General features: G+C 51.3%; 1 protein-coding gene and 1 pseudogene across 1 annotated transcript; both read left to right on the top strand.

The window, feature by feature from the left end:
• The first annotated feature begins 25,851 nt into the window (after positions 1-25,851).
• CRISPLD2 (cysteine rich secretory protein LCCL domain containing 2) lies at positions 25,852-92,858 on the top strand. The gene is made up of 15 exons (XM_022583019.2): positions 25,852-26,035; positions 43,322-43,627; positions 47,960-48,078; positions 50,848-50,980; positions 51,433-51,548; positions 55,399-55,499; positions 60,766-60,906; positions 63,125-63,185; positions 66,818-66,884; positions 67,364-67,494; positions 69,628-69,671; positions 72,026-72,098; positions 74,480-74,555; positions 80,900-81,033; positions 90,409-92,858. The coding sequence occupies exons 2-15, from the start codon at positions 43,388-43,390 to the stop codon at positions 90,461-90,463; spliced, it is 1,491 nt and encodes a 496-aa protein (XP_022438727.1). The 5' UTR covers positions 25,852-26,035; positions 43,322-43,387; the 3' UTR covers positions 90,464-92,858.
• Positions 92,859-108,048: 15,190 nt separating this feature from the next.
• LOC149744718 (V-type proton ATPase subunit e 1 pseudogene) lies at positions 108,049-111,037 on the top strand (annotated as a pseudogene).
• The last annotated feature ends 18,906 nt before the right edge of the window (positions 111,038-129,943 follow it).

The following is a 129,943-nucleotide window of genomic DNA, read 5'->3' on the forward strand; positions in this document are numbered from 1 at the left end:
GTACCTGCCCCCAGTCTATTTGTGTATTCCAGTTTTTCTACACTGGGCATTTTTTACTTTCTGAGTTTAGAAATATTTTCTCCTCTGTGTCTCCAAGCCTGTGTTGCCAGACCAGGTAGCTGCTGTAGCCCCCCCCCTCCCATCCCCCACTTCTCAAAGACCAAGGGTCCGGGGTTCTCTAAGTTCTGAAGCTTGGCCATGTTGCAATGCCAGAGGCTTATCTCGATTCCAGTAGTTAGAGAAACACATCTGTCAAACCAGTACCCTCTTGGAATTCAAGCACGGGTTTGAGAATAAATACGAAATTCAGTTGAGTGCGTTCGAATGCAAGCATCGAAGTCCACGTTTGAATAAATACAGAGCACAAGTTGTCTGGGCACCGCGGGCCGTTCTGTTGGGATGAGTTCAGCACAAACAAATCCTCAATCTGAGGGTTAAACTCTTATGTAAATGCTTATGGGTTTACAACTTCTGGGGGAAATAATGCCTGGGAAAATGTCTTTGGGGTTTCATCAAACACTTGGAAAATAATCTGAGAACATTTTTCCAAACCCCAGGTAGTTCCAACCCGGTCCTAATTGATAATAACTCTGTCTACGCGGCCTTTCTCTGTCCATTCTTAGTACCTTAAATGCCAAGGAGACCTCTGCGCTGAGAATTTATGCTGGTGCCAGTGGGGTCTGGGGATCAGGCAGCTCTGGCCAGTCTGTCTCCACCATCACAAAACAGCCTCCCCCTCCTCCAGAAATGCTCGTAACTATTATGAGAATCGGATCTTGGGTTAATTTTAAGTGAATTTAATTCATTCATCAGACCATTATTTGGTACTGACTCAGTGCTAGGCTTTTCTTCTTGTTGCAGGCAGCTCATAAATGAAATGAGGCGAGAAGTTTGACAGCTCCCATCTTGAAGGGTTCACAGGTAGTGGGAGAAAGCAGGACCTAGGCAGTGGGGTGGAGAAAGCAGTGAGTGCTGGTCACAGAACAGGAGTTGGGGGCTGGGAGAGCTCAGAGGAGGGGCTGTCTGGGCAATGTGAGTTCAACCCTAGTCTTATTGTAGATGTCTTTTACCAGATTAAGGAAGTTCCTTTGTACTCTGGGTTTTTGAGCGTTTTTAATCATGCATGGGTGTTGAATTCTGTCAAATGTTTTTTTCTACACCAATTCATATGATTCTGTGTTTTTTCTTCTTTAGTTTATTAATATGATGGAGTGTGTTGATTGGTTTTTTAATACTCCACCAGCCTGCATTCCTGGGATAAACACCATTTGGTCATGGTGTAGTGTATTTTTTGTACATTGCTGGACTCTATTTGCTAATATTTGTTGAAGGTTTTTGCGTCTGTGTTTGTGATGCACACTGGTCCATGCACATTTCTTGTATTGTCTTTGTACGGTTTGGGTGTCAGAATAGTACTGGCCTCTTAAAATGAATTGGTAAGTGTTCCCTCCTTGTGTAGGACTGGTGTTATTTCTACTTGAAAGGTTTGGTAGTTTTCACTAGTAAAACTATCTGGGCCTAAAGATTTCTTTTTTGGAAAGTTTTAAACTACAAGTTCAATTACTTTAATACATACAGGACTCCTGGATAATCTCTTTCATCTTGGGTGAGTTTTGGTGTGGCTTTTCAGGAATAGTTCTAATTCATCTAAGTTGTTGAGTTTAAGTGCAAAGAGATGCTCAGGGTGTTCTCTCATTATCCTTTTAGTGTCTCTGTGGTCTGTCTATGGTGTTAACTCCTTTTTATTCCGCATATTGACCATTTGTGTGTGTCTGTCTGTCCCTCTCTTTTGTCAGCCTTGTTAGAGATTTGTCAAATTTTACTGGCCTTTTAAAAGTTTTAGCTTTTGATTTCATTGATTTTCTCATTGGTTTTCTGTCACTGGTTTCAGTGTCATTAATTTTTGCTTTTCGTCTTTATTATTTTGTTTCTTCTGCTTGCTTTGGGTTTATTTTGCTCTTGTTTTCCCAGTTTCTTAGGGTGGGAGCTTAAATGGTGGATTTGAGATCTTTATTATTTTTTTCCTAGTATTTTCTAATGCTATAAATTTCCCTCTAAAGATGGCTTTAGTTGCATCCCACCAATTTTGATACTTTGTATTTTCATTTTCAGTTCAAAACATTTTCTAATATGTCTTGAGAGTTCCATGTGTGTGCAGCACAGAGATGAACCTAGGAGTTCCTCTGCCACTTCATGGGTTGCTTTCTTGAGTTCCCTCCTCCTCCCACCTCCCCAGACTCCGGTTCTCCTTCCCCCTCCCATGGCCACAGAGCCTGGGCCTTAGTTCCTGGCTCTGCCATGCTCTTCCTGCCCCTGTCTGCCTCCAGGACCAAGTGGCAAGAGGTCAGAGTGAGGGAAAAGCTACGGGGGTGCCCCCGCATTCTTGGGACCACAGTTTTTCTGATTAGAGAGAAGCTTTTCAGATTTTGAAGTTCCAGGTGCCTGCCCAACCGCCTCCCTGCCGCAGACTCCCTGGGGGCCGGGACAGGAGACAACGGGGAAAAACAGAACAAAGGGAGAATAACTCAGGGCACTCCCCACTCTCTCTAACTCTTCCCTTTGCTGTTGCCCAGTGCAGAAGCAGAAGGGTTCTCTCGGAGCTCTCTCTGCCCCGCCTGGTGCGCGGTTCCCTCCCAGCGCCTATGAGCTCAGGCCAGGAGATACCAGGAGAAGCGTGGAAACTCACTGCCGCCCCAGGATGCCTTGAGTTCTAGCTCTTCCCTCAGTCTGTCTGCCTCTGTTTACTTCTGAGTTGATTTCAGTGGGAGAGGCAGGAAGGACAGTGCTGGTGCATCCTGACAGCACCAAACCTCCATGGTTTTATTTTTAATAATGATAATCACTGTGGGAGCCCATGGCAGCTGAGGGTGTCAAGGAACTCAGCACGTCCTGGCATCGCAGGGACCCAGAAGTCAATCAGGTTTAAGCTTAGAAGCCTTTTTCCTCTACAATAGTGTAAGGTTCACCCTGAATTCAACTCTCCTGGGCGCGTGTGCGTCCATCTCCATCCCGATTGTATGTGTTGAGCTGATTTTCGTTCTGCTTTTCGTTGGAAAAGTGGAGAAGGTCAGAGTGGATTGGGTTCTTAGGGAGCTGGTTGAGGCCTGTCATGTTACAGATGGAGAAACTAAGCCACAGAGAGGACAGGTGTGACAGAGTGAGGGTCCTTCCTGGTCTCTGCGTCCCAGGCCCAGGCTGTGACACCACTGGAGGGTGCTTGCGGTCTCGACTAACAGAGCACGATGCATCTAGGCAGTGGAACACTTGGGTCAAACGCACGTGGCACAGAGTCTGTATTTTAAATACTAATTATAAGAGCTATCACTTAGTAAGCGCTTAATGCGTCCTGACCAATATGCACTTCATAATCCTCTCATTTATCTCCACAGCGGCTCTTGGAGGTAGATCATGCTTACTATCCTCGTTTACAGAGGGGAGTGAGGGCCAGAGAAGGCAAGTGATTTTCTCAAGGGCACACAGCAAGGAAGCACTATGGCAGGGATTCAAACCCAGGCCCATTTTTATGGTGCCTCTTAGCCAGGATAAACTAAAAAATCAAAGACACGTCTTCCCGGTAAACACAGCGGGCTGGCTGGCTCATCCTTCAAGGACAAACTTTTGTAATTTCAGCGTTCTGCTGGTCACAACCTTTCTGATTCATAACCGGCGGATCAGCCCCTGTGTCACAGAGACCTCGTAAATAGCTAAGTGGTTAACCTCTCAGATGAGTTTTGTTTCCTGGCAGGAAATATTGGCAAAAGAAGAGTTATCCTTGAAGAGTTTGTACGTTGATGATGTTTTGTTTTGATTAAGAATTCTGGGAGGCCAGAGATGCCTTTCTGTGTAGAGAGCTGCCATTTCCCCGCCAGAGTTGGCTCCTTCTGCGGATGCAGCAAGATCCTGTCACTCACGGGAACTTTAGAACCTTCTCTTCCGCTGACCCATCCCTGTCCTGGTCAGCAGGACTGACTCAGCGGCCCGAACCCCGACCCGTCCCCTAGGGCTTGCCAAGAGGTGGAAGTAGGAATTTCCCTGACTGCTCATTATTATTATTTTTTTTTGCGGTACGCGGGCCTCTCACTGCCATGGCCTCTCCCATCGCGGAGCACAGGCTTCGGACGCGCAGGCCCAGCGGCCATGGCTCACGGGCACGGCTGCTCCGCGGCACGTGGGATCCTCCCGGACCGGGACGCGAACCCGCGTACCCTGCATTGGCAGGCGGAATCCCAACCACTGCGCCACCAGGGAAGCCCCCTCCTCATTATTTTGATCAATCTCAGAAACAGGCCGCAAGTGGGGCTACCCTGGGACCCCATCCACGCACCAAAAGCACTCGATCCCCATCATTTGTGCATGTGCCCGCACAGAGGCAGGAAGTGGATTTGCTTGCTGTTCTCAGTTAATAGGAAAGCAGCACCATGCCTCCAGCTGCCCTCAGTCCATACTGAGGACAGACCAGGCGGCTCCAGGTGCGAACTGTTTGACAGGCACGTGTCTCCTCCACGTTCACCGGATGCCCAGCTCTTGCAGGTACCTGGCAGGTCGTTGTACACTTGATGGTGCCTTAGAGGGTGGGGAAGCCCTCCCCCATCTGCTGTCCAAGATCCCTGGCAACAGGTGTTCCTTTGCACCCTCTGTTCCTCCCCCCTCCCTTCTCTCCTTGTTTTTTTCTTTCTCTTCCCTCCCTCACATTTCTTTCATTTTCCTGTTTTGCACATTTCCCCCTAAGGTAATACATGCTCACTGGAAACGTGTTTGTTAGTCATTGATCAGTAAGGAAAAAAATCCCAAACCTCTGTAATCTCAACATTCATATGTGTGAATATTTCTTTTTGGCCTTTTTATATTCACACACTCACACACACTCACACACACACACACACACACACGTATGTATATATATGTTTTTAGGCTTGTACCCTTATATGATGCTCTTTTTCTCTGTTTTTGCTTAGTATGTTTTAGAAGCATTCCCTCTTGTCATGGAAAACACCATTATTATTATTTTTTTTGGCGGTACGCGGGCCTCTCACTGTTGTGGCCTCTCCCGTTGCGGAGCACAGGCTCCCGACGCGCAGGCTCAGCGGCCATGGCTCACAGGCCCAGCCGCTCTGCGGCACGTGGGATCTTCCCGGACCGGGGCACGAACCCGTGTCCCCTGCATCGGCAGGCGGACTCTCAACCACTGTGCCACCAGGGAAGCCCAACACCATTATTTTTAATGGTCATTCTAGGGATTTCAATAGGCATCTTTAACTGATCACAACCTACCTAGTGTTCATATTGAATTACTCCAGGAGAATACAGGACCCTTGCGACAGTATTTTTTCATGTACCCCTCCCCCATACTAAATGCTACTGTAGCCACATATATCATCTCTATACACATTGTAAACCAACAAGTCATTGTCATCCCATTTATCAACTTGTTCTTTTATGGATTGTGCTTTTGATATTGTATCTAAGAAATCACCTCCTAGCCCAAGGTCTCAGAGAGTTTCTCCTGTGTTTTCTTCTAGAAGTTTTATGATTTTAGGTTTTACATGTAGGTCTCTGATTTGATTGAGTTCATTTCTGTATATGGTACAAGGTATAGATCAAAGTTAATTTTCTGCATTTAGATATTTAATTCTTCCAGCACCTTTCGTTGAAGGTACTCGAAATCCTTTCCTCATCAAATTTGCCTTTGCACTTTCCCAGACAAAAAATTGACCATATGTGTGTGGGTCTTGCTTTCTGTTTTATGTTAACCATCTTGAATAGGAATGTAAACCTTCTAACTTTTTTTCTTTTTTCAAATTTGTTTTGACTATTTTATATTCTTTGTGTTTCCATGTGTATTTTAGGATCTGCTTGTTAATGTCTACCCAAAATAACTTGCTGTGATTATTTTTTGTTGTTATTATATAAGTATTAGGTATACAGCATTATAGTTCAACATCTGTATATACTACAGAGTCGTCACCACCATGAGTCTAGTTACCACCCATCACCATACAGTGGACCCCCTTCACCCTTTCCACCCACCCTCCAGCCCCTTTCCTCTCTGGTAACCACTACTCTGTTCTCTGTATCTATGAGTTTTTTTTTTTTAATTGAAGTATAGTTGATTTATAATGTGTTAATTTTAAGTGTACAGTCTGTGAGTTTTTGTTTGTTGGTTTTGCTTTGTTTTTTAGATTCCACATATGAGTGAAATCATATGGTATTCGTTTTTCTCTGACTTATTTCACTTAGCATAATACCCTCTAAATCCATCCATGTTGTTGCAAATGTCAGGATTTCATTCTTTTTTATGGCTGAGTAATATTCCATTGTATATATACACAGCATCTTTTGTTAAAATTTTTTTTTAATTTATTTTTGGCTGTGTTGGGTCTTCATTGCTGCATGCGGGCTTTCTCTAGCCGCGGTGAGTGGGGGCTACTCTTTGTTGCGGTGCGTGTCTCATTGCGGTGGCTTCTCTTGTTGCGGAGCACGGGCTCTGGGTGCGCAGGCTTCAGTAGTTGTGGTGCATGGGCTCAGTAGTTGTGGCATGCGGTCTCAGTAGTTGTGGCTCGTGGGCCCTAGAGCGCAGGCTCAGTAGTTGTGGTGCATGGGCTCAGTAGTTGTGGCATGCGGTCTCAGTAGTTGTGGCTCGTGGGCCCTAGAGCGCAGGCTCAGTAGTTGTGGCGCACGGGCTTAGTTGCTCTACGGCGTGTGGGATCCTCCCGGACCGGGGCTCGAACCCGTGTCCCCTGCACTGGCAGGCGGACTCTTAACCACTGCGCCACCAGGGAAGCGCCCAGCACCTTGCTTTTTTATACAACCTGACAGCCTCCGCCTTTTGATTGGAGTGTTGAGATCAGTTATGTTTAAAATAAATAACATCGTTGGGTTAAAACCTGCCATCTTGCTCTTTGCTTTCCATTTGTCTTATCTTTTGTTACTTTTTTACCATTTTTTTTCTCTTCTTTTAGATTAATTGCATAGCTTGTCTGATTCTAATTTATCTCTTTTATTTACTTGTAGATATTCAGAAAGTTGAAGTTTCATTAGGGATGTACAGAAAGTAGCCATTTTCCCTAAAATAATGAAACCAGTCATGAGACAATTAATTGGTTAAGGAAAAGGTCAATAATAATAAAAATGCATATTTGGGTTTGCCTCTGGTTACCAGTAGGAAACAGAGTAAACCTACCCCAGAAGCCAAGTGCCTTTTATTCCCCAAGCTCACAGGTGTGGTGTCTATGGTTTGAATTATCAAAGGAGCAAGATGGAGAGTTCTGGAAATTTGGGAGAAGTGAGGTGATGGCTAAAAGCCCAGCCCGCAGCAATGACGAGCTCACCTCGGCTCCCCTTTTCCCTGTGGTTTTCCTCCCTTCCCTTGTGCTAAGCGTCTCTCTGCGGAGCTGCGTGTTCCATGCTCCAAAATGTCCCTGGCCACAGCATACCTCTGACTAGTGTTTTCCAGTAATTGCGAAGTCCAGCAATTACTCTTGGGTTGGCTGGCGTGTCTCTGCAGTGCATCGGTTTTAGGGCATATTTTGGTGACGGGCGTGAGTGACAGCGCACCAGGCACCACACTCAGAGCTTTGTCTACATCAGTTCATCTGCTCCTTCCAGCAGTGCTGGGAGGTCCCCGCTGTCATTAGCCCCACTTTGTGGGTGATGAAACTGAGGCTCCAGCCCTTCCAGCAGAGGCTGGAATTCACGTCTGGGCTGTCCACCCATCAGAACCCATGCTCTGAAGCCCGGAGCTGTCCCCGAGAGGGCCCGTTGTGCTCGGATCTCCCATTTTTGTCTATTCTCCCCCACGGCTGAGATGAACAATAAAATGTTTAACAGGGCCTTCTGAAACATCTTCCCCTTAGGAATCAGCCCTGTGCTGGTGCTGAGCAGACAGAGGGAACGAGACATGGTCTTTGTCGTAGAGATGCTGTTGCTGGCGTCACCTGGCTTCCACAACTGCAGGTAGCTGGGGATGGGGGTGGGGATCACCTGATCTGTGCCAGGTTCCGCTGGGCTTGCCTCCAGGCGGCAGGTTGGATCCCATTCCAGCTCCCACATCTTTGTTCTGTGCCCAGTCCCCCAAGTGTGGCCTTTTCTCCTTGTGGCCATCATAGAAGCCCTTTGAACAAAGAAAGTGATCAAACGTGGCCAAGTTCAAAGCCAAGAGATGGGGCGTAATCTCTGCCCACCAGCCACGCAAGCCTCCAGGCCATGGGGCCGCAGAACAGTCTTCCGGCCTCGTGACGAATCAGTAGTTCAGTTGATTCCATTTACTTCATCCGTTTTGACAGGTGAGTAAAGTAAATTGCATGATAAATGCAAGAAAAGCGGAAGCGCAAGGTGCCGCTGAGGAAGACAGTGACCTAAGCACCTGTGACCTGCCAACCATCTGTCTTCACCGAGGAGGGAGCATTTGTGCTGGGTCATGCGAGGCGGGAGCTTCCCAGGCGGAGGGGGTAGAGCATGTGCCAAGGCCCAGGGGCACAGAAGGGCCCTGTGGGCTCAGCGGCAGGAGACGGAAGCATGGGCGGCTGTGTGTGTGAGGGGAGGCGCAGGGAAGTGGGTGCAGTAGCGGGAGAGGACCCCGGAAGGCAGCCAGGGACGAAGCTGGAGTGTCTTAGTCAGGCTTGAACTTTCAGATGACAGTTCTGGCTGCAAAGTGGAGAAGAGAGGAGGCACAGCAATAATGACTATCGTTTACAGGTTTTTAAAGAAGTGCTGGGCACTTTGCGTTTAAACCTCACAACAACCTCATGACATCTGTATTATTATTATTGGGGGGGGGGTTAGTTTTTAATTTTTTATTTTTTGGCTGCTCTGCTCGGCGTGTGGGATCTTACTTCCCTGACCAGGGATGGAACTTGTGCCCCCTGCATTGGAAGCGCAGAGTCTTAACCACCGGACTGCCAGGGAAGTCCCCTGTATTATTTTTTTTAGCATACAAATCAGTGAGTTTTAACTTATTGTAAAGTCTTTCCTCACTGGCCAGGCTTGACGAGCTGGAGGCTTGAATGTGCTCACCTATAGGGGAAGGCACTGTATGATCCCATTTACAGGACCTGCTGGAACAGGCAAAGCTGGGGGAGGTGGGAGGGGGGTGGGAGGTGAGGGAGGGCCCAGGGCTGACTGGGGAGGGGCATGAGGTGGTGGAAACATTCTACCTGTGATTGTGGTTGTGCGGTATAGACGTTTGTTGGAACTGGTTGAGCTCTATTTGAAGTCGACCTCCTATAGGTTTGATTTTAAAACGCCTCTGCGGCCCCCTGCTGGTGGGTTTGGGTCAGTGTGGGCGCCGCTAGTCAGTGGAAGGGGATCATATGAGAACACGCAGATGCCCCTTCCTCTTTTGTGTTTCGGGGTACCTGGCCTTTCCCCTTCTCAGCTGAGGCTTCTGTCTGCCTCTGGGGGACGAGGGATGCTTCAGGAGCTCAGCATGAGAGAGGAGTCGGAGTCTAGCTTTTAGAGTTCTTACTGAGGTCAGAGGCCTGAAAGTGGACACCGGTAAAGACAAAGGTTTTCTAAATCCCTTTAGCTCCCACTTATGCATCAAGAGCCAGGCCTGTTATCACCAAAAGTTCTACAAATAACAAATGCTGGTGAGGGTGTGGAGAAAAAGGAACCCTCCTGCACTGTTGGTGGGAATTTAAGTTGGTGCAACCACTGTGGAGAACGGTATGGAGGTCCCTTAAAAAACTGAAAATAGAGCTACCATATGATCCAGCCATCCCACTCCTGGGCATATATCCAGAAAAGGTGAAAACTCTTAATTCAAAAAGATACATGCGGGTTTCCCTGGCGGCTCAGTGGTTAAGAATCCGCCGCCAATGCAGGGGACGTGGGTTCGAGCCCTGGTCTGGGAAGATCCCATATGCCGCAGAGCAACTAAGCCCGTGTGCCACAACTACTGAGCCTGCATGCCACAACTCCTGAAGCCCGTGTGCCTAGAGCCCCTGCTGTGCAACAAGAGAAGCCACCACAATGAGAAGCCCGCGCACCGCAACGAAGAGTAGCCCCCGCTCGCCACAACTAGAGAAGGCTTGTGTGCAGCAGCAAAGACCCAACACAACCAAAAATAAATTAAAAAAAAAAAAAGACACATGCACCCCAGTGTTCATAGCAGCACTATTTACAGTAGCCAAGACATGGAAGCAACTTCAGTGTCTGTCGACAGATGAATAGATAAAGGAGATGTGGTACATATATACAATGGAATACTACTCAGCCATAAAAAAGAATGAAATCATGCCATTTGCTGCAACATGGATGGATCTAGAGATTATCATACAAAGTGAAGTAAGCCAGACAAAGACAAATAGTATATGATATCACTTATACGTGGCATCTAATAAACGTGATACAAATGAACTTATTTACAAAACAGAAACAGACTCACAGGCATAGAAAACAAACTTATGGTTACCAAAGGGGAAGGGGTGGGGGGAGGGATAAATTAGGAGCTTAGGGTTAGCAAAGACACGCTACTATATATAAAATAAACAAGAAGGACCTACTGTATAGCACAGGGAACTATACTCAATATTTTTTAATAACCTATAATGAAAAAGAATCTGAAAAACAGTATATATGTAACTGAATCACTTTGCTCTACACCTGAAACTAACACAACATTGTAAATCAACTGTACTGCAATTAAAAAAAAAAAACGCATTGAATTTGGCCTCCAAGCTGATTATCAGCCATAGGGGAGTAAAATTCAGGGCTTCGTGAAAGGGGCATCCTTGCAACACAAGAAGGTGGGAAATCCTTCGTTCCCAGCTCCAGCCGGGTGAGGGGGGAATGAGAAAGAAACGGGGGTGGCGAAGTGCCCTGGGATGTCCCCCTGGGTGCCCCCTCCGGCAGAGCTGAGGGAGGGAGGGAGGGAGATTAAGGGGGAGGCTGAAAGCAGAAGGACTCAGAGCCACCCCCAGTGCGACGTGGAGGGGAGACCACCGTGCACCAGGCGAGCTCCAACACGGGGCAGCGCCGTGGGCCCAGGCTGCTGCAGTGACCTGGCTAGGAGGGAGTGGCCAGAGCTGAGCCCAAGCTTGCTGGAGTGTGTTGAAGGTGCCTGCTAAAAAGCTGTGTCCACGCGCCAACCCCCAGAATGGCGAGTGTGACCTTGTTTGGAGAAAGAGTCTGCAGATGTGATCAAGTGGTCATGTAGCAGATCTCAAGATGAGATCATCCTGGATCACCCAGGTGGGCCCTCACTGCAATGACCAGTGTCCCTCTGAGAAGAGGAGAGGCTGTGTGAGGACGGAGGCAGAGATTGGGGTGATGCAGCCACAGGAACGAATGCCTGAGCCCCCAGAAGCTGGAAAGGGCAGGAAGGATTTTGCCCACACTTTGATTTTAGACTTCTGGTCTCCAGAACTGCAAGAAAATGGATTCCTGTTGTCTTAAGCCCCCCTGTCTGTGGTCATTTGTTCTGGCAGCCCCAGGACACTAATCTTGGCTCCTGTGTCTCGTAAAAGGATCTGGGGGTTGGGTGGGTTCCCCTCCCCTCCCCTCCCCCGAGAAAACCACAAAGACCCTAAACTTTCCTCCCACCCCAGGAGGCATCACAGGAAGGAGAGAGTCAAGGAAGAAGCAGCCGTGAGAGGCTCTGGGTGGCACATCTCAGATTAGTGACCTGAGACTTTTCGAATGAGCAGAGATGCTCTCAAGTGAGAGAAACTGAGATACTGCTTATTGTCAAGTCCGAGTACCACTTCCCACATCACCTCCAACCACCCCGTTTTAGAAAATAGAGACATACCTCTGAGCCCATGTGTGAGCGTAGCTGTCTGTCCCACAGGGATGAGAAGTGCACGGAGGAGCAGGACAGCGAGGGGAGATGCCGAGGATGCCTGGAGTTTCTGCCCGCGGTCTCAGCCACGGTTACGTCCAGTCTGGTCCGAGCTTCTGTGGGCGTCCTGGGGCTCCCCCAATGGTGGAGGGTGGCTGCTGCCCACGGGGATGAAGGCTGAGCCTGGCCCCTGTCCGACTTTTGCATCTGGAAAGTGTTACTTGATTGCTTGAAAAATAACCAGGCGAACCCGGGTCATTTCCGGTGAAGAGGCTCTAAAGCGGCACCTCTGGAGCCAGCTGACTCAGGGCTGAGCCGAGTGCTGTGTTGTGCGAGCCGCGCTGCCTGGAAGCCGTTCCCTGCGTTGCAGCTGACTCACAGTTGTTTCCCCTTTGAGGGGCAGCACGGGAGCCTGTGGCCCAGCTTCATGACTGCCTGGATACCCTTTTGCAGTCACAGCGAATCATGGATCAGTGTTAGTGTCCTCTGGCTGCTGTAATAAGTGAACCAAACCTTAGAGACTTAAAACAGCATATAAATCAACATAAATCTATGGTCTTGCAGGCCTGCAGGTCAGAAGACCAAAATGGGTCTCACTGGACTACAGTCAGGGTGTCGCAGGGCTGGTTCCCTCTGGAGGTTCCAGGAGAGAATCTGTTTCCTGGCCTCTTCCTGCTTCTAGAGGCGCCTGCATCCCTTGGCTTGTGGCCCCTCCTCCAGCTTCAGAGTGCACCCCTCGAGCCTCTGTTTCTGCATCACACCTCCTCCTTCTCCGACTCTGACCCCCACCTCCCTTTTCTTTTTTTTTCCTGTTGAATTTTTCTATTTCTGTTCAGTAACAATACCATAAAAATAATACCTTGAGATTTTTATATAATTTCTTTCTTCCGTGAACATATTTATCCTCACAACATCCCTGTGAGGTAGGGAGAAATCAGGTACTCTTTTTGCCAATTTCAGGAAGGGAAACTGAGTCACACAGAGGTTAAATCACTTGCCTGGGACACAGAGAACACCAGCAGAGTAAAGTCGGGGAAGTGGGAATGCCAGGGTGAATCACTGCTGAACTTAGGAACCAAAACATTTTCAGATGTGGGAACATTTGGCATAGATTCCAGAAAACTAGAAATGAACTACTTCCCAGTGTTAAAGATTAGAATATTCGTTTTTCTTTTAAAAGTGATATTAGAGGATTACTTCCTGAGTTTTCCATTCTTAAACTGAGAAACAATAATAAGTACTAATAAGGAAAAGGAGCTATGACTTCACCATTAGCATAATCAAAATAAGATTCACCTATAAATTTTTTTTTTTTTTTTTTTTGCGGTACGTGGGCCTCTCACTGCTGTGGCCTCTCCCGTTGCGGAGCACAGGCTCCGGACACGCAGGCTCAGCGGCCATGGCTCATGGGCCCAGCCGCTCCGCGGCATGTGGGATCCTCCTGGACCGGGGCACGAACCCATGTCCCCTGCATCGGCAGGCGGACTCTCAACCACTGCGCCACCAGGGAAGCCCTGTGGTTTTCTTTTTAACAGACTTCAACATGCAGATTTGGGGGGCGGGGTACACAGTTCAGCCTATAAGAGAAATACAAAATATTCCCTGGGATTCTTCCCTGGGAAAGTTGGCTGTTTGGAGGGGGAATGTATGGCTTTCAGAACATTCTATCCTTGACCAGGCTACATGGCGTGGTCTGTTTTGGTCAGCCTTTGCCATGTAACAAAGCATCCCGAATCATAGGGGCTTCACACAATGCAGTGTATCATCCTCAGGTTCTGTGGGGTGGTCCTGTGGTGTCACTGCAGGGAACTGAGAGCTTGGCCAGGGCTGAGGGTCCAAGGCCACTCGCTCACGTGCCTGGCGGTTGGGGCTGGCTCTCAGCTCAGGTACTGGCGTCCCCAGCCCCCCGTACTCCCCATAGTCTCATCCTCCAGTGGGTTAGACTGGGCTTCTTTATAGCACAGTTGTCTCTGGGTCTGAGGGAGTGACAGCAGAAGCTGCAGACCCTGTGGGTCCCAAGCTTAGAGCAGGTGCCCCATCACTTCCACCGTAATCTGTTGTTCAGAGTAAACCACACAGCCAAGCCAGGTATAAGGGCCGAAGAATAGACTCCGCCTGGTAAGGAGCTGAGGGGCAGAGCCACAGCGGGGCGAGGACACGGGGAGGTGGGGGTCACTGGGAGCTGTCATGCTAACGATTGGCCACGTGGTCATGACTCTCCTGAGGAGACGATTCCAGGTTTGGCTTGGGTTGACAGCAAGCCCCAGTGAGCAGCAGACCCAGGTCATTCAACTGACGCTTGGGAACACGTGCGCAGGGAGAGGCCCTTCTCACAGTTGTTCCCGGGTCGGAGACCCGCTAGGACTTGTACATCTGCACGAATCCACTGACTCACCCCGCCACAGCCTGCCAGGGACTCCAGAAGTCTGTCTTCCATTAGGGCCAGTATTTAATAGGAACACAGAGGCCGCCCCATCATTTGGAAATAAGAATCTCAATTTATCTTGGTTTAGACAAGAAGGAAGACAGAGCCCTGTCACGTTCTATTCAATAGATCACGGGGTATTAATGACTTCGGTTGTTGCCATTGCCGAGTGCTTTCTTGGGAGTCAGAGATGATTCTGTTACAGTCAGCAAACATTTGATGACCGCTTTCTGTGTGCCCGGCCCTGTGCTGTAAAAGCAAGGAGCGGATTGACTCTTCCTGTCCCTGTTACCTATCGCTGCTGTACAAGAAACCACCGCCAAACTTACCACCTCAGGACAGCACCAATCATTGGTTTTGCTCGTGCATCAGCTGCGTCTGGTGGACCTGCACTTGCAACTGCACGTTGGTGCTGGCTGCCGGCTCTCCTCCCCGGGGCAGCTTGGGCTTCCTCACGGCATGGCGGTGGGCTTCCAAGTACAAGCGTCCCATGAGGAAGAAGTGGAAGCTACCAGGTTCTTAAGGCCTAGTACAGCATTACTTCTGCCATATTCTTGGTCACACAGTTCAGAGTCAAGGTAATAGTGTCCTTGCAAAACTCATGTCCACTGGAACCTCAGAATGGGGCCTCGTTCGGAAAAAGGGCCTTTGCAGGTGTAATACCATGAGGTCATACTGAACTAGTGTGGCCCTAATGCACTGTGACTAGTGTCCTTATATGGAGAGGAGGGGACACGGCAGACCAGAAGCTGGAAGAGGAGAGCAAGGATCGTCCCCTCCAGGTCCCAGAGGGAGCCTGGCCCTGCCGACGCCTTGATTTCAGACTCTGGCCTCGGATAGTGTGAGAGAACAAACTTCTGTTGTTTTGAGGCACCCAGTTTGTGGTCATTTGTTCTGGCACACCTGTGACACGGATACGCTCATTTACCCTGCTTTTCAAACTCTGACCACAGATGCCATTTATTTGATAGTTTTCTGGGGTGGGGGAGATTAGGGAGGGTGTCCCATAGGCGATAGTGCTTGGGAGGGACGGTATTTATGGAAACAGGAGTGACAGGACTTCCGTGGTTAAGAATCCAATGCAGGGCTTCCCTGGTGGCGCGGTGGCGCAGTGGCTGAGAGTCCGCCTGCCGATGCAGGGGATGCGGGTTCGTGCCCTGGTCCGGGAGGATCCCACATGCCGCGGAGCGGCTGGGCCCGTGAGCCATGGCCCCTGGGGCTGCGCGTCTGGAGCCTGTGCTCCGCAATGGGGGAGGCCACAACAGTGAGAGGACCGCATACCGCAAAAAAAAAAAAAAAAAAAAAAAATCCAATGCAGGGGACACGGGTTCAAGCCCTGGCCCGGGAAGATCCCACATGCCGCAGAGCAACTAAGCTCATGTGCCCCAACTACTGACCCTGCGCCCTAGAGCCCGTGAGCCAGAACTATTGAGCCCGCGTGCCACAACTACTGAGCCTGCGCCTCTAGAGCCTGTGCTGCACAGCAAGAGAAGCCACCACAATGAGAAGCCTGCACGCTGCAACGAAGAGTAGCCCCCGCTCGCCACAAGTAGAGGAAGCCTGCGCGCAGCAACGAAGACCCAACACAGCCATAAATAAATAAATATATTTAAAAAAAAGAAACAGGAGTGTTGACGACTCAGAGGACATGGGTGAGAGGGATGATACTTAGAACTCTCGACAATTAACTCGTTACTACAGCAGCTCTGTAAAGTGGGTCTGTTGCTATTCCCATCTCACAGATGGAGAGATCGAGGGACGGGGAAGTCAAAGCACTTGCCCAGGGTCTCAAGCCAAGAGGGACAGAGCTTGGATTCAAGGTCCAGCAGGAGATCTAGAGGCTCAGGGCCCCTCCCTAGCAGGAGGGTGCAGTGCTGTGATTCCCTTCCTGGGGGCTGGAGGGGAGACCAGTTTTCATTCTGTTCATCCGTCACTCCCCCGGCTGGTGTGCAGGGGTCCAGCTCACGTAAGGACCCAGCACACACACTGGGGGATGCCGTTCGTGAGAGAACAGGCAGCATCGGGATGCTTGGCTTCCCCCCAGGCTGGCAGAAAGGTTTAGAATCTTCCAGAAATGCCACACCCTGGGTGTGAAACCCAGGGCCCAGCCTCCTCTGGAACAGCCTGATCGTCATCCAGGGAGAAAGCAATCACCGTTGTAGCGTTTGCCAAAAGAGCTGCACTTCCTGAGGCGTTCCCAGCCACAGTCATCGGTGTTCTCTGGCTCTTCTCCTTGGATATTGGACAGAAGAGAGGGGGGCAGAAACCCTGGTGATGGCGGGAACCCAGGCATGTTTCAGGTTAATGATTTCAAAGCAGTGTGAGCAAAGAGTCTCATGAAATTGTGAAATGTAGTCTTCCCGTTTTCATAAAGATATAATCATACTTCCATTTTGTTGTTTGCCCCCAAGAATGAAGAGGTTCCGGACGGATGATTCAAAAGAGAGAAAACAGGGACTTCCCTGGAGATCCAGTGGTTAAGATTCTGCACTTCCACTGCAGGGGCCGCAGGTTCAATCCCTGGTCTGGGAACTAAGATCCTGCATGCTGCGCAGTGCGGCCCAAAAAAAACCCCCCAAAACCCAACCAAACAAACAAAAAAACAAGAGAGAAGACAAAGAAACAATAACAGCAGAAAACAGACTCCCTTGTTCTGACGTTAGATTTATTATCACTTCTAAACTAAAGACGTTATCAGGATTGGCTACTAGGGAGGAACAAAAACCCCACCCCTCCTCCCCACCTAAATAAGGATAGAAGTTTATTTCTCTTTTATATAAAAGAAGTCTGATGTAGGTAGTAGAACTGATATAGAGACCTATATCAGTCATGGACCCAAGTGCCACCATTTATGGCTTCTGTTCCCAAGGTACCTCATGGTCCAAAGTGGCTGCTGCGCTCCAGCCATCATACCCATATTCTAGGCAGGAAGGAAGAAGGAGAACCGCGAAGGGCAAACCTCCCCCTCCCTTTAGGGAGACTTCCTTGAAGCCACACAAAACTATTCCACTCACTCCTCCTTGACTTAGATGAAGTTCTACAGAAAGGAGAAGGCACAAGCCTGGCTGAGAAGTATCATTTTTTAGCTGAGTGACAGTGCACTCGATTAGAAATCAAGAATCTTATTTTTAAGGAAGAAAAGAGATGAGCTATCTGGAGGCAACTTGAGCATTCTGTGTCACTGCTGGGGAATTTTGTGGTGAAAGGGATCTAGCACTGAGATGGAGCATTGGGAAGCTGGCATTATTGTCCCAGGATGGCCACAAACTGTGTCACCCTGGGTGTTGATGATTTGGCAACCTTATCACTTTTCATAAGCTTTTCCTTGGTTGAGGAGGAAGGATTCATGAGTGTTCCAGGATAATTGTTTGTACTTCAAAACCATTAAAGCGTTTCCATCCCAAATCCTGTAAAGAAAAGCTCCCTGAATGTTGCAGTACTTTCTAGCCAAAGAATTCAATAGGTTACTCCCTTATGACCACCTCCTTGCTTCAACAGGTATCCCTTGCTAGCTGGAAGCTCACAGTTGGAACTCGGGACCTGAATAGATTCAGAAAGAGAGGGAGGGAGGGAGGGAGGGAAAGAAAGACAGAGAGGGAGCCCCCCATTGGACCTATTAGTGATCAATTACCACATCACAGATTTGTTAAAAGCCCAGGTTTTGGGGTCCACTGGGTTCACAGCCTTTGTATCTCTTGTTGTGAGATCCTGGGCCACCTATTTATGCGTGTGAACCTCAGTTTTCTTTTCAGTTTAATGGGGATGCTACAGATCCCACCTCACAGTACCGGCATGAGGATGGGAGACAGGATTCATGTAAAGCACTCAGTAGATGATGAGCTGGGGTTCCTAGTTCCCTCTTGTGGGCTCGGGGTTCACCCAGCACCCAGGTGCCCAGAGAGAAAGGGAGCTGTATGGGGGGCTGTGACTGACTGTCCTCTGTGGTGCCAGGAGCTCCCCCCAAGACATCCATTCCAGCTCCCCTGGCCCCGGGCCATCCTCCCCATGGCTGCCTCATGATCTTCCCCAGATGGAAGTCTGCCTTTTGGGGGCTCCTAATTCTCTCCCCCCAGGTTCACATCTACATTGCTTAGCAGGCTCGCTCAGGCTCCCACCCCCAGCCTCGCCTCCCTGTGTTCCGTGTTCATCCTTCTAGACCCATCTGTCTGGGCCAGCTCTCTGCCAGGCCCCCCTGCATTGGATCCTCCCCCTCTCGGATCAACAGCTCTGGCTGCCCTGGCCACTGGGTGAGCACGTGTGCCAGGTCCTGTCCCCCAGCCACAGGCTTGTGGTGATGGCTGGGTGTATTAGTTTGGGTCCCCCCCAAACAGCCTGTGAGACAGGATGTGAGTGCAAGTAGTTTATTGGGGAGATGATCCCAGGAAATACCAGGAGGAGGGGAAAAGAGAAAGAGCGAATGAAGAGTGGGCATCACGTCCGCTATCACTGGGGCACCTGGAGCGTAGTCCCTTGGGTTCTCTGGGAGCAAGTGTCATCCCCTGAGCGGTGAGGGAGCTGGGGTACCTATACTCCAGGTCTTATTATTGGTTGAGGGCTTCCCTGGTGGCACAGTGGTTGAGAGTCTGCCTGCTATTGCAGGGGACACGGGTTCGAGCCCTGGTCTGGGAGGATCCCACATGCCACGGAGCAATCGGGCCCGTGAGCCACAACTACTGAGCCTGCGCGTCTGGAGCCTGTGCTCCGCAACAAGAGAGGCCGCGATACTGAGAGGCCCGCGCGCCGGGATGAAGAGTGGCCCCCACTTGCCGCAACTAAAGAAAATCCTCGTACAGAAACGAAGACCCAACACAGCAAAAATAAATTAATAAACTCCTACCCCAAACATAAAAAAAAAAAATTATTGGTTGATGCTGCTCCAGCGGGTGTGATTCCATGCCAATTTTGGCCTGCCATGGGCATCGTGCCCAGAGGCAAAGGAATGTCTGTGCCGGCAGCTGGAAGTCAGGCAGGCAGGCACTGCAGCCGTCAGGGTTCAAGGACTAGGATGGGGCATGACAGCATCTGCCAAAGTGGACATGTGGCCTGAACCGGGCCAATCGTGTCTTTCCCTGGGATTTTACTTCTCAATTTGTAGCCAGGTGGAAGGTGTGGCCTGTTGAATCATAGCTGCCACTGGCCACCTTCTCTGCCTCGTGGGGTGACCACAGGAGCCAGGCAGAGCCCAGAGAGACGGGGGGAGGTCAGGGGAGGGGAGGGGCATGTGACCATCTTCTTTGAGGCCCAGGTGTACCTGAAACTGTCTCTCCCCTGGGCCTCCCACTCATAGTAGCCGATACATCACCTCTTTGTCTTCCTCAGTCTGTCCTAGTTACGTTTCCATAACCTGCATCTGGCCCCCCATCACGTCTATCCGTGACGCCTCTGTTCACCCCTCGGTCCAGACACCCGCCCCCTCTGGGCTCCTTGGAAGCCTGTAGATCCCTGTCACTGCCCTCAGCAGAGAGGATGCATTGACTGTGCACCCGGGGTCCCCCCCATCACAAGGCTTGTCTCATGTCTGCCTTATTCATCTCTTTATTCCCAGAATGCCTGGACGGTCCAAAGGAAGTCCTCAGTAAATGTCATCAAATAGAATAAAAAGTGAACTCCAGCATTCATTTATTTTAAAAATATATATTTACATTTTCTGCCTGTATTACTTCTTGTGGGGTAACTTGAGGTGGATAAATTTGCTTTCCACTGTTGGCTGAAGAATTCCTTTAATTTGCTCTAAACTACCTCTCTCGAGCTTTAAGGGGGTGCCCATCATATTCTGGGATTTGGTGTTCACTTTTCCTACGTGAGTCATAGCTTTTATATAGTTAAATAATACCACAGCTCAGCCTTTGGCGTCCCAATTTCTTCTTGTAAAAAGCCTTCCTCTTTATATGGCTAGACTTTTTCAGTTCTTTCCTATTTCTCTCCTATATTTGCCCGCACTTTGTCTGACATATAGTAGGTGCTCAATTAATATTCAGTGCATAGAAGAATGAAGGCACAGATATCCTCAGAGAATAGGGAGACTCCTGGATTTCCTTCCCTAGACTTCAGGGTCCTCGTCTTAGTTTGGGTTCCCAGAAGCAGACCCTGAACTGAGAATTTGAGGGCAGGCAGCTTATTTGAGAGATGCAAGGAATACAGGAAAGAGATACAGGGAAGGGAGGGAATGTGGTAAAGTGTACAGCATTAAGCCGACAACTGTGTGATCAGCTAGAGAATCCTTCTGGGAAACATCCACCTCTGAATCATCTCAGCCGAGAGCGCAGGATCTGGGGTATTTACACCCCCAGCCCTGTTAGCCTCTGTCAGCCGATGCCTCAGGGGCATTAAATAAGTCCCAGGCATTTTGGGGCTTTGGTCTCATTTGATTGGCCATGGATTGACATTTGCTCCCAACAGGGCCAGTTAGATTCTCTCTCTACAGAGTTAGAACTGGGAGATGATTGGGCACAACCTGAGCTGGTCCCTGGAACAAGGGAGATGATAACTCCCATGCTGGTGGGATGGTCATGTCCACAGGGGATGGGCAAGGCCTGGCTGCAGAGGGAGAAGGGAGGGACCCCTTTCAGAGTGTGAGAAATAGTACTGCCAGCGTGCTTGACACCCTTCCAGGACTAATGCTAGTTCTTTGAGGGTCTTGGCAGTCCTTGAATTCCACAATAACCCAGTATCCTACCAAGAGCCCCCCTTCTGTGCTTAAGCTAACTTGAGTGGGTTTCTGTTACTTGCAACTTCAGTTGATCAAGATCTTACCCTAGATTTACACCCCCTCCCCCAAAGAGTTGCCTGCCAATATAAGATGTGGAGCTCACACTTGTACCCTTCCTCTCTGACAAGTCAAGCAAATCCACCCCACTGAGATCCCGGAGGACCGCATGGTCGGCACCTGTCAGCACAGAGGTGTCATCTTCTTCCCCGCCCTTTTCGTTCCTCCTTCTAAGCCACGCCCATCACAGAATGGCGCGCCTGTGTCTCCTTGACTCACGTTGTTAGTGGTCTTTGATGCCGAATTGAGGCTCAGTGCAGCTGCTGAATGGGTGTGGCAGGAACAAACGAGGAGCTGCAACTCCACAGCCTTAGCTCTTGGTGTCCACATCAGAGGCGCCAATCAAAACAACTGGTGAGAAGATGTTGGCGTGAGTTCAAGACCCATTAGTTCTATGGCAACCACCTCGCGAGATAGGAAAGAAAGACCTTGATGCCGTCTGGCGCAACCCCACCGTTTCGCAGACGTGTGTGGTCCTCCCATCAGCCCACCTTGGTTCCAAGAGAGCGAGTGGAGAGAGGGGTGGAACCTCTCCAGGCCGGAGCGTTCCTTTTTCCAGATTGCGCTTCATTATGACCAGAAGGGCCTTTTCCTTGGTCTCAGACTCTCCATGACTTAACTCCTGCCTGGGTACAAACGGGATGATCCTTTGCTGGGATTTCCAAGGTTATAAGTGGCCAGTCCCTTCTCAGGAGGACTGTTGGGTGCCTCTCGGTTCTTTCCTATCCGGGACCTCCCGGGAGCCCATGTTGCCCATGACACACCATTTTATTCAAATTCAAATGTTATTTTTTGGAAATTAGAGTCTAAGATTGCACAATGATGGAAAAGTTGATGGAAAGCAAACCCCTCTCTCTGTACCTTGTTGGCCCCTAATAACAATAATATTAACTAATACTTGCTAAGTGCCAGGCCGTGTTCTGTTTTCCATATATTAACCATTTAATGGCAGCCCTGAAGAAGGAAGATGCTGTTATCATCACCGCACTCTACAGATGGGCAGCTGAACACAGGCCAGGCTTGGAAGTAGAGGAGCCAGGATTTGAACTCAGCTCTACTGGTTCCAGGAGGTGGCACGACCCACAAGCTACAGACTCAGACTCAACCTGCCCGTTGGGTGATCCAGCCTGGGAGGCAGTTGCAGCTCAGAGAGGCCAGGTGACTTGAGCGAAGACACAAAGCTGGTGGAGTCGGGATTCAAACATCCATCTAGACCCTCCTTGCCCTGGACTAACTAGTTAGCTCCCTGGGAAGGACGGATTATCTTTCACTGAGTGTCTGCTTGGTGCTTGGCACTGTCTGTGTGTGTCCACATATTGTGTCTGTTTTATTTATTTATTTAACTAATTAATTAATGAATTTGGCCGCGCGGCACAGCTTGCAGGATGTTAGTTCTCTGACCAGGAATAGAACCCAGGCCCATGGCAGTAAAAGTGCAGAGTCCTAACCACTGGACTGCCAGGGAGTTCCCTATCGTGTCCGTTTTAAAACTTGGAGAGGATTTAAAAGAAGCCTGCGGATTCTTTGATCTCTACCTGTTAAAAAGTGTGGTCCGCGCCCTCTCTCCTTGACTCCAAGCAGGCTCCGTGTCTTGACCAAGGGTACGGCAGCCGTGATGTTCTGTGACTTCCATTGCCAGGCCACTGAGGGTGCGCATCTTCTGCCTGGTTCTCTTGGGAGCCTTGCTCTGGGGGAAGTAAAAAGTCTGGCTACCCTGAGACTACCTTCCTGGGAAGGCCACGTGGCTCTCCTACCACGTGGGTGACTCAGCTCGGACGACCAGCCCAGTGGAACCTTCAGACGTCTGCAGCCCAGCCAACCTCTGACTGCAACCGCACAATGAAGCAAGGAAGAACCATCCAGCGGGGCCCATCCCAGATTCCTGAGCTACAAAACTACGAGCAAAATAAGATGGTTGTTTTAAGCCACTACATTTTGGGATGTTTTGTTACACAGCACCAGTGGCCATAACATCCCATCTGAGAAGTGTTAACCCCGCTGAGATGTTAAAGAGAAATGAAGTCGCTCAGAATGCCCAACGGGTTCACACTGCGGGCAGTCCTTCTCCCTGTTCTCAGACCACCTGGTTCAGGGCCAAGGTCACAGGCGTGAGTGCTTGCTGGATGGAAGTCAGCGGGCAGTGCTGGGCACGGTCAGATCCCGTCTCTCAGCACGGCAGACGAGAAGCAGGTAGACAGATGAAGAGGAGACCAGAGAGGGAGAGGAAAGGAGAAACGGGAGATTGGGGGTCTGGAAGTTCCTTGGTGCAGGGTGCTGGGGCAGCGGCTGCCAGTCTGGGCAGGAGTTGGCAGCTCGGCTGGGGGGCGACATTGTAGAGAGGCGCCCTCAGGTTGCAGCTCTGCCAACAGCCCCCCTGGAACACCTGAGCTGGGAAAGGTGTCTCCAGAGCCGTCCGGGACCAGTGAGGAGCCTGCAGAGTTGCCACAAAAAGGAGGCGGAGGCCCGAGCAAGCTGAGCTGTGGATGTTTCGGTACTGACCACACCCCCCCACCCCAACCCAAATGTTGGGCCCGTGATAAATCTGATTCTGTGTGGCTTCCCTTCCCCTCTGCTGGGGCAGGGACCACTTTCTCCCACTCCCCCGGACCCCAGGTTTCATGGTGCACAAGGTGGTGGCAGCTGAGTGGGGGTGAGCGTGAGTTGAAATCCCAGTTCCCTGTGATGGGAGGGAGTGTGCGTGAGAGCAGGGAACCAGCCTGGTAGGTGAGAGGTGAGTGAGGCCTTAAGAAGCTGCTCAGTATTCCTAAGATTCAGATGCACAGTCACTATTCTACCAAAGTTTAATTGAAATTGTAAATGTGAAATAAAATTTCTCCCCTAGTACAAAAACAAAAAAACAAATCCCAGTTCCTCCACTAGGGAGCTGTGTAACCTTGGGAAAGCTACTTACCTCTCTGTGCCCAGCTTCCTGATGATGACAGCACCAGCCTCAGAGGGCCGCTGGGAGTGGGGAGTTTGCCAGGATGATGGGTACGAGGCTGGGTACCTGAGAGGCATCCGTCAAGAATACAAATCTGTGACTTCCCTGGTGGCGCGGTGGTTGGGAATCCACCCGCAAATGCAGGGGACGCGGGTTCAAGCCCTGGTCTGGGAAGATCCCACATGCCGCGGAGCAACTAAGCCTGTGCGCCAAAACTACTGAGCCTGTGCTCTAGAGCCCGCAAGCCACAACTACCGAACCCGCGTGCCACAACTGCTGAAGCCCGTGCGCCTAGAGCCTGTGCTCTGCAACAAGAGAAGCCACCGCAATGAGAAGCCCACGCACCACAACGAGTAGCCCCCGCTCACCGCAACTAGATTAAGCCCGCGCGTAGCAACGAAGACCCAACAACGAAGACCCAATGCAGCCGAAGTAAATAAATAAGTTAAAAAAAAAAAAAGAATACAAATCTCTTCTCCCCTTGGATTTGCTCTTTGTCAAACCGAGGACACTTGTTCTGCAGCAGTCTTTTGCTCACCACTAAATGCCCCAGTACTTGGGACAGAGTCTGGCACATAGTAGGTGCTTAATAAGTACTGGATGAATGGATGTTGAGCTGAAAATGATGCTTCAAAAACTGAGAAAAGGAAGAAAAGTAGAAGAAATGAAAATAATATGAGTTTTAAAAAGATAACTGTTTTTTATCTGCATTTGAGCTGCACCAAAATCTTCAAGAGCTTCCAGCTTTCTGAATCCGTGTCACACATGTCTGACCAATCACTGAGGTTCTTCCCTTATCTTTGCCTTATCCCTGTCCACACCCCCTCCCCGCCCCGTGTGCTCTGACCTGTCCGGGTGCCCCAAATTCTGAGATCGCCCCGCATAGCACAGGGGCGGGTGCAGAGTGACTGGATGGGGTTTGTGTGTGAGGAGTCGATACTGAGTGAGCTGATTCGGTGTCTTCATGCAGGAATAAGCAACGTGGTGAGGACAGGCTCCATCTCGCCCTTGGGTACCACCAGCACACAGTAGGTCCACACTATGTGACGGAGTGGGGAGCACGGGGGAGTCCTTTAGCTCCTGCAGCCTTGGTTTCTTCCCCAGCCAACAAGGGCCTTGGCTTTACATCCCTCAAAGGCAGTTGCTTCTGGCTCTCAATTGATTAGAGTGTTAAACTGCACTGTCCTCTGGGGACTTGGGGCACTCTCTTCTCCAAGCCTCAGTTGCCCAATCTGTGAAATGGGATCATTTTCGTCTCACTGGATTCCTGTGAACCTGTACTGGAATAATGACGGTAAAGTGCTTAGCCTGGACCTCAGCTTTACTGCCTTCATCCAGTAAGGTCTTCCTGTCTTCATTCGCACCCTGGAAATTGTGTGTGTGTGTGTGTGTGTGTGTGTGTGTGTTAGGGTGGCAAGAGTGAAGTTTTCTATCCGCGCGTAGAGGATGGAAATAAATTAGCAAGTGTGTATTCTGCACCATAGTTGGTGGAGCCCCCGCCCTTCCTGATTTCATTTGCTGCAATCCACAGGAGATAGCTTCCCTTTTCCCATTTTCCACTTGAGCCGCAGAGAAGTGGAATTTGGTAAATTTGCACACCCCTGGTGGAAAGTGCCTGGCATCGCGCTGGGTGCATCGTTAAGCTGTCAATGGAAACGATACTTTTATGGTCATGACGAGAAACTGAGCGCGTCCTCCTCTTGTCAAGCCGAGTTCTTTGGGCGCGGGTGATCCCGCGCTCCCTGCGACGCCCCCCACCCAACCCCGGGCGCCCGCGCCTCCGGGTGTCCTCCGGGCTCCCGGGGTGGTGCGAGGCCGGGAGGGGCGGGGCCGGTGGGGTGGGGGAGGACCTGGCGGGGCGAGGCCGGGAGGACAAGGGCGGGGCCGCGACGGCGCGGCGCGATGAGCGCCGCCGACCGCCGCGGGGCGTGGCCCCGGGGCTCCGGGCAGCCTACAAGAGGCGGCGCGCAGGGTCTTCGGACCCACTGCATCTCTCGGCGGCACCGGTGCCCTATATCCCGCGACCTGCCCGCTGTGTCCGCTGTGCCTGTGCTGCTGCTGACGCTGCCGCCACTCCACTCAGAAGACGCCGGCGAGGAGGTGGCTGGAGCCCTGCGGAGGGAGGTAAGTGTGACATAAATGGTTCTCCTCTTTGCACTGTACGATCCGCTCCCGCGATCTCCGAGGAGCTGGAATAGCCGGAGCAGATGCCGTCTCTTAGGGCTTACTGTGTGCAGGCTCTTAGCTGAGCGCGCCACCTGCATCTCAGAACCGTGCTCGGCAGTATGCCCGTCCCCAGATGGAGAAACTGAGGCTCAGCGAGGGCAAGTTGCCTGAGACCTCACATGCTGGAAGCTAGGGAGCCAGCACTCAAAGGCCGTCCGACCGCAGAATCGTGCTCCCTGAGGCTGTGTACTCCTCCCTCACCTGTGCAGTTCGCTAGCATCTGTTGCGTTCCTGTGTACACAGTGGGCGTCAATAAATAGAAAGCTGATGGTGTGTATGTGGCAGGACTTCGAATGTGTCCTGCCCACGTGTGGAGGGCCGGGGTGATCCTAAGGGCGTGTGCGTTCTGCTCGGCAAGTTTACAGGGCCACACCCCTTTATGATTTTGTTTGGAACAAACCTTCCAGGTAGTCTTCCTGAGGGTCAGAGAGGTGAAGTGTCCAGGCAGAGCAGAGGCTGGGACCCAGTTCTGTCTGCCTCCAAAGCTCCATGTGGCTGTGGATGCGTCCAGGCGTGGGGCATATCAGAGTTCCTACAGGTCTGGGAAGAGTTCCTGGGTCTCTTCAACCAGAGTGGATATCTGCGTAAACTTCTTGTGGGGGGACGGCTGGGAGCTGAGGGCTCAGCTCTGGGGTCTAGGAGATCTGCAGCCCCAGGTGGAAGAGCCAGGGCGAGCCCCTCGTGCAGTGCAGACCCAGAACCTCCCTTGAAAGGGCTGGGCTGGTGGGCAAGCCAGGAAGGGCTTAGCTGACGCCTGCTCATCGCAGTCCGATTTGAACTGGGTGTCTTTTAGCCAGAGGTGAGTTACTCCTCTGATCAGGAGAAGCCGCTGGGAGTCTGTCAGGCGCCCAGCTCAACTTCCAACCAAGGGTGGGCTTGTGAGTTTCTACCTTGAACCTTTGGTCTCCTTGCCTGGGCAGAATAGGGTGAGCCTGCCTTCCGCAGTGGGATCGGGACACCAAGGGTCTGGAGCCTGACAGGTGAGAGACCATGTGAAGGTCAAGGTGAAGGCCGTGCCCCCTTCTCCAGATAGACCCAGAGGGGAGCTCTCAGGGCTCTTTGTCTTGTGCACCTGATTTTCGGTTTCTGCCCCTGACCTGGCTGGCTGCACGTGGGGGAAGGAGCAGAAGGTGTGGGAGCTGTGTTGCTGGTGTGCTGGCTCTGAGGGCCGTTGCCGTCGTCTTTACCTGCAACACACCTGGGCACGAGGCCTCTAGGTTTTCATTACAGATGAGGCAACCGAGGCTCAAAGAGGTGAAGTGCTTGCCCAGGGTCCCCTGGCTTGTGTGTGATGTTGTCACCCCAGGTCTCTCTGTCTACTTACCCTACACACTTAGCGGCTGGGTCCTGCCTCCTTTAAGGCACTTCTCTGCCCAACTGCTGACTCTGCGTCTGAACCTGACCTTCAACAAGGAACCGTTTCGTTTGAGAGGGGCTCCACGTGAAATAGCAGCAGAGTTGAGCCCCAGCCTCGTCCCTGATGACGCAGCCAGGGAGGAGAATGAAGAGGGTGATTTTGATTTTTACAGTCTCTTAAAAAATAGGAGTACGAATAGTAATGATAGCATCTGTAATCCTCCCAGCAGCTGACGTTTATCTGGCACACACTGTGGCCCAGACGTGCCTGGGGTTTTACACGGATGACCTACCCTGCTGACTTTCTTATGAGCTGGACTGTCCTGCTTTTTACAAGGAGGCAGTCGAGGCTCAGAGTGACTACGGTATGTACCCCACGTGACACGGCCAGAGCGGGGAAGAGCTGCCGTCCTGGCTGGACCCCACCCGAGATTCTGGAAGAAGATGCCGGTCCGGTGGCCGGCCACAGGACTGTCAGCGCGGAGCACACTGCTGCACAAGGCTTCTGCCATGTGGGTTCTGAATCCCTGGCCCCGGTTACGGGTGGGCCTGGAGAGGGGCTTGGGATCCACTCTGCTGACAGGTACCTGTATCAACGTGCAGAGGGCCCCGCTGGGGAGCCCAGAGCAATGCCAGCTGCTCCCACAGTCCTGCGTCTGGAAAGGAGAGCTGGCTTGATGGGGAGGGGCTGGAGCTCAGCAGAAGAGCATGAGCTTCTAAAAGCCCCCAAACTGCATCCCTCCCTCAGAGACCTCACGTTGGATATCTGGGGTTTGTGGTAGGTTGCATTTGAAAACTGGCTTTTAAAGGCAGGACCCCCAAATGCCGACCTCTTTGGCCTTGTGGGAGCTGGAACATTTCTTTTCTCTGTCACCAGAGTAATTTACTGTGTATGGGAGGTGCCTCTGTGTCTGCTTGCTCCCGACCTAGGAAGCTTTTTTCCCCCCCTTTTTTTGCAGACTCACTGGTTTTTGATCAGTCCCAGATGTGCAAACCCAGCATCACTCAAAGGGGCTCATGGCTTGTCAAGAAAGGAAAATATAACACAGGCGTCATTTCATTTCATCTTCAGTTCATTGAACTGAATAGCTTCTCAGACCTTCATGGGATAGGGCATCTGGAGCCCCTCATAAAGTCCCAAAGGGAGCACACTCTGTTCTGGAACAGGGAGGGTCAGGCAGATCTGGGTCGTGGTTGGTAGGGCCAGCCATGCTCTTTTTCCTTTCTTTCTTTTTTTTTTTTTTTTTTTTTTTTAATTTATTTATTTTTGGCTGTGTTGGGTCTTCGTCTCTGTGCGAGGGCCTTCTCCAGTTGTGGCAAGCGGGGGCCACTCTTCATCACGGTGCGCGGGCCTCTCAGTATCGCGGCCTCCCTTGTTGCGGAGCACAGGCTCCAGACGCGCAGGCTCAGCAGCTGTGGCTCACGGGCCCAGTTGCTCCGCGGCACGTGGGACCCTCCCAGACCAGGGCTCGAACCCGTGTCCCCCGCATCGGCAGGCGGACTCTCAACCACTGCGCCACCAGGGAAGCCCTCCTTTCTTTCTTTTTTTCCTTGAAAAAACAGGTTTTATTGTGGTAAAATACTCATCAACATAAAACTTACATTTTAAAGTGCACAGTTTGGTGGCATCTAGTACATTAACAGTGTTCTGCAACCGTCACCACTGTCTAATTCCAGAACGTTTTCAGCATCCCAACAGGAGACCCCATAACCATTATGAGCAATCACTCCCCATCTGTCCTCGCCAGCCCCGGGCAGCTCCTCAACTGCTTCCTGTCTCTCTGGATTTGCTTATACTGGACATTTCATATAAATGGAATCCTACAGTATGTGGCTTTTTGTGTCTGGCTTCTCTCACTGAGCATAACGTTGCCAAGGTTCATTCATGATGTAGCCTGTGTCCGTGCTACATCCCTTTTTATGGCTGAATGCTATTCCAGTGTATGGATAGATCATCTTTCATTTATCCCTTCTTCCACTGATGGAAGTTTGGGCCATTTCCACCTTTTGGCTATTGTGCATAATGCTGCTATTAACATCTGTGTACACAGTTTTGTTTGTACACCTGTTTTCAGTTGTTTTGGGTCTACCCCTAGGAACAGAATAGCTGGGTCACATGGTATTAAGGAACACGTGCCCCATTTTCTTGACTTCCCTCTTGAAGAAACATCAACTGAGATCATCTCATTCAGGAATGAGAATCTGGTGTCTGGGTGTTTGGGGGGAGGTGTCCACAGTTCCCCTGCCTCTGCACCAGGAGAGCAACTGACAGAGATTCCTGTCGGAGATGTTGCCCTGGGGGAGCTCAGCTTTCTACCCCAGGCTGTGCAGTTGTGGGTACTCACCGACAGACACCCCCTCTTCAAGGCTGTGGGGATAGACAGTTTCTCACGATACAGCCCGAGGGAGATATATCTTCTCTGATTGTCTCAAATGCTGTGTCAGCTTAGACAAAAACCACAGATTTAGGGGAAAAAGAAAAGTCCTAATGAGGATTGTGCAACTTTTGGACCATCATTTTTTAAAAATATAAATTATGAAATCCCACATTTTCAGTCCAAGTTTCTGGATCGCATCCCACGGTGAGTACAGAATGGTGAAATCCCAGAAGGGAAAAGAACCCAGCTTCCATTTTGTTTGCAGTCAGGTGTCCCAGAATGGACCCCGCCCTGAGGTTCTTTTGTGTTGAAAAACTCCTGGATCTCTCTCGAACTGGGAACTGCCATTCAGCTGGCAACTGCTGAGGCTGACTTGCTAAGATCCGAGAAGTCCTTTTAGAGCAAAGAGGCAGCATTCTCTGGCAAGGAAAGGTGACGTTGTGGGGGGGAGATGTTGGGGGGTACACCAAGGGGAGGGACCAGGTATGTGCAAAGGCCTGGAGGAGGGGAGGGTCCTGGTACCCTGAGAATGACAAGCTCATGGTGTCTGGGGTCTAAGGGTCAGGCGCAGGGTGGAGAAGCCTGCCCTGCGGTGGGGTCAGCTGTACTGAGCTTGGATTTCTTGCTCTGGGCTGCGGGGCACAGGAGAGCCACAGGGTGGCCTTTGTACTTGAGAACAGATCACTGTGGGATGAGCAGTATCCCCCAAAGTGTGGGGAGCCCATCCTGCTGGTCCCCGAGGTGACTGAGCGTGTCTAGTGACCCAGCAGCAGAGGCCTCCCACCCAGGCGCTGTTCTCTCCTCTGTGTCACAGCAAGGCGACCGTCTCAGGGGGTGCCTTCTGCCCCGAATGCCTCCCCACCCTGACCTCTACAGTGAAGCCCCTGGCCCCAGCTCTCTTCCGTTTTCCTCGTGTTCCGTTTTCCTCTAGCCTCAGGTCCTCTGCACCTGCTGAGGAGAGAAGGTTCCCTTTTTAAAGTAAATTTCTTTGAACCCCCAAAGCAAGCCGACTTCAATAAAATACGAAGTGTGAACTAAAACAGGGAGATGGCAGCAAGGTGGGCAAAGCTTGGGGAAGGGGGTGTGCCAAAGGCTGGAGTTCGGGAAACACTGGGCTGAGGTGCGGCGTGAGGAGATTTGAGAGGCTGTTACCACCCAGAGCAGCGTTTCTCAAAGTGGGGTCCCCGGACCAGCAGCGGCTCCCAGGAGCTCATCCGAATGCCGATTCTCAGGCCCTGCCCCAGGCCTCCTAAAGCTATGGGGGGGGGGGGCGGCAATCTGCGTTTTCACGCGGCTTCCAGCACTTTCTGGTGCGGGCTCCAGGGTGGGACCCATTGCCCTGGAAAGCTGAGAAGACTTGCTCTGGGCCCCGGCCCCAGAATGGGGTGGGCGGGGCTGGCTGATGGGGGCAGAAGGTTCTGTTTACAGGACCTGGTGTGACCAGAAACAGGTCACGTGGCGGGAATGGAGCCAGTGGCTTGGGAGCTAGAATGACCTCTTCTGTCCAGAGCCGAGGCCCCTGAGAACAGGCTCTTGACGTGTGCCTAGGACTTTCTTCTGGAAGAGCGCTCGGCTTGTTGGCACCCGTTGCTCTGGGGCCCAAGCAAGTGTCCTGAGGATTCCCGCCTTTTCCTTCCGCCTGTATTTAGAGCCCCGCGTGCCCAGGAGCTTGTGAAGTCCGTCTGTTTGTAACCCCTAAGCGGCCCCTGTGAAAGAATGGGTTGTTTCCCTCCCAGCATTTAAAATACATCTGTGTGTATGCACGTGTGCGCTGCACCTCTCCATCCCGCCCCCAAACCGGCTCCCAACACAGCCAGTCTGTTCTCATGGGGGAAGCACGGGCTGCTGTAAAAACACTGTTTATTCCCGGGAACCTTCAAGGCCGGGCTTCCCAGGGACTGAGATATTTTCGGCTTTGGCATCGCTGGACAAAGTGCCCTTCAGACGGGGGATGAACTGGGCCCTGTCTGGGAGAGTCGGTGTCTGGCCCAAGTGGGAGGCTTTGGCAGCACGGAGCTTTATCTGGGCTCCAGCACCTTCAAGTTCACTTTGAAGGGCTGTAGGAGACCAGGCCCCGGACTTGTCTCATTGCGGAGCCTCCTGGGGGGAGCCCTGGAGGATTTTCTCTTGCATAATCTGTTCTCCAGCTTCTCTGGAGCCGTTCTTCCAACAGAAGCCAGAACTTCTTTAAAGTTCTCTTAAACTTTTTATTAAAGTTCAACATGCTAGAGAAGAATGCACATGCATTCGTGCGTCAGGGGATGAATTTTCTCCAAGTGCGCGTACCCGTGCTATGGCCCCAGAGCTACAGAGCCTGACCGTCCCCCAGGAACCCTCCCATAACCCCACCTCCGAGAGTAACCATTTCCGGACTTCTGACGGTATAGGTTGGTTTTGCCTGGTTTTGAACTTTACGTAAATGAACCATGCATGTTTCATCACTGGAGTCTGGCTTTGGTTCAGTGTTATGTCTGTGAGCTTCGTCTGCAATGCTACATCTGCCAGGCTCTCAAAGCATAAATCAGACCCTGTCACCATCGGCTTCATCTGCCCTGCACCCGACACGCACGCATGCGCACGCACACACACACACACACACACACACACACACACACCCCTCTTTGCAATTACTTTTTAAATTTTTTATTGTTTTTATTTTATGGCCATGCCACATGGCATGCGGCCCCAGCCAGGGATCAAACCTGCACCCCCTGCAGTAGAAGCGCAGAGTCTTAACCACTGGACCACCAGGGAAGTTCCGCCTCTTTGCATTTAGAATAAAACCCTTGTCATGGCCCTCAAGGCCCCTGGCTGCTTGGCCCTGCTTGCCTCTGTGACCCCATTTCTCCCCGGCCACACTGGCTTTGCGCCCCTCCTTGGTCAGGCCAAGATGGTGACCATCTCAGAGTCTTTGTGCTTGCGGTTCCTGCTGCCTGGAGTTCACCGCAGCCAGAGTGGTCCCTGCCCCTCCCTCTGCCCAGCCTCACCATCCCGTGTCCCAGGGCTGTCTTCCTCCAGCCTCTGTAACATCTATTTGCTGCTATGTTCCCTCCCTCCCCGCCCCCCGATTCCTGGGGACAGAGGCTTGTTCACTGGCCTATCCCAGGGACTCCGTGGCCACGTGAGGGTTGCCCTGGGGATGTTCATCTGTGAAGCAGTGTGGAGATTCCATAGCCTGCTGCTATAGAATTCTTGAGCTTGGTTCAAGGCTGTGACTCATCCTTGCAGGTACCACCCAGTACCAGTGAATCATGCATTTCAGGTGGGAGGCTGGTCCAGGTGCTGTCAGCCTCGTAGCCTGCAGCAGGGATGATCTGGGATGCCCGAATTCACCCAGGAGGAGGAAGGAAAGAAACAGTCATTAAGCACCGGTAGATCCTGGGACTCTGCTGCTGGGCTCTTTAGAACCACCATCTCCATACTCTGCAAATCCTCCCCCAGCCCTGGGAGAAATTCAGGGCTTCGTTTTGCCCATGAGGAACTGGAGACTCCACGAGGTTGAGGGACCCTCTGGGCAGCACCCAGCTCAATGATGTGGAGTCAGGATTCGAACTGGGGTTGACCCAATGTCCACGCTTATCGACGCTGCCTCCTGGGAGTCCTTGATTTCTTGTCCCTTGGAGGTGGAGGTTTCCTGTCATTTATCTAAAGCTTTGCTGGGAGCATTGTTTCCAAGGAAGCATCCACACATCTGCAAGAAGGGAGAAAGGGGCCCCAGGAGTTATGTACTGGGTATTTTAAGAACATATTAATTTATTATCCGGTCACTTTAAAGTGGCTTCTCATATATTATCTTGGCTTGCACTGAACAAACCTGGTTTGTAGTTCTTTTTTTTTCACACAGAGTAGATTAAGTAAATGATTGTTGAGGGAGTGTTCTCTTTTTGTTCAGAATTGTGTATATTCTCAGCATAGTATTTAAAAAACTGAATGGGTTTTGTATATTGTATTTGTTCAAGTAAGCATCCCGAGATATTGCCCTGTGTATCCCATAAGGATGTATCTCTGGCTGAGGGGACAGGAGGAAAGAAAGTGCCTGCAGCGGGGCGGGGGGGGCGCATTTTTGTTAAGCCTAGTGTCTGTCTTTGTGGGGTTGAGGGCAGAGCAGTTGGCAAGGGAAGGGAAGGCCTGTTTCCTCCATTGTCGTGCCCTAATTCTGTTGAGAAAGGTTTAAGGAAAACTGGCTCCAATGGAGGAGGGAGATCCCCACCCCTGGGGTGTCTGATACTTACCCAGTCCTGGGATCTGCCTGAGACAGGCTGGGGCGTCCCGCCCCCCTCCGCCCAGCCACCACTTCATTCCTGGAATTTCTGGGTGGTTTGTGGGTCTGACTCTGCTCTGCCCTTGGCCTCGCTCACGTTTCGAGTTCTCCCTTGTGCTTCTGAAGAAGAGAGGAGCCTGGGGCACCCCGGGCTTGGGGGTTAGCCTCGAGGTCTCTCGCTGAGTCCGGCTGACGTCGGGGCACAGGTCAGAACTGCCCTGACATTTTGGAGAGCAGGATGGGTAGGCGGTCAGAGTGTGGCAGGCTCTGTATGACCGTGAGCAAGCTGCTTGTCTGTGTTGAGCCTCAGTTTCCTCATCTGTAAAATGGGGATCATAATTGCAGTGGCCCCATCAGTCTGTGCAGAGGATGAAATACGAGATTCTGGGAGCAGAGGACCCAGAACAACGTCTGCCGCTTCGCCCTCACTCATCAAGTGTTGGCTGGGTTATTGGGGATAAGTGTTTGCTGGGCAGTTAATACGCGCTAAGGATTCAAGTTGAATAAGACCCAGTTGGCCAGTGCTGTGCTGGAACTGGCCGACTGGGTCATGCTGGCTTGTCCCGGCTTGTGAGAGCCCATGGTTAAGTATTCAGAAAAGTTGTGGTTAAGTTTCTGAAAAGTTCAACCCAACCATCATTTTGTTTTTTTTAATTGAAGTATCGTTGATGTACAATGTCGTGTAAGTTTCAGGTGTACAGCACAGTGATTCAGTCATATACACATATATATGTATATATACCCGTATTTCTAGATACTTTTTTTTCCCTTCTAGGTTATTACAAAATGTTGAGTATAATTCCCCGTGAACACCACCAACATTAAATGTTATATAAACTTATAGTGAAATAAGTCTTATTTAAAACAAAGGTAATAAATACTCAAAACAGCGCATCCTAATTTTTTTACCTCGCTTTACTATTCTCTCTGCCCTTGGGGTGGTTGATGTCTATTCTGTGCATGTGATGGAAAAATGACATCATTCTGTGTTATCATGAGGCTCTTTCCAGAAACTCCATGCTCAGTGACCCCACGTTGGTGGCTTCAAATTGCCGTGGTGGGAATATTTACACCAAGAGAATTGGCAGACACTACAGATCAGGGTGGGTATTTTGGGGTTTTTCGAGCATCAGTTGTTAAACATTTACCAGCACAGCAGTGGTTCCAGCCATCAAGAAGCGCCCAGTCTTAGCGGGCAAGGCAGCAAGTGTGAGTAGACAGGAGGCAAGCTGCTGAGCCCTTGACACCCACGGCCGGTGAACTCAGCCGAGCTGAGCCCTGCAAGGGGACCTAGCACTGCAACCGCATTGGCCTGTGAACCGGCTGACTGTCACCACTGTGAATCCAGGTCCCGGCCAGTTGGTTACATTCACGCTACAGACCCGGTCTGTGACGTCTCGGAACCCACTTCCCCAGAAAGCTGGGAAAAAGTGTCCAAGGCCCCAGGCATGCAGTGAGCCGAAGCATGTTTCAAGTTTAGGGGTGGGCTTCCCCCCGCCCCCGACAAGCAATAGGCATTTATTGGATTTTTAAGAATTAGATTTTGTCTCAAAGCAGAGGTGGGGCTTTTTTTCTTTTCTTTTCTTTTCTTTTTGCGGTACGTGGGCCTCTCGCTGCTGTGGCCTCTCCCGTTGCGGAGCACAGGCTCCGGACGCGCAGGCTCAGCGGCCATGGCTCACGGGCCCAGCAGCTCCGCGGCATGTGGGATCTTCCCAGACCCGGGCACGAACCCGTGTCCCCTGCATCGGCAGGCGGACTCTCAACCACTGCGCCACCAGGGAAGCCCAGAGGTGGGGCTTTGAAATAATGTGGTGAAGAGAGAATAGCCTTTTCACTGTGTTCCCCGTTATTAATTCCAGACTTCCCCAAATCCCTCCAAACAATGTATCTGTGGAGTATTTAGCATCACCATCACTCTTGTCATAGCCAGTACTATTAGCCATAGACCTTGTAGCGAACCCTGTAATATTGTAACACTCGTGTTCCTCATCTCCATCATTCCTCGTACCACGGCTCGTCCCTTGACCCCGGCCTGCCCCCTCCCCTGCAGGCTGATCCATCCCCGCTCAGCAGTGAAGACTCAGCCGAAGGGTCGTCGCTTTCTGGAAGCCTCCTGGAGCTGAATCACACCTGCAGACCTGTCAGTCTTGTTCACCTACAGAGGCGCCAGCGGTGTTCAATAAATATTTACGTAGTGAATGTACGGATCTCCTCGTCCCAACGAGGTCAGAAACTGGCGGTTCAGCGGTGAACAAGGCGGACAGGTCTGGGGCCGTGATTAAGCAGCGACCCTGCAGTTGTGTCTTAACCCACGAGCAGGACTTCATTCATCGGCGGGACCCGGGCGGGGGAGGGGCAGGCTGGGGTCATGAGATGAGCCGCGAGAACAGCATGTGCAGAAGCAGAGAGCTTGGCACGGTCTCGGGGCTGACGGCTGGCAGGCTCCGTCCTACGAGTCATCTTTCTGGCAGGTTTTCTTAAACGTAGGCGAAGGCAGCCCAGGCGGGATGACATCGAACTCCAACCACGTTCTCTTTCTTTCTCTCATTCCTGAGAGTAGAATTTGGCGTCAGCATCCCCCAGGAGCTAGCCCTCGAGGAGACCCCTGGCTAGATGGGGGACACGCGGGGCTGTGGATGCCCTAAATGTCCCCAGAGCCTTGGCCGGGGTAGAGGGGTGATGGCAGAGCTGACGTTGCAGCACCCACGTGCTCAGAGTTCCCCACGCTTCCAGAAAGCTGGATTTCAAGCCTTGGTTCCACCTCAAACCAGACCCGCAACCTCACAGATACCACATAACTTCTCCCGGGCTCAGTTTTGTTTTCCAGAAAATGAGGTAGAAAACAGCCAGGGTCCAACTGCATCTGAAAGCTGAGGCCGTGCTGCAGGAATCTGACCCCAGGCTGGGTCTGGACGTTGACCGTGGGGCGTGAAAGCTTTCTTGGTCCCCTCCCCGCCCCCTGGTATGTGCTTATGGGACCCTGGCGCCGTTATCTTGTTTGTGGTCTCCCGGGCTGGGTTTTGCAACTGGGGCCAAGGAGACGATGTCTCCCAGACGGCGTTTCTGTGAATTGTACGGCCGTCCACGCGGGTGTTTCGGGCTTTTGGCAGGAGGCCAGGGACAGAGAGTGGAGAAGGGCTTCTCTAGAAATGAAGCTTGCATTTGGCAACCCTAGGAGAAAGTGGGGACAAAAGTGCAGAGCTGGGGAGTGTGGGCCTCCGTCTCCAGGAACAGAAGGGAGCTCGGGTTGACCCCCTGAAGTGTGAGCCCCTCGGGAACGTTAGGACAGCTGGAGGGTGCCCGGCAGAGAGGGTCCGTGGGTGCGGGCGTCATATTTTAGTCAAAGGTACGTCAGCAGATAGAGACTGGGTGGGTGCCAAGCCCCATGACGGAGAGTATCTTGGTGAAATGTAACCATGATGTAAAGGTTTCATTCCCCTGGGGGCGACAAACGGATGCCTTCTCGACAGAGTCACTACCTGGGGTGGGGCACGGTGCCTGTCTCCACTGAGCCCCACTATCCACGCAGGAAGCAGAGAAGGGAAGGGAGGGTCGCAGTGAGTGCTGGGTTGTTTGTGGGCGGCCCTCCCCTGTGTGGGTAGTGACGGGAAATCCCCAAGGAAGCCCACCCCTTGGGAAGGCACTGTGGCATCGAGGAAGGGGCTTGGAGGTCAGACGGAGCTGCGTTCCAGCCCCAGGTTTTCTGCTTGCAGTTGTGTGACCCTGGACAGGTTCCTGACACTCCAGGGGCCTCAGTCTCCTCACCTGTAAAATGGGAGCAATAGAGCCCAAACCTCTGAATCATCGGGAGGGTGAAGTGAGAAGTGCAGCAACGGGCTTGCGGTAGGTCTCCCTCCATGTAAGCCCCGCTGGCCTCCCTGGTGGGGGCCTGTACGTGTCATTGGAAAGCCCCTGGTGGTGGTGGGCAGTGTGTGTCTCATTGGGAAAACTTTTTTTTAAAATTTATTTTATTGAAGTATAGTTGGCTTATAATGTTGTGTTAATTTCTGCTGTACAGCAAAGTGACTCAGTTATACAAATATATATTCTTTTTCATGTTCTTTTTCATTATGGTTTATCCCAGGATATTGAATGTACTTCCCTGTGCTATACAGTAGGACCTCGCTGTTTATCCATTCTTTATATAATAGTTTGCATCTGCTAACCGCAGACTCCCACTCCACGCCCCCCATCCCCTCTACCCCTTGGCAACCACTAGTCTATTCTCTATGTCTGTGAGTTTGTTTCTTTTAAATTGTAGATGGAAAGGGGGCTGCAGTGCTTTTTCCCTAGGCTCTTGTCGAGCTGTTTCGGCAGTGGAAGCTGAATGCCAAGGGGCTGAAGGCCAAGGCGGGCTGGCGTCGCCCCGGCCAAGTCGCCTCGGCTGATGGGCTTGTGCTGTGACACAGCACCAAGCGCCACTGCCCAGGTTCCAGCCACGATCCCACCCTTGGCCTCCCCATTTGCCTCTCTGCTCCTCCCTTACCCCCTTCCATACAGCTGCCAGTGGGATACTTAGAACACAGTTCTCCTCGCTTATTATCTGATGCTTGTATTAGTTTGCTAGGGCTGCCAGGATAAAGTACCACAGACTGAGTGGTTTAAACAACACAAGTTCATTTTCTCACACTTTTGGAGTCTGGAAGTCCAAGATCAAGGTGTCGGCGGAGCTGGTTTCTTTTAGGCTTTGCTCCTTGGCGTGTAGACGGCGGTCTCCTTGCTGTATCTCACACTCTCGTCCCTCCGTGTGTGTCTGTGTCCTAATCCCTTCTTCTTATAAGGACACCAGTCATACTGGAGCAGGGCTCACCCATATGACCTCATTTTAACTTAACCACCTCTTGAAAGACCCTCTCTCCAAATACAGTCACAGTCTGAGGTGCTGGGGGTTAGGACTTCGACATAGGAATTTGCAGGCCACACAGCTCAGTCCAGCATTCTGGTTTTTTTTCCCTGTGTGCCAGCCCAGTGCTGTGCTCTGGAATGTCGATGTGAGATGCCAGCCCTGTTACTGTTACCATTCTGCTTAAATCTGCAGTGTTCTCCTATGGCCCAAACTTAGCGGAAGCCATCAAGGTACAGGTGTTGCCCCCTCCCCAGCGTGGACCCCACCAACCCTCCCTGAGCTGCAGCCAGGCCAGACCATTTTCAGACCCAATAGTGCCGCCCAGCACCATGTCCCGCATGGCCCAGCCCAAGACAAGTTGGTGTGGTCCAGGCTAGCAACTGTCTCAAGGTGGAGAAGCCACTTGGAGAGACGCCTCTTTTCACTTGTGTTTCTCCCCATGGGAAGGTTTGACTAAACCCCATGGTTGGGAATTCCCTGGTGGTCCAGTGGTTAGGACTCTGTGCTTTGAGTGCCGAAGGCCCAGGTTCAATCGCTGGTTGGGGAACTCAGATCCCGCAAACCACGTGGTGTGGCCATAAACAAACAAACAAACAAACAAGCAAACCCCATGGTTCTCCCAAATCTGAAGCTCCAGCTGAGGCTTTATCAGTTGTCTCCGGAACCTTGGAGGGAAGGACCCGTCTGCGGCCCATGGACCAAGCAAGGCCCTTGAATGTTCAGAGTGAAGGCGGCCGACCAAGTCTTCCAGAGTAAGGTCACCCTTGTTCAGGAGAACATGCCGGGAGAATGCACTTGGAACCAGTAGTGGTTTCACTGTCCTTTCATGCTTTGGCATTTTGCTTTGTTTTATTCATTAATATTTAAAAAAGTTTAAAGTAGACAAGTCCAAAGGCTAGTATGCGCTCACCACCGATGTCCGGTCCCCGAGGACACCCTCCTCTGGTGACTACATCACATTCCTGCCAACTCAGCCTGTCCACTCAGCGTGAACGGAGCTTACACTTTGCAATATTTGCTTGAGAATTTGTTTTTTCGATAAATTTACTTATTTATTTATTTATGGCTGTGTTGGGTCTTCGTTGCTGTGCGCGGGCTTTCTCTAGTCACAGGGAGCGGGGCTACTCTTCGTTGTGGTGCGCGGGCTTCTCATTGCAGTGGCTTCTCTTGTTGCAGAGCACAGGCTCTAGGTGCGCGGGCTTCAGTAGTTGTGGCACGCGGGCTCAGTAGTTGTGGCTCACAGGCTCTAGAGCGCAGGCTCAGTAGTGTGGCACACGGGCTTAGTTGCTCCACGGCATGTGGGATCTTCCTGGACCAGGGTTCAAACCCCTGCATTGGCAGGTGGATTCTTAACCACTGCACCACCAGGGAAGCCCCGAGATTTTTAATAGAAGCAATATGTTAGACGTAAAGGTGAGTTCCCTCATATTCTCCTTCCCGGTTCAATTTACCTCACCCTGGCATCATCTACCACCATGAACTTGGTCTGTTCAGTCCTGGTTTTACCATACAAGCACATGCAGGCACACGCACGCACACACCATATACATATATGTACATACATGTATAATACATGTGTATATAATACCCACGTATACATAGATGTATGTACATATACACATATCTATAAGCTATACAAGGTATGGTTTATATGCCTTAAAATGCACACAAATAGTACCATTAGCATAGTATTCTACAACTTGCTTTTTTAGCCCAACATTAGATTTGAGCTTTGTTTATGCCAACACTCACAGAGCTGCAGGTCATCGTTTTTACTTGCTGTATAATATTCCACCCACACTGACTCACAATTCATTTACCCATCCCCCTACTGAGAGTCGTTTGAGTTGTGCCCGTTGGTGATTTAAACCAAACCCAGTTTAGTTGAGTCATGTAAGCAATTCCTATTTCATGCCTTTTGGGGTGCCCTGCCCCTCGGGATGCTGAAGAGTAAAGCAAATCGGGTGTGGCCGTGATGCCCGAGTGGACACTCTGTGACGTAGATTCCGCTCCTTCTTTGTCCTAAATCTTAACCCAGTGTCAGTGCGTTTTGGCATCCTTTTCAGCCTGGCCTCTGCAGCTGGGAAATGCTCGTATATGGTGGTGTGACTAAGCAGGGAGACGTCAGGGATCCTGAGAGCGTCTGCGTCTCTGGCTTGATCCCCACAGGGTGAGCGAGCACTCAGAAGTCCCCCACCCTCACCCAGGTCCCTGAGGCTCTGCCCCAAAGGGAACTCCTCGGGAGGGAGGCCACATCTCACCCACTTCAAGGAGTCAGGCCTCCCCCTAGATGGCGGTTATATTTATCTGAAGCATAAGCTCGGTCAGGACCCTGGAGAGTTTCCAGGGCTGGAGATGGGAACTGCCGCATTCCCATAGCTCCTCCGCTGCAGCTCTGCCTCCTGGGATGCCCCGGATGCGCCCTTGAGGATGTCCTCCTCCAGCTGCCAGCTTGCAGCCCCAGACCACGCGACCGGTGAAAACGCAGCTGTTGCCGGTATAGGAGAAGACCAGATGGGCTACCCGGGGTTTGGGGTGGGTCAGCGTCCAGGCTTGGCTGCCTCCCCCCCATCCAGGGGGGCCCTGGAGCCCCTCCCTCCAGCTCCCCGCGCTGTCTTGTCAGGCCTGTCCCGCTGGGTAGGGGCTGTGGGTTTCCTTGCCTGTCGCCCAACTGGGAGCTCCCTGAGGCCAGGACAGTGCCCTCTTCATCTTCGTGTCCCAGCGCCCAGCACAAAATAGGTGTCTAATAAAGGTCATTGGGTGACTGACTGACTCTCCTTGGGAGTAAAGCAGAGGCGAGAGGGTGAACGAACACACTCATTCAAGCCCCGCCTTGTCTTCTTGGATCAGACAATAAGCCAGGAGGAAGACCATGCTTTGTGACCTTTAGTGTGACCCCGTGGAACCAGGGTAGCATGATGGAAAATCCCGGACCCTCAGAGACACCACACCTGGGTTCGAGTCTTCCCAGCGGAGCGGCCTTGGGGCCAGCACGCCAAGCCTCAACCTCCTCCCTGTAAAATGGGAGCGACGACAGGCCGGCCTCCTGGGTTGCCGCGAGGATTGGAAATGGCATAATGAGGCGACTGGCCCATGGAGGTGCTCAGGAAGGGTTCTGGGAAGGAACGCAAGGCACAGCGGAAATTCACCTAATAAATTAACTTCGGACCGTGGAATTTTAAAATTACTAAGTGTATTCTGAGACTAAGGCAGCTTTTCCTAAGACACTAAGAAAGGTTAGTAAGCAGCGTTATTTGGGAAAAGGGCCTGTAGCCCAAAGGCAAGGAGGGATCATCAAGATCCTTGTTGGGTCATAAAGTGAGGGATTCACCGCAGTCGGCACTGGGGGTCTCTGTCTGAGAGGGGTGAACCCCAACCGCTGTGACCATGAGGCCGTGCGCCACGGCCCCCAGCCCGGCAAGTGTCAGGGTTAGGGTTCCAGAAATACTTCTTGGGAAATGCAGCTCCAAGATGGGCCTTGCAGGACCGGGAGTCCCAGCCACCATCTTCTGTCCCCTCGGCCCTACTGATGCAGTTGCGTACCAATAACCCATATGAACCACTAACTTAGCAGCCAGCAGGGTAACACCTGGCAGTGCCTGTAACGGGCTCATTGTCAGACAGAAGCCGCCTGAGGGGGTGGCACGCCAGACTGTTTAGGGGCTTTGCCAGGCAGGGATGGGATGGCAGTGGGTACATAGATGCCCCTGGAGGTCCTCTCTCTTTCTACTGTCACTTTCTCCAAGGAGCAAATCGGCAGAGTGCATGGCTGGGTCCCTGGCTGGGTCCTGGGAGATTGTGTCATAGTGTGTGACGGTTACACAGGTGGTGCCCGGTGGAAGGGCCGTCGTGATAGGTGGGGCCTCATGCGGTGATGGGTCTGGGGATGCCTGACAATCGCTTTGGGAACTGAGTCTTACTTCACAGGGACCAGGAAGTTTGCCACTCACGTTGGCTCACGGCACGTCCTTTCGTGATGTGAAATGACTTTAGCAATCTCTTTGGGGGCCAGGAGATGGAACTTAATTCAGGCCGTAGACCCACCGCAGTCCTGAATGAGTCCAAATGCTGACTCCGAGTGAGAATAGATGGCACCATGAGAAGTTGAGTCCAGGAGAGACCAAGCCAGGATGTCCCGTGTGGCATCAGGCCGCTTGCCTTGCTGGAGACCCTTGGCTTGAATCCCAGCTCCACCACTTCCTGCCTGCGGGACCTTGGTGGTTTAGCTTCTGTGGCCTCAGTCTCCATATCTGCAAAGTGGGGAGAATGACGTCCAGTACGGTCAGTGCCATCGTGGGTTTGATACTGACCGACTTCTCCTGCCGCCCTCTGCTTCTTTTCAGAGCACACGAGCACCTCAGGAGCCCAGGCCACCCTGTCATCCCAGCCCTTGCTGCCAGCGTGGAGCCATGAGCTTTGTCCTGAACGGCATTGTGCCCTTGGGGCTGGTGCTGCTGGTCTGTGGAGCCCAAGGCTTTTTCCTGCCCAATGTCACACACCTAGAGAAGCTGCTCAGCAAATACCAGCAGGACAGACCCCACTTCCGGGTCCGGAGGGCCATCCCCAGGGCAGACAAGGAGGAGATCCTCATGCTTCACAACAGGCTGCGGGGCCAGGTGTCACCACCGGCCTCCAACATGGAGTACCTGGTGAGCGCTGGGGCACCACAGGGGCTGGCCCCATCCGCGGGGGAGGGGGGGGGGATGGCAGGGCTGGGGACTCCTGGTGAGAGAGGGCCCCCTGCCTCTGTTCTGGATGCCTTACCCGATCAGCACAGGCTGCACCTCTCTGTAGCTCAGCCCAAGCTCCCGGCCCTCCTGGAGGGGGAGGGGGAGGGGGGAGGGGAGGGGAGGGGAGGGGCAGGGTCAAGGGCCAGGCTGTGGTGAGTCCGACCCCAGCTCTGCTACGTCTTCACCGTGTGACCTTGACGTCTCCTTAGCTAGTCTGAGCCTCAGCGTCTACTTTGGAAATCCCACCTCATGTGCCCCCAACCCACGTGACCATCTGACGGCACATGTGTTGACTGCCTGGCACAGAGGCTCAGCGCTGGGGCTGCGCTGTTACTGCCATCCTTGTGTCACCCTTAGCTTCACCCCACCGTTTAGCTGCGCCTTCCGTCTGAGTAGCGAGGGGTGGCCGAGCCCGTGAGTGATGGAGTGTCTGCTGGGGAGGGAGGAGTAGAGAAGGGACAGTGGAGGGTCCCCTGTGCGTCTGGAGAAGCCCCGCATTTCGGAGCAGAAGGGGCAGCCAGCTCCCCGGTGCACGTCCCCAGCTCTGCCCTCACTCATGTGTCTCCGTGTCCCATCCCCCCAGCCCTGTGAAACGGGCGCCGTGGTATCCCCCCACTTTATAGACTGGGAAACCGAGGCCCGAGGTCACACAGCTGTAGAGGCGGAGGCGAATAATGACCTGGGTCCGGCTGAGTCCAGGACCCGTGCTCTTGTCCCCTCTCCACGCTCAGTTTAACCCCTCCCCCCCTCCCCCGACCCCACCAGCCTTTTCCATCCTCCCCTGATTATCGGGGCAGCCTCAGCCCTGGAGTGGGGGCAGGGGCTGTTTCACCTCCCATCTTGCCCTCTTCCGGCCCCTTCTGCATCCTGGTATCGCGTTATAGTTTCTAAATCTCACTCTCTTCCAGCCTTTGCCCAGGCAGGAGCCTCCGTGGCCCTCGGTGCTTCCTTCCCGGCGTCCGAGGCCTCCTATCACAAGCCCTTGTCTGTCTGGATAGCCTGTTTCCCTCCCTTGCCTTTGGCCAGAGAGGCCTCTGGGTGCTGTGTGTGTTACACACCCCGCCCCCCCCAGGAGGGTTGCACCCTCATCACTCCTGTATCCACCTCCCTGCAGGCCTGGCCCCGGGCCCTCTCCTTCCTCTGGACTCTCAGCTGCCGTGTGGCCTGTGCTCCGACCTCGGCCACCCTCACCGTCGGTCACCTGCCCGCGTGCCTGTGAGTCCCTCGGCGTCCTCGTCTGTGCTTGTGCGAGGTGGCCCATCACCAGCTGTGGGACGGATGAATGGATGCCCGTCTGCGCAGAGCCCTGAGCAAGCCCCCAGTCCTCTGGGAACTCGTTATGAAACCATTTCTTTTTTCTCTGAAGAAAATGGTCCAGACATTTATTCCGAAGGGGCTGTGATAATTTTAGGAGGCAGAGTGGGCGCCCTTTCAACATGGGGCGCCTAACGCCTGGGGCAGCTGCGCAGACCTTTATAGGGTTAAGGACGGAGAGAATCAGGGTAGATTTTCTTTTTAGGGCACGGACTCCTCCCCGCTCCTTCCCAGCAACTGGTCATTTGGCTTCTGTCCCTGTGGGGAAAAGACACACTCCACCTCTTTCTGGATCAGTCACCCTCCATCCTGTGCCCCTCCCCACCCCAAGGCCCTCTGTGGTGCCTACCAGGGAGCAGGCATTTTCCTGGGCCTGAAGCTTGACTGAGCCCCAGTCCCGCCAGGGTCCTGGCTGTTTCCTGCCTCCTGTGGGGGGCAGGCTGGGTTTCTGCTGGTCTTTTCCTCATGCCCTGTGCTTGTCTGGTGCCTGTGGGCGAGATTCAGGGCAGCGGAGAGGAGCTTGGGTATGCAGCAGGCAGGGACAGGCCCTGGGCAGCCTGTGACTAGCCTGCGGCGTTTTCCTATTTGTTTACTTCATGGTGTCTCAGGATTGGAGCTGGGATCTGGCTCCTTCGGTCTCAACAGCCCCCCTGTGGGGGAAGTAGAGCCTTTAGGGGTGTTGTTGAGGCCGCTTCTGCGCAGGGGCCCTCGAGGCGGGGCCGGCAGTCTGAGCCTCAGCACCGTCCCCTCCCTCTGGGCATCCTCGGTGCAGTGCTGCCCGGCCCAGTCTCCACCCAGACAAGTGACACTGATTTGAGAAAGTGTCTCAGAGTCTTGGCTTCCTGCTCGGCCCTGCCTGCTGGGGCTTCTAGCCACAGTCCTTTGAAACAGGCTCAGCACTGAGAGGTGGATTTTAACACTCCAGAAATTAAGATACCCCATTTTGAGGTTTTATGAGCGGACAGGCTCTGGGGTTAGGTAGCTGCCACGTGCTAGCTGTGTGGCTTCGGCAGATTACTTAGCCTCTCTGTGTTTATAATTCCTCACCAAGCACAACGGGGGACGACAAAAGTCCCCTTCTCACAGAGTTGTTTGGCGGAGTCAGTAAGATAATGCATGATACTAAATAAATGTGAATTAGACTGTTGCTATTATTTTAGTAACCGAGTGGGGCCAGAACTCGGTGGCAGCACGCAGAGCAGGAAGATGGAAGATCCCCCTTGGAGGCTGGGTTGTTAAAGTTCTAACAAGTTCCTAGCTGGGTGACCTTAGGCAAGTTACTTAACCTCTCTTAAACTCAGAGGTTTTTGTTTGTTCATTTTATCTGCAACAATGGAGAGATACAACATACCTCCAGGGCTTGTTGGGGGAGTTAAGTAAGAAAATGGTTCAAATGTTACCTGCAATGGGCAGGTGTTCAGATGATCACTGCCCTGGCGGGTGCTTGAGAAAGTTAACTTCCTTAATATCCAGGTACCGTTGACTGAGAGCTACTTTGCTTCTCATCTGGGGGCTCCATGCCTGCTGTCATTCAACCTTCCCCCAAATCCTATTCCAGGTACCATTAGCCCATTTAGAGATAGGGAAACAAAGGCACAGAGAGGTGAAACCATTTGCTTGAAGTCACACAGCCAGCAAGAGGCAGAGCCTGGCACCGTACCCAGGTTCACCTAACAAGAGCACCTCACTGCCCCGCCCTCTGAAGGTGGGAGGTGCGTGCTCTTATCAACGGGCCGGTGTCCCACTGACTGAGTGTGGCCCCCGGGGGTGTTGACCCCCTGTTTCAGGCTGTGCTTGGGCACTGGAGAAAGATCCGAGGCAGAAGTGGTACAGGGTTTGGTGGGCGCTGAAGGTGGGGCACCGTCGGGGAGAAACCCAGAATGGCCCCTGCAGCTGAAATGGACGGCGAGTCCAGAGGTGTGACCCCGGCCTCCCCCCACAGGCGTCTGCCCTGGGGCAGGACTTGCCCCTGGGTGTTGAGGAGTCGCAGTTATCTTGGCCAGAAGACAGCGAGACAGGAGGAGGAGAGGGCAGTGGGCAGCTTCCATTCAGGGGTCCCACAGTTGGTTCAACCAGTCTCCTGTTCCTGTTCCTGGATGGTCCCAGGTCTCTGCCTCGATAGGCTTTCAGTGAGCAGCAACTGTGTGCCAGGGCTGGGGCTTCCCAGAGGGAGGGACAGCCCCTGGCTGCCCATGAGCTGCAGCATCTTCCCCAAGACTCCGGGAGGGGGTGGGACAGCCGCTGGCTCGCAGCTGGGAGGGCTGCTTGGCATCTGTTCCTCCGCAGAAGAGAAGTGACCCTACTTGCCTTGTTCACCGTGTTCTTTCTTGAGGAGTTATGTGTGCTCCCTGGGCCAGCTGGGAGGCAAGCGGGCTGCAGATTCTTTGGCCCAGACCCCTGACTCAGGGAGGGCTGTGTTGGAGGGTAACAGGACTGGGCGAGTTGAAGGCATTTCTTGCTACCTAAAAAAATATATATATACATATATATAATGGTAAAATATACGTAATATATAACTTACCATTTCAGCCATTTTTAAATGCACTATTCAGTGGCATTAACTACCTTCACACCATCGTGCAACCATCGCCGCCATCACCGTCGTTCATCTCCAGGATTTATTCATCCTCCCATTTCACAGATGAGGAGACTGAGGCTGAGAGAAGGGACTTGCCAGTGTCCCCGACAAGTTAGTGGCCGAGCAGGTGCTCTGAGGATCGGGGCTCCTCTAGGTTCTTTGCTGACCGGCCACTTCCCACCTCCCGAGCAAGGAACCCATCGGAGACATGCACGAAGTCCCTGTGTCTAGTGTCGCGGAAGCCGAAGCCCGGCCCTCGGGGTCTCCCAGGGCCTGAGCTGGGGGCGTCTGTGCAGTTTGGGTTCTTACACCCACCCCTGACCCTGACCTCCTGGTGCCCATTTCTCATCCCCCTGCAGACCTGGGATGAAGAGCTGGAGAAGTCGGCGGTGGCCTGGGCCCAGGAGTGCATCTGGGAGCATGGGCCCAGCAGCCTGCTGGTGTCCATCGGGCAGAACTTGGCCGTGCACTGGGGCAGGTAAGAGCCGCTGCGACCCCCTACTTGTGAACAGGGGTCTCACTCACGCCGCCAGACCTCCAAGGCCTTGACAGTGTCTGTTAAATGTCGTCCACGGACCTTCCCCCAGGTCAACTGGGCCACATTCCTGAGCACCCAAGCCAGCTGGCAGCCCCTTCCGGGCTAGGGCCTGGTTGCCTTAGAGGAAATGGACAAAATGTCTTCTGACCGGTTAAGACTCACTGACCACGTGCTGTGCACACGAGTCCTCCGAATGGGGGCCCAGGGTCCCACGGTCTGCTTTCGTTGTGCCGCACTTATTGAAAATTTGGCCGGGGCTGGAAACAGCCCCTCAAAGTACACGTCAGGCTTTGCTTGCCTTCAACCGCCTATTTATTTCCAGCTCTTTAAGCGGGGAGTGTAATGGGGCCACGAGTAGCTGCATTTTCCTTAGTGCCCTTCCGGGAAGGACCTGGGCAGGTGTCACCGTGTGTCCAGAGGTGTGACTTCGTGGAACCACAGCAACCCAGCATTCTTTTATGCTTTTTATGAAGTCAGTCTTGTGACAGCATTAAGAGAAAATGTCTAAAGGGATCCAAACCCATCGATCCACTGCCCTGGTTCAGCAATTTGCGTGTTCCTGGGCTCCTGGGCTGCATCTGGCTGTGGGCCGGCATGTTTTCACGTAGTTGTAACTGTGGCCAGGACAGCTGTTAATTCTTTTTTTTTTCCTTCTCATACGATATCAAACAATTTTCTGTTACATAGTTGCCATGGTTATCACCTCGTCAAGGCTGCCTGTGGGCCATGAAGTTGACAGACTGGAATTTAGCCGTTCCATTCTTTTTTTTTTTTTTTTTTTTCTTTGGCGGTACGCGGGCCTCTCACCGCTGTGGCCTGTCCCGTTGCGGAGCACAGGCTCCGGACGCGCAAGCTCAGCGGCCATGGCTCACGGGCCCAGCCGCTCCGCGGCATGTGTGATCTTCCCAGACCGGGGCACGAACCCGCGTCCCCTGCATCGGCGGGCGGACTCTCAACCACTGCTCCACCAGGGAAACCCCTCTTTTTTTAAAAAAAATTAATTAATTTATTATTTTTTTTTTTTTTGCTGTGTTGGGTCTTCATTGCTATGCGTGGACTTCCTCAAGTTGAGGCAAGAGGGGGCTACTCTTCGTTGCCGTGCGCGGGCTTCTCATTGCGGTGGCTTCTCTTGCTGTGGAGCACGGGCTCTAGAGCACAGGCTCAGTAGTTGTGGTGCACGGGCTTAGTTGCTCCGCGGCAAGTGAGATCTTCCCGGGCCAGGGATCGAACCCGTGTCCCCTGCATTGGCAGGAGGGTTCTTAACCACTGTGCCACCAGGGAAGCCCAAGCCATTCCATTCTTGTAGCTAGGTTTTGTTTTTTTTTTCTTTTCCCCCTTGACTCATTTGAATGATTTCAGTAGGAAAACTTTGAGGGGTAGGACTGGTGGGTCCCAGGGCACAAAGACTGTCCCCCTTCTGGATGAATATTGCCAACTCACTTTACAAAAGAGGCCCTCTTCTGAAGGCCCCTCTGCAGCCAACTGTTCTCTTTCCAAAACCACCCCAGCCTGGCTGTGAGGTTCCAGGGAAATAGACAGACTGGTGGTGGGTTCCCTGTGACCCTAGGGCTCTGTTGCTGCGTGTGTCTCTTTCCCCAAGCTGGCTCCAGGAAGGGAGGCTGCTTCTCCAGCCACGGCACTGACCGCCACCATTCCCTGGGTCCTGACAGTAATTGTTATAAGACTTCTAACCACCCGGGTCCCCACGGTGCCCTCAGAGGTCACCAGTCGCCACCACATCTGTTCTCTTTATTGAAACCTCTTTGTTTACACTTGCTGGTGACAGCGACCGGGGGTTCCAATCTGGTTTATTTTCTTTCCCGGTGCCAACCTGGCGGGCAGGGCTGAAGCAAGGGGGTGGTGGCCACCAACAGTGGCTGGGGGCGTGCTCCTCAGGGTTGGGGACAAGGGAGGGCTCAGGTGATAAAATCCCAAAGGGGAGCTTGGTACAAGGGTTTGCCCAGCTGACTGCAGGGCTCTGGACACCTGTGGGTTCCTGTGCCTTGAATGAGTTTTCTTCCTGGAGTCTGAGTCCTCGGGTCCCCATCCAGCCAAGGAGCAAAGCTGGTCATGACATTACAGAAACGTGAGGCTTTAGGCTGCTGTTTGGCTCTGTGTGTGTGTGTGTGTGTGTGTGTGTGTGTGTGTGACAGGGACCTGTCTGCCCTGTCCGCCATAGCCAGCTGTTTCCCAACTTCCAGACCCTCCCCTGCCACAGTTCAGTTATCTGGGCAGGATCTGTTCAGTTATCTACTTACTGTTTTTCTCTACATTGACTGTAAATGGACTTGCACCTTCAGTTTTGTCTTAAGCAGTAATATCTGTGAGATATGGGATTTGTTCTTAAGCGGTAATAGCTGTGAAATATGGGATTTGTTCTTAAGCGGTAATATCTGTGAAATATGGGATTCCCCAAACGTACGTGAAAATTAATACATAATTATTAACATTAAAAAGAACTCACCGGGAGCCAGGTAAAAGTTTCCCACACACGCTGGTGGCTTGTAGGTCACCCAGGGACACTCCTGGAACCCAGAGGAGGCCAATTCGGGTTTTAAGCACTTTTAACAGATACTGGGTGGGATATGGGGCTGTGGGCCCAAAGAAGCACCCCCTCCAGCTGCTCCATGGGTGGCAGTGCTGCCAGTGGGGGTCTCTGTCGTTGGGTGCTTGGTGGCTGGCATGTAACAAGCTGATCTGCCCCTGCAGGTATCGCTCTCCTGGCTTCCACGTGCAGTCCTGGTATGACGAGGTGAAGGACTACACCTACCCCTACCCCCACGAGTGCAACCCCTGGTGTCCAGAGAGGTGCTCTGGGGCCATGTGCACCCACTACACACAGGTAAGGCTGAAGATCAGGTGTGACCTCAGCCTGGCACCCCCAAACACTGTCACTCACCTGGCCCTGTGGGACTGTTGCCCAGTCAGAAAACCTCTGCTCCATCATTGCCTTAATTTTTTCCTTTAATTCAGCACTACTCAAAGTATAGCTGGTGGGCCAGGCTGTTTGTGGCCAGTTCACAGATATGGAAACTGAGAGTAAGCGCTAGAAACTTCTATGGCAGCTTTACATTGCTGGGGAATTTTCCTTGTGTGTTTTTTTGTTCTTTTTTTTGTTTGTTTGCTTTTGTTTTAAAGAAATGTGTGGATCTTTAATGGGTTAGGGGAAGAATCTGGTCCTTCACCTCTTCACCACACACCCCTTTAGTGCCAGCACCTTATGGATCCAGACCAGATTATACCACCCTGGTCATTTGTCCCTTGAGCTCAGATGTATGGATGTCATCTTTTCAGATAGTTTGGGCCACAACCACCAAGATTGGCTGTGCTGTGAACACCTGCGAGAGGATGAATGTCTGGGGAGATGTTTGGGAGAATGCGGTCTACCTCGTCTGCAATTACTCTCCAAAGTAAGAACAAGTGGCATGGTTTTATGGGTTGGGGTGTGTTCGCCTGCTATGGAAGACCCAACTGAAACTGGCTTCAGTGGTAAAATCTCTTTATTATTTCACATAACGAGGCATCTAGAGGTTGGTGCATCTAGGTTAGCTTAATAGCTCAGCATGTCAACGAGAACTTTCTGTCTTCTTGCTGTATTGTCCTCTCCTCATGGTCCCAAGACGGCTGTAGAGCACCAGGCATCACATCTTCCCAAACAGAAGGGAAGAGAATGGTAGGAAAGGCCTGTCTCCTTAGGCTTTTCTCACCCCTGGCCCACTTTCTCCTCATGTCATTGGCCAGAACTAGACCACTCATGGACAAGGGAGAACAAGAGTGCCCCAGTTGGCTTTGACCAATGAAATTGCCCCAGTTGGCTTTGACCAATGAAATTGCCCCAGTTGGCTTTGCACGTCACCCCCTGGGGCTACTTGAATAAGTCAGAAGCAGGAGTAGTTGGCTGGGCAACCAGTGGGGTCTGTCATAGAGATTCTTTTTCTCTGAAAATACGCAGCAGATAGCACTCTAGAAAATAGGTATTCATGCTAGCCCTAGTTTTTGCATCTTTATATTTCCCCTCCCAGAAGGGACCTCGTCACACCTTTAGGTCATAGTCCCACTTCCTCTTGACAGCATCCTGATGTCATCAGTGTGTCACTTATCCCTTTACTCATTCACCTCCATTGCTCATCAGACAAGTGTGTGCTGGTTCTCAGGGACCGGCTCACCCAGTTATAGCCTGTGGTTTGCACACTGGCCACTGGGCTGGCCGCCATCCTAGCACTGGGCCCTGCACGCAGTGTGCCCTTGAGGCATGTTTTCCCCATGACTGCATGAAACAGGAATGACCTCATTTACTGGGTTGGATCAGGAGTAGCCGTGAGAAGGTAGGATGAAGAGGGAATCGCTGAAGTTGGGAGGAAAATAGAAACTCTCCGTAAACCATCTGGCACGCCTGCGGTAATGATGTCTCAAGCAGCCCACGGGGATGAGGGCAGGGGGGTTACGTCATCCACGGGAGGGACCTGAGCCCCATGGAAGAGCAGTAAGGTGGTCCCCATGGTGGGACTCCTTGCAGAGTGGCAGGTGGGGAATGAGGAATCATTTGATTTAAGTCTTTATATTAAAAAGTACACTAGAAGATCCAACCAGAAATACCGTTCTTCCCTTATTTAGTCTTTACCGCTTTCTTGAAAAAATAATGACTTGTGTACAGTAAAGTACAGTAATCCTAAGAGCACAGCTGGATAAATTTTCACACACATAGACATGTATTAGTCAGCTCAGGCTGCCGTAACAGAATACCACAGATCGGGTGGCTTGAGCAATACACGTTATCTCTCACAGCTCTGGGGGCTGGAAGTCCAGATCAGGGTCCAGCAGGGTCAGTTTCTAGTGAGGAGTCTCTTTCTGGCTCACGGATGGCCACATTCTCCCTGTGTCTCCACATGGCGTTTCCTCAGCGTGTGCTGGGGGTTGGAGGGGGAGGGAGAGGGAGGGGGAATTGAGCTCTCTGTGTCTCTTCTTATAAGGACACTAATCCTATCAGAGTCCCACCCTTGTGACCTCATTTAACCTTAATCACCTCCTCCGAGGCCCCATCTCCAAATGCAGCCACGTTGGGGGGTTAGGGTTTCATCATACGAATTGGGGGGGCTGGGCACACACGTTCAGTCCATGCATATGTATATGCATTATGTATGCATTATGTATACCTGTGTAACTAGTACCCAGGTCAAGGGAGGGAGTATTTCCAGGGCCCCAGGCTGGAAGCGGGGGGCTCCCTCATGCCCCCCAGAGTGGCTGACATTCTGACACCCCTCCCCATCGGTCAGTCTGTCTGGTTCGGACCCTCCTGTGAATGGACAGATATGCCCTCTTGTGCCTGCCGTCTGCCTTTCAACACCGTATCTGGGAGATTCGTCCGTGGTGTTGTGTGTTCGGTGGGCATTTTTTTTCAGATGTCTTTGTGGTTTTCTATGATGTCCACAGCCTCTTTCTTCAAGAGTCCGAGCCCCCAGCCATGCAGGGGGCAGTGGCTGAGAGGGTGGGCCCTGGGGTGGTGTCTGGGCTCAGGTCTCTTTGGGAGGGGGTGGGGTGGGGTGGTCTTGCACCTTGACAGCCTCATGGGTGGGGGAAGGGTGCTCACTTCCTGGGGCCGTTGGGAGCGGGGAGGTTGCCCGTCTACAAGCACCCAGGCTGCATCCACGACCGGTAACCCGGAGAGCTACTGCTCCAGCTGTGTGGGAGACTTGGTTTGTCGCTGAGGAAATGTGGAACCTACCTGTGCTGGTGCACTTGGCTGGGGGAGGGGAGTAGCCTGTCTGGGAGGCCCGGAGGGTCTGAAGAAACCTACTGAGCCCCACCCGGTGACAGGGCAGGTGCTGGGGTACCCTGGGTCTGCCGGGTGATGGTCCATTTGGGAGGGCCATCCCGAAGCCCCCCGTGAGCCCCTAGCCAGCCTGCACATGGGGCAGAGGTGCTCAGTGAGGCAGGGTCTGCAGCCTGGTGGGGGGTGTCATTTTCCATCCATGGGTGCAGATTATAACAGCACCCCCCAGCCGCCCTCCCACCATCCCCAGGCCCGATGCCCGCGTGGCCCTGGGTGATGCCGTTCCGCTATTTTGAGCCGTCCGGGGCCAAACGGAGAGTGTGTTTTCTGCAGTTGTCTCCCGGCCGTCACTATCAGGACCCCTCCTTGGCCACCCTGGACAGCCGTCAGAAACGTCACCCAATGAGGATGTTGATTTATTAAATGCTCAGAGAGCATGTTGCCGTCACCAGGGGCTGGCCCCAGTCTGAGGCATCCACACAGACGCCCTCTTCATCTCACGACCACCCCCCGTGGTTACCCCACTACAGAGAAGGGGGCAGAGGCTCAGGGTCGAGGGGCATTGGCTGGGTTCACCCGGCTGGCAGGGCCAGGTCCAGCCCCGGGAGTCCGCTCATCACTGCTCGGCCATGCTTGGCCCAGGATCGGGGCCGCCAGTCTCTTTCCTGAGTGGACAGACAGGTGACGGGGCACCCATGAAGGAAGTTTCTAGAACAGATCACGAAGACTGGTTCCCAATCACTCACCTCTCCGGCTTGTGCTGCTAAAGGCCCAGGTGCTGGGAGAAGGCCTTGGGAATTCCACTCCCACCTGCAACCTGGCCCCTGGAGAAATCCCACTGACCGGCCTCTGGTTTTCCTGCGCTGGGAACTTCAAAGGGTGGCGGATGGCACCTGTAATGCCCAGAGGGACCTTGGTCCCAGCCCCGAGAGCAGAGTGTGGTCAAAGGCTCTGAGCCCCACGGCCTGGGTTCAAATCCCAGCCCTCCCAATCCCTCGTTGTGTGACCTTGGGCAAATCCCTTAACCTCTCTGGGCCTCAGTTTCCCCTTCTGAAAAAGGATTGAACTCCAGCACGTCCCTCCTGGGGTGTTGGAAGGATGGAGTGAGCAGGTAGGTATGTGGTAAACACGAGGCACTCCCTGGAACAGGCTGACCTTTACTCATTTGAGAAATGGCTTCAGAGGATCCCAGCAGCTTCCAGTTCAGAGGCATCGGGGCTGGGACTGGGGGTGGCTGACAGCATTCAGAGTTGCGTGAGGCCACAGGACAAAGGTGCAGGGAGAAGGATGCTTTGTAGCTCCCGACTGGGATTCTTCTGGAATTCTCTAGACTCTGTACACAGGAGGGGCTCAGGGCAGGTGCCTTCCCCATTCACACCTTCCTTCCTCCCTGACCGTGTCTGGGGTCCCGAGAGGCTCCAGAAAGGAGAGAGAAGCCCCCCGGGCCCTGGCGTGGCGGCCCCCTGACGGTGTTTCTGGTCTGTCCTCAGGGGGAACTGGATCGGAGAAGCCCCCTACAGAGCTGGCCGGCCCTGCTCCGAGTGCCCGCCCAGGTATGGAGGCAGCTGCAGGAACAACTTGTGTTACCGAGGTAGGAAACGACTTCAGAACCCTTTGGAATGGGCGTCCCCTCCAGTCCCTGAGTCACAGAGTGGCTGACGTGAAACGGGGAAGTTGGACAATTTGGGGGGGAAATTGGTCCCTCCTGCCCTCCCCCTCGGCCCTCCCCTCCTCGCCTCCCTGCCTCTGGACTCAGGGTTCAGCCCCAGCTCCCCGGGGATACGGCTACCCCTGGGACGTCCCCTCAGTGCGCGTCTCCCGTGGGAGGCATCCCCGCTCTCTTGATGCTCAGAGTTTGGTATAAAACAGACAACAAACAAGGAATTTAAAACAGCCACGTGATTGATGGTCCGGGCGAGCTGCAGGACAGGCAGGGGCCGCCCCCCGCGGCTTGTCAGAGCCCCTCCTGCCCGTCCTTGTCCCCCGCAGGCCACCCAGCCGCGTGTGCAGCTCGTCCGGCCCTTACTCATCAGAAAGCTCTGTTTCCCCTGCCCCACAGCTCACGCCAAGCCGAGCTCTCAGGCTCTCAAAGGCCGTGTTTTCCGGCGATGCCAGCATTTGCTTATTGCCTGCGGCTCAGAATGTTCCCACGTTCCCGCTCCTGTGAATAATGCGCATTTTTCGTGCCTCAAGTGCTCCTCGCATTTGGGACTGTTTCCTCCGGCTCCGTCCCGGAAGGAGCAGAGCCCGCCAAGGGGCTGACCGCGTTTTTGAGGTTGAGATGTGTTTTTTTTCCCCGTGGCTCCATCAACAGGTCTTGTAATGGCTGAGAGGGGTCTTTCAGGAGAGGTGGGATTGGGGGGGAAACGCAGGGTCAGTCCAGTGGGCTCCGGGGTGAAGAGTGGGGCTCCCAGACCCTCCCAGGCCCGCTGTTCGCTACTGATTCTGCCCACTGCGGGGAGGGCGTGGGGATCTTGCAGGCGGGGAGAAGCAAGGATCTGAGAGTCCAGTCCGTGCTGGTCCCCTGGGTCGTGAGTTATACGCGGGTGACTGAGCCTCCAGGGGGATCTCAGGGGGCTCAACCCAAAGTCTGGACATTAGGCTTCTGGTTCTGGCTCTGCATGATTGGAGGCTGTTTGCTCAAGCCAGCTGATCACCCTACCCATCAGCAAAATGGGCATGATAACTCCAGCCTTCCAGGACGTACCTCGGGCTCAGATGAGAGAGTCGGTGCATTTGGTGCGAGTGTACTGAGCGCCTGCTATGTGCCAGGACGTTGCCAGGTGATAGGGATGGGGATGCCTGTGGGGACCCGACAGTCACGGTCCTGCCGTGAGGTCCAGCGGGGCCACTGCCCCGAGGGGTGACACGCATCTTTCAGGGGACGTAACAGATGCCTCAGGGCTTAACAGCAGGAGTATCCACCATCAGCCAGGCCAGGGGAGGCTTCCCAAGCAGGCGGCTGTTGAGGAAGAGGACATGGCCTAGTAATGAGAGAAGGGAAGGGTGTTTCTGGCAGGTGGAACAGCATGTGCAAAGGCCTGGAAGGTGAGGCATCGCGGTCACGAGACTGTGAGGCAGAAGGGCCCACAGGGATGTGCAGGTCCCGGCAGTGCCTGCCACGCAGCAGGGGCTCTGTAAGCATTTGTTAGATGGAGTTTCTCCTGCTCTCCCACCCCCTCTCAGGCAACACACCTCTTCACTGTCTTCGAGAGGGAGGTGCCCACACCTGTCCTTAGTGAAGTATTCCCAGATAGCCCAACTCCGATTCCTGGATTCATGGGACAAGCGTGGGTTTTAGAGTTCGGCACACCTGCCTGAGGAATATCAACCCTACATGTTCCAGCGGTGAGCACCTGGGCAGGGCATTTCATCTCTCTGAGCCTCAGTCTTCCTGTGTGAAAATGGGGTGATGTGTCAGCCCCTGGGGGTCGTAGGAGGGCTGAGAAGAATGCAGGCTGACACTCCAGGCATATCAGGCCGCAGATCCCCATTCAGGCAGGTCCTGTGGCTGCTGTCCAGTCACCCAGAGGGGCAAATCCCCCCATCAGATCCCGCGTGCTGATTTGGGGACCGTGAGGGAGGGATGCCCACTGGGGTTCCCCGTTGGCTCTCGCATTGGGAGGGGGCTCCGTGTGCGCACAAGGCAGGCTGTCAGGGTGCAGGGCAGGCAGAGTGGGGCGTCTCTGCGTTCCTGGACGTGTGTGCTCAGGCACACTGCTTGCCTTCTTTGAGCCTCGGTTTCCCCATCTGTAAGAGTGATGACATCGTTCTCCCTCAGATGATTTGCTGGGAGGATGCAACAAGGAGGATATGAGTTGCTAGGACAGCAGCCTGCACATAGTCAGTGCTTTATGAACGCAGCTCATTCCTTCCTTGGAGAGGTGGGAGTGGGGATGTATGACTGCGCTTATCACCTGGCATGGGGTTCTTCCTCACCTGGGAGGTACTGGGGGCCCTCTCCCAGCCTGGGGGCCCCATCCACCTCAGGATCCTGGCAGACCCCTTCTCTTCTCGGGAAACACAGCTCTGGTGTCACACCTCCTCCAGGGAGACTTCCCTGAGTCCACAGACAGGCAACCCACCTGCCTCCGTGCTCTTACTGCACCCAGACTCTCCTTGCACTTGATTCACCTGTAGTTACAACTGCTGGTTCACTCCTGGGCCTCCAGGGCCACGTAGCAGGTGTGTTCTGCGTGTTGTCTGAATAAATATACCCCCGATATCCACAGAGGGTCATTTTCGAAGAACAAATGCACACAAAGATAGCCCAGATGCTGGTTAACCCACCCAATGAAGCCTCCTGGACTTGTTTCTTTATTTTTGGTGGAAAATGCCCAACTTCACTTGGTGGGCGTCCCGATTTTCTTAGCTAACCATGCAGAAAGTCTCTTCTAAAGCAGCTTATCTGCATAAGCTACTTACTAAGCATTTATTGAGGTGCCTGGCAAGGCCTTGACCCATAATGGAGATGGAACAGGGATCAGGATAGACCGTAAGAGAAGATTCCATCCCTCCAGCCCTTCCCTGTGTGGCGATGAAGGGAGTGGACTTTGGGGAAAGGTGATTTGACTCTCAGCTGTGTGAGCTTGGGCAGGTCACATAGCCTCTCTGAGCCTCGGTTTTCCCGTCTGTAAAATGGGGCTGCTCATGCCTCCCAGGGCAACAAGAGGTTGAGGTGAGAGCTTGACATTAGTTATGAGCTTCATCCCCACTTATGGAACCAGGCGGGAGTCTGCAGAATGATGGAGCAATGCTGTGTGCCTTGGGACCCCTGGTGCGGAGCTGGACGGTGCACGGGGTAACCTTGCAGCGAACTTGGGCACGGAATTTCCCCAGGCCTGTGCTGGTCCACACAGGGGATCTTAATTAGGATGCAATCAAATACAGCCCGTCCTCTGGGTAGGCATCCCACTTTTCATGTGTGTGTCTGAGGGCGAGGACCGTCTACCCATTTTCTTAAATAGTGAGCCCTCAAATGCTTTAGACTGCTTTACCCAACTATATTTGGCTAAATAAAGCCACGATTATGAGGTATAAAAATCCTAAAGGCCAGTGGAAGAAAACCCAGCTTATTCCAGAGACAGCTCTGGCTTTCAGTGAAGGACAAACCTGAATAGCCACATTGATGGGAAGACAGACAAGAGACAGCCGCTGGGTCCCAAGTGGTGTTTGCAAACCCAGCGTCTTCATAAAGATTCCACCTATAGCGTTTGGCTACAAATGATGTGTTCAGCATTCCCTTCCTGAGTGTCTTTAAGCTTTGCTGGGACTTTTTTTTTTTTCCCCAAAAGAATTCAAAGACAGAATTTGTTGGGCATTTTGATCATCCTTCACTCAGCAAATTTTCTTGAGCAGCTACTATGTTTTGGGAGCTGGGTGTAGTGTGGTGTGAAGCAGGCTGGCTGCTGGCCTCAGGGAGTTTACAGCTGGTGGAGGAGGTGGGTGGTGGTGAGCACGCCGTCCAGGAGCAGTACATGGAGGTCCATGAGCTCTGATAATGAACTTGGGACTCAGGGTTGCTGTCCTCCTCCGGCTTAAATCCTGTCCATCCTCCTATGAGTCAGGGTAGTGGTTGTGCCGTGATGAATCGGCCAGTGAAACAGCTGCAGAGTATCCCAGCCTTGAAAAGCATCAGAGAAGATGTCACTTGCCCTTCATATTCTTGAACGTCTTGTATCAACGCAAACCCTTGGTCTGCTTTTTGGAGAAAAGTTGTTGCTCTTCAGAAGAAGTAAGGATGAGGCTGGGGATTGGTGAACACGTGATGGGACTTGAGTTTTAATCCGTTGACACAGAGAGGCCTGCGAGGGCGCTTCATTCCTGCTCCTTGAAACCGTTCTTACCCAAACACATCTGTTGTCTTTTCTCGTTGGAGGAGCTTGGAAGGCAGGGGTTTCCACCTCGGGTCCACAGACACCCTTGGAGGGGCGGGGGTCCCCCAGCAGAGATGCGCACTGATTCATCTTTGATAAGGGTGCTCAAGCAAACTCAAACAGCAATACTTTGCTTTACTTTGGCTGGAATTTATGCTTTGGTGTCCAGCTGGCCTGATTACACATCACAGCGGGTGGTTAATAGTTGACTTTCATGACGAAAACTGGAAGATAAACTGACGCTTAATAAATGCAATGTATTCGGTGAATTAGAATATTTTGAAACATGAAGGTCATGGTCATGGTTGGAGAAATAATAATACTTGGGTGGGGAAAATATTGGGACCCGAAGAACTAAGTGTTTTAACCAAGAGTTGGGTCTTTGGCTCGTTCTAGATGATGGTTCCAATGTTATCGGGCTTCGAAACTTCAGTGCAGAGAAAGGTTCAGTGATCTTGGCCTGCAGGAGTGCGGAGGGAAGCAGAATGCGCTGGTGGTGAGGGGCATTGGGGTCCAAGACCATTGACGAGGGTCTTCGTGTGCCATGACGGCGTGTAAATGAGGCGGACCCCTCCTCCAGTGAGAACCTAGGGCCAGAGGCACCTCAGCGGAGACAGCTACGGTTTGAGGTCAGAGGATGAGGTGGCTTCCTGAAGCTGCTTCCTTGGGCAGAGACGGGACAAGAAACCATTCTGATGATCCAGGGGTGGGCGCCAGGGCCTTCTAACCTCTGGTCAGCCCAGCCGCTCTTGTGTCCAAAGCAAACACAGTGAGCAGAGAGCCATCCACCGCCCCTTGGCGGGGAGAATTCCACCTGGCCAGCACTGTCCTGAAATGTAACTTTCTCTTTGCCACTGAAATGACCCTTTGTGAAGCCAAACCTCGAACAACTTTAGTTTCCAAATTGCTTCTTTATTTTTTCCTAAATGCATTTTGGTTGAATCCCAGCATGTTGCTTTTCTCTCCCTCTTCACTATTAAGAGACATACGACCAGAAACCTGAAACGGACGAGATGAACGAGGTGGAAGTGGCCCCCATTCCTGAAGAGAAGCACATCTGGGTCCCGCCGAGGGTGATCAGACCCACGAAGCCCAAGAAAGCCCCCGCCGTGAACTACATGAGTGAGTGGGGCTCTGCCCTCTGCCAGCCACCTCTGGAGGGGGCAGTTTTCTTTGGGGTGGGCAGAGGAGGGAAACTGGTGGGTTGAGAGGTCTCCAAGTCGACAAACAGCAGGGAACTGGGTGGGGTGTAGCTTGCAAAAAGCACAACCTGAAGATGTTTCTAAAAAATGATATTTTTAAGTCATTTCAAAAGAAGCATTATAGGAGCTGTGCTTGGGTGGCCTTTTCCCCCCTGGCAGGTATTTTAAGGTTAGACTTTCTCTTGTCCTTTCAAAGAGGACTTGGGCTAAAATTGGGTTCCTGTTGGAAGTGCCTGGCTCCCAAAGGGAGAATGAACGTGCAGCGTGGAGCCCGGCTCCCGTGGTCATCATGCACCAGCCCTGTGACTCGGACAGTCACCCGACTCTTTGAGAGTCGATGTGCTCATCCATAAAGTGGGAGCAGTGATGCCTCTGTTAGCATTTTTTTAAATCAGTGAGATATGGACCTGTGCATTTCATATGTCCATATTTTACAAGAGGCATTGGGTTCTTTTTTTTTTTTTTTTTTTGGCTGTGTTGGGTCTTCGTTACCACACGCAGGCTTTCTCTAGTTGTGGTGAGCGGGGGCTACTCTTCGTCGTGGTGCGCGGGCTTCTCACTGCGGTGGCTTCTCTTGCTGCGGAGCACGGGCTCTAGGCGCACGGGCTTCAGTACTTGTGGTGCGCAGCCTCAGTCGTTGTGGCTCGCGGGCTCTAGAGCGCAGGCTCGGTAGTTGTGGTGCACGGGTTCAGTTGCTTCGTGGCCTGTGGGATCTTCCCGGAGCAGGGATCAAACCCGTGTCCCCTGCACTGGCAGGTGGATTTCAACACTGCGCCGCCAGGGAAGCCTGGCATTGTGTTCTTGACGAAGGAGAACTGCAGCAATTACTAGGGAACGAGGCCATGGATCCTAGACCTGGGACAAACCTCCTGGGCTGTATGTCAACGTCCTCATCTGTTACTCTCACACATCTCCTTACCAGAGCTGTTGCAGCTCTGTCAGGTTGCTGTGGGGATTATTTGCAGTAAACGGGGGCCACCCAGTGTCAGCTGTGCTTTGAGCTCACGATCAAGTTGCCTCCGACACACCCCCCTTAAGGCCAGAAGTTGGATGTCCTCCCAGAGACTTCTGGAAGTCCCCGGATGCCTAGTGTTCTCGCGCTCACCTCTGCCGCACCTTCTTCTGCCTGGTCTCCCCAGACGCTTCGCCTGCTAGGGCTCGCTCCTTTCTTTCTGCCCTCCCCTGCCGGGCTCCGATTACCCCCTCTGCTGCTCACCTGTGTATGCGGCACCTTTGGTGAAGGGTTGAGGCTCTGGAGGGCATTTTCTTACAGACACGGCACCAAGTGTGGGTTCTCTGCCCACCGGTGTCTCTCTTTTCCCTCCAAACCTCACACAGCATAAAACGGGACTCAGCCCTGAGTGAGGAGGCCAGCGAATGCCCATCTTTCTCAAAAATCCTCCGCTCTTTTGTCAACTGCCCTGCCCTGCCCTCAGCCCCCACTAGTCTCTATCCTCTGGGCCTTCAGATGTCTTTCTCCTGGGCTTCCTGCCTGTTTAGTCAGCTGTGGCTTTCTTTGACCAGGAAATACGCTGATGTTCTTGTCTGTCCAGAAATTCCAAACGCTTCGGTTGTTTTTTTCTTTAATAATGTAACATTACAAAGTAATATGTCTTTTTGTCAAACTGTGACACTACTGCAAGATTCTGATATGTTCCTGTAAAATACACCAAAAAGGAAAGCTTGGCAAAGTCATCTTGGCTGGGGGCGGGGAGACGACCCTGGTGAGAATGGCTGGGTGCCCGCCAACCGGGCTGGACAAGGCTCGCCCTCCAGAGCCCTGTGAGGCTACGGGGCACTTAGTGTGCCAGGCTCCCTTCCAAGCCTACATTTACTTTCTCATTTAAGGCTCACAGCAACCGTTGGAGGTGGGTACTGTACTCACCCCCGTTAGTAAGCAGAATTTGAACCTCAGAGAGGGGAAGGAAGGCGTCCAAGGTGACAGTGCTGCTAGGAAGAGGACCTGGGATCTGAACCTCACCCTAAGCCTGCAGCCATTGGGCCGTGCTCTTGCTTTCATTATGACATGGATTCCAGAATGTTCCAGAGAGTTCCTCAGAGGCGGGGATGGGGTCTTCTAACTCAGACTCATCCTCCCGCTTCCTGCCTTGACAAGTATTTCTGCATTTCTCTCCTAGCCCAAGTCGTCAGGTGTGACACCAAGATGAAGGACAAGTGTAAAGGGTCCACGTGCAACAGGTAAGGCCTGGCCCATCCCTGTCTCGCTGCCTACAGCCCTCTGAAGCACCTGCTCTCGGTCATGGGTCACATCGTGATCTGTCAGCTGATCTACATCTGTAGAAATGCCAGATGTACCAGCAGCAGATGTGCTATCGACAGGGAGATCTTGACCGATGTTTTTGTGAGGCTGGGGGCTCCCTCCCATCTCTCTGCATGAAGGGGTTACCCAGAGCTAGCACAGCCTAGCCCAGAGCACTGTGCCAGGGACGACTGGGGCTGCAGCAGCGTTAGGGCAGGTGTGACCGTGGACGGGTCCAGCACGGCTGCTGTGGAATCCAAGTCGGCCTGCTTCCCGAGGGGTCCCACCAGACAAAGAGCGGCCTGCGTGTCCCCCAGTGTTGAACAAATTCATGTAGCTGATGGAGTCACTTAGTATCGTCCATTTCAGGTGTTGAAAAACATCTGCCAAGAAGAACAAGCTTGGTTTTGGCACCGTAGCTGCTGGGCTGCTCCTTCTGGCAGCGAGTGGCCAACAGGTGTAGCGGCCCTACATAGGTCCTCAGGTTCACGGCAGGAAACTGTGTTATCGGTGGAGGGGCCCTTACTCTTCTTCCTATGGATTCTGGCATCCATTCATCTAAAGCTGAATTGCATTTTTATGTTTTTTTCATTTATTTATTTTATTTATATTTATTTTTGGCTGCATTGGGTCTTCGTTGCTGCACACGGGCTTTGTCTAGTTGCAGCGAGCGGGGGCTACTCTTTGTTGCGGTGCGCGGGCTTCTCATCGCGGTACCTCCTCTTGTTGCGGAGCACAGGCAGTAGTGTAGTTGTGGCACGCGGGTTCAGTAGTTGTGACTCGCGGGCTCTAGAGCGCAGGCTCAGTAGTCGTGGCACATGGGCTTAGTTGCTCCATGGCATGTGGGATCTTCCCGGACCGGGGCTCGAACCCGTGTCTCGTGCATTAGCAGGCAGATTCTTAACCACTGCGCCACCAGGGAAACCGTGAATCGTGTTCTTTAAAGCACACGCTGAAAGAGAAGGTATATTGTATTACCTAAAAGAGAGGGTCCTATTTTATACCACGGGGACTTGGGGATCTGGTTTGCCAGGACAATGCATCACTCAGACTTTGGCAGGAGTGTCCTGGGACAGACAGAGCAGCCCAGGATCAGATGTTCAAGGGGCTCATACGTCATCCCACGAGCAGCTGGCGATGGGCCAGCAAGTACTATGAAAGTAGAACCAGGCACTTTGTTGGTGAGATGAGCAAGACGTGGCAATGAGGGTGGTGGAATAACCGTCTGTCCCCTCGCACCGGAAGGGGTCTCCACTCCGCAAACTCACAGGTCTGGGATTCCCAGAATGCTCCCGAGTTGCCCCTTGGTGGTGATGTGCCTCTCTGAACCGCAGGCTTGTTACAAGAGCATCACGCCTGAATATTCAATGGGAAAAAATGACAAGGTCTGGAGAACATTTGTTGTTAGCATCAAAAGAGTTGCAGGGTTGGGGGTAGATGGGACCCTCCCCAAGCACGGAAAAGGCAGGGGTCTGTCCACATGAAGACTGTTAGATGCCTCCAGTCAAGATATAGAACTCAGCCCACCTGCGACCACAAGAACGTTCACGGTGCAGCTCCTGGAAGCTGTCCCACCATCTGGCACATCAGTTTTCTGTACGTGGTGCTTTTACAAAAATAATATTTACTGGACTTTTTTTCTGACTTTAAAAGGTATTCTTGTTCATTGTAATTCAGGAAAACAACAACCAAAAAAAAGCATAAAGGAAAGAATAAGTGTCCCACAATCTCGTGAACGTCAGTAACCATTCTATGTAGTTTCTGTGCACTGCTTAGGCTATACTGTTATGCAATCTTGTGTGTTACTGGTTTCACTTAAGGTTTTCCAAAGTCAATAACTATTCCTTAAAAACTTCATTTCTAGTGGCTGCATTAATACTCTGACATTTGGCCACACAAAAATATATTTGGCTCTTCCTTTGACACCTGCTGACTTATTTCCAGTTTTTCCCTATTACAAACGGTTGGAATAACATGGAGGTCTGACTTTCTGTCTTTTTGCTTGGGAGATTCCAGAATTAAGGGATATGAATTTTTTTTAATGGAGGCATAGTTAATTTACAGTGTTGTGTTAGTTTCAAGTGTACAGCAAAGTGATTCAGTTATACATATATATATATTGTTTTTCAGATTCTTTTCCATTATAGGTTGTTACGAGATTTTGAGTATAGTTCCCTGTGCTATATAGTAGGTCCTTGTTGGTTATCTGTTTTATATATAGTAGTGGGTATATGTTAATCCCAAACTCCTAATTTATCCCTCGCCCCGCTTTCCCCTTTGGTGGCCTTAAGTTTTCTATGTCTGTGAGTCTGCTTCTGTTTTGTAAAGAAGTTCATTTGTATCATTTTTGTAGATTCCACATATAAGTGACGTCATATACTTGTCTCTGTCTGACTTACTTCACTTAGTATTATAATCTTTAGGTCCATCCACATTGCTGCAAATGACATTATTTTTTTATGGCTGGGTAATATTCCATTGGATATATGTACCACATCTTCTTTATCCATTCATCTGTCGATGGACACTTAGGTTGCTTCCGTGTCCTGGCTATTGTAAACAGAGCTGCAGTGAACATTGTGGTACATGACCCTTTTTGAATTATGGTTTTCTCAGGGTATATGCCCAGTGGTGGGATGGCTGGGTTGTATGGTAGCTCTATTTTTAGTTTTTTGAGGAACCTCCATACTGTTCTCCACGGTGGCTGTATCAATTTACATTCACACCAACAGGGCAAGAGGGTTCCCTTTTCTCCACACCGTCTCCAGCATTTGTTATTTGTAGACTTTTTAATGATGGCCGTTCTGGCTGGTGTGAGGTGATACCTCATTGTAGTTTTGATTTGCATTTCTCTAATAACTAGCAATATTGAGCATCTTTTCATGTGCCTCTTGGCCATCTGTATGTCTTCTTTGGAGAAATGTCTATGTAGGTCTTCTGCCCATTTTTTGATTGGGTTGTGGTTTTTTAAAAAATATTAAGCTGTCTGAGCTGTTTGTATATTTTGGAAATTAATCCCTTGTCGGTAGCATCATTTGCAAATACTTTTTCCCAGTGCAGAGGTTGTCTTTTCGTTTTGTTTATGGTTTAAGGGATGAATTTTGAAGGCTTTCTGGAAAGATTAACTGTTGTTTGTGAACATGATCACCATCATTTAGTTTTATTCTATTAAAAAACCCTTGATGCCTGGAAAATGCCAACTCCTTTCAGTCTGCACATCTTTGGTGACTGATATCTGAGGATTTTTTTTTTTTTTTTGGTGCCTTTGAAGCCACTTGTCTTTATTCTGTGAATTGTCTATCTGTTCATAGAATTGTCCATCTATTCAATTTGAACCTGAAGCACATGAAAATAGTCTTTAAGGAGGTCAAGTTGAATCTAATTGTGTCTGTGTGACTAGAAACTTCAGCCTGGGTGAATTGTGAGTTGCTCCAAAACAATGCATGCTATATCACTGATGCTTTTCTATATGTAATAATAGAGCTGTTGAAGGGAAAAACCCCAATAAATTCACGATGAGGTTTCATGAACATGTTTACCTCTGAAAATCATCTTCTTTCTTCTCCATCAGGTACCAGTGCCCAGCAGGCTGCCTGCAGCACAGGGCAAAGATCTTTGGGACTCTCTTTTATGAAAGCGTAAGTATGGCCAGCATTTCTTTAAATGGCTCGTGTGGACTCCTGTCTCTGTTTTAAAAGCAGGTGGCTGGTTTTCAGGTGAACAGATTTTCTTTCTGCTCCTTAGTCAAACCCCGCTTTTTGTAGAGCTGATCCATGTGTGTTTCTGGGGTCACAAACTTGTGAAGCCACTTTTGGGAACTGGAGATGACCCTCGAGCAGACCAGTCTCCATTTTAGGCCGAGCATTAAATGCTCCACTGGATGGGGAGAAAGGGCTGTTTGTCCCTGTTCTTGGTTTGTAAAGCAACTCAGATGAGTTCTTAGAGATAAGCACCCCCTGGAACAAAGACGTGTTATAGAGTGCAGCCAGAGTGAGAAGTGGGGTGAGCCTTGGCCCGACTTTTTGTGGGTTGAGGACAAACATCTTGGATGTTTGGGGAAATGATCGCAGACAAAGATGAATTCAGATTTACTTACAGTCTGACCTGTCCCCCGCAGGCGTCCAGCATCTGCCGGGCCGCCATTCACTACGGGGTCTTGGACGACAAGGGAGGCCTGGTGGACGTCACCAGGAATGGGAAGGTCCCCTTTTTCGTCAAGTCTGAGAGAAACGGCGTGCAGTCTTTGAGGTAACTGTTCGGTGATCAGGGTTCGTGAAGACTTCTTTTCTGCTTATGAGAGCACTGTTGAAACTTCGAAAAGTACTGAGCAATATAAAGAAGGAGGAAAACACTGAAGATGACCTTAATCCCATAACTCAGAAATCGCCCCTATTGGCCGTTCAGCCTATTTAATCCCAGTGGGTTTCGGTGTGTGCGTTTAATGTGGTTGAGTTTTGTTTCTTCTTTGTTTGTTTTTGTAGGTTTTAGGAAAGTTTATTGCGTATTTAAAATGAACACTGCTCTTAATTATGAAATGTACACATAGCCATGAAGATACAGAAAAACGGAAATAAAGAAATACTAATCTCTTCATTCCCACTTCCCAGAGATAACCTACGTACATGACCTTCAAAAGCATAGCCTTGCAATCTGAGTTCTGAATCCTGCTTTTTCTCCCTTCCTTGTCCCTGAGAACTCTTCAGACACTTCAGTAATGACTGATGGTATCTCTGAGTTTGTAGGCTAATTCTTTTTTTTGTATACACCTTTATTGGAGTATAATTGCTTTACAATGGTGTGTTAGTTTCTGCTGTATAACAAAGTGAATCAGCTATACATGTACAGATATCCCCATATCCCCTCCCTCTTGAGCCTCCCTCCCACCCTCCGTATCCCACCCCGTAGGCTAATTCTTGATTGGCACTTTTTTTTCCCCCTGAGAACGAGGCTTTTCATTTTTTAAATATACTTACTTGTTTTTGCAAGGTGTTTTTCATGCAAGGTATGTGGATGGCCGACGGGGCAGACCACATTCGCCATTCTGACTTTTGGGGGTTGATGGGGTGGGGGGACCGTGAAGAACCGCGGGAGGCCGTGTCTTGATCTGTCCATGGCATCTGAGGCATAAGGTGACCAGGAGCTGGTGGGACCCACTGGGGGCTCTAGGGTCAAACAGACCCGGCTCTGACTTCTCCCTTTGCGTGACCTGGGCTGGCTTCTTCATCCCGTCGGGGTGGCAGTACTCTCATTTATAAATGAGGGCCACGGCAGGACCCGGGGCTGACACCCAGCTAACCCACCACGAGGCAGCATGTCAGGGTCCCCCGTGTCAGTGCCCATCCCAGGGTCTGCAGCAGGAAGGCACCCAGCAGACGCTCCTGTGATAGTTACAAGGTGGCATGTCCATGTCCCTTCCAAATAGTGAGGCCGCTCAGAACATTTCAAAAACTACGTGAGTCATTCTGTTTGGAAAGGCCTGGTTCTTCGGGCAGTGTTGCAATATTCCTTCTTCTGTCTTAGCTGGGGATTTTATGTAAACAAAAAAAGAGCAAGGAAGTTTAAACGAAAGCAAAGAAAATATTCATGGAGAGATCGGTTGGGTGACCTCAACCCCAGCCTTGATGAAGCTCCGCCCCACCACCGATGGAGCTGTGGGCTTGACCAAGGGTTCAGGTCCTGCATTGCCTGGGACCCTTGTCCTGAATCCGTTTCTGGTCCCTTCCAATGGCCAACTTTACATCTAGAGTGGGGTTCTTCACGTCTTAGAATTAGAGTCGGAGAGTGTGTGAATGCAAAGCAAATTAAAACTTTAGTTTCACTCACCTCTAATTGAAATGTGGTATTTTCTTCCCTGATGGGTGTTAGCCCCCAATCTGAGTAGCACTCGTAGGGCCAGCGACTTTCTCACGGGTAGGAATCCATGTGATGGAGACACCTTGCAACAGTCTCTGCTGTCATGATCCCCAAATGACAGTAGTTAGAAGACCTGCCGCTAGGTTCTGTTTTCAATACGTTAATAAAGATGCACAGCTGTGACGCTAACACAAATTTGTCTTAATACTTTGACGATGATATTAATAATACCTGATTTCCTTCTAATCTTTTCAATTTATCATTGCATTTTAAAACCATTGTTCTGAGAAGGTGTCCGTAGGCTGTACCAGGCTGCTAGAGGGATCCTTGGCACCAAGAAGATTAACGAGCCCTGCTCTAGAATCTTCTCATTCTAGATCCTGCTCTAGAATGTCCCAAGGGCTTTCAGGCTGATGGGAAACAAGTAGAAAAATGTAAAGTTGAGGCTGTAAATAAAATAAGTGCAGGAACAAGCGTGTACTTTCAGACGCGTTTCTGTTTGCATTTACCTAGTGATTCCTTTTACAGCAAATACAAGGCCTCCAGCTCATTCACGGTGTCAAAGGTAAAAGGTAAGCCGGCCAGTCTTTTCTCATATGACTGCAATACGCTGGTTATCTTGGGTGTCCCTGGAACTTCATTCCTCTTAGTTATTGATTTAATGTTTACCGTGTCTGCTGATGTTGCTCTTCTCAGCATTGTAAAGATGTTTAAGAGGTTCCTGAGGAGGTCGATCCTTTAACTGATTTTTTAAAGTATCTTAACTTAGGGGGAGTTCCCCGGCAGTCCAGTGGTTAGCGCTTGGCGCTTTCACTGCTGTGGCCCAGGTTCAATCTCTGGTTTGGGAATTAAGATCCCGCAAACCGTGGGGCACGGTGAAAAAAAAAAAATCTGAACTTGGCCATGGACCTAGATAGCTAACCTGAAACCCAGGCATGGGTTCCCAGCTGACTGTCACAGAAGTACTAATGCCTGGGTCTGGAGTAGCTAATAGGTTGCACAGGGAGTGTCAATTTCTAGTAAGTGATAGTGGCTACCTGGAGCGTCTTTCTGAGAAGGATTCTGAGGCCTCATGCTGGGCTCAGCAGAGCACGGAGCTTGATAGATTAGTAATGTCTGCCATGGACAAGAGAGGGAAACGTGGGGAAGTCCGTGGCCCATACTTGCTGTCTCTGGCCCCGCTTTTTGTATGGCCTCCGGGATGTTCATTTGGCAGGGTGGCGTGCATCCACGGGAGAGCACGCTGTAACCAGAATTGGGGTCTGGGTTATAGTTGCCCGGACCAGGCACTTGATTGGAATAGTCTCAGGCAGGTGGGGATGCCAGGGTGCCCCACCCAGCACCCTCCCCTGGACCCTCTCCTTGATCCTTGCCCACTGACCCTTTCTTCTTTTGGGAAACCAATTCTTGTCATTTGCCCTGGATACAAGAATATCTGGTTAGATATCTTTATAAAAACATATAGCAGGGGCTTCCCTGGTGGCGCAGTGGTTGAGAGTCCGCCTGCCAATGCAGGGGACATGGGTTCGTGTCCCGGTCCGGGAAGATCCCACGTGCCGCGGAGCGGCTGGGCCCGTGAGCCATGGCCGCTGAGCCTGCATGTCCAGAGCCTGTGCTCCTCAACGGGAGAGGCCACAACAGTGAGAGGCCCGCCTACCGCAAAGAACAAAAAAAAACATATAGTAGCTTTTCCCCCGTTACAAAAGTAATGCCTGTTTATTCCAGATAATTTAAAAATACAGAGAATTGTTGAAAAAAAGAAAAAAAGACCTAAATTCCACCATTCAGAGATAACTGCTCTGAACATTTTGCTGGATATCTGGAGCGTTTCTTTTCCCTCAGCATTAGGAGTATATACATTGGTAATGTATACATTGATATGTTTTTAAAAATTGAAATGGAATTGGTAACCTGATTTTTTGATTTTTTTTTTCAAATAATAATATATCAAGAATAGTCTTCTATACCTTTAAGTGGACTTCTAAACCTCATTTTAATGATTTCCCCAGCATCCCATTGTATAGCAGACCCTTGGTGTAGTAAACCAGTCCCCTTGCTGGATTGCTGCATAGACCCCTGGCCCATCCAAGTGATCGGCTGGACCAAAAGTAGGCAAACTACAACCCTCAAGGCCAAATCCTGTCTGCTGGCTGTTTTGTGAATACGGTTCTAGTGGCACCTGGCCGCACCCATTCCTTTCCACATTGCCTGTGGCTGGTTCCTGCTACGATGGCAGAGCTGAGTGGCTATAACACAGACCATGGGGCCCACAGAGCTGCAAATATCTACTCTCTCGCTCTTTAAGGAAGAGTTTGCCGAGCCCTGGACTGGACAAGGACAGGCTGTCAGAGACTACAGGTGGCCAGTATTAGAACCGCTTTCTTACATCTGTTGTTAAAACACAACACGTGACCTTGAAGGAAAGAGCCACCTGCCCCTTGGGAAGGGTGTGAGCAAAGAGCTCGAGGCTGTGAGTCGGAAACCTGGACCCTCAACCATGTCCTGTGCAGCCTCAGGAGGTCTCTTAGCTTTTCTGGACCTCAGCTTCCCCATCTGTATAATTAGTATAATACCCGCCATGAGGCTCCAGCAGGATAAAGTAGAGGCAGAGGCTTCAAGGTGGAAATGCACGATGCAAATGAAAAGTTTGCTCGCCCCACAGGAAAACTGTTTAGGGTGATGACACCTTTGACCTGTAAAAACGCTTGGGCCTTGGGTTTTATCTCATCCCTAGAGTGCCCCTGGGGGAGGTGCCAGGAGCATTGGGGCCTGGCACCTGCTGGGGCCTCATCCCAGCTCTCATCCCGGTTCGGGGGCCCAAGGAACCCCTAGGACCTGTTGTCCAGCAGCCTGTTTCACAGGCCAGTAGCCTGAGGCCCAGGCTTGCCCGTGACCTGACCCTTCCCCTACGTGTTCCTATTCACAGTGCAGGACCTGGACTGCTACACCACCGTGGCCCAGCTCTGCCCATATGAGAAGCCGGGGACCCACTGCCCAAGGTAAGGCTCCCTGGCATCTGGATTGGCAAACATGGGGGCCGAGAGAAGAAGGGCCAGGTTGGGTGGCGGGTCACTGCCCGGAGCCATGCACAGCTGAGTCCTAGACGTGGCCCTGGTGTGTGTCCACCCAGGAAGTCAGTCACTTTGTGCTCCGAGTCAAGGACCCACTTGACCTCTCCCTGAGACCCCTCGTTCTCAACCCTGGCTGCACATTGGAATTGCCTGAGAGGCATTAAAAGAACAAGTCCCAATCTCCGGGCGTGGCCCAGCAGGACATCCACATCTTTAGAAGCTTCTGGGTGAGCCCCGTGTGTAGCCAGGCTCCAGGGCCCCGCTCTGGGAACTTAACTGAAAAGATGGCTTTGCCCTTCTCGATGTCACCTCCACTTGAAGGAGAGAGTATTTGACTTCATTTGCCACCAGGCTCTTCCCAAGCCCCCAGACAGAACTTGGGACCTGTCATTCTTGGCCTCTTAGATCAGTCGAGAACTCTGGAAGCTGGGTGCCACTGGTCCCTTTGGAATCAGCCCTTTGATTCTTGTACTTGATCTGTTATGCTTTCTGTGGGTCACTTTAGAACTAGCTCGTTAAAACTCAGCTTTTTGGAGGTGTAATTTACACACAACAAAATCCGCCTGTTAAAAGTATACAGTTCGATGTGGTTTGACAAATGTACACCACCATCCAGGCAGAGAACATTTTCATCACCCCAGCACGTTCTCTTGCTGTCCGCCCCCCTCCCTCCAACTCCCACCCCCATCCCTGCCAACCACTGACCTCCTTTCTGTCCCTGTAATCGTGCCTTTTCTGGAATCTCATATACATGGAGCCATCACAGCACGGAGACTTGGGTATCTGGCTTCTTCCACTCTGCACAGTGCTTTGCGATTCATCTGTGTTGTGGAGGGAATCGGTGATTTGTTTTATCCTTTCATGTTGCCGAGTGGCGGGCGTCCCATTCTGTGGATGTACCGCAATTTGTCTGGCTAAGGAGTGGGTTTCACATGCATCTGCCCAAACCTTAATTGGCTGAGTTTTGGGAGGATGGTGCATCAGAACAAAAGAAGGGGTATCTCCAAAGGACCCGTTAGATCCTGTCAGAAGCTGGGTTATGTAGCTCTGAGATTCCACAAGCTGTGCGGCATGGCCAAAACAAAAACAAAACAAAAATCTAACAGGTGGAGAACCCCGAGGTGTGAGCAGGGAAGAGCCCCGGGAGGGGGGCCAGTGAGGGGACCAGATGGGGTTCCTGAATCCTCCCCTTTGCTACTCACAAGCCAGAGGGCTTCCGGCTGCCGTTTTGGTTCCTTGGTCCCTGGGCTCCAGCCCATGGTGCACCTGTTCCGGATAAAGACAAAAGACCTTTGTTTAAGTAAAGCTCATGTTCTTTCCTGGTGTGAGAGATTCCAGTTTGAGGCACTCTCCTCACCCTATGGCAGGGATGTGCTGACTGACGCAGCGGTGAGCCAACCCTTCCTGCCCCGGGTTATCAGTGCCCCCTGCCTGGAATATTCTGTGACTCACGGAGGTGAAGGCCCTTTCCTCCCCTACACAGGGAAGTGGCCTTTCTGAAAATCTATTGATTGTAATCTCCATAATGTAGCAACAGTATGAACCAGCCAACATCCAAGAATGGGAGGAACAACCCCTTACAATCCCATACTCCCCTCTCTTAGATTTTTATTTCCTTTCACCTTGCTGTTTCTACATGTCTTGTTGTGTGGCTTTTTTTTTTTCCATAAAGATATTCCATTTTATTAATAAGTGACTGGTCAGAAAAAAGAAGCAGAAAGCATGCGTTACTAAGGTACACTGAATAAACCAGCAATTTTAATCAAGTAATCAACCAGCAAATGACCCAAAAACCTTTAATTCCTTTCATTTTAGTTACAGCTTTTAAAATTTTCATTTATTTATTTAAAAATAAATTTTATTGGAGTCTAGTTGATTTACAGTGTTGTGTTAGTTTCAGGTGTGCAGCAAAGTGAACCAGTTACACGTATCTATCTCCACTCTTTTTTAGATTCTATTCCATATAGGCCATTACAGAGTATTGAGTGGAGCTCCCTGTGCTGTACAGTAGGTCCTTATTAGTTATCTATTTTATATATAGTAGTGTATGTATGTCAATCCCAGTCTCCCAATTTATGCCTCCCCATATGGGGTTTTAAAATTCTATATGCACTTTTAAGGAAGAATATCTTTATCACTGCTAGGGTAGGAGAGGCATATTTTTTTCTTAAAGAGTAAACCGTGTGGTAGTTGCCTTTCACCCAAGTACTTACATCTTGATGTTCAAATAAAGAGGGCCAGCTGCTTTTCTCAAGAAATTTTGTTTTCTGCTGATTATAACCATCACCTAAATGCTTCTTGTTTTCCAGAGTACATTGTCCGGCGCACTGCAAAGATGAGCCATCCTACTGGGCTCCCGTGCTTGGAACCAACATCTATGCAGACGTGAGTATTCTGGCCTTTTCAGCTGCTACCCCACAGAAACCACATTCCAAGGTCTGGACATCAGAAACTTGAGATCCCATCCCTGTGCCTCTAGCTAGGTTTAGATCACTCATTTTTGCTACCATTGCCCTAGTTTCTCCATTTACAGAAATATTTGAACTTCCAGCGATGTGTGCTCATGAGTACGGACACAGGTGTACCTCCTCTTACACAGAGGGCTTCAGAGTTTGGTGAACTGAATTCTGCTTCTCTACTGACATGCGTTTTTCATGTGGAGGCTCCCATGCATCACACACTTCATTCCGCCAGATATTTAATAACCCTTCTGGCTCTCCTGAGGCATTTGTAAGCTGCTCATCCACTGCACGCACTGCATTTCTTTGTGCTGTGTACACACAGAGCTAAAAGCACATGGAAGAAAACACAGACTACCTCCAATTTACCACTTGCTAATAACCGCTCTTATTATATTGGAGTCTGTTCTTCCTTTTTTCCCTCCTAACTTTAGCAAGGAAGCTTTAGCCTGATTTTTCTTTTTCTTTTCCTTTTTTAAAAATGTTATTGAAGTATAGTTGATTTACAGTGTTATGTTAATTTCTACCGTATAGCAGAGTGACTCAGTTACGCGTATGTAGCTTCATCTTCTTTTCCATGATGGTTTCTCACAGGATATTGAATATAGTTCCCTGTGCTACACCGTGGGACCTTGTTGTTGATCCGTCCCATATATAATAATTTAGTTTGCGTAGGCTGATTTTTCTGAAGTGAGGCCTACAAAAAGTAGTCTGCTCCCTCCGGTGGTCCAGGCTTTAGGGACATGGTGATCCAGAAGATGTGACTGTGGTCATAGTTCTGCCCAACAGACTATTTGATCTTCTTGCCAAGTTGTTTATCTCTCCGTAGAATGAGCCAGAGCTGGGATTTTCTAGTCCAGGAAATCTTCTAGGTTTAAAAGTCCATGATGAGATCAGCATCGCTCATCCCCAGCTGACATTTTTACTCAGCCTTCATTTTTCCCGTTCTCCCTCACCCACGACCATCACCTTCGCCCCCATCTGCCTTCATTTATTCTGGAGTCCTGTAAATGTGAGGTCACTGAGCTCTGCCAAGTCAAAGCAACCTTCGTGGCTACCTGCCCCCCACCCCCATCTTTTTTTCTTTCCCGATTAAATGAGTCTTTTTTTTTCTCCTTGAAAGCTGCTAATTCAAAATTGAGTTCTAAAAGTTTAATGAAGGAGTAAAATAATGTATATCAGTTGTTATAGTAAATGTTTGAACCCAAATCTGCTACTGAAAGACAGCGTCTTCGGTTTTCAAGTGCTTGAAGTGTAAAGGGATGAGCAAAATGATTCCAGCCAAATACAAAGAAACAGATAAAGCAGGAGTGGCAATATTGCTATCGGAGGAAGTGGAATTTAAAGTTAAACATACTGAATGGGACAAGACAGTTCGTTATGCAGTGGCACGAAAGGTACAATTCATGAAGATATGAAAATCAAATCTGTATGCTCCAAACAGTGTAGCAGCTAAACGTATAAAGAAAAAAAGAAGAAAAGGAAAAGAGAAAAAGAAAACAAATTTAGAAATACAAGAACTTGATGAAAATTTAGTAATATTACAAGGCTACTTTTTACTGTATTTTAGGCTATTAAAAAACACCATCTCTAGGTATTGTTATCCCCATCTTACAGACAAGGTAAGTGAGGCTCAGAATAACCTGCCCCAAATCACCCAGCGAGTACATGGCAAAGGCGAGATGCAAATGAGGGTGTATCTTGCCTTAGGATCTGCCTTGTTTGAATGCACCCACGCTCATAAATACACAGGTGTGAACAGGCCTGTTGGTGAAAACCTGTATACAGTCTCTTACTTCTTCACTAGGGTTTTGAGCTTTTGGAAGCACTGTGCTCATGACAGGGCTTGGCACCCAATAATTGTTCTATTCGTGTTTGTTGAAACAATAAATCAGCAAAAATACTACAGTAGTCAGTGCTTAAACAGCTCTTCAGAGAATAAAAGAAGGAAGCAAGAAAGGGAGAAAGAGAAAGCTATCTCCATTTCAGAGGTTCTTTTCTGGCCTTGGTTTCTAGGTCACTCTGTATTCTGGGAAATGATGATGCCTTTTGGAAAATGTCTGTTTCGCTGAGAGATTTGTTTGGGGAGAGCTGTCTCCAGACCTTCGAAGGGCCTAACAGTGCCTGCAGTTCCTGCCTGCTCCCCCGGAGTGCATTAGCTGGCAGAGCCCGTACTTTGCGGTGAGCTGCAGGCAGGAGAAGCAGCAGGGTGTAGCCTACGAACGAAGTCTGGGTCAGAAGATGCAGACTGAAGCCCCAGCTGTGACATTTACCAGTCGCGGGACGGTGGACAAGCCTTCTTCCCTGCTCTGAACCTGAGTTTTCTTATCTGTCCTATCTCCCTCGGTGGCTGGATAAATTCTCACACTCGTGCATACATCAGAATCCCCCAGAGGGCTGTTCAAACGGTTCCGGGTCCCACCCCACGTGTTTCCGACTCACGGGGTCTGAGGTAGAGCCGGAGAATCTGCATTTCCAACGAGTTCCCAGGTGACACTGATGATGCTGGTCTGGGACTACGCGTTGAGGACCACTGGGTTAGAGAGGACAGTCCCTTGAGAATTTTCGATAATGGTGAGGGTGAGGGCGATGATTTTGGCGATATTTGTCTTATTAACTAACATCTATTGAGCACTTACTGTGTGCAAGCCTGCATTTAGCCCTTGATCTTACTTAATCGTCTCGATAGGCCCTCTTAGGTTCTTCCTGACCCCTGAGTACTGACCCAAGAGTAGTATGCAGCTTGCTGGTCTGGGTAGCAGTCGCAGCTCTGCTGTTTGCTAGCCCAGTGATTTGGGGCGAGTCATTTAACCCCTGTTAAGAGGGAATAATGACAATAATAATAATAAGCACCTACCTTGCAGGTTATTGGGAGATGACCATATCAATCATGTGAAACACCTAGAACTGGGCCCACCCTGGTGAATGCTCAAGAGGGTTACCAGTACGATCCTCACTTCATTCATTCATTCATTTTATTTTTGGCTGCGTTGGGTCTTCGTTGCTGCACGCGGGCTTTTTCTCTAGTTGTGGCGAGCGGGGGCTACTCTTCGTTGCGGTGCGCGGGCTTCTCACTGCGTGTGGCTTCCCTTGTGGCGGAGCACGGGCTCTAGGCGCGCGGGCTTCAGTAGTTGTGGCGCACGGGCTTAGTTGCTCCGCGGCATGTGGGATCTTCCCGGACCAGGGCTCGAACCCATGTCCCCTGCACTGGCAGGCGGATTCTTAACCACTGTGCCACCAGGGAAGCCCCTGATCCTCACTTTATACTAAGAAAATAGAGGCTCCGGAGGTTAAAATAGGTCATCCAAGACCACACAGCCAACAAGTGGTGGGGACAGTGTTGCTGAGACCAGATCTTTGTTGATAGTGGTTGTTAATAAGTATTCAGATATCGGTGTTGCCTTGGGTCCTGAGGAGAGAAAGCAGATAACTTGTACCTCTGCGGAAGAAGCAGGGAGAGGAGAGGGGTGGGAAGAGGTAGGGGGCAAGGGGAGGAAAGGGTTTGTCCAGCATCAGCGGTGGAAGACGCGTGCAGTGATCGCTGGGCCCGTGCAGGAAGGATCAGGCTGTGCGTGTGTGGTTTCCATTCCCACGGCTGGATGTTATCATGGGAAACTTCTGTGCCTCTGGTGCCCAGAAATCCTCCGGGGACGGGGCAAAGGACTGTCACAGAGGCCACAACACCAAAGCGCCCACCTCCTGGCAGCTACCATCAGAGGATGTGCCTCCCCAGGCAGGCCCTGGGGCTGGTAACTCAGAGGGTGAGCAATACTGAGGGAGACAGAAAAAAATCCCAGCTCTGCCTGCCGGTGAGAAGCCCCACCCACACTCGCTTCCACAGCTCAGCCCCACTCACGGCGAACTTCGAAGGATTCTACAATGATCATTTCATTTCCAAGGTCTCCCTGCCTCTCTTTTAGATGGCGGCAGATTTATTGCTTCTTAATCTTCTGGGGGCACAAACCCTCCTGAGAACTGAAAAGCTGTGGATCCTTCCTCCAGGGGGATAAAAAGGCTTCCTTGTGCCGACAGGGTTGACCAACCATCCCAGCTTGCCTGAGATGCGGGGTTTCCTGGGCTCGGTGCTAAAACCTCGAAAGTTCTTGCTGACCCTGTAGGTCCACAGAGTTATGCCTGTAGCCTCAGGGCCTCACAGACCGCCCCACCCCCACCCCAGAGCCCACTTCAGGCTAAGGAACCCTGCCCTCACCCATTTAATTTATTTACTGAAGACAAGACATGTTTGTGCGGGGTTAGAAAAACTGGCCTTCAGTTACTCAAGTCGATTAGTGGTGGAAACCAAGAAATCCAGTTCTCCCGTCTTTAGCATGAGGGTGCCTTTAGACTCTCCACCTTTTAACAGCAGTATTAACTTCCCAGGGAGCAGGTAGGGCGGGGCCTTCTGCTGTGAGCATTTTTTCCTTCTTCTGCAAAACCAGTAACTTGTCTGGAATGACCTGGATTTGGAAGGGACGTGGCAGGAGCTGACAGTCTGAAAGGCTGTTGGGTCTTTCTCATGCTGCTTCTCTCTGCCTCTGACCCTCCCACCTCCCTCTTGTAAGGACCCCTGAGATTCCACTGGGCCCACCTGGGTAATCCAGGATCCTCTCCCATCGCATGTAAAGTCCTTGTGCCATGTCAGGTCACATATCCACAGGTTCCAGGGACGAGGATGGGCATTTGGGGGGCCTTTATTCTGCCGACCATAGAAGCACAGACTTTGCTGTCCGCCAGGCCTCATTTGGAATCACTGCCAAACCCTGAACTGTCTGCAGGGCGTTGGCAACGTCATCTAATCTCGCCGAGCCTGTGCTTTCTGGCCTGTAAAGTGGAAATGACAGTAGTCACCCATGTCATTGGAAGATTAAATGAGATGACAAACAAAAGGCAGCCCAGGCTGGTATTTAATAAGCTCAGAGTCGACGATAGCTCCACTTACCATGAAGGAGGCTGTTCACCCCAAAGATGGATTAGCTCCACTCATGTCTGCAGCCCCGGCTGCACCTGACAATCACCCAGCAAGTGTTTAAAGTACTCAGTCTCGGGCTTCACCCCAGAGCAATTGAATCTGGGGGTGGGAGGGATGGGAAGGGTGGGGACTTGGGCATCATGTTCACATAAGGATGCTGCAGGTGGCTCTGAGCCGCAGTGAGGGTGGGGAGTCACTGCCAAGGCCAGTGTTAGGTTCCAGCACAGGCCAGATGCAATGGCCGTGGAAGAGGCAGGAGGGTGCTACCTACCTGGTTCTTAACCTTGAGTGTGTGTCAGGATCACCTGGCCCTCACCTGAGGAGGTTCTGAGTCAGTAGGTCAGGGGGAGGCCCAGGAGCCTGCATCTTTAGCGGGCAGCAGCCATCCCACCCCTGAATGAATTTCCCCGACTTTGGGAAATGTTGATTAGTTACTCTCAGACAGTCCAATCTGAGGACCATTTTTCTATTGGATAAGTTAAGACCCTAATGAGTGTTTAACTCGACAATTTTGTTACCCAGGAATTAGATGATTTGATGACTTTAGAAAACAACACATCCTACCCTTGCTTGACACCCAGGGGCTCATTTGGCACCTGGAATGAACCCAGACCCCACCCTGTGGCCCTCACACACCCACGTGACTGGCCCCTTCTCACCTCTCTCCCTCTCCTGCCACATTCTGCTGGACTCGCTGTATTCCAGCCACCCTGCCCCTCCTTCTGTACTTTGGACATGACAAGTTCATTCCCACCCCAGGGCCTTTGCACGAGCTGCTCCCTCTGCCCGGGACGCTCTGCCCAGAGATATTCCCATGGCTGTGGCTGGTTCCCGTGTTGTCACTCTGATCTGAGCTCAAATGTCACGTCAAGAGCAGTCTTTCCTTGTTAACCGTTCTAAAAGAGCTCCCTCCACCAGTCATTTTATCTCGTGATCTGGTTTTGTTTTCTGCATAGCCTGAATCCCTTGTTTGTCCGTCTCCCTTGACTCCATGAAGGCAGAGTCTTTTTTTTGTTCCCCGCTGAATCCTCCTATATCCAGTACAGTGCCCGGCACATAGTAGGTGCTCAGAAAATATTTGTTGATAAGATGAACAAATGAATGAATGGATGGATGAGGCCAGGTCTCCCTGGAGAGACCACTGAGGAATCAAGGTAGCCATGGTTACTTCCTAGGCGCGGTTACTTCCTAGGGGTTCCTTGGCCACCAGCCAGGAGGCCAAGTAACGGTTGACCCCAGCAGGGCTTCTTCACCCGAGCACCTGCCCTTGACACTGATCACAGCTCTTCCTGGGCTTTCAGACTTCAAGCATCTGTAAGACCGCCGTGCACGCAGGAGTCATCAGAAACAAGAGCGGGGGTTACGTGGACGTGATGCCCGTGGATAAAAAGAAGATCTACGTGGGCTCTCTCAGGAACGGAGTTCAGTCTGAAAGGTAGGGCGGCTGCGTCCTCGGATCCTCGACACCCAAGGCCAGTGAGGGGCGTTGGAGGAGGGCCAAAGACAGTGCCCTTTAAAATATCAGAACGCCCAGGATAAGCCTGTCCTTCTCTTTTCTCTTCCTTTTTTTTTTTTTTCCACAATAAGATCTTGTCTCTATGACCAGCACATGTTTTGTAGACAATTTAGAGGCATCAGATAAGCCCAAAGGAAAACAACCATCTGTTACCTGTCACCTGGGAGAGTTGCTGAGATTTTTGGTGCGTGTCCCAAAAAAGGGTCCTTTTTCTATATGTGTGTGTGCTTCTCCCCGCCCACGTCCCCAACACAACAGTGAGATCAAACTGTAGCCACACAGCGGTTACGAACAGCTACGTAAGGATGTAGTTGCACCTCGTTACATAAATAAGAGCCGAGTCTGCAGTGCGGCAGACCTAGGCCCTGCTTCTTACCAGCTTTGTGACCTTGAGCAGGGCGCCGGGGCCTCCATTTCCTCGCCTGTGACATGGGTATAACCATAGTCTCCACTTTAGGGGGCTGTTGGGAGCCTTGATGGAAAAGTTGCCTAGCTCTGCTTTTTTTTAAAAAAAATTTATTTATTTATTTATTTATTTATTTATTTATTCATGGCTGCGTTGGGTCTTCGTTGCTGTGCGCAGGCTTTCTCTAGTTGCGGCAAGCGGGGGCTACTCTTCCTTGCTGTGGCTTATCTTGTTGCGGAACACAGGCTCTAGGTGTGCGGGCTTTAGTAGTTGTGGCACGTGGGCTCTAGAGCGCAGGCTCAGTAGCTGTGGCGCACAGGCTTAGGTGCTCCGCGGCATGTGGGATCTTCCCGGACCGGGGCCCGAACCCGTGTCCCCTGCATCGGCAGGCGGATTCTTAACCACTGCGCCACCAGGGAAGTACCCCACCTAGCTCTTCTTGCCAGGACACCAGTCACGTTGGATTGGGGCCCACGCTAATGACCGCATTTTAATTTAATCACCTCTTTGAAGTCCCAGATAAACTTGGAGGGGGCCACAATTCAGCCCATACCAGAGGGGAATGCTGAAGATTTTATATTTGAGGGAGCGCTTTAGAAAAGGAATGTAAAATCAAGAATACAAAATATGTCGGGTCCCTTGAAGCCTGGGCTTTCACGGCTCCAGGGAACTTCTCGGCCGTCCCCACCCTCCCAGCCCCCTGGGGCGCTTTGGGCCCCAGGATGGTGCTTCCCAGGTATGGGAAGACCCTGCAGAATCAAGTGACGCAGAATCCCAGGGTTCTGAGCTAGAGTTAAGAGCTTCTGCATTTTCTCCTTCAAAGTTTGCAACCTGTGTTTGGGAAAAGCGTAACGAAGGGAAATTCCATTGATTTAATGGGAGGGAAATGAAGCAGCTGGTTAGGTGGAATTCCCTGGCCAGGCTGGAAAGAAATGCCAGGACACCAATCTCCTGAGCCCTTTGTGCCCCTTTAGGAGAAACCGTCTTGGTGAGAAGCTGGTAGGCTGGGCTTTGTTTTCTCTCCCCACCTTAGAGAGAAAAGACCCCAGCAGCCGCCACCCCCATCCCAGGGCTGCGACACAGGTGGGTGTCTGGGGAGGGTTAGGACTGAGAGTGGCTCCCCCAGAGTATCTTCTTCCCCACTGTTAACTCCCCCGCCACCTGTAGTTCTCTCTGCCCAAAGGACCCGCCCAAATTGCACCGTCATTATAAGCATAGTGGCCCTTTGGTGTCCGCGGGGCCTTGGTTCCAGGATCCCCCAAAGATACCCCAGTCTGCGGATGCCCAGGTCCTTACATACAGTGTCAGAGTACAGGAGGCCGTCTACACCCACGGACTCCGCAGCCGCGGATGACTGAATCGTGGGTGCACGGTTGCAGAGCCTGCGGATACGGAAGGCCGACTGTATCTTCTTCCAGGCAGCCTTTCCCAGGCCCCGAGGTGGCTGATGCCCACCACACTATTCAGAAAAGTTTTAGCGAGTGGAGATTCTGCTTCCCTTCCTTCTCGAACCCTTTCCCCCTGAGTAGGTCCTGCGTGCTGAAATCTGTGGTGATGTCTGGGTGAGTTTCCCAAGCTTTAGAGGGGAAAATGATAGCACCTGCCCCCTGGGGTGGTGGTAAAACAGTGGGTCTCCAAGTGGCTCCCCAGACCAGCCGCATCGAGATCAATGGGGGCTTTGCCAGAAAAGCACGTCCTACGGCCCACCTCAGACACACCCTCGGGGAACGGGCTGGGCAGGCTGCGTGGACCTGCCCCCTGGGGGTCCTGATGCCCACTGGAGGGCGAGAGCCGCTACTGTGAGGGTGATGCCAGGGTGACCACGTCCCTGGCACACAGTCGGCACCGTCCATGATTCTGATAGTTTGTGATGCAGAGTCATTGATTTACTACGTATTCAGGGTGGCCTGGACCGGTGCTGGGATCCGTGGGCACCAGCATGAGAGAGTCCGCCCTGCACGTACAGAGGGAAGAGGCCAGGCCAGGAGGGCACACAGGGTCCGATGGCGTTTGCGACCCCGCCGCACTGCTCACCAGCTGGGTGTCCTTGGGCAGGCAGTCTCCCCACGCCTTGGTTCCCCCTCTGTCAGTGGCTACTGTGAGGATTAAATGAGACAGTGTGTGCAAAGCACTCACCCAGTGGCTCTGAGTAAGTGTCTGATGGATCCGCTGGCCTCGTTGCTATGACATAACCTCTAAGGCCTGTTGCAAACCTCAAGACGCTATGGTTCTTTTCACGCAGGGGCAGGTAACTCGGTTGTAGGAAATAGCCCGCGTGGATTATCTTCTGGACAAGGACAAAAGCATCCTACAGGAATTGTTTTTTCGCCCTGGCATCCATCCTTTCCACCTGCACTCACCCATCAGGTGGCATATGCGTGGTGAGCCCTTACGATGTCCCAGGCACTGGGACCTCTGCCCTGGTGGGGCTTATCATCTAGTTGGGGCACAGACCATGCAGAAATAACAACATCATCTGTAGCAGGGCACAGGCATCATGGCTGTGGAGGGAGGTACCAGGGAGCCGAGTACACCAAGCGGGGCCCCACCTTACTATCTGGAGGTGCCTCCCTGGTGACGTGGCTCCTGCAGAGATATCTGGATGCCCCAGGCAGGGCCATGCCCCATCCTCCCCTTGTTTAGATGGGACCTCGGTGGCCCTCTGCGTAGAGACGAGGGCTGAGAAATTTCCCCAGAGCCTGTTCCCATTAGGAACTCTGGGAACCCAGCCTGGGGCCGGAGGGTGGCTCTGTCCCCAGTGTCTGCTGGGACCGTGGAGTGGTCACAGCAGTCCCAAGGGAGATGTGGACACTGGACATATAGCAACCCGTTTGCAGCAAGCTGCGTTCCAAATTTAGGGAATCCTTCAATCCATCAAACAAACAAAACCTCCTATACAGAATTCTCAGGACACGGGCCAAAAGTTGTTTCTGCTTCAGAGTGGCTTTGGTTTAGCAATTGTCTGTTTTTAGAAGAGGATTTCCTGAAAGTTTTGAAAGATGACCATGCAGAATTGGGATAATGTAAGAGGACAGGCACTTTCTCTCTCCCGCACGTGAGCATGAAGGAAGGGAAGGAAGAGGGGTGTGGAAGAGCTTCAGATGTTGGGACCAGGCTTTGTCCAGATGTTCTCGGAAAGAAGCTGGACATCTGGATGGATATCAGTTCAGGATTTTTTCTGAGACCAGGACCACTTTTTTTTTTTTTTTTTTTTGCCGTACGCGGGGCTCTCACTGCTGTGGCCTCTCCCACTGCGGAGCACAGGCTCAGCGGCCATGGCTCACGGGCCCAGCCGCTCCGCGGCATGTGGGATCCTCCCGGACCGGGGCACGAACCCCGGCAGGCGGACTCTGAACCACTGCGCCACCAGGGAAGCCCCCAGGACCATTTTTTAAGACAGATTTTACAATGAGATTGGGAAATATACCACACAATGACAGATAACATCCTTGGTTACTTGGTTTTAACAGATATAACCTATTTACAGAGGTTGATGGTATGTATGTGGATGGACCTTTATCCAAATAGTAGACTCACTGAACTAGCATTTATGGGGCAGCTCCTGTGTGCTGGACACTGTCCTCGGGGCTGGAGCCATGGCAGGGACGGAAGAGACAAAAATCTTCATCCTCAGGGGCCTCTGTTTACTGCGGCATGTCCCAGGTGCGTACCGTGAGCCACATATGGGATTTTGAAGTTTCTAGTAATCACAGTAAAAAGAAACAGAAGGGAGAATTGAGAGTATTATTTCATTTAATCCAGTGTATCAAAAATATTATTCTCAATACGTATGAATAGAATAAGTATTGATGAGAAACTCGTGCTCTCCTTTATTCACAAGAGCTGGGAGACCTACCGGGTGATTTGCACACAGAGCACGTCTCAGTTTGGGCGAGCTGCATTTCAGGCACTCAGTAGCCACTGTGAGCTCTGCGAGTCTCAAACGTTGGACGTCTGAAAATCTCTCGACATGTCCAGAAACTCTGGGAAGCAGAAACCATTGAGCTGTTACTTCCAGATCGAATGAGCTTAGCACTCTCCCCCAGGCCAGCTGGACCAAGGCTGAGCTGGTTTCCTCTGCCGTCCCCCTCCCTCCCTGTACCCGCTTCCCAGCGCTCTTAAGATCTGTACACACATTAGCTCATCTCGTCCTCCCAACAGCCCCATGAGGCAGGGACCACAGTTTATCAGTAAGGAAAGGGAGGCACAGAGAGGTAAAGCGACTTGCCCAAGGTCACTCAGCCAGCAAGTAGGACTTGAACCCAGAACGCCTGCTCCAGCACCCATGCTTGTAACCAGCACATGTGGCTACTCACTGCAGACAAGTCGTTGCCCTTGGGGCACAGGCCCTTCCCAGAAGGGGTTGGGGTGAGCCTTACAGTCCTAAGGTATACTTGTTTGTAACCCTAAAAATATTTATTAGAAAAGAAATACATACGTATTGTTTAAATAATATGTCTAGGGATTAGAAAAAAAGAGTTCCCGCAGGCACCGCATTAACCTCTGTTAACTGCTTACTTATAGCTCTTCCAGGCCTTTTTTTCCCCGGGCAACACACATAAAAATGAAAATGGAGATTGTGTATACACCCTGCTCTGAAATTTTTTTCCCAAAAAAATATTTCATAGTTCATGAAATAAGATGAAGAGGTTTGATGATTCCTTGGGGATTGGGCTTTCGTGTGGATAACTTGTTCATCACCGTGCATGTACCCACCGTAACTCCTGATGGGAGAATGAGGCTTAAACCTAGCAGGGTGACGGTATCCATGGCCCATGGCTTTGAGCGCCTGCTAAATGCGAAGCACTGACTCAGATGCTTTCCCTAGATAAGCTCATTCACTTCCTACAGGGTCCCTGAGGAGGGGGTACTTTTATGGACCCTGTTTACATATGTGGGAACTGAGACTCAGAGAAATAGATTGACCACCCCAAGGTCCGACAGATAGGATCTGAAACTGTGTCTGACTCTTGATTTTTCGTGGAAGATCAGTAGAGGGTGCGACTGTGGGAGAGTAGGGTTAGAATCTTCAAAAGAAAAATTGTATATATATGTATAACACACACACACATATAAATATAAATACGTACGTGTACACATATAAGTGATATTAATAATAAACAAGATATTGCACATTTAAAAGAAGAGCAGTACTCAGCCATCCTTTTATCGCTGGGTTCCATGACTCCATGGGGTCAGCGGCCAACTGGTGGACGACCCCTCGGTCCCTCCCAGGACAGATGGCTGGCTGTCCTCTCTCTTTAATCCAGTCTGTGTTGCGTGCTGCCGCACGCCGATCAGTTCCTGCCTGAGTAATTTTCACCGGCAGGAGTGAGCCTCCAGGACGCAGCCTTATGCTTGCGGCTCCAGGAGGACCCGCGACCTCCCGCCTCCGAGGGGCTCCCAGCCTCTGAGTCCCCCCACTGCCATGCGGGCTTGGCCAGTGTGGTCCTCAGGGATGGCGTGGCCACAGCCCACCCATTTAGGATAAGGGTTAGGAAAGGGTCCCAGAGCATCGACAGACCTGCATCCACCTCCCGGCTGTACCTGGAACAGGTGTTGGATTTGGGGCAAATCACATCCCCTCTCAGAGCCTTGGTTCCCTGTCTGTAAGTGGGAGGAACCCTAGAGATCTCGTGCGGGGCTGTGAGGCACGGACGGGGTAAGATTACATAAAGGATGGAGGCGGCGTCTGGGGTATGGTGGTGTGTCTGCTGGGTACAGCCGCTGGCACAAAGAGCTGAACACTGGAGCCGAGGGCAGGGTGAGTGGCCGTCAGAAGCCTGGAATCACTCACCGGAGCTGGGCTGGTGACATCGCCCGAGGCTGCAGACACTCGACCTTTCCCAGAGCACCCATCCCAGCTCATCCAATAGGTCAGCGACCCTTGGGCACTAAGTCAGCCCAAGGGGATGCCCCAGAAGCTTCTCAGTCCAGCTGAGGTTCTCTCCCAGTTCTGCGAGGGGATTTTTGTGCTGGTTTTCCCTCCCTTCCATCCATCCCGCCCTTCCTTCCTCCATTCCTCTCTCCCTCCCTCTCTCTTCCTCTCTCTCTCTTTCTTTCTCTTCCTTTCTCTCCTTCTCCCTTCCTTCTTTCCTTTTTCCCCCCTACTTTTCATAATAAGATTAGAGAAACTTCAAGAAATAGCGAAAATAATATTAAGAAATTACTATCATGGGACTTCCCTGGCGGTCCAGTGGTTAAGACTCCATGCTTCCACTGCAGGGGGCGTGGGTTCGATCCCCGGTTGGGGAACTAAGATCCCGCGTGCCACGCGGTGTGGCCAAAACATTTTTTTAAATTAAAAAAAAAAGAGAGAGAGAAAAGAAATTACTATCATGGAAAACCCCATAGCCAGAAACACCCACTGTAAACATTGTGGTATGTTCCCTTCCAGAATTTTCCTGTTTACACACTAACAGCTTATTTCTTATGTGTTTGTTTTGTTTTTTTGTTTTTGTTTCTACAAAAAAAAAGGGATCAGACTCTCTGCATCGTTCGGTTCATTTTTTTTTTTTTCAATCGGCAACAGGTTGTGAGTGTCTTTCCGACATTTCCAATGCCTGACATAGCCACGTCGTCATTCCTGTGGCTCCACGCTATTCCGTTGTGTGGCCAGACCATCGTTTCTTTACCCAGCTGACTGACATCTGGGTTGTTTCCTTTTTCTCTTTTGCTCTTGTAAACAACACAGCAAAGAACATCTTTGCACAAGCCCATGTGCTTTCCCCACACTTTTCTTAGGTAACTTCCTTTTATCAGCATAGCCACAGCTACCAAATCGACCTCTTTCTGGGATGCACGGTGTACCTGTCTCCTGTTGGTACCCTGCCCCCTAGGGCTGAGAATAAAAGCCTCGCCCCTTACCGGGCAGTCCACACCTACCACCACCCCTCCCGCTTCTCCACCCTCCTGGTGCATCACCCTCCTCGTCACAGCAGTGCCTGTCACTAGCCTTCTCTCTGTTCCTGGATACCAAGATCTCGCCTCAGGGCCTTTGCACCTGCCGGTATCCAACCCCAGACCCTCCCAGCTCCTATACCTCCCATGGCTGGGCCCGCGCACGTCGTTCAGACCGACATTCAAATGCCACCTGCCCGAGGAAGCGTCCTCCTGCTGTTGGGTCTCCAGTAGCCCTCCTCCCCGATCTAATCTGATCCCGTCTCCCTGTGCTGTTTTCCTCCCAGCACCCACCACTGTCTGAAATTATTGTATTTCTCACACATATTTAGCTGCTGATCTCCCACCCCCCAGACTGTATAAGCTCCATGAAGGCAAGAATCCCATCGGTCTGGTTAACCCTGTGTCCCTGACACCCAACTTGATGCCTGTACATAGTAGGTCTTCAGTAAACACTGGTTGAATGACAGACAAGACGCTGAGTTCAGCTCTTTGTTCAGAAGTGCTTGTAGGAGTTTTAATGCCCATTATGAAAATTGTTCAATATCTTTTAGAAAATTCATCCAGTACCTTTTGTGAAAATTGTCCAGAAATGCTGTGCCAATTTACATTCCTTTTCGTATACCTGTGGGAGCTACAATCTAGGCTAAAAAGAGTCAGAGGGCAAGATTTAGAAAAGGAGATTATTTTATAATTTATCCGATCACACTTGTTTTTAATGAGACGCACACACCTGGCCACTTTCCTAGGAGAACTAGAGCTCAGTAAATGTTTGAAGCTTGAACAATAGGAACCCCCCCCCCCTTGCCTGAAGCAGTGGAAGGGACCACAGCTGGTGTCACATGATACCTAGTCGGCCAGCTGTGTGCTGTGTTGAGAAATTCACACCCGGTTCAGCGGGGCCTGCTCGTGCCTTCCGGGTGGGCCGGTTGTTCAATGGGAATGCTTGGTAGGACTGGGCAGGACCTCCAGGAACCTTAGGGTACCTGCCTGGACGACAGCCTGAGTGGCCCCTTGTCCCTGGGTTGTCGGGGGGCCCTGTGCATGGAGGCACCCACTGCCCCGTCTGTAGAATTGCTGGTAGTGAGTCAGCATCACAAAGCCTGGCAGTGGTCCCCAGTGTGGCTTACCCACCACAGTCGAACAGCTGAGTGCCTCATAGCTCCGGGTGATTCTCCCAGACTAGTCATTTGGGCAGAGGATCCAGGGAAATCCTGTAGCCCAGAGGCCTGAGGAGGGCCCTGGAATCTGAGCTTTCGAGAAACGAGCAGGGCAGCCGGGGTCACTCCACAACTGGATTGTGGAGATGATTGCACAAGCCCCACCCCCCCAAATCACTAAAAATCATTGAATTGTACGCTTCAGACGTGTGAATTTCATGGCATGTTATATCTTAATGAAGTTTGTGGTTTTTAAAGGCGTTCAGTTAGCTAAAGGATTTAGCTCCTATCTTGAGAGGGTGGTTTTTACTGGCTGTGTGACCTTGCAGAAACTTAATTTCTCCTTTGCCTGCAAAATAGGGACAGTAATCGCTCTTCATCGGAAGGAGGTAAAGGCGTATAGAAAATCCTTTGCACAATATCTGAGCCCGGTCGGATCGGTGCGCCCATTCTAGTAACAGGAGCACGTGCATTATTGTTATAATGCCGTCCTATTCATCGGGCAAGCAGGTGGCCACTCTCTGGGTTGACAGGTGGTACCAAAAACCAGGCAGAAGTCTTGGAGGCTGGGTTCAGTTCAGGCAGACGGGAGCCAGCAAATTCCAAGTTAGCAACCCTGACCTCAGTTGAGACCCAGGCGCGTCTGCAGAGGCAAAGGGCTTTGCCAGCTCCTCCTGGCTGGGGCATGCTCTGCTCCCAACGGCTTCGCGAACTGTCCCTCGGCCATGTTTCTTCCACCGCAGGGACTTGGGGACACCCAGTTCCCCCCCTGTTCCCGCTCCATCCCTGCAGATCTTTCGGTAACATGTGCTCTCCCTTCTTTTTCAGCTTGAGGACCCCTCGAGACGGAAAGGCCTTCCGGATCTTTGCCGTCAGGCAGTGAGCTTGCAGGGCCGGGGAGAAGGGGGCGTCTTCAAGAGGGCTTCGGGGGTTTGCTTTTTATTTTTATTTTGTCATTTGGGGGGTGGGCCGGGGATATGGAGAGTCAGGAAACTTCCTTTGATTGAAGTTGTGTCCCATCCGCCGAGCCTTGGTCTCAGCTCCACACAGGGGAGCATCCTTGGGGTCCTGAGCAGACAGCCGGTGACCATCCTGCTGAGGCCCGGGGGTCTCCCCCTGGGAGGTGTTCTTTTGTGGATGCAGAGAGGATTCCAAAGGGTGTGGAGCTGACGCTGCGAGGCATTCAGGGGTGTGGGAAGGGGCGTACTGAGAACGCTTAGGGGTGAGTTTCAGGGATGGAGTAGAAGGTAGCTATTTAAAACGTTAAAAAACACAGGCCGTCCCTACCAATGGAGAAAAATGGGTTTCGTGTTTGCTGGTCAGACAAATGGGCCGGAACAAGGGGACTCTGCCCTGGCACCTGTCCTCTTCCCGTCCTGCTCTGTGCAGGCTGGTTCTATACACAGCAGTGCTGGTTTCCTTCGAGTTCAGCTGTAACTCCAGAGATGTGTCTTGTCTTCGTCCTTCCCTTCGTCCATGTGGCCCATCTGTTTGCTGCCGTGACCTTTGGTCTCACTGAGGACTAATGAACCAGGACCCTTTCTTGATCCCCTCCCTGCTGTGGGTCACGCCCTGCCCAGACTGGTTTTTGTGTCTCCCGCCAGGGTCTTTGCTTGGCAAACAATTCTGTTTGAAGCCCACTTCTTTCTTTCCAACTCCTTGTCTCTGTGGGTTCCGCTGAGATGTCTAAGAACAGCCAAAGTAGGGCTGTTTTGTTGCTGCCTTTAAAAACGGCACTGAATTGATTTCCCGTCCGTCGGATGACCTATTTTTTTAGCCACGAGAGGAATGGCTTCATTCCTCAATACATTCCTCGCCGAGGTTAGCAGCTCTGGGAAGAGGGACAGCCTGCAGTTATGAAACCGTCCTGCGGCATAACAACAGGAGATGGTGACACACTGGAAGGATTTCTCTTCCTATTTTTGTGAAATAGTTCTTGCCAAATGTTCCTGAGGCTCCGAGGAGTGCGGTGCTCTCTGGCTGCCGTCGCTGTACAAAACTTCTTCAGCAGCCTAGACCCCAAACCCACAGTGAAATAAAATACCCTTTTGTAAATAGCATTTCTTTGCAGAAGGTAAAATTCCACCCTCCTCCACCAGGCTGGCCAGTAGATCACTTTCGTGAATGCTGACTTCAAAGTTGATTTCAGTCTCCATCAGAATATTTCAAAGGCAGAAGAACTAGCAGAAAGTTTAAAATGAACAAACAAACAAACAAAACCTAACATAGTCTGGACAAGGAACTCCACCTGGGGAACCAAGTTGGTGTGTTGTTTCAGGGCAACCCTAATTAGTGAAGAAACAGAAGGTAGATAGCTTCCCCCCACTCTCACCCCGAAGGAGTCTGTAAAAGTAATGAAACTCTTAGCTTGACAGAGCTGAGATGAGCGGACTGTGTTTTTGCTTCGTGCATTGTGGGCTTGTTATAATTCGTAAGTATGACTGTTCGACTCCAAATGTCAGTGCGGAAGAATTTGGTCAGACTGTCAGATACCGCGTCTAGTTCCTGCCAAAGATCTGAGTCCTTGGAACCCTCCGGATGCTAGGTATTATGCTGTCGGGCTTTCGCTTGTCACCAGGCCTTTATGTCTGTGGCCACGTCCAGACTGCAAGCTTGGGTTTTTAGAATCAGTGACGGTCCCGGGGAATTTCAGTAGGTTTGCTTTTGAAGCATCCTGCCGGAGGGAGAATCTGAAACGTCCAATGTGAGTGGACTGCTCTCATTTTGAAATAAAATTCCCGAGTTCCTGAATGCCTCATTAACCGGCCGTCTAATGGGCTGGAAACTCCTCGCCCAGAACCAGACCTTGCTGTCTTTTTCACCTTCACAAACATTGTGAAACTGGAACCATTTATCTTCCGGAAATGGACACAGTGCTACAAAGTATAAGACCTTGTAATCAGGGACCCCCTTCTAATTTAGCGCGTTTAAAGGGCCATCATGCCCTCAGCACTAAACCCATAAAAACATGATAACTCCTGCCAACGGTGTTACTGGGCCCCCCCAAATGAAAAATTTTGGTGTCCTTCTGATTTGTTCCCCATCGTGTTCTGATTTTTCATACTGTCTGTAGGCTCACTCAGCCCGCAGCTTACGTGTGTGCTTTTTTCTATGAAAAATGATGTATTTTACTACTTCCTATGTACAAAAGTTTATTGTAAATGTTGTGTGTGCTTCGCATGAACAGGGACCACGTTGCTGTCGTTTCAATAAAACTGGTTTGATTTCTAAAACGCCTCTGGGACGTATCTCTTACGGACACATCTCAACAGTCTGTAGAATAAAATGATGAAAACCTCCTTGCAGGCTCGTTACTTTTTTCTACACCGCTCCTCCCAGGAACGTGGCGCCCGCCCGGGGCGTCCAGATGCTAATTGTTGCAGTATTTTCACCTGAGGTATGCGTGAATCACGTGGGGTGGGGGACGGGGCTTGTCGAAACGCAGGTTCCGGGTCCGGCAGGTCTGGCCTGCGGCCTGAGGGGCTGCAGTTTCCACGGGCTCCCGGTGGCGCTGAGACTGCTGACCTCCAAATCACACTCTGCGTGGTGAGTATGACAGGCTTAGCCTCATCCCAGCACTGTCCTAGTCAGCTTGGGCTGCCGTGACAAAGCACCGCAGGTGGGGGACCTCACACCACAGAGGTTTATTTCCCCACACTTCCAGAGGCTGGCAGTCCAAGATCAAGGGGCCGCAGGGCTGCTTTCTCCTGAGGCCTCTCTCCTTGGCTTGCAGATGGCCACCTTCTCACTGTGTCCTCTTCTTTGTTCGAGCATCCCTGGTGTCTCTTCCTCGTCTTATAAGGACACGGGTCCTATAGGACCAGGACCTTATCCTGTAGACTCCATTTAACTTTAATTATCTCCTTAAAAGGCTCCATCTCCAAATACGGTCATGTCAGGCGTTAAGGCTTCCAACATATGCATTTGGGGAGGGGGGAACCCAATTCAGTCCTTAACAGTCACCATCTTCCCAGGCATCAGCCCCTTTGTGTCCAGTTGAGTTGTGTGTCCCCGTGTTCCAAACGCTGTCACCTACGAGCAACTTTGGGAGCTCCTGGCCGACTTTCTTCCCGCCATCCACCCTCCGCCTTTGCTTTCATGGGCCTTCTATTTATAACAAGTGCTTCTCATTTTCATTGATGGCGGGGTTAGCTTTCCTTGTTTTTTTTAAGTTTTTTAAATTCTTTGGCTGCGCATGTGGCATGCGGGATCTTAGTTCCCCAACCAGGGATCGAACCCGTGCCCCCTGCAGTGGAAGCTCAGAGTCCTGACCGCTACACTACCATGGGATTCCCAGCCTTCCTTTTTTTTTTTTTTTTTTTTTTTGCGGTACGCGGGCCTCTCACTGTTGTGGCCTCTCCCGTTGCGGAGCACAGGCTCTGGACGCGCAGGCTCAGCGGCCATGGCTCACGGGCCCAGCCACCCCGCGGCATGTGGGATCTTCCCAGACCGGGGCACAAACCCGCGTCCCCTGCATCGGCAGGTGGACTCTCAACCACTGCGCCACCAGGAAAGCCCTCCCATCTTTCCTTTTTACTAAGTATATCTAAGGCTTTTTAAATGTTGATTTTAAAATATCACATAAGCAGGTGTGCAGGTGGGCCGCAGAACCCACGAAGATGGGGTAATAGTGACTGATGTTTGGGAAATACTGGTTTCTGATGGATGCGTTTTGTCAAGGCCGTAGAAATGCCCTCCCCAACCCCACTGACAGCAACCCCAGGGCATTGGGAGCCTTCCTCCCGCTTTCCTCCCGCAGAATCTGCAGCCTTCCTTGGTGTGCCTCTTTCTCCTGTTTCTGGAAGTTCTTCTGACCTCCCAGGATGCCACAGTCCTGGGCCCCAAGCTTCTGGGCCGAAACCTCCAACATACAAACGATGTACTGGCAGCTGAGGAGGGAGCTGGCCCTCCCTTCTTGCAGAATCCGTCTGAGACACAGCGAAGTCTGCAGGAGTGCTGTAAGCAGGCTGAATGCCAGCACCACGACGCTGCTTGGGAACCCCCGACAGAGGGGGCGCCGGCACAAGGTGACACAGGGACAGAGCACGGACTTGGGAGTCCCTGGGTAGCTCCACCTCTTACCAATCGAAGGACCTCAGACAAGTCACTCTTGCCTCTTTGGACCTCAGGCTGCTCATCTCGGAAATGGGAATTTCTCAAAGCATCCTCACCGCAGTGCAGAGGTTACAGGGGAGCTGTAGGCTGAAAGGTGCTTGACTAATAATGGCAACTCTGCGTACTGGTTGGCATGCTTTGGGGCTGCAGATAACACAGACCCCATCTAACAGCCCCAGGACTTGTCAGAAAGACAGATTCTCAGGCCCCAGCCTAAACCCAGTGAGTCAGACCTCTGGGAGTTAACAAGCCCTCAGGGGGATTCTGCTGCTGGTTCAATTGCAGAATCATTGCTCGGAAAAACGTTCAGATATCTTACGTGAGAAGTCAGGAGAGAGATGATTCGGGGACAGCAGCTCAGAGATGTTGGGACAGCTGGTCAGCAAACCTCACCCCATCCTCTGTGGTCAGGACGGCCACCAGCCGCAAACTGTCCCCACACTGAGTCTGAGACGGGACGAAGGGATGAGGGGGTGGGTCCTCCTCACAGCATTCTCTCTTTTCTCAGGGAAGAAGATCTTTCCCGGGATCCCCCAGCAGACTTGTTTCTAAATCCCTTTCATCACTGATGGGTCATGTGCCCATTCCTAGGTTTATCACGAGGAATTGGGATAGAACAGGAAGGTTTAGAGTAAAGAGAGGCTGACCGGGGGCCATGAAGGGGTCATGCGGTGTAAGAGTTAAGAGCTAGGTCGCAGACATGCTGGAGTTTGACTCCCACATCAGCTCTTCACCAGCTGTGTGATGCCGGGCAAGTCGCTCAACCTCTCTGAGCATCAGTGGCCTCCTCCGTTAAAGGGAAATAATAACAGTGTCTACTCCAAGGGGTGGTTATGTGGATTAAATGAGGTCGAACTTGAGACGTGCTCAGCCCCTGGTGGGCACACACAGCTGCCACATTTGATCACTGCATTGCTTTGCAGCACGGAACTAGTGCCAGTGGCTACGTGCCACAGGGAGACAGATTTCTACCAAATACAAAAAAGAAGATTCAAAGGGCCACTTCCAAAGATGAAATGGCCCTTGTGAAGAGGGAGTGAGCTTCTCATCCTTGGAAGAATACAAGCAGAAGCTGGAAGATCCTCAGACTAGATCTACTTTAAATCCTCTTTCCGGATTCTGGCTCCAGCAGAGACCTGCCTTTCCCTCCTCCGCCCTGCCCAGAGGGCCCTGGGGACCCACGGAAGGGGTGACATGAGCTATGGAATCCTGGCTCCTCCAACCATGGCCCCTTCATTCTATAAAGGAAAAACAAAAACCCTACAACTTTGTAGGTGGTCCTGAAGCCGTTATATCTTACTGGGTTCGATTTTGTTTGTTTTATCCATTTTCCTTCCAGTTTTTCACACCAAACCAAAACCTGTCCTAGACGACCACTGGGCCTTAAAAAGTCTTTTAGCCCCTTAAAAAAATTAATTTGTTGCCAAAGGCCCAGGTGTTGAAAACCTCATGGCATTCCTTTGACTCTTTCATCTTGGCCAACTAAACTGGTAGCAGCCTTCACCCAAGGACCAGGGAGACAGACCATTAAACCAATTCTTCTGTCAGTGCCTGGCCTGCCTCCGAGGTGGGCAGAAGGCCTCCCTGTGGGACCTGGCTGCCACCACGCTGGACGGGGATGGGCTGGCTCATCAGGCAGCAGGCTCCCAGCTCACCTGCTCTCACCTTCTTACACCAAACATGACTGTGGTCCCAAGGATATTTCCTCTCCATCCTGCTGTCACTAGCCCAGGCCCACTGCCCCCGCCCCTACCTGACCCAGGAAGATGGCAAAGGAACTCACCTGTGCCAAGTGCCAGTATGTGCCAGGACTGAATGGGCACCAGACACATGCTGTCTCATCTAATAAGCACACGTCTCCATCAACAACTTGCTAATTCAATATACTTGTCAAATGTAATAATTCAAATCCTAATTAGATTTTCTTTGTCAAAATGTCAGCTAGGAATGTGTTGGGCTGCATGTAACAGAGACCCAACCACAGTGGAAGGTAGGAGGGTGAGGATGCTGTGAGAAATTCCCATTTCCTTCCCACTTACTGCTCTGCCAGCCACAGCACATGGCATGTGTCCTTGTGGTTGAAAGATGACTGCTTTGGACTTCTCTGGTGGTGCAGTGGTTAAGAATCTGCCTGCCAATGCAGGGGACACAGGTTCTAGCCCTGGCCCAGGAAGATCCCACATGCCACAGAGCAACTAAGCCCATGAGCCACAACTACGGAGCCTGCGTGCCACAACTCCTGAAGCCGGTGCACCTAGAGCCTGTGTTCTGCAACAAGAGAAGCCACCGCAATGAGGCGGCCACGCATGCAACAAAGAGTAGCCCCCGCTTGCCACAACTAGAGAAAGCCCACGCGCATCAACAAAGACCCAACGCAGCCAAAAATAAATAAATAAATCAGTTAATTTAAAAAAAAAGAAAGATGACTGGTTCACCTCCAGCAAGTCATAGACATTCCGGAAAGGAAGAGACATTTCAAAGGGCAGAAGCCATATGGCAGCTGATTTTGCCCCCTTTTATTACAGATATTGTATTTTTCAATTCTAGAATGTCCAGTTGGTTCTTTTCCTAATTTTCTAATTCTTGGTGAAATTTCTCATTTTTTCATTTATTTCGAATATATTTTTCTTTATGACTTCAACATAGATGTAGATCAGCTAATCCGTGTATCTGGACCAGTCACCATTCACTGTCTTTTCTCTTGAACAGGGGGGTTGGCATACTTTTTCTTAAAAGATCCAATTGATAAATATTTTAGGGTTGTGAGCAGTAGCATCTCTGTCACGATTTAACTTTGTGGTTGTAGTCTGAGAGCAGCCATAGGCGATATGTAAGTGGATGAACATGACTGTGTTCCAGTAAAACTTCATTTTTAAAAGTAAACCAAAAAAAAAAAAAAAAAAAAAAGAAAAAGCAGACAGCCGTCCCTTGGGCCATAGTGTGCTGACCTCTTCTCTTGAGGATGGACACATTTTTTGGTTTGTTTATTTCTTTGTATGTCTAGTAATTTTAGATGGTATCTTGGACATTGTCAGTAAGGCATCCTGGAGATTCTAGATTGTTAACATTTTGTTTGAGCAGGGAATTAACTTGTCTGGACTCCAACACTTCTCCACTGCAGTGGCCTGTAACCGAAATCACTCTGGGTTCTGTTGGCCTTTGCTGAGCTGCTGGGGGTCTGCTGTGTGCATGCATGGTTCAGGGGTCAGCCAGAGACTTGGGCAGAGCTTGTACCCAGAATTTGGCATTCCTCTTCTACAACTCTCTCCTTTCTGGAGGTTTCCTTCTCACGTTCCAGCTGCTGCATCCCCTGGTTCTTCAAGATTTGAGGCTTCTTTTAGACGTTTAGCCACTCCTACAGGATGCTGACTAGGGCTGTGTTCAGGCAAAAAGTTGAAAACCACTGGAGACTCACACAGCGCAGTCCCCTTCCTCCAAGTGTTGACTCCCATGCAGTTTCTGCCTGCCTTTGCTTCTCCCAATAACCATCAGAGACTTGTATTTTATATTGTGTCTGGAGTTTATGGTTGCCACGTATAGAATGGTTGGTCTGATTGTAGCTACTCTGCCATCGCTGGGAGAGTAGAACCCAAGTCTAACTCACCCAGAAAAACAACGGAAGCATAGCTTTCCCAGAGGTCGCAGCCGGTAAATTTCCACTGACAACTTGTTGGTCAGAATTGGGTCCCACAGCCATTCCTAGCTGCAAGGAAGTTGGGAGGGATGCATATTTTTTCCTGAGCACATTGCAAATCCAACTGTAAAGCGGGTCCTATGGAGAAGAATGGGAGAAGGGACCTTGGGTAGTCAAGGTGCAGCTCACTTGGGAACTTCCACAGGTGTAGTTTCTTAGAGCTGCTGTAACAGGTGACCACAGGTCCCGTGACTTAAACAACAGAAATGTATTCTCTCACAGTCCTGGAAGCCAGAAGTCTGAAATCAAGGTGTGGGCAGGGCCATGCTCTCTCTGAAGATTTCAGGGGAGTGTCCCTCCTGCCTCTTCCAGCTTCTGGGGGCCCCAGGCATCCCTTGGCTTATGACCGCATCGCTCCAATCACCCTGCCCCAGCTTACATGGCCATTTCAAGATCCTTAACTAATTACATCTGCAAAGGTCCCAATTCAAAACAAGGTCACGTTCTGAGGTTCCAGGGAGGCATGAATTTGGGAGGGATACTGTTCAACCCAATCTAACAGGTAGACACCAGTCCTGCAGGCTGAGCAGTGGTAGTTGGTTGTCCACGTGATAGCTTATCTCCCTGGACACTTGGATTTGCCACCATTCACTCTTTGGGGTCTTTGCCTCATCCCCTCTGTAGTTCACTGTTGGGGCAGCACTCTGGGAATTAGTGAGTGATGTGGCTCCAGTCTCTAGTCTGTGCCCTGTCCCATTTTCCCTTTTCAGCCCCTCATAGTTTGAACCTTTAAATCTCCCCAATATGACACTTTTGAGGGGTGGGGAAAGAATCTAGAGCCAGTGGGCCTGGGTTCAAATCCCAGCTCTACTACTTATACTCTGTGAAACCTTGGACGGGTTACTCAACCTCTCTGTGCATCAGTGTCCTCATATATAAAATGGGAGCAGTAATAGCAGCTACTTTGTTTTTTTTAAAATTTATTTTATTGAAGTCTAGTTGATTTACAATGTTGTGTTAACGTCTGCTGTACAGCAAAGTGACTCAGTTACACACATATATATATATTTTCATCTTCTTTTCCATTATGGTTTATCATAGGATATGGAATATATTTCCCTGTGCTCTACAGTAGGACCTTGTTGCTTCTGCATTCTCTATATAACGGTTTGCATCTGCTAATCCCAAACTCCCACTCCATCCCTCCCCCACTCCCCCTCCCCCTCCCCCTCGGCAACCACGAGTCTGTCATCTATGTCTGTGAGTCTGTTTCTGTTTCGTAGATCAGTTCGTTTGGGTCATATTTTAGATTCCGCATATAAGTGATATCATATGGTATTTGTCTCTCTCTGTCTGACTTCACTTATATGATAACGTCTAGGTCCACCCGTGTTGCTGCAAATGGCCTTATGTTTTTTTATGGCTGAGTAGTATTCCATTGTGTACATGTACCGCACCTGTATCCATTCATCTGTTTACGTTTAGGTTGTTTCCGTGTCTTGGCTATTGTGAATAGTGCTGTAATAGCAGCAACTTTGTATGGTTGTTACGAGATTCCAAGAAGTTAGTACAGTTTTTTTCAAGCATTTGGAAGCCTGGTACATAATAAATGCTGTATACACGTTAGTTGGATACCATTATCTTAACAGATATGTTGTGCGTTCCTGGCATTTTTTTTCCATCTAAAACCCTGCCCTGGGCCTTCAGGCAGCAGCCCCTGCTGTTCTCAGGGAAGGGAGACCACAGCAGAACAGGAGGAACAAAGAGGTACATTTTATTTAGCTTTTGATTTACTAGACAGGTTTTTTAAATTTTTTTTTTTTATGTCATTTCAGGCTTGCAGAAAAGCCACACAAATACTCCAAAGAATTCCCCTCTGCCCTTCATGCAGCTTCCCCAGATGTGAACACTTACTGCATTTCCGTGATCATCTTCTTTGCCTTTTTTCTTTTCTATTTACGAGGGAGTTGCAGACATGAGACCCACTTTATCTCTAAATGCTTCAGTATTTCCTAAGAGCAAGGACACTGTCTTCTGAGGAAGGAGACGTTTTCTTACAACACCTGGTATAATTGTCTGCATCGGGGAAGTTGACATGGATGCATTATGGGATCTAATCTACGGACCTTATTCAGATTTTGCCGATTGTCCCAGGAATGTCCGTTATCGCAAAAGAAACTCTCAGCTAATGAATCACGTTCAGTTTTCGTGTCCTTGAATCTGGACAACTCCTCACTTATGTTCTTCTTTTATGATGTTGACATTTTTTAAGAGATTACTGACCAGATGTTTTGTGGAACGTTCCTCAAATCAAGTTTGTCTTGTGTTTCTTCCTTATGAGATTCAGATGACACGTTTTTGGAAGGAATCTCACAGAAGTGACATTGTAAACTTCTCAGTGCCTCATACCAAGAGCATGTGTCTATTTGCTGTGGGCTCTGATGTCAGTTTTGAGATCTTGATTAAGGTGGTGCCTGCCAGATTTTTCCGCTGTGAAGTTCCTATATTGTTTGGTAATAGATAATGATCTTGCAGAGAGATATATTGGAGCTATGTAAATATCCTATCCCCAGAAAACCTTCACTCACCGGTTTTACCCTCTAGTGATGCCTCTTCCCTGAAACAAGTATTTTATGACGGCTGTCAAATGGTAACTGCTCTAATTATGCTACACCTTCCACATTTATCGGTTGGCACTTTCCTCTAAGGAAGAGGTTTCCCTTCTCCCGTATTCGTTTATTTATTCACACACACATTGTATTTTATAAACGTATATTCCAAGTGTATTACTTGGAATATACATGTTATATACAATATATATACACACAGGCATATATTGTTGTGGACTGAATAATTCTTATTTTATGCAGTGCATTACAATGTTGTTGGTTTTTTTTTGATGCTCAAATCATCCCAGATTTGAGCGGTGGGAACCCCTTCCAACTGGCTCGTGTCCTTTTCACACAGCCCATCAGTTGTGGCTCAGCTTCCTGGCACAAGGTGCTCCTGGCTCGCCTTGTACTTTCCTTCCCCTAGTCTTGGAATCAGTCATTTCTCCAAGGAGCCCTACTTCCTTTTGGTGGAGACTGTATCTAAATAGATACGTGAAACTCTCTGGTGGAGAAAATAGGTTGAGGAAAAGGATGCTCGGATCTCAAAAGCCACATCTCATGGACCACACAACAGATTTGGGGAGAATCTGGTTCTTCACCCTGCCCAGCCTCTGCAGATAATAGGAGAGCAGAAGCCTAAACCCAGCTGCTGGCCGTGGTCTGAGGGGCTCCCCAACCCCAGGAGGCTGAGCCCACCTCGTGCTGTAGAAACTTGGAGACACTTGCTTTCCCAGAATCCCTTGCAGCTAGGGTGCATGCATGGGACGTGTTTCTATAACTTCCAATTGGGAGCCCCTGGTGCAAGGAAGGTGGTGTCCAGAGACTTTTCTCAGGGGACCAGTGGGACTTCAGGGATAGCAGGCAGGGGTGCCAGATTTAGACAAAGTAGAATAATAATAATAATATTAAAATATTGTATGGAACATACCCTTACTAAAATACTATTGTTTTTGTGCAGTTCAAAGTGGACTGGCTCACCTCTGTTTCATCTGGCAACCCTAGGCATGGGATAACACGAGAGTCTGGACTCCCTCCCCAGCGGGCTGTATGGCAGCCACCCACAGGTAGGTCCCACCAGACCATTCTGTGGAGTGGTTTTGGGTGTCATTTCTGGCTGCAGAACCCTCCTGCCTGGTCCTCCAGCCCTCCTTGATATTCTGTGGGAACCACAGTGTTCTTGTAACAAGTCCCTTTTTGGTTAAATAAGTACAGGGTGCTGTGAAGGGCCACCTGTGCCTGCCTCTCATTGTGTTGGAGTCAGGTGGGGACAAAAGGAGGAATCCCCCAGGTCAGTTCCAGGAAACTGGAGAGTAGAAGGGACTAGTTCCCCACTTCCTTCCATAACTTGCAGGATTCCCCAGCCTGCAGCCTGAAGACAGCCACCCACCCATCCCTCCATCCTCCATCATCTTCCATCCACCCATCTACCCATCCATCTACCCACCCATCCGTTCAACATCCGACCATCCATCCATCATCCCTCTGTCCATCCATCCATCATCCACCATCCACCCATCCATCCATCCATCCATCCATCCATCCACCCACCCACCCACCCATCCATCCACCCATCCATCCATCTATCCATCCATCCATCCATCCATCCATCCATCCATCCATCCACCCACCCACCCACCCATCCATCCACCTGTCCATCCACCCACCCATCCATCCACCCATCCATCCACCTATCCATCCATCCATCCATCCATCCATCCATCCATCCATCCATCCACCCTCCCATCCATCCACCCACCCATCCATCCATCTATCCATCCATCCACCCATCCATCCATCTATCCATCCATCCATCCACCCAGCCATCCAGCCATCGAGCCACCCACCCATCCATCTATCCATCCATCCATCCACCCACCCATCCATTCATCATCCCTCATCTACCATCCACCCATCCATCCATCCACCCATCCATCCACCTATCCATCCATCCATCCATCCATCCATCCATCCATCCATCCATCCAGCCACCCACCCATCCATCCACCCATCCATCCATCCATCCACCCACCCACCCATCCATCCATCCATCCATCTATCTATCCATCCATCCACCCATCCATCCACCCATCCATCCATCCATCCATCCATTCATCCCTCCCTCCATCCATCTGACGTTTATTGAACACCTACTGTGTGTTAGGCACTGTCTGGGTCCTAGAGACACTACAGATGAAAAAAACCAGTAGATACAAGTGTGTCTGCTCCCACATGGAGCTTACATTCATGTGGGGGAGGCAGGCATTAAACAAAACAAGTTACACACGTTCTATGTCAGTTGGTGAGAAGTACTATAAAGATCAGAGAACGGGGAAGGGGGCAGGGAGTGCCGAGGCTGGGGCTGTTGGTATTTTACACTGAGTGGTCAGGAAGGTGAGGTCAGGTCCCTGAGAAGGTGACATTTGAAAAGGGGGATGGAGGTGAGGGAGGAGCCCAGTGGCAGTCAGAGGGCGGAGAGTTCCAGGTGGAGGGAGCGGCGAGCCCCAAGGTGCTGGGGAGAGAACGTGCCTGGTCCAAGGGCCCAACGGAGGCCACAGGGCGGGAGAGCACGGGCAGGGGCGGCGAGAGCTGAGGACAGACTGGGGACAGCCATCGGGCCGTGGGAAGGACTGGGGTTTGACTCCAGGGGAATGGGGGCCACAGGTGGGCTGGGCTCTGACTTCTGTTTTTAAAGGCCATTAAAAACCACCTCAAGGAGAAGGGGGGAAGGAGGGCCTTCCGAATGAACTGATTTAAACTTGAAACAACAAGGAAAACGAGGATGCCTTTCCCTGAATGACCAGTTTTATTCTACCAAGTTCATTAGTTGGGGGGGACTTGAGATCTAAAGGTCAAGTTTCCTCACAGGCGTGGGTGGCTGGAAAATTCACTGCACCTCACAGGCATCCCCTGTTTATTCCTCGCCACAACCCCACAGTACCCCATTTACAGATGGGGAAACCGAGGCCCAGCGCGGCCGAGCACCTTGCCCAGGCCCCCAGGGCCGCGGGTCCCGCCCAGGCCTATCTGTCCCGAGCTCAGTTCCAGACCTGCCTTGATCACGAGTTTCTTTCCAGCCTGAGTTGCCTCTGGCGAGCGCTTGCACTCCGTGGGACTACGGAAATCAAGACAGAAATGACCAGAAGCCCAGCCTGCCCTTCCGGCTGCCGATACGGCCCGACCCTCCCTGCTGGGCTGGCCTGGAAGCACCAGCCCTGGCCCATGGGTGGATTGAGATGAAGCATGTCTACTGATGGGCGTGGACCTGGGCTAACACGGTTTTGCCCCCAGATAAGATGGCCTTGTCACGCAGGGGTGCCTGTGGACACAGCAGCGAGGACAGCTCGCAAGTCCCAGAGAGGCCCAGGCGAGGTCTGCGAGGACTGTCTTCCCCCGCCGGCTGGTCTGGTGGCGCAGGCAGACCAGGCCTGAAGCAGGCGGCAGGATCAAGACAGCCCCTTCCCCCCTTCCCAGGGCTGCTAGGACGACCTGCCCACTTCCAGACAAGGCTGGCAGAGCCACGAGACGTCTGATCCCAGATGGAAAATTGAAACCACGCTGCTCCGTCGCTACAGCCATTTGTCACTGGACGAGGGTGCATATAAACAGCTTAATTCAAACCACACTGCCACCCCCTCCACTCCCGCCTTTCCGGAAGCTTTCCCTTGGCTGGCTTTAAGGTAACAAATACAGTGCAATGTCAAAGTGAAGGGCCCTCTTTCCTATTCCTTGTTGAGCTGAGCATGCTAAAATGCTTTATCTTGTCTTCACGTCAGCCCCATGACATAAGAATTGTTATTATGCCCACTTGTCAGAGGCCCGAGTTAAATCATTGGGCCAAAGTCATGCAGACAAGAGGCAGAACCAGATGCTAGCCAAACCTTCCCGTAGACCCAGCTGCCCCTCTGTGACCTTGGCCGCTACGGCGGGGCACACAGCACCCAGGTGCACAGCCAGAACCTCACACCTGTGCTGGATCCCAGGTCCACTCCACTTGCTGAGTGTAGGCGGTCTTTGAGGTCCCTCTCTGAGCCCCAGTGGGAGACCCACCCGCCTTGGAGACTTGTCCCACAGCTCATAGGCCTGAGCTGGGCTTCGTCCTCAAACCACGTGCCCATCAGCTTCTCTCACCATCTCAAAAATCTTTTTCATCTCTGGTATCATCAAGCAAGGGAGTATAACTAGAGAATGAGGAGCTCCCGGGTTAGAGTCCCTGTGGGGCCCCTTCTGGCTGTGTGATCTTGGGCAAATTCCTTAACTTCTCTGTGCTTCCATTTCCTTATCTGTACAAGGGGCCCAATCATAGTACCTATCTCATAGAGCGGTCACGAGGGGTCGATGAGACAGTGTGTGTAAGGTGTTTAAAACAGCACCTGGACTATTTGATAAAGGCTGGTCAATTATACGATAACAAAGGAAGCCCTGCAAATGTGTCTGATTGTATCACAATAATAAGTGAATGGTTATAAAAATAGCTGAGCAACAAAATGTGCTCATACCAGCAGCACATGGATGAACAAATGAGTGAATGAATGAACATGAAACTGACCAGACTAGACCAGCAGAAGCCCATGGGAGCCTGGCCCTGTTTTCCGGTGTCAGGAGCCCTGGGCTGTAGGTGAGGATGTGTGTGGTTATAAACCGAGCCCACACGGATGGAAGGGGGAGAATTTGATTTCCCTGTGCAGGAAACCTGTGAGCTGGATCCACAGGCTGCTTCCCCAGCCCTACAAGAAGAGGATTTGTTTCTGCAAGGCCCCCTTCCCCATGTTCACCCTGCCCGCCCCGTTCAGTGATTCTAGAGAAAATAGTGAAGGGGAATAATTCTCCCGGTGAGTTGTCTGGGGAGTGGCGACCAATCCTTTTCCAGCCGGAGTCTCGGAAGGCAGTGGACTGGAGGCTGGGAGCCTCAGGTGACAGTTTAAATGTACTTCCCGCCTGGTGTTCTGGGCTTAGAAAATCAACGGAGAAAAGGAAGTCTTGTGTTTCCTCGTGTGTGTGTGTGTGTGTGTGTGTGTGTGTGTGTGTGTGTGTGTAAAGGGAGAGTCCAGGGTAAAGGAACAGCGGGGAGCACGAATACTTTCATAAGACCGAGCCACTGTACCCAGAATTAATGTGACACACACTGCATCTTTAAGATTGTATGGTTGAAACCAGACAGCCACCGTGTTCCAAAAATCCTCCCCATTTCACCCAAGCCAGGCACTGTCCTCAGCTCTTTACAAATATTAACTTGTCAGTCCTCAAAACAGCTTCATGCGGTAGCTACCAGTATTATCTCCATTTCACCGATGAGGAAACTGAGGCACAGAGAGGGTAGGTGACTTACCCAAGGTCACACAGGCTGGAAGGAACAGAGCCAGGATTTGAGCCCGAGCAGTTGGGTTAAACTGCCTGCTCCTGACCGCTAGGCCACGCCACCCTCAGAGGGAGTCCCTGACCCCGGGTCGCTCACAGCCACATTTCAGGGCCACGTGATAGGATGTGACCAGAAAGGTGGGCATCAGTCTCGTAACACACTTAATTCTCCAAACTTGGCTCCGAATGGCTTTCAGAGTTCCCAACTCATGCGTCAAAACAAGAAGGGCACTTTTCTTGTTATAAATTTATTCATTTATTTATATATTTTTTTGGCTGTGTTGGGTCTTCGTTGCTATGCGCGCGCTTTCTCTAGTTGCGGCGAGCGGAGGCTACTGTTTGTTGCGGTGCGTGGGCTTCTCATTGTGTTGGCTTCTCTTGTTGTGGAACACGGGCTCTAGGCGCGCGGGCTCAGCAGTTGTGGCACACGGGCTTCAGTAGTTGCGGCACGCAGGCTCAGTAGTTGTGGTGCACGGGCTTAGCTGCTCCGCGGCATGTGGCATCTTCCCAGACCAGGGCTCGAATCCGAGTCCCCCGCATTGGCAGGTGGATTCTTAACCATTGTGCCACCAGGGAAGTCCAAGAAGGACACTCTTAAAAGCAAGTCAAGAAAGAAAGACGGTCCAGGAAACCATTCCAAATCGGAGGAGACAAAGGAACGGGATAACTACACACACGTGGGTCCTGGACCCGGGAAATAAAGGCTTCTTAGAGGCTTCGCTGGGCTGACCTTGAGAGTGAGCTGTGGGTTACACAGTAGTATTGTGACATGTTAGAGTACACAAAATATACTATGATACCCTAATAGTACAGGCCAACCTTGGTTTATTGCACTTTACTGCACTTCGTGGATACTGTGTTTTTTACAAATTGCTGGTTCGTGGCGACCCTGTGTCTAGCAAGTCTACCAGTGCCATTTTTCCAACAGCATTTGCTCACTTCCTGTTTCTGTGTCATATTTTGGTAATTCTCACAATATTTCCAACTTTTCCGTTGTTGTTATATTTGTTATGGGGATCTGTGATCAGTGATCTTAAGGTGACTCTTGTAATTGTTTGGGGGCACCACAAACCACACCCATATTAGAAGGCAGACTTAATCCATAAATATCGTGTGTGTTCTGACCAATCCATAGACCAGCCGTTCTGCCCTCTGTCCCTCTCCTCGGGCCTCCCTATTCCGAGACACAACAATATTGAAATTAGGCCAATTAATAACCCTGCAATAACCTCTTAGTGTTTCAGGAAGAGTCGTACATCTCTCACTTTAAAGCAAAAGCTAGAAACGATGAAGCTTAGTGAGGAAGGCGTGTGGAAAGCAGAGCCAGAGGCCCGTTGTGCCAGTTATGTGAGTTGTGAATGCAAAGGAATAGTTCTTGAAGGAAATTAAAAGCACTATTCCGGGGCTTCCCTGGTGGCGCAGTGGTTGAGAGTCTGCCTGCCGATGCAGGGGACACGGGTTCGTGCCCCGGTCCGGGAAGATCCCACATACCGCAGAGCGGCTGGGCCCGTGAGCCATGGCCGTTGAGCCTGCGCGTCCGGAGCCTGTGCTCCGCAATGGGAGAGGCCACAACAGTGAGAGGCCCGCGTACCGCAAAAAAAAAAAAAAAAAAAACAGTGAGAGGCCCGCGTACCGCAAAAAAAAAAAAAAAAAAAAAGCACTATTCCGGTAAACACACTGATGGGAAGAGGAAACAGCCTTACTGCAGATATGGAGAAAGTCTGAGTGGTCTGGATAGAAGATCAAACCAGCCACATTCCCTGAAGCTACAGCCTAATCCGGAGCAAGGCCCCAACTCTCTCCAGTTCTACGAAGGCTGAGAGAGGGGAGGGAGCTGCAGGAGGAAAGTCTGAAACAAAGGTCGGTTCATGAGGTTGAAGGACAGAAGCCGCCTCGGTAGCACGAAAGTGCCAGGTGAAGCCGCAGGTGCTGAGGGGAAAGCTGCAGCAAGTCCTCCAGAAGCTGTGGCTCAGGTCATCCATGAAGGTGGCTGCACTGAACAAGAGATGATCACTGTAGAGGAAACAGCCATTAAGAACATTCATGGTTCATGGGAAGAGGTCCAAATATTGACCGGAGTTTGGAAGAAGTCGATTCCAGCCCTCATGAACAGCTTTCAGGGGTTCAGGATTTAGTGGAGGAAGGAACTGCAGATGCGGTGGAAACAGCAAGAGAACTAGAATTAGAAGTGGAGCCTGGGGGCTTCCCTGGTGGCACAGTGGCTAAGAATCCACCTGCCAGTGCAGGGGACACGGGTTCGAGCCCCGGTCCGGGAAGATCCCACATGCCACGGAGCAACTAAGCCCGCACGCCACAACTACTGAGCCTGCGTTCTAGAGCCCGCGAGCCACAGCTACTGAGCCCATGTGCCACAACTATTGAGCCCGCACGCCTAGAGCCCGTGCTCCACAAGAGAAGCCACCGCCATGAGAAGCCCGTGCACCGCAACGAAGACCCAAGGCAGCCAAGAATAAATAAATTAATTAAGAAAACAAAAGTGCACTGGAAATAAGGTCTAAAAAAAATAGTAGAGCCTGAAGACGTGACGGAATTGATGTAACCTCATGATAAAACTTGAATGGATGAGCAGTTGCTTTTTATAGATGAACAAAGCAAGTGGTTTCTTGAGATGGAATCTACTCCAGGTGAAGATGCTGTGAAGATTGTTGAAATGACAACAAAGGATTTCGATATTTTTTTTTTTTTGGCCATGCTGGGCGGCATGCAGGATCTTAGTTCCCCAACCAAGGATGGAACCTGTGTGCCCTGCAGAGGAAGCGTGGAGTCCTAACCACTGGACCGCCAGGGATGTCCCAAGGATTTAGAATATTATATCAACTTAGCTGATAAAGCAGGGTTTGGGAAGACTGACTCCAATTTTGAAAGAAGTTCTATTGTGGGTCAAATGCTATCACACAGCACGATATGCTACAGAGGACTTGGTCACCAAAGTCAATCGATGCAGCAAACTTGACTGTTCTCTTATTTTAAGAAATTGCCGCGAGTGAGGTGGCGGGGCAGGGCTGGCACCTCCCCCAGCAACCATGGCGTATACCGGCCTCGCCGTGCCTCTCATCGTGATGAGCGTGTTCTAGGGCTTCGTCGGTTTCCTGGTGCCCTGGTTCATCCCTCAGGGTCCCAACCGGGGAGTTATCATCACCATGTTGGTGACCTGTTCCGTTTGCGGCTACCTCTTTTGGCTGATTGCAATTCTGGCCCAACTCAACCCTCTCTTTGGACCACAGTTGAAAAATGAAACCATCTGCTACCTCAAGCATCATTGGCCTTGAGTAAGAAGACCTGCTCGCCAGGGCTCAGTCATTGAGGTCACGAAGAGAACTCCTCTAGATGCAAAATCACCTCCATACCCAGACCACCTTCCTTGCCTCACCCACTTTGGCCGTCAGCTGCCTTAAACGTTCCCACCACATTTGAATGTCTTATTCTACAAGGCAGTATTTTTTCCTGTCGCCTTTTTTGCACTTTGATGAATGATGTGCGTATTGAATGTAAACTCTGCTGCCTCTATAAAATGTGTACGTACTCTTCCGAGGTAGAAAATGCTGTTCTTCTGAGAAATAACATTACTCTCTCCTTGGAGACTGTGGATTTGAAGATGGCCCCCACCTGCTCACAACATGAGAATCAGCGAAGTGTTTAAGAACTGTTACATGACAATAAGACTCCAGTGGGGCAGTCAGTAGGAGAACATGTTCAGAGGGAAAATCTGTCCCACCAGAATTATACCAAAATATATTTTCAGGATGAATTTCTTATTTCTGCCCTCCTTTGGAATAAATTATTTTTCTGCTCTCTAAAAAAAAAAAAAAAAAAATTGCCGCAGCCATGCCATCCTTCAGTAGCCACCGCCGTGATCAGTCAGTGCCATCAACACCCACGCAAGACCCTCCACCAGCAAAAAAGAGGACGACTCGCTGAAGGTCCGGAGGATGGTTAGAATGTTTTAGCAATGCAGTATTTTTAAATGAAGGCACGTACATTGTTTTTTCAGACTTAATGTAATTGCACACTTAACAGACTACAGTATAGTATAAACATAACTTTCATATGCACTGGGAAACCAAGAAATTCAGGTGATTTATTGCAATATTTGCTTTATTGCAGTGGTCTGGAATCGAGCCAGCAATATCTCTGAGGTTCGGCTGTATTATACTCTGGTAAGATGCTAAATTTCCTGATTTGGGTCATTTTATTGTATTTAGGTACTAGAAAGTCGTGTTCTTAGGAAACACACACCAGAGTGTTTAGGGAGAAAAGTGGCTGATGTTTGCAACTTACGTATATATTATATTTACATGAAAACGTATATAGGGAAAGAATGTAAAATGTAAATGAATCTGGGTGAAGGTACACGGGAATCCCCTCTATTATTGCAACTTTTCTGTTGTAATTATACCAAAATAAAAAGTTACAGAAAATAACAACCAAAAAAAAGGAAGTAGCCCCAAATCTGTGATGTCGCAGCGCGGCCCGGCACCTGTCTTTAAGATTCTCGACATCCACCGACACTGAAACACACCTGTGCACTCTCAGTCCCCCAGTGGCTGCCGCAGGTTACCACGTTCAGGTGGGTGGCCCATTGCTCGGATTGTTTGAGAGGCCCCGGCTGCCCTGGACATCCTCGCCTCTCCCTCCCAGCTCCAGAGAGGCCAAAAGCACCCACTGTGTGCCAGGCACTGGAGCTGACCCTGGTGGTTCCAGGGTCAACGAGGCAGACCCCGCCCCCGCCCTCGGCCTCAGGGAAGTAACAGACACAGGACAGGAATTTCAAGGGTGAGGAGGGTCCAAGGAGAGGTGCCCTGGGAACCTACTTGTCCGGAGCAGAGTGGGAGCGGAAAGGCTTCCAGGTGGAAATAAGTTACACCAAGGCCCAAAGGAGGAGAGGGGGCAAAATGCTTCCCGGCAAATCTGTGAGTTAGGTACCCTGAGCCCATTTTATAGGTGGGAAAACTGAGGCTCCAGGCGTGTAATTAACTTGCCCGAGGTGCTGTGGCTAGGACGTGGTGGCCTTGGGCTCCACACTGGAACACTGCCACACCCTCCTAAGAGCAAGAGGGGTGACACCTATGGGGAGACCAGAACCCACTCCAGGAGAGGGGACACCCCTTCCATCCCCAGGAGCCAAGGATGCAGATAGCTAACAGGATTTTCAGGAACCACTGTCTCTAGTGTCTACTTTTTGCTGAGCTATTTCCCCAGAAATTCTATAAGAATTTCTATAAGAGCCAGATTTCTTCCCCCTGATAATGAAATTGGAGGGATCACACCAATGGGAAAATTGGGCCCAAGGTCCCCACTCAACCTGATCTTTCAGCTTCTCAGCCGTCTACCTGCTGGAGCTGCCTGGATGTCCGGGAAGCAGGGGAACACCGCAGACAAGGATGCCCAGGTAAGGAATCTGCGTGCGGGGCAGGCCCAGCCCTGCCACTTAGAAGCCCTGACATCTTGAGTCTAAACCTCCACCTTCTTGTCCCTAAAATACAGACAGTAATAGTGCCCACAGCCTTGGCTCAGGGCTGGACAAACTTTATGATGACGGCGGCGATGTTGATCAGAATGACGATGATTTTGAGGCTGAAACACTTCATTTTCTCCATTTGTGGCCCAGATGCTAAGGAACTAGGTCCAAATCTCACTCTTTGGCCAGCTCCTTTCCTTCCAGACTGTGTGGGTTTGTTTTTCCCCTTGTTTCTTTGCCAAGAGCAAGAGTCACAAACCTCACCACCTGCCCCTTTGGAAGAGAATATTATTTTAACCAAAAGAACAGCGATGGCAAACCTTAGGGGACCTTAGGAAAACCCTAGAGTGTCAGCAGGGATGGGTCCCAGCAAACCTCAGGCTCCACGTTTCACCCCTTAGTAGCCTCTTCCTGTGTCATTGCTACATTGGCCCCAGGGGCTTGGGGACCTCACCCCAAAGTATAGTCGAGGAGAGACAGTTCAGAAGCTGGCCCCTGGGAAGATTCCAACAGTGTTTTCATTTGGGCTGGACCTGTGTGGCCTCAGCTCACCTGGGCAGCTGCCTTTCAGAATGGCCCCAGGCGGCTCTCTCTTTGCCAGTGGTCTTCAGTGATTAGTATAATGGTCACAGGACAACTGCATCTCCTGACCCCAGGAGAGGGGACATCCCAGGTTGGGGCTGCTCCTTCCATGCCTGGGAGGCAAGGATGCAGGTAACTAACAGGGTTTTCAGGGACCACTGTCTCTAGTCTCCACTTTTTTGCCGAGCTATTTCCCCAGAAAGCCTGTAGACTAAGAACCAGATGAAATTGGAGTGACCACACCACCCTCACCATTTAAGATGGCAATGCCAAAATTTTGTGGCTGTGTAGAGATGCACCACACTGCGTGACCACGTATCCTAACTTCCGGCAAGAAGGCAAGACTTAAGAAATCGCAATGTGAATAATAAGGCTGCTCCAACACTGTTTATGGATGGCGCTCATTCATCCACAGATGCGTTCTCAGAGTGCTTGCTCTTGGCTGAGCACCGCCGATGGAGTGGTTCCCAAAGGTGCCGTGATTCAGGGATGCTGGACGATGGACCCGCCAACACCCTCGAGAATGGCAGCCGGGGGCGGGCGGTGCCATGAAGTGGGCGCGTTCATGTGTGCAGTCAGGGAGGCTTCCTGGAGGAGGAATCCGGTCTTTATCCTAGGAGCAGTGGGCTACGGCAATTGAGGTTTTAATCAGGGCGGGGGACATGATCACATTTGCATTTTGGAAGTGTGTTCTGGCTACAGTGTGGAGAATGGATGGTTGGAGTTCAGAGTGGGAGCCAGGGAAGCCGGGAGGAGACCTTAGCCCAGCCCTGGTGAGAGGCCCACAGCCAAATATTTCTAAAGTGCTTCCCTCCACTTCTGGGCGGCGTGGCCGAGGGGATGGAGAGAAGTGGGTGGGTTGAGAGATACTGAGGGGGCCACCCTGACAGGACTTGGGGGTTCATGGGCTTTGGGCAGAGGGAGAAGGCAGGGTCACAGTCACCTCCAGGTGACTGGCTTAGAGAAACTCGTCCAGGCGGTGTCTGCCTGGCCAGGTAACTCAGGTGGGAGGGGGAAAGAAAAATCTTTGTCGTGGTAAATTTAAAAAATACAAAACGTAATCTGCAGTACAATATCCTTGTTTTAAAATGTACAAAAAAAAAGACTGAAAGGAAATTCACCAAAGATCAACAGAGGTTCTCTCTGAACGCGGGATTCTCCTCTTTCTACCTTTCTCTGTTTCCCAAATGATTGCTAATGACCATGTACTAATACAATAATTAGGGAAAACGACAAGTGAAAATCGATGTGCATTCGATCAATTCTAGGACAATCCTTGCCTCTGATGGAGGTCGTTTTTCAGTTTTTTCCAGAGAGTAAGTCTGGCTGCTCAGAGCAGGGAGAGAAAAGTCCCATTGTTGGAACTCCATAGTTTAACCTCACCCATTTCCACCAGGAGCTGCCAGCCAGGCTCTGTCCTCACCATCTCTGCAAGAAATTTTTGCTCCATTTGTTAAATCCAGGTGTGTGGATTGTATTCTGAATTCTAAAAGAGTTTTCTTTTTTGAGTTCAGTGTCACATTTTCTCCCTTGCTCTCCCAAAGAAACGTGCAAAGCACGCCACAGTCCAAGTGCTTGACATCTTCCTGCAGTACTTGGGCCTTTCTAAAAAAGTGAGGTGTTCCCTTCCCTGGCTTCAAAAGCGTGAAGAGGTGCACTGTTTTGTTTCACGTCTGACCCCAAGAAGATAGGATTTGGGTGGGGAAGAGCCACTCGGAGGCAACCTCCCCCATAAATCCCATCTGTTTGCTCAGGAAGGACAAAAGCTTGAAACGTTTTAAAACGTGAGCCTGAAGGACTGAGTCTGGCGCAGGGGGACCCTGCCGACCGTCTGGGGAAGATCGCGGCCCCATTCCAGGGAGATGAACCCCCCAAATGCAAATGCAGGGGAAGGAGGCCGTGCTCCAGGCCTCTGCGGCCTCCAGCCAGTGATTGCCAAAGGGCTTTCCCCCACCGTGGGTGCAGCCAGATGCTGTAGCACTGGAGGCCCGGGAAGACCATGACCCCTTTGGTTCTGCAAAGGGTTGGACTTTCAGTTGCGTTCCTGATCCAAGAGTCCAGACCTGAGCCTGCGTGAGAGGTGACTGTCCCTCCTTAAAGAACTTTGGAAGACCGAGTTCTTCTGCCTTGACAAAAAGCAGCAGTAGTGATAGTCATAGTAGCAATAATACTAATAGTAATAATACTAACAGCAGTTATGATAGAAGCTGTAGCAATAGCAGTGTACTACTGATGGTAGTAATAATGGTAATAGTATTAGTCGTAGCAATGATAACAATGCTAGTAATGATAGTAATAGCAGTGGTAGTCATAACAGTGGTAACAGTATTAATACTGGTAGCAAGAGTAACAATAGTCATGACAGTGGTAATGATGGTAGTAATAGTAATAATAGTGATGGCAGGAGTAATAGTAGCAGTAGTAATAGTAGCGATCGTAATCCTGGTAGTAACAGTAGTAGTAATAATATAGCAGGAGGAATAGTAAGAATCGTAATACTACTACTACCAATAATAGCAACTCCCGCTTACTAGTCGCTCTGTCCCAAACGCTGCTGGGAGCACGAGACAGAAATGAACACCTGACTCTCCATGGCACCTATGAGAAGGGTTCTGCTGCTACTGTCCTCTGTTTGTAGATGGAGAAACTGATTTCCCCAAAGTCTCCCAGCTGTTAAGAGGCAGGGCCAGGATTTGAACCCAAACCCGTGTCACTTCCCAGGCCCGGTGTGTGTTCGCAATCCGGCTGCCCAAGAGAATCACGGGACGCAGCTAAGGCCCGGCCCTGTGCCAGGGACTCTGATCTGCCGGCCTGCAGGGAGCCTGGTGCCGGTTTTGTGCTGTAGGCTCCCAAGGTGATGCTAGCACTCAGCCAGGGTTGACCGTCACCACGCTACACAGTAATTCTCTCCGTCGGGGAGGCAGCAGGACCCACAATGGTTATATAGCTTATCACCCACCCATCGGCTTTCTGATTCAAGAGGTCTGGGCGGGGCCTAGGAACCTGCATTTCTACTAAGTTCTCAGGGTATGCTGATGCTGCTGGCCGGGCACCCCACTCTGAGAAGCCCTGCTCGGCCCAGATCCCAGCTCCCGGGCAGAAACATGGTCCATGCGTCCGTGCATTCACTCAGCAAACTGTAGCGAACGCCGACCGCGTGCCAAGCTCTCCGGCAACTGAGTGATGAAGCAAAAGGAGAGCTTACACATGTGCATCCGCCCCTCCTCCCCCGGCAGCGTGGAGCACGCGGGGGTCATGCGGGATAAAGGACAGTCTCTTCCCAGGGCTGGGCTAAGGGCTTCTCCCGGGTTCCCTGGCTCCCACTTGAGGATAAGGGATGGTCCTCGTTACACAGACTGGATGGGAGGGGCTGCCCTGACCCTCGGCGCAGCGTGTGGGGTGCTCCTTTGTCCTCAGCCCCCAAGCTAATCCACCGTCCAAACATCCCTCTGAACTGCTTACATAAGTGTTCCCTGAGGCCCGGAAACTTCCAGATGGGCCTGTGGCCCATCCCACCAGCTGCTTCTGGGATGTCAGCCCCGGCCTCTTTCCTGGGCCCTGGATTCCTGGAAGATCCTGACATGCAGCAACTGCCGAAGCGTCTGGGAAGGCCAGGCGTGCAGAGGGAGCGTGCCAAGCAGGCTTTGTGCTCCTGGCTCCTCCCACAGGCAGCTGCAAGGGGGAAGAGCTGGGTGCCTGTGACCCCGGACATCTGGGCCCAGCACACATCAGCCTCGTGGAAGGCACGCCAGCCACCTCCCCTCCGCAGAACAGTCTGTCCTTGTCCCTCCTGTTCTGCTCGGATGCTTTCCAGGGCCCTCAGTGACGAATCTCCTCCCACCTGCCCTCAAGTCACCCTCACGGCCACATCCAGGGGACCACTGGAGTTCCAGGCCTCCGGGTCCTTCAGAATCACCTGGGAAGCTGGCTTAAAATGCCCATTTGGGGGCTGCACCCAGAGAGCCTTGTCCTGTAGGTCTGGGAGGGGTCCAGGGATCTTCACTTTTGATGAGGTCCCCAGGCAATGCAGGGGTTCCTCAGACCACACATTGAAAAACACTGACACAGCCGGTATACTCTCATTTTGTACAATATATGATATATATAGGCAGGGGAGACTATCTATTTTATATCTATATATGTATACAGATATTTCGATATTTATTATATTAACTTCCTAGGGCTGCCATAACAAAGTACCTAAAGTGAGTGACTTAAAACAACAGACATGGGGCTTCCCTGATGGTGCAGTGGTTAAGAATCCGCCTGCCACTGCAGGGGGCATGAGTTCGAGCCCTGGTCCGGGAAGATCCCGCATGCTGCAGAGCATCTAAGCCCGTGCACCACAACTACTGAGCCTGCGCTCTAGAGCCCGCGAGCCACAACTGCTGAGCCTGTGTGCCACAACTACTGAGGCCCGCGTGCCTAGGGCCCATGCTCCACAACGAGAAGCCACTGCAATGAGAAGCCCGCGCACCGCAGTGAAGAGTGGCCCCCGCTTGCTGTAACTAGAGAAAGCCCGCACGCAGCAACGAAGACCCAACACAGCCAAAAATAAATTAATTAATTAAAAACAAAAACAAAAGAAACCCAGATATATATTTTCCCAGTCTGGAGACCAGAAATCCAGAAATCAAGGTGTTGGCAGGGTCACCTCCCTCGGAAGGCTCTAGGGGAAGATCCTTCCAGCTCTGGTGGCCCCAGACTTTCTGTGGCTTGTGGCCGCATCCCTCCAAATTGGACTTCAAACAAAAGGACGGGGAAGGTGCCTGAGTTCAGTTCCACCCCAGGAACAGAGCCACAGGCTGGGTCCCTGGCCCCTCTTCAAAGCAGTCAGGCTTTGCCCCACAGCCAGCAAAGTGGCTGATCATACGACAGGTTTTTCTGAGACCTCACACTTCCAGCTGGCATCTGCCTGTCAACACCTACAGTCCTCACCCCCCGCCCCGTTCCCTCCCTCCTGGCGTTTCCTGCCAGCTCCTTTCCTTCCCCTCTGACGCCTGACCCTGGGCCTCTTCCCTCCCCCTTGGACCGACCCTCCTGAAAAGCTTTAAGTGCCATTAACGTGCAGGTCACCCTACATCCCCCTTCAGCTTTTGCCTCCCTGAGTTCCAGGTCCATAGAGTTCCAGGGCCAACCACCCACTGGCCTGCCCACTCAGATGTCTTCCAGACACTTCGCTTTCCGGTTATGAAGGTAGCAAGCCTCTGAGCCTATCTGAGCCCCCGCTAGTAACCGTGACCTTGGAGGGCTGCTGTAAGATGCAGCAATAATGCTAAGCACAGGGCAAGCGCCCAGAATCAGAGGTGAGCATCTCACGAGGCAGATGTAAAATGCACACCCACCCTTCCGGGTTGGAGTGCCCAGAGCTGGGAAACAGGGCCTCGGCCAGGTTCTCTCACCTTCCCAGGTCAGAGGAGGCAGCTGCTCTCCAAGGTTCTTGGAAGGACCCTTCCCTTTATTCTCTGTTGCATGAAACTTAAAGCCAGTGGGGAATCCTTCCTGTCCTCCAGCATAAGCTTTGGGATTTAAGTGGCAGTCTGCCCTGGAACGGAGCTCAAGGACTTGAACTGACTCTTACTAAAGTGTAAATGACTGACAGCAGATCAGTTCCCAAGAAAGAGCAAGTACCAGGACCCTGGCCTTGGGGTCGGGGGAGCAGGCGCCCCCCACCTACACTCAGCAATCAAGGGGCACCTCCCAAAGGAGGCGGTACAGAATTGCCCACCACTAGGGGGCAGCAGAGCACCAGGGATCAGTTTACAAATACAAAGGGAGGGGTCTGAATTGGTACTTTGATAAGTTGTGAAACTCCTGCCCACCCCGTCTAGGCAGCCCCTCTTCTTCCTTCCAATTGAATCCACGTTCTCTCCAAGCATCCCCCAGGTGGAGGTCCAGAATGGTCCCAAATGAATCAGGAACCTCATTCCTCACATGCAGATTTGCCCAACTAGAGAAAGAAGCACGTTACACCTTATTCAAGTCATACGGACCAGCCCTAATACTGCTGACTTCCTATTGCCTCAGACCAGCAGAGTCAGCCTCACCTGGAAGCTCGCTGGAAATGCAGACTCTCAGGTCCTACCCCAGACCCACAGCATCAGACTCTCTGAGGGTAGCCCCAGCAATTTGTATTTGTTTTATTTATTTATTTCACTGAAGTATAGCTGATTTACAATGTGTGGTAATTTCTGCTGTACAGCAAAGTGATTCAGTTATACATATGTGTACATTCTTTTTCATTATTCTTTCCGATTGTGGTTTATCATAGGATATTGAATATAGTTCCCTGTGCTCTACAGTAGGATCTTGTTTATCCATTCTTTTTTTTTTTTAAGATAGATTTTATTCATTTTTATTTTATTTTATTTATTTATTTTTGGCAGGGTTGGGTCTTTGTTGCTGCGCGTGGGCTTTCTCTAGTTGAGGCGAGTGGGGGCTACTCTTCATTGCGGTGCGCGGGCTTCTAATTGCAGTGTCTTCGGTTGTTGTGGAGCACAGGCTCCAGGCGCGCGGGCTTCAGAAATTGTGGCACACGGGCTCAGTAGATGTGGCTCATGGGCTCTAGAGCGCAGGCTCGGTAGTTGTGGAGCATGTGGGATCTTCCCGGACCAGGGCTCGAACCTGTGTCCCCTGCATTGGCAGGTGGATTCTTAACCACTGCGCCACCAGGGAAGCCCTATGCATTCTATATATAGTAGTTTGTATCTGCTAATCCCAAATTCCTAATTCATCCCTCCCCCATACCCCCTCCCCCTTGGCAACCACAAGTGTTTTCTCTATATCTGTGTCTGTTTCATAGATAAGTTCATTTGTGTCATTTTGGGTTTTTTTTAGTTGCAGCATGCAGGATCTTTAGTTGCGGCATGCGGGATCTAGTTCCCTGACCAGGGATCAAATATGGGCCCCCTGCATTGGGAGTGTAGATTCTTAATTACTGGACCACCAGGGAATTCCCTGTGTCATATTTTAGATTCCACATATAAGTGATGTCATATGATATCTGTCTTTCTCTTTCTGACTTATTTCACTTAGTATGATAATCTCTAGGTCCATCCATGTTGCTGCAAATGGCATCATTCTGTCCTTTTTCATGGCTGAGTAGTATTCCATTGTGGATACATATATCTTCTTTATCCATTCATCTGTTGATGGACACTTAGGTTGTTTAGGCAATTTGGGTTTTAACACCCCTCCAGGGCATTCTGATCAGCTCAGGGTTGAGAACCACTGCTTTCAATGTAGCAGGCAAGATGGTAACACTGGTTCGTGTTCAGTCACGTGTCAATACCGCTCTGAGGAAGAAAAGCCCAGTTTGGTGCAGTTTGCTGCAAGGATGTTGTTCTGGAGCAGGGATCCAGCCCGGCAGGACTCAGCCCGAGCTGGGCCAGGTGGGTGGTGACCCAGTCCCTAATCCACTCCCAGGAGGAGGAATTAGAAAGTGGTCTTTGGGTTGTCAGTTCTCCAAAATGAGAACGTCTACAGCTAAAAAGGAAGCCCAGTCGTTTTCCTGACACTAGAATAGAGGCTGCCCATCAGGGGTGTTCAGGAAGGAGGGGAACCCCCTACCTGGGTTCAAATCCCTGCTCTACATTTAGAAGCTGGGCCACCCTATTCAGTGATTCAACCTCTCTGATCCCCAGCTCCTGCCCTATACAATGGGGATGACAATAGTACACACCATATAAGCTTGTTGTGGGGACGAAATATGATAATTCATGTGACACTCTGGCCAGAGTAAGTGCTCAACAAGTGTTAGTGAGTTTTTAATAAATGGGTCGTTTAAGTTGTAAAACTCTATGGTTTCCCAGTCAGTCTGGCTGCTCCTTAAAAAGTTATAGAGTTACTGTGTGATCCAGCCATTCTACTTATGCACCCAAGAGAAATGAAAATTTAGGTACACACAAAAACTTGCACACGAACGTTCATAGCAGCACTATTCATAGCATCCAAAAAGTGGAAACAACCCAGATGTCCATCAACGGATGTATGGATAAGCAAAACGTGGTCCCTCCACAGAACGGAATAGGATTTTGGCCATAAAAAGGGATGAAGCACTGACACAGGCTGCAACGTGGATGAACCTTGAAAACGTTATGCTCGGGTGAAAGAAGCCAGACACGGAAGACCACGGCTTGTAGGCTTCCATGTATATGAAACGTCCAGAAGAAAATCCATAGAGACAGAGAGCAGATTAGTGGTTGCTGGGGCTGGGATGGGGGTGGGGGGATTGGAGGGGATGACTAAGAGTACAGGGATTCTTTTAGGGGTGATGGAATATTCTAGAAGTCATTGTATTGATGGTTGCAAGACTCTGAATATGCCAAAACCCACCCAATTGTGTACTTTCAAAGGGTGAATCGTGTGGCATGTGAATTATATCCCAAAAGAGCTCCTTTAAAAAAGCCCATGTTTTGCCCATGAGACGCCCTAAAGCTATATTTTTTATTGTTAATGAGGGGCAGGGAGGGAAAGAGTGACCTGTGAACATTTTGATTTTTTTCCCAACTTGACCCCTGAGCAAAAAAGTTTCGAAAAGGTACCCGAGTTCAATTTCATCTCCAAGTTAGGGCTCTGTCCTGCAGCCCCTCCTTCAAGGTCAGCCCTTCATAACACAGCAAAGTAGGGCAGCCCATCACATTGTGGGTTGTTTTTTTTTTTTTAAGGGCTACAGACTTTCCAGCTGGATTTTGTCTGAAAACATCATACAGTCCCTGAGGTGGGTTAAGCCCCTAAGATCTTTGGGGGCTTGGGGCTAAATTATCAGCAGAAGAATTGCAGCATCTCCAGGCCCAGGGAGCCAGGCCCTGTGTCTACAGCTGTCCTTGCAGGCAGCTGCCCGGGAGGCCTGCCCTGGCCTTATCTCCAGGAGGAAATGTCCCCACCCTGCTCCAAACGTTTGTCCAGAAGGATAGGGCCAAGCAGAGTCCCACATCCCCAGCCAGAAACTCTCCCCCCACCCCACTCTGGAGGAGGAGAGTCACCAGGGAATGGATGGGGCTCCTGGCACGTGTGCTTCCCACGGGGCCTGAAGGATTCTGTCCGCAGTCTCCCCTCTGGCTCAGATCGCCCCACACCTTCCCCTCACCATCTCACGACTTCAGTTTCAGGGCTGGGGGTGGCCCTAAGGTCTCGGAGCCTGCCCCTACCCCCAGTACAAACTTATCACTTCTCCCAAGTCCCCCACACCCCAGGGCCTTTGCACAGGCTGTCATGGGAAGGTTCCACCAGGTGCCAGCTGTGTGCCCTTGGACAAGTCACTCCCTCCCGGGCCTCACATCCTCACTGGTCATTTGAGGAGCTTCCTCAATGACCAGTGGGGATCGGAGGGCCCAGAGTCTCGGGGTGAGTTCGTGTTCTGACTGCCTCATGCCTCCAGGATTGCTCTTTCCCCAGAGTCAGACTGCTAACTGCCCGCTCATCCTTCCAGCTGCAGCTCCCTTCCTGATGTTGGAACCTTCCGGAATGTTCTGGCACTCTCAGGTTCCTAGGCCCATCTATGATGGTCTGGTGGCCTGTTTGCTTCTTGGCCACACTGACGACACCTGGAGGGCAGGGCTCACGGGACGGTCCCTTTTGCATGTCCCGTTCACCAGCCCATCCCGTCACAGGCTTTCTACCGAAGTGTTTAAGGGAGTGAGTGAGTTTCCAAAATACTTCCTCTTCCACGATCTCACTGGGTCTTCCCCAGCACCTGGGCACAGGAAACAGGCTATTGCTCCATTTTACAGATGAGAAACTGAGTCTCTGAGCTCTGGGCTCCCAGCCAGGCTGCTTCTCCTCCTCAGCTTCTCCCAGGTTTCCAAGACGGTGGGAGAGGGTGAGGATGGTGCCATCCGCGGCCCCTCTGCGGCCCGTATGGCTCCTTGAAAGGATGCTGTTTCGGCAAAGCCTCCCGGCCCGACCAGAGCAAGGGGTCACGTGTCCTCTGGCAGAGGAGAACCCGTCCTTCTGGCCGGGCCGTGTGCATGCTGAATCATCACTCCTGGCCACGGAGTCCCTCTGCCCCCCGCCCAGCTGCCGACCCACAGTGCCAGCTCTTTCCCGATGGGAAGAGAGCCGTGGCCTTAGGGGACCCCAAGGGCCACCCTTCTGGAAGCAAACATGGACAAGCTGTTCCGGCTGGCGGAGCACATGGTCCTCTGCAGGCGGTGGAGCGGCTGGAGACTGTGCCCGGCCAGGCCGGGGTCCAGCCCGCGCTCCTCTGCCTCCCAGTAAGGTGACCTTGGCAAAGCACCGGACCTCTCCACCCATTTCCTTCCTGCATCAGGGGCGAGGGGTGCGTAATAACACCCACCCTTATTCTGAAGGATGGTTCTGAAGTTTAAAGGTCATGTAGGCCAGCGAGTGTTGGGCAGAGTGCCCGGCACACAAGAAACCCTCGGTGAATAGCACTTATTTGTAAAATGGTTGCTTATTTGTAGAAATCATCAGGAATCCTCCAGGAAGAGGCAGAGTATGAGAGAACTGTGGTTTTGGAGTCAGAGAGGATAGAGGGCTCCCAGTGAGTGGGGGCCAGGAGCTGTGGTCCCGCTGGACGCTGGGGTTGCTGAGGCCTGGGTGAGAGTGGACACTGGGAGTCGGGGAGACGGAGCCTGGCCTGGGGGGCTCAGTGAGACCGGCCACTCTGTTAGAGAACAGGGAGGAAAGAAAAGGGGCATGTAGCGCTATTGCAACGACCGCTGGATTGGATGCGCTCAAATGCTCTCTCAAAGTTCCCTGGTAGTTTCAAGACAGAGGCTGATGGGTTCTTTGAGGACTTGCTGAGCAACCGTGGGGCCCACGATTTCTCCGGGTTACATATGATCGTCATTGGGCAGCGGAAGCTAAGTCTGTGCTTGGTAGAGGATGGCTCCAAAAAGAGGCCTCTTGAGGCCACTGAAGGCCTGGTCGAAGAGCAGGGCCCGCGGGAGCAATAAAGAACCCAGGGCTCTGTGGACGCAAACCAGAAGGACCCCGGTGAGCTGCAGGGCTGTTTCTCCCTAGCACAGTCTCCTACAGCTGCTGTTAGCAAACTGTCGCAGACCCAACACCTTAAAACCACATAAATGTATTCTCTTAACAGTTCTGGAGGCCGGAAGTCTGAAATGAGTCTTGCAGGTAAAAATCAGGGTGTGGGCAGGGCTGCTTTTTCTGGACACTCCAGGGGCGGGGGGAATCTGTTTCCGGGCCTTTTCCAGCTTCTAGAGGCGCCCGCATCCCTTGGCTAGTGGCCCCTTCCTCCATCCTCAGTGCTCATCCCTCCAGCCTCTGCTTCTGTCCTCACATCTCCTTTCTCTGACTCAGACCCTCCTGCTTCAGTCTTATGAGGACCCTTGTGATGACATTGGGCCCATGGGATAACCCAAGATAATCTCCCCATCTCCAGGTCCTTAATCACACCTGCAAAGTCCCCTTTGTCGTATAAGGTCACATAGTCACAGGTTCTGGGGATTGGAGCATGCACATCTTTGGGGGCCACTCTCCCACTGACCACACACTCTGTACGTGCATAGTTGGGGCAGGCAGCCTCTGCCTAATGCGGCTGTTGGAATATCATTCACACAACTTCAAGTCTAGGGTTTTAATGTAACAACTTCTCTTCCTATCGATGTCACCAATATCCATCCCCTTTCTTCCTTTCACGGTAGAACGCCTCAGCCTTCATTGGGCTGAAGACTGTTCATTTCCCAGCCTCCCCTGCAGCTAGGAATGATCGCTTGACTCTGTCTGGCCAACAGAATGTGAACAGAAGCATTATGTACCACTGCCAGACTGCACCCTTAAAAAGAATGGGCATGGGCTCCCTTTGCCTCTTCCCTCTTCCCACTATCTGGGATGTAGACACGATGGCAGGGGCTGGAGCAACCACTCTGGATCCAGAGACAAAAACTATGTGTTGAAGCTCACAAAACTGCCCTCCTAGCAGTCACCTCCCTCTGGACTGTGAGAGAAATAATATCTTATCTTGTTTAAACCAGCGTATGAGGGGGCCTCTTTGTCACAGCAGCGTACGCAGTACCCTGGCTCAGACCCATGGGCCTGTTTATCTGAGAGGCTGCCTTGTTCTGCCCACTGCTGAGGACTCCAAGGGCTCTGCCACCTCTCTCCTAGACCTCACCCCTGCTGAGCTGGTAGAAGCTGCAGGCAAGGTTATTAAATTCTTCCTATGTTGGGCAGAGAGGGGAGACTTTCCCAAATGTGCAGGCTCCAAGCCCTGGCCATGGACCAGCGGCCTCAGCATCACCTGGGAGCTTGTTAGAAATGCAGAGGCCCTGGCTCCAGCCCAAACCTTACGCGTCGGACTCTGCATTTAACACGACCCGCAGCTCACGGGTGTGCAGCTGCTGTTTGCAAAGCTCGGGTCTCAGCTCCTCAGATTTTGTACATGTCCGTGCTGAGACCCCTCCCACTCCACGTGAGTGGATATCAAGCTGTCCCCTGAATCCCTAGGGTTGTCCAAGGGCCTAGATCCCTCACCCTTGCTTTAATGAAGGCAAAACCACAGTTTTGGTTTTATTTGATGGGGTTCTGCATGGACTAATTTTCTAAAGTGAAGAAGTATGAAAGTCCTGGTTCTGGGCCATGCCTCCTCTGATGGCAACTGCGGGGATTGCTGGGGGCTCACAGGGCATAAGGCATCAGGGCTGGCAGCCAAAGGCAAGTATCAGGAACCCCCTCGGTCTCTCGGGCGTCTATACGACATTTCCCCAATTTCCTTCAGAGGAAGCGATCTCCATGGGTGGAAAGGCCTGGAGTCTCATCTCCAGGTGCCTTTGAGACCATTCATTCCACTTCCTGTTGTTTTAGCTCATTTTTGTTCATTTATTAGTGGGTAGGTGTTTACTAAGTGCCAGGCGCTGTTCTGGCAGTAGGAACACTGCACTGATGGTACCTAACAAACTTCCCTCATGGAGGTTACATTTTACTATGGGTGTGTCTGGGGAAAAGATTTCCAGGCAAAGGGAGCAGCCAGTGCAAAGGCCCTGAGGTCGGAGGTGCCGGGAGCGTTTGCGGAACGTCGCGGCTGGTCGGCGTGTTGTGGCTGGTGGGTAAGGGAAGACAGCAGGAAGGATGTGGGGAGGCGTGGCAGTCATAGATTTACGGGGGTGACCGGCCTGGTGTAGCAGATAAATGGTAGATGTCCTCTGCCCGTGTCCCCTCTGAACTCGCCATCGTGATTCATGCCAACGGCTTCTTACCTGCAGTGCCCTAAGCAAGGGCTTTCTCTGGCCACAGGAGCAAGCTCGGGGTGCATCAGGGGTCCCCAGAAGGGCCAGAGAGTAGGGTGACCCACTCGTGTCTGGCTTTAGCACTGAAAGCCCCAGAGCCCAGAAAACCCTCAGTCCCAGGCAGACTGGGGCAGGTGGTCACCTTGCAGAGGAGTTAACGTCCAGGGAGCAGCCCTCAAGCAGGGAAGGACGAGGATGGTATATAAACCCCAGGTCCTGCCCCTCCCATGGGACAACTCAGCGCCACGCCCCAAGTCGTGGGGTCCCCAGCAGGCTGCCCGCTCAGGACCGCTCTCTTTATCGTCTTCCCCCTGCCCGCCTCCCTCCAGCACCTCCTCACTTGTGCTTCCTGGGAGCACCTCCCCAACATGCTATTTGTACCAAATCCTTGTCTCAGGCCCTGCGTCCAGAGAACTCAACGTAAAACACAAGGCAGAGGGGATTCATAGATATTCATTAGAATATGGGGTGGAGCTATAGTCGCCCTGACTTGCATGCAAGGTTCGTGGAATTTGCAGGGGTGTCCCCATCCTGAGGCCCCTCCGGCCTGTGCTAAGCCTGGCTTTGAGTCAGAATGGACGTCACAGCTGAAAGGCCGAAACACAGGGTACCTCCCAGACTCTTAGGTCATCCCAAGTGCCCTGCCGTGGCCGCCTCCCCTGCCCACCTGTCACCTGCCCCTCCCGACAGGAGGCAGCCAAGGTCACAGGCAAGAATGAATGGTCTGTGTCCTCGGCCGCAGCCTGGGTCACTGCCGGGAACCCCTGGGCTCCCCAACGCCCGGTCAGCATCCCTGTGCTGACCCTGGCCTGCCGCCGGCTTGGTGGGAACCCAGGGGCTGCGTGGGGCTGCTGGCCCCGGCCTGCACTTGTTCCGTCTGTCCCTCACTTGGCTCTGCAGTGCTGACCTTGAATCATTCCCTTGGCCTCCAGCCCCTGGCCTCTCTCTTCCTCTTTCCACGGGGAGCCCAGATGTGCTGATGAACTTACCGGATGGAAGTGGCCCTTTCCTGTGCTCTGACCTGTGGGGCCCTTGGTTCCAGCCGGCAGCTGTGGGCCAGTGTAGACTTCCTGGGCCAAAGTCAGGGGGTTCCCCTCACATCGCAACCCACAGAATGGTGGCTGCTCTGGAGCTGTGTAAGGTGGCGAGCCGCCCTGCCCTCCTGCAGCCCCCATCCACACACTCATGGCAAAATCCAAGCCCCCTTCCAGACTGCCACGGACCCCGGCACACACAAGAAACCCTCTCTCACTCATTTCCGGAAGCCCCTTTCCCAACACCTGTATTCCATCCTGCTTCCGTATCAGTTCGTGGAAAGTTCTTTTTTCCTCTAACTAGCTTCACAGCATTGGCTTAAGAGTTTCCTTTGGTCGTGGTGATGAAAGAATGACTCAGGTGAGGGGTTGGCAAACCATTTCTTTCAAAAAGAGGGGTCCCTTTTCTTTCAGATGAAAGGACGCTTAGATTCAGAAGACAACCCCGCCTTTAGCTGACTGTGAGCCTTGAGCAAAGGAATCCCTTGGCCTTTCTTGAACCTCACCTGTTTCCTCCATAACAAGTGACCTTCCTGTCCAAAAGAGGAATCCTGGAGCTATCAGTTCCCTTTGGAGACTTTGCAGTATGAACTCATATCTTATGCGTAGGGAGAAAAAGCCCTTTACTGTTCACAATGTCTCTGTTTTCTAAGGATAGTAACGGCTACCATTTTTAAGTGTTTGTGATGGGCCATGCTCACAACCCCCCTGTGAGACGATCCAACTACTGTCCCCATTGTATAGATGAGGAAAGCGAGGCTCAGAAAGGTTAAGTAATTTGCCCGAGAACACATAGCAGGACTCAAACCTAGATCTTTCCAAGGGCCAGAGGTGCCCTGGGTGACTCATTCCGGGTTGTCTGAAGATTCCTTCTGGATTCAGCATTTAGTTTACTCTTCTGTTTTTTTGTGGGTTCTGTTTTTTCCAAATCAAAACTGCTGGTGGTGGTTCCAATTTAGCTGGGGCCTGGTCGGACCTCCCCAAAGCCGGAAAAGATGCCTTTCCAGGATAAATGGAAACCGTTTACACAATAGTGGTCAAATGCTTTAGCAGGAAATAAATCATATAGGATAACACTGGGAAAGCTGAAATGAATCTGTGTGGGCAGCTGGGTTTAACCCCCAAATTAGTTCCAGCCTCTTTAAAAACATTTTTGCCCTCTCTTTTCATGTTTGTTTGTTTCCGTTTTTTTTTTCCCCTTGTGTAAATTTTCCAGACCTGGCTTTCGGAGAGGCTGCTGGTGAGTCAGACCATTCTGCTTATCTAAATGCTAACCAGGGCCACCCTGGTCCCCAGTTATCTTCATTCCCGCAAAGTCACCAAGGTGGGGGAGGGGAGGGGATGTCCAAATGAGCTGTAGTTCATGGAAGTTCCCTATCCCTGGGCTCCAGATTTGGGGGCCCTCCCTAGAGAGGCAACAGGCCATGCCATCACCCCGAGCTCCTCAAGCCCCTCCACGCTGAGGGTCCCAAACCAGACCTCCTGAATTGGCCAAGCCCAGGTATCTGCATTTTGATGCACACCCCTGTTTTCAACCCCGGCTGTCTTGAAGAAAACCTAGGCACGCAGAATCCTGTACCACAGTTCCCAGAGCACAGGTGGGAACCCCAGACCTCAGGAAAGAGTTCTTTGGAATGCTACAGGACCCTTCAGCCCTCCACCCCGACCCCACCTCCCAGACCCAGTCCAAAGGGCAGCTCTGCCCATGCAGGGTACAAGCCTCTGAAGGTTTAGGAGCAGTTGAAGAGCTGTGAAGAGTGTGCCCCTGCAACATTGACAAGTAGCTTCTTCTTGTTTCTACTTCCTTTTCCCTCAAAACATCACAAGTACAAGAAAAGTTAGAAATTCTGTCAGCCACATGTCTCTGAACATGTTTACAATAGGAGAAACCAAATGGAGTCGAGAAAAACCCTTTATCAGGGGTTTCCAATGATCCATCCGTTTATTCAACAAATCCTTTCCTGAGTTTCCACCGTGTACAAGGCATGGACAGATGTCAGCAGCCAGACACACCCCTGCCTGCCTGGGCCGACAACCAGGAGACAGACCCGTGATTCATTGTTTAACCAGGGGCTCCAAGAGCCTATACTGGGCTCCAACCCAGTTTAGGGAGACAGGGAATGTTTCCATGAGCTCTGAGGGGTGTGGGGAGGTGGGGAGGGAAGGGGGCTGATGAGCATCCAAAGGCCACAGCCCAGGGAAGGCCCCCCCCTAGTGGGGAAGGCTAGGGGCGTACGAGGAAATGAAGCCCGGGGTCTGGGGAGAAGGCCTAAGATGAGGCCTGGTGCACCACATGGAAGGTTCCGGAACAGCTGCCCATCCTCTCCATGTCTGCACATCAGACAGGACCCAAGCGAGATCTGCCTCCTCAGCTGACCCTCTGGCCACCAAGCGTGACGTTCCCACCGTGCTCTGGCCCCTGTCCCCTCTCCTGCGGGGATGGCCTCTCCTCGGGCCCACTTCTGCATCCCGAGGACAGCGTTCCCACCGCCAAGGGCATCGGCGGAGACTGGAAGTAGGCTAACAGCTTCCAGATGTCCGTGAACCCAGCCTGGCTTCTAGAGGGACTGTTTGGCTTTCCAAGGTTTATCAACAGCAGGATAAGTTCCCCTCCTGACCCTCGTGAGGCCGGGGGCCCCCAGCCTGGCTGGCTGAGCACGCGGCAATCCCCGGGCATCTTGATGTGGGCCCTCCGGTGTTTCTGCCCCGATCAGGATAGGAGGGGCTCCTAATGCCCAAATGGCCGGATTCTGCCCCAAAAGAGAGACGGCTGGAGGCAAATCCGGCGAACCCGAGGGAAGGTTGGCTGAGCTGGGAGGATCCTGACCGTGCCTTTGACACGAGCACAGCACCGCTGCCAGCCACAGGAAGCCCCAGCCTCTACGACCCCACCCGGCCCAGACACACACTCCCGTCTGCCGCCCGCTGAGCTGACGGCAGCCACTCTGACCTCGGGGCTCAGCCCGGAAGCGGGGTGGGGAGGGAGGGCTGGTTCCGGAAGACAGGACATGTGGCCTGTCTTTCCAGGTAGATGTTAGCAGCCTTCCCTCTGACTCACTTGGTGGAAGATGCTCACATGAGCAGCCCCGCTCCCTGACCCCGGGAGGGCCCCAGGCACCACGAACTCAACACACAGACGGCTCATCGCTCTTCTTCCAGAAGCTTCCGGAGGCCTTTGTGCTCCAGACGCTGGTGATTCCCACCATCAAGCCGGTCCTGCAGAAGCTGGGGCATCTCATCCTTTTCCTCCGTATTCAGGGGATGCCACCCTTCCGAAGTCTCCGCACGTCCCGAGTTCCCCCCGCCCCTCCTCTGCCCACATCCCTCCTTCTCTGATCGGC

Source organism: Delphinapterus leucas, chromosome 20 (assembly GCF_059928025.1).
Source record: "Delphinapterus leucas isolate spDelLeu-1000000601 "Yukka" chromosome 20, BTC_Dleu_Yukka2, whole genome shotgun sequence".
In the NCBI taxonomy this organism is placed as follows: Eukaryota; Metazoa; Chordata; class Mammalia; order Artiodactyla; family Monodontidae; genus Delphinapterus; species Delphinapterus leucas.

Excerpts from the sequence above, each read along its gene's own strand:
- CRISPLD2 (XM_022583019.2), top strand. The coding sequence starts at position 43,388 with ATGAGCTTTGTCCTGAACGGCATTGTGCCCTTGGGGCTGGTGCTGCTG. Across the intron at positions 60,907-63,124 it reads CCCCGCCGTGAACTACATGA|CCCAAGTCGTCAGGTGTGAC; the intron begins GTGAGTGGGGCT and ends TTTCTCTCCTAG. Across the intron at positions 74,556-80,899 it reads GAACCAACATCTATGCAGAC|ACTTCAAGCATCTGTAAGAC; the intron begins GTGAGTATTCTG and ends CTGGGCTTTCAG.